Genomic DNA, 144,179 nt, shown 5'->3' on the forward strand with positions numbered 1-144,179 from the left:
TTCCTCCAACCTGCTTCAAAGGAGCTCCCAGTTTAGTGAGCAACCATTTATAATAATGTTAGCTTCGTTTATTGCACATTTGCTTCCTTCCAGATGCATTCTATCCATTGTTTTATTTAATCTTTACAACAATCTCGAGAGGAAGTCATTTGCCCACCCCATTTGACAGATAGAAAAGAAGCTTAGAACAGTTAATTAGTTCTCCAAAGGTCACACAGCTAGTAAATGATAGATTTGGGATTCAAACCCAGACCCATTTGGATCCAAAACCAATCTTTATTCCATAATAATATTCTGTTCCTAGAAAACAAAAGATAAGCTCCACATTGGAAGATATTTACCACTGCACTGAAGAGCGATTTCTACTCTTCTGAGGTTTCTCTGAAAATGCTTACATCTCATTTGATTATAATTCATAAAGGCTCACACTTAAAACTCATAAGGATATTTAAAGCACAAAGGCTATGATTTAGGTCAGTGATACTTCAAGCCTGATTCACAGACCAGTGCAAGCAGGTGATGTAAATATTATCAGTCTGTGATGAGCTAAATACAGAAATTGAAACTAAGCATTTAGGCATTTTTATAGCAATTTGACAGAGTAATTAAATAATATAATAATACACAATAACATATAATAATTATAATAAAAATAATAAACCACATGGCATTATATTGGGGGGATTTTTAAAATTTAATTTTTCTAGTAGTTCCTTTTTATTATATTTTACAAAAATATCAGTCCACATGAATTGGGCATTTAAAAAAACTAGTCCACAAATAGTTTGAGAAGCACTGCTTTAGGTCATTCTGAATATGTAAAATTTAAGTCGTGTTAGCTGGCTATCAATATGATTTTTCTGGAAACGCCACTAGGACACCCAGAAATAGATTTTTTCTCCTTCCTGCACCGATAGACTGCTAGCTGATTACTGGATCTGTTTCTGGGGGATATGGGAGCACTGGGCCACTCGAGGGAGCACGTCTGCTCCGAGCTTCTCTGGCTTGGTGCCTGGAACAAAGGGAGTTTCAGGAGGTGCTTGATGAATGTTAAATGGAACAATTAGTGACCAGTGACCCATGAGGTAAAGTCTCTCCTGAGTTTTAATTCATAGTGCTTGGTGAAAAAAGAATTAAGTGTGGATATATCAGTGAACCTTCCAGTAATTTTGATCACAGGACTTAGTGACAGATGTCGAAGATGCTTTTAAATGGTGCGATTTACAGACTCTGTTGATTGAGAGCGGTGCTCTTTACCCTACCTCGCTGGAGCATTTCAGTGAATAATACAAGGCTGTAAGATAAGCTCAGGGCTCTTCTGTGGGCAGAAGATAGACATATAATTTGGTACTTGGAAGAAACATCCTGGACAGTTTATGTACCCAGGAATCAGAATTGGCTTATTCATGACTTCCAAGGGAAGACATGCATTTAAGGAACTGGTTATTGCAACTGGTGATAAAATGCTGCTGGTGGCAGAAAATGTTATTTTATGAAAGCTTTTAAAAGATATCTTTCCCCACACCCTGAATGAAAATATATTTAAGATTTCAACTGCATGTGTCATTTCCTTATTTTCAGAGCTGTGTCCTGGCCATGAAAACATCTTCTGCTTATAGTGACACCTTAACTGAAGTTGATAGGGTTGGTCTTTTGCTGGTTGGTGGCAAGCATGAATCCTTCATGGAAAAATCTAAAGAATAGAGCTCTGTGGCTGTCTCTGCCCCCAGAGATCTGCTGTGAGAGCACAAGACTGCTCTTTTATCTGTGACTGCAGAAGCTAACAGGATGTCTGGGAGGCCAGGGGAAAACATGCTCTAGGGATCTCTCCTTTCAGAACCTAAAACAGGAGAAAGATTAATGGCTGGCAAAGTCACACTGCAGATTATAATTCTCTTCAGGCAGGTTATAAAGGTGCACCGACAAACTCCGTGAGGTGGGGGAGATGAGGGAAGGGGGAGGCTCACAGCTGTTTTCAAAGCCATTTATCAGGAAAGAAAGTATCTCTCAATAAAATGACACCATGTCTAAAAATTCTTGCCTGCCATCCCTATCTGTTATATGTTGGAGTGTGAATGAAATATGCCTTCATAGGGACTTCCCTGGTGGTCCAGTGGTTAAGACTCCGCACTACCAAAGCAGGGGGCCCAGGTTCGATCCCTGGTGAGGGAACTAGATCCCACATGCATGCCGCAACTAAGAGTTTGCATGCCACAGCAAAGGAGACTGCGAGCCGCAACTAAGGAGCCCGCCTGCCGCAACTAAGATGCAGCACAACCAAATAAATAAGTAAAATAAAAAAAGTCTTTAAAAAAATATATTCCTTCATAGTAATAAGAAAATAGAATTTAGGCACATGAAATACATAAATATTAGATACATATGTTTAATAAAACAAGCTGGCTTGTTCTAAACTCTGAAATGAATCAAGATTAAAATTTCATATATGTGGTTGCTCATCTATTTGATGAATTACACAGACTGGCAGCTTTATGAATACCGTAAGTGCCCCAGCTTTCTGATATAATATGGAATATTTATTTTGTAAGATAGAGAGCAGGATCTCAATATTATTCTAAAAACTATATATATTAGAGAGAAAGACAAAGATAGAGAGAGATGTTCCCCTGGAAGAGTTATTTATTATCAAAGATAAATTTGTTGGGTGTAATGGGATTCAGGACATGCTACTCCAAAATATGCCCCCTTGGCATATTGAATATCTTAAGCTGAAGGAATTGGAGAAAACAGCAGAAGCAGGAAGGTCACTCTGACCTTCCTGCCTTGTTTTTCTTCCCTGAAAGCAGGAGATAAAATCTCCCAGGTGAAAGGTACCCTCCCTGTATCAGGAGGAAGGAAGACTTTCTTATCGCTAGATCCTAGAATTTGGGGCCTAGAAATCTGTACGAAACAAACCTGGTTAAACTAATCCTTACTAGTTACCTCTTCACCATTTGCCACCCCAAGCCCAAATCCCTTTGCCTTGTCAATTCTTCATAAATTCATTGCTTCTTTGTCTAAAATGTATAAAAGCTTCCTGCTCTGGTCACTTCTTCAGGTCTTCACTCTCTTGTGAAGGCTCCCACATACATGTAAAAATTTAATAAAATTTGTACGCTTTTCACCTGTTAATCTGTCTTTGTCAGTTTAATTTCCAGGGTCATCCAGGGAACCTAAGAGAGTGAAGAAAAACTTTTTCCTCCCCTACAGGGGAGATATAACCTTTAGCAAGATAGGCTAAAATAAGTCAGTTCGACCATTACCTGAGATGTCAGGGTTAATTCACAAGCCATTTATAAACTTGAAGTTCCCATCCTATAGTTTAAGAAACAGATCAAGGCCCAGCTGCACTGAGTTTGAGTATGATCTTAACTAAACTGAGAGAAAATTGTTTTCTTCCCTTTTGTTACTGACCCTCCAGAGTCAGCCTCCAGGAACAGTCCTGCTACCCGGTGTCGTTCAGCTCAGAACAAGACCAAGTAGTACCAGAAGCAAAGGAAAGTTTTATTCTTTGATCAAAAAATGGAGAGATGCAAGCCCTAGTTCCAGAGCACACCCTCTCCTGGACAGGCCTTGGGTGGGGCTGGTTTTTGGGGATCTCACCTGTGGAGTAAGGGACAGGGCTCTTGTTGGTAGGAGCAGGTATGTTGCTTAGGGCTCCAGGTTGCACGCCAGGGGCAGCATCTCTGCACACCGCATGCTGTTGTCATGGTGAATTGAGGTGTCGGGTGCACCGCTTCTGCACACGGCCCACCAAGTCACGTGCCAGGTGCAGCGGTTCTGTGTTGAGAAGGCTGATTCCACGTGTTAGGTGCAAGGCCTCTGCATGTGCCCCCTGTAGGCAAGTGAAACTAGACTAAGCACAAAAGAAGAGGTTAGACCTTATCTTATAACCTAGATTCCATCTTATTCTCCACCCCAGTGGGCTTTGCCAGTGACACTTTCAGAAACGCTGTGAAGTAGACATTAATTTTATTTCTGGGGAAAATGACCAGAGTATTCATGGTGAATTAGTGCTTACTCAAAGTGGCAGAGTAGAATAGAAAATAGAGAAAAGAAAAAAAAAATTATGTTCATTATGGATTTAGATGCATGTCAGAACTTATTTTTGTGATCCTACTATAAAGTCTGTAGGCTATTGTCAATGAAAAATTAATCAGTCGATCTTAGAAAGAAATGGAAAAAAATTTTTTAGAAGTGCAAATTTTTCCAGTTTTATTGAGAAATAGTCGACTTCCATCACTGTATAAGTTCAAGGCATACAGCATGATGGTTTGATTTATATATACTGTGAAATGATTACCACAATAGTTTCAGCTGGCATATATCTTCTCATATAGATACAATAAAAAAAGAAGAGAATAAAGAAAAAAATTTTCTCCTTGTGATAAGAGCTCTTAGGATTTACTCTCTTTTATTTATTTTTATTGAAGTATAGTTGATTTACAATGTTGTGTTAGTTTCAGGTGTACAGCTAAGTGATCCATATATATATATATATATATATATGAATACATATATACTTTTTCAGATTCTTTCCCATATAGGTTATTACAAAATATTAAGTATACTTCCCTGTGTTTCGCAGTAGGTCTTTGTAGGTTGTCTATTTTATGTGCGATAGTGTATATATGTTACTCCCAAATTCCTAATTTATCCCTCCCCCCGACCTTTTCCCTTTGGTAACCCTAAGTTTGTTTTCTATGTCTGTGAGTCTGTTTCTGTTTTGAAAATAAGTTCATGAAATGGATTTTTTTTTTTTTTTTTTTTGCGGTACGCGGGCCTCTCACTGCTGTGGCCTCTCTCATTGCGGAGCACAGGCTCCGGACGCATAGGCTCAGCGGCCATGGCTTACGGGCCCAGCCGCCCCGCGGCATGTGGGATCTTCCCTGACCGGGGCACAAAGCCGTGTCCCCTGCATCGGCAGGCGGACTCTCAACCACTGCGCCACCAGGGAAGCCCGGAATATTTTATTTGAGCCAAATTGAGGACTATAACCCGGGAACAGTCTCTCAGACAGTTCTGAGAACATTTCCACCGGTTAGGGGCCAAGGCACAGTTATATAAGTTTTTGAGACAGAAGGCTGTACGTTAAATGATGTATTATTGACTGTTTACACAGTCTAGTGAGTAGTGGGTCATGGGTCATCATGGCCCCTTACAAGATCAAGAAGGAATGTTCTCTTTTAAGGAGTTGCCTTGTTGATGCTAGGAATATATTTCTCTTTATGGTGGAGCAAGCATTTTTGCTGATTGGAAGGTTGGTCAATACATAATGCAGATACACAATGTACAATAGTGGGAAAAGAGGTCAAAAGGAAGAGAACATTTTTTCATGTTTAAATTTTTCTTGTCTTGTCATAAAACATGAATTTTATTTCACAATAATAAATGTATAATATACTATATGTTATCCAATGTGAAGTAGTAAAAAGTAATTTTGGAATTTCATACTCAAGCTTTGCTTTTTCCAAAATAGCTTTTCCTACTTAAGGCTAACCACAAGAATCAGACATTTTTGGAGCCAAGGTATATCTACGTAATCAAGAACTTATGCAGATGTGCCTTGGCTCCAAAATATGAGAGCATACTTTTATTTTCTAATGTAGCCAAAACATTCAGATGTTTTTTAAATTGTGGAATAGATAGCAAATCACAGATTAGAATGAACACACCCAAACATTCTCCAGGCCAAAAAAAAAAGAAAAAAATCAATCGTACATTTAAAAACCTGTAAAATATTCAAAAGGAAGATCATAATTTTCTAAATTCAATTAAGTAGTAATAGAAAAGGTTGAAGTCTTCAGGAGTTTTGAGATAACTGATGACCAGGCAAAGCTTTCTTCTTCTGCTAGCCTCTAGGCATAGTCCATGCTAAGTAAGAAGCTTTTCTTTCAACCTGGTAATGGGAAACATCCATCACCTCTGTCTCTGAGTCCAGCCTTAAACCCTTCCTCAAGTGGAGAACATTATTAAACGTTTAAAGAAAACTGAAGTCACGGAATGACATTTCCCCCGCTTATGATAGCATAGATTAATCAATGAAGACAATTTGTACATTATCTTTGGAATGTGAATATAGAACAGTTTTAAATATTCCAAATCCTCAGAGCCTACTTAAAAACAGATACTGATAACACTTTCTCCAGGCTGTTTATAAATGACTTTATTTGCAGCAGTGGTCAATATGAAAGTTATTTCACGTGCCTATCACAGAGCATGTGCATGATAAATATTTGTTGTACAAATGAATGCTAAATAAAATAAAAGCAATCAGATCTACTGTGTCGCTTTGGCAGCATTAAAGGCAACATTTGACCAATCACAGAGTAATCTGTTCTTTTGTATTTGTAATTTACCTAATATATATAATCACGTATATGTAGTTTGTATTAAACTATCAATATTTATATTATTCATGCCCTTTAATACAAATTTAATATTTATACTTGTATATATTGATTTAATTTCAGAGTTTATTAAATGTCCTTAATGTATCTCGACAACATTGTGTACATTGTAGGGAATCAATTGTGCTCTTTGAATAAACATTCTGAGAGCTCAGGAGTAATTACAATCATCTCTTTATAGACCTAAAAACACAAAATGTCAAGCACTCTTATTTTATACATTGTAAAACGTCTGTATTGTTCCAGGTCTTTCTTCATTGTATCTCCTCTTTTCCATCTCTTTGCCCCTTAAAATTTTTCACATTTGTTTAACCTGAGCTACTACATTGGGCAAGGGAGGGCATACTGCTCCTTTTTGCTTATTACTGTGAAAATGTGCTTTTTTTCATAGAGAGGTCATGTGAGCCAGCTAATGCATTGGCATGTGAACTAGCTTTTACTGCCAAATGAGTCAGCTGAGATGGGAACATTAATTTATTTGAATGGGTACGAGTTGACAATGCCATAAAAAGATATTGGTACAGCTTAATGGAACAAACTGTCAAGAAAGTGTAGGTTGGGTATGGTGTAATTCGGCAAGCATCTGAATGTTTCCATGTTCACAAGTATCTGCCTTTCCTGATCTGAAATGTTGTCTCTTGTCTCTTGGATTCCTCCACTAAAATGGAAATACCTCTAGAGAAATGACACGTAAAATTATTATCAGGTGTTAATATTAGATTGAAATTGCTGATATTCAAACATTTTGACCTACACAAGTAGTAGTTTTATTTGATTCAACATCATACCTTCATAGGGATAGTTTATCAGATTGCCTTGTTATTTTGTTTTAATTAATTTATTTATTTTTGGCTGCAATGGGTCTTCGTTGCTGCACGCAGGCTTTCTCTAGTTGTGGTGAGTGGGGGCTACTCTTGGTTGTGGTGCACAGGCTTCTCATTTCGGTGGCTTCTCTTGTTGTGGAGCACAAGCTCTAGGTGCCTGGACTTCAGTAGCTGTGGCTCGCAGGCTCTAGAGTGCAGGCTCAGTAGTTGTGGTGCACGGGCTTAGTTGCTCCGTGGCATGTGGGGTCTTCCCGGACCAGGGCTCGAACCTGTGTCCCCTGCATTGGCAGGTGGATTCTTAACTACTGTGCCACCAGAGAAGTCCCCATCAAGCACTATTTTCTATGATTCTGTCATCTATAGAAAGTTGCACAGATGAGCAACAGTTGGAGAAGCCTTTGTAAAGAGTAAGCTCTCCCAGGCACGCATACCTATAGCAAGGACCAGAGAAGTGCCCCAGCGATACAACCATGGGGGAGCCAGTGACAGATTTGGAATAAAACCTGAAAGTCTTATCAATTTTTGATTCCCATTAATTAACAATCTTTGGAGGCACATGGGTAGTTGAGGACAGCATGGAAGCTAGTCTAGAAAGCTGAAGTTTTACATAGCAGTAGGTAGTCTTATTTTTTCTTTGCTTCAGTTCCATACAAATAAAATGGAGATAAAAACATTTGAGGCCACATGAGATAAGCTACACTGGGAATATACATATTTTACGTGTCCAGCACTCTACTTTTCTGGGAACTGGCGCTATTCCCCTCTATCTACGTGGTTTCTGCTGGAGCTGCCATGTTTATTCATTCCTTTATTCAACTACTATTTATTGAGTGCTATATCTGACACTATTCCAGGTCCTGGAGATATAGCAGCGACTAAAGCATACAAAAGTTCCTCACAGAGCTTACATTCTGATGGAGGAAATAAGACATTAAGCAAAATAAGTAAATATTTGGTATGTCACATGAAACACGCTATGGAGAAAAATCAAGCAGGAAAATAATCAAGGAAAGTGCTGTGGTTGAGGAATGAAATTAGTGAAGTGCTATGTTCATTAGGTGGCCAGGAGTGGCTTCATCCAGGATATTTTTGGAATTGGATCAAAACAGGATGGTCTAAACCAAGAATGTGGAGTAAGGAGTCAGTAGAAAAAAAGCCTGTTAGAAGCAAAAGAGAAGAATGAAAAAGACACAAGAGAGTAGCATGAAAGGAGAATGTGGGGAGAGAGGGAGAAAAAGAGAGAACTTCCCAGGTTCTGCATAATATTCCAGTACACTTCTGATAAACCCTTTTTAAAAAGAATCCTTCTGATAAATTCTAAGCTGATATGAATCAGTTTCGGTCACTCCCAACCAAAGAATCCTAACTCACACATATATTAAGATAACTTACAAATGCAAGGCTTGCCCAATGTGGGAGATGTTGGTTACCTCAGAAAATTAGAACTTGATGCTTCTGATGCCAATAATATAGGTTTGATAGCAGAGTTTAATTAATTTTGCTGTTCCCTAGCATCCAGGAAATAAAATGTACAAGAAATACTTATTTCTTTGTTTTCTATTAATCAGATGAGCTCTGATTCTGCAATGGGCTTGTGGAAAATTCAAATGAAAGCGTTATTTTTTCACCCCTAGTTATGCCCTCCCTCCACTCCCCCCATCGGAGTCACAGCAGAATTAGGGAAGCTTACTGATGTCTGGACAACTGGGAAAAGGCTCTCTAATTTCCAAGTCATCACTGTTCAAGCCTGCTTTAAACTCTCTCTGCCAAGAGGAGAGCACAGAAATCTTACCGAGGCTAATGGACGCTTTGCTCCCTAGGGTGTAGCCATCCCCTCTGAAGCCGAGCCACCTTCCTGGAGAAGGGAAAATCCTGAAGCAGGCTCAGGTATTCACTAATCATGGGACCTGTCAATCTTTTAGTTTCTCTCTCCTGATTCTCAAAACAATTCACTTCTCTTCTGGCCTCCAAGGCATCCTGTGCATAACGTTTTCAGTTAGCTTAGGTTTTTATAATAGACCACAAGAGTAAGTAAACTGCTTCTAGGAATTTCAGCTTTCCACCCTACAAAAACTCTCCCTCCCTTTCTCACTCCTCCACAGATGCTGGGTTTTTTGTTTTTTTTTTCTTTCTTTTTGTGGTATATTATACATCACATAAAATTTTAACCATTTTAAAGTGTACAGTTATGTTGCATTAAGTACATTTACGTTGTTGTGCACCCCATAGATTTCATAAGAGTCCGGTGATCTGACTGAGGCAGAGAAGGGTGGAAATATAGGAAGAAATAATTATTGTATTTAAAACGTTTTTTCGTTTTTCTTGAATGCATGGGGCAAGTTCAAATGGGATCCCATAATTGGTGATTGTGAGTAGCTAAGAGGCATCATTAGGATAATAGATATAAATGTGAAAAAGGATGATGAGGAGAAAGGGTGGCTGTAAGGAAATCTGTAGGAACAATAAAGACAAACTTTATCTGTCTCACAACACTTGTAATACCATTTAATATATCTGATGCAGAAGTAAGATGAAGAATTTTTCTCCACTTTGCCTTGTGCCAGGATCAGAACAGTGTTCCTGAATTTTGTTGGGGAGTGAATAACTTCCAGAGAGGTCTCAAATCTAAAGTAAAGTTTAATTTTATGAACTGCAATAATGCCTAAGCAATGTGTTACTAAAGGATGCAATCCACAGAAGACTTAGTATTAAATATCTTAGAATCCTTAAGAATTACATGTGAGTTGTGGGGTTTGGGGGGTGGAAAGGAGTGCATGAAGGGCATCAAAATAAGCCTACGTGATTTAGCACTGGCTTGACCTAGAGGTTTCTTTCAGGAATTTGAAGAACTCGTATCCATTTATCTGTTCCCAAATATTTAAGTGCCTGCTATGTGTGAGGCACTGGAATACAGCAGTGAACAAGGTAAACATGTTCTTTGCTCTGAGATTACATTCAGGTGTATTTTAATTCTGAACCATGAATCCAAGAGCACAATAAATTGAATAAAGCAGTGCACCACGGGAGCCGTGGTTCTTCACAAGCTGCAGCGGAAGTCAGCATCTTAAGTTTTCTATTCTTGGTTGTTGACTTCTGCTTAATTCTTGAAGGGGGCGGGGGGAGAGATGTGAAGAGATTTCTCGCCGAAAATATACACAGACTTGGTGTTTGGGTTCGGCAACCCCAAATTACACCTGCGGCACCGAACTAACCCCACCTAAGAAGCAGGCAGTATTATACGGGAAAAACTACTCCGTCAGAGCCCTCGTAAGACTCAGCGACTCTCGGCCAGCACGGGAAAGCCATGGACTACAATCCCCACAAGCCCTTGCGATCCCACCCCGCCCGGGCAGCTTCGAAGCAAGGGGAAAGACTGGGGGTTGTTGGGTGCACTCCTTTTTCGTCATTAGCGTGCGACTCCGCGAAACAAAACAGGTCTGGGCTGCAAAAGTATGGCAGCTGCTGAGGCGGCGGTGGTATCGTCGTCATCCTTGAAACCAGCTACAACCCCAGTCCCCGAAAGTGCAGGAATGGCTGCAGCCACGGCCGCCACATCCTCAGCGATGGCTGCAGCCGCGGCGGTTGCGGCCAGGACCGGATCCGAAGCCAGGGTCTCCAAGCCCGCGTTGGCTACTAAGCTGCTGTCCCTGAGCGGCGTGTTCGCCGTGCACAAGCCCAAAGGGCCCACTTCAGCCGAGCTGCTGAATCGGCTGAAGGAGAAGCTTTTGGCAGGTACTGCAGCCGGGTGGGGACCAGGCCGAGGCGAGGCGGTCGCCGTGAGAGCGGAAGCCGCACAGAGCACACTGGGCTTTTCGCGCTCTCGTGGCTCAAGAGATAAGAGGAAGGGAAAGGGAGAACGGCCACAGTGTAAGCTCTGGACAGAAATCTGGGGCATCTCCGGCTTGGACTTGTCCTCACGTGAACTCCTGTAGCCTAGTTGGCAGTTGTCGTTCTCAAGGGAAAAAAAACGAAAAGCAAAACCCACACATCCACATAATAAACCTCTGCTCTTGGGCCTGCAGACGAGTTTTCTACAGTCTGATCCCTCAGAAGCCTTTTGTTTGGCTCACGTAGATAAACTCTACCCAACGGAATCACTGGCTTTCTACACCCCAAAGTTGCATCCCTAAAAATATGATGGAAATGCGGATGTTACTTAGTTAACCAAGACTCAACACAGTGGTTTTCATAGAGTGGGCAAGAGTCCCTTGTACAAATGCAGATTCCTAATCCTTGCCCCCCTCAGAGACTGTGATTCTGAGGATATGGGGGTATTTTTAGGAAACTGCATTTTTAAACTGTTGCTCCGGGTGATTCTGGTGTAAGTAGTTAATGGACCACATTTTGACGAGCACTAAATATAACTTGGTCACTTCTAAGAACACTCTTTTTGTTTGTTTGTTTGTTTCCTCATATACACTGGGAGAATATTAGAAAAGCCTGAAGGATCTCTCAGTTCATCAGTCCAGTAGATCTTTTCAGACAATGGAATCAAGGAACCTTGGATTTTTTTGGATCTTGCAATAAGCCAGACCTGTGCTAACCTGTGGAGAGGTGAGGGTGAAAGACACTGTGTCTTGCTAAGCTCATAGCAGCAATTTCTGCAAACTTTGGTGATAAAACTATTTAACTGGGTTTTCAAGGCCCTCCAGAGTTTGGCCCTGGCTTATTTTTCCATGAAATCAGTACAGGAAATTTCTTCTTTGTTTAGTGTCCCCTGGCAAATGTTACCACCTCCCCCGCCCTTTTTACTGCAAAAGCAAATATTCTGGTAGGAATTTGTTAATTAAAACTGACACAATACAGATTCAAATGTTTATTGGCAAAGGTACATTCCTGAAGATGTTTAATACCTATGTTATATCTGCTTATTCTTTTGTTATACTTTCATTATACTTTGTTACCTGTAAGGATGGGTCATATACGGGATGCTGAAGGAAGGAATTACATCAAGGACAAGCTTTGTGGTGTCATCATGGAGTTGTTTCCTTCATAGAATTGCTTTCATTTGGCCTGATTTGTTAGCTAAGCTAAGGCTTTTTTGATCCTCAAGGTAATGATTATCATTCTTTCTTTCAGACAAGTTTGTGATAGGATTAAAGCCATATCCTGGCCTTCTGGTTAATCTGCCTATCAAGAACTGAAATTCCTCTTGAAACTTAGTTAAAATTGATTGTTTCAAGGCTATTGCTGGACCATCTTCTGGAAGCCACTCACTCAGAAGTAGACATTCTCATTACTCTCCATTTCTATATTGCTTGTGATTGGCCTATTCTATATTTATGTTAGCCAGACCAGGGCTTCCCAAATGCCATTCTAACTGGCTGGCAGAATTGTCTGGGAAGGTTCTCTTAAAGTTACAGATTCCAGGGCAAGACATTGTAATGCCAGCCAGCTTTGACAACCGCTGATTTAGGCCACAGTCAGTTGTCATGCTCTCTACTAACATTCCTTGCCTTTCCTTACATTGATTCATGTCGTACTAATATCTCTGCTCTTCCGTCTTTTTGAATCCTTCAAGGACTAAAACATATCAGAATTTTATAGCTAGAAAAGGTCTTAATAAATATTCATCCATGAATGGTACCAATGGGGTGAACCAAATTCCAATATAGTAGAGACGGTGTGTCTTCAGACTTGAAAGAAGTAAATTTGGACACAAAGGGAAGACAGTAAATTTTAGGGCCTCCACACTCCCAGGACCATCAAGTTAAAAATACAAAGAGTTCCCCAAAATATTTCTATGAATACAGGACGAGATCCATAATGGGTTGCAAGTGAAAGTGAAGGGTTTGAAGCCTAGGCCTCGCCTCACAGATTTATGTTAAAGCATATGGTCATGTCCTTCCAAGCAGGGTGATGTTGTAATCACAGAGTGACAATAGGACTGTGTTCCAGACTGAGTTCTGACTCAGTAAGATGGTAATTACAACCCAACTTATCCTTTGGGCCATTTAACCTGGCTTCTTCACAGTTACTCTGCCTTCCCTCCTTTCCTGTCTCTGTCCTCTCTTTTCATTTTCTTTTACTCTATTTTCCATCTTCTCTGTGTCAGTGGTAATAAGGAAGGTTTGATGGGTTTGGAGGGGTACAGATCAATAGAGCTCTTCCTGCTGTTCTCTCCTTTCTCATTTGAAGCCTAGTAGCCAATATTCTCTCATTATAATGTTATATGCCATGATGATGAGGATGATGATGATAACAGCATATTGTTATAGTGCTTTGAGTTTCCAAAGCACATTCAGATCGCATTATTTCATTTTATTTTTTTACAATAGGAATATGAGATAGGCCAGGTTGGCTTTTTTTTTTCTTTCTTTTTTAATATCTAAATGCTTTGGAGTATAAGTGGCAACTTAAACTGTTACCCTCTTCCCACATAACCTTTTGTTGAGATTAGCTTCTTTAAGGAATTGAGAGTTTTGATTAGGAGAGGAGGACAGACCTACAGATAGTTTGGGTACTTAGTGTTCTCAGAAGTAACCCTGTATGAGATGTACTCCCAACATTTAGGTAGCTGGAGAGACCAGCAAAGAGCACCAGGGAACAAAAGAGATTTTAGAAATGAAATTGAGGACTTTGAAAACTAGCTGCCTATGTAAAAACCAACTTCTTCTCATCATTCTCTGTCTCCCAGCCCACTGCTACCAGGAATTTACTAGATCTCTGTGGGTTCGTGTGGATATTGACCCACTTTAAAAAACAATTTTTTTTCCCTTGGAAAATGAATTCTAGTTTCTAGACAACTAATTTGGGCATACTATTTCTTTGTAATTTAGGGAGCGTCTGTACATTTTAAAGTCTGTTCTTTGTTAGTAATATCGTCCTAATCTTAACATGTTAAGTTTGTACAGTACTTTCTATTTGTCTTGAGTACTCCATCCACACTGCCTCATCCCGTATTTATGGAGATTCTGCTTCGTTTGTCTCAGTACTTACCTTTTTTTCATCCCAATTACTCTTACAGAAGCTGGAATGCCTTCTCCAGAATGGACCAAGAGGAAAAAGCAGACTTTGAAAATTGGGCATGGAGGGACTCTAGACAGTGCAGCCCGAGGAGTCCTGGGTAAGAGATACGAATGGAAGTTTGATGTAACTGCCACTTACATCAGAAAGAAATATTGATTAAGAACAGATAAAATTAACTAAGGCCATGCCATTTTCAGTCTACTTTGGAATATTTCAGATCTACTGGATTTATAGTGCCATCTTCTCAAGAAGCCCTTGTATCATTTGGCACAAGGTATCGAAGGCTGTTAGAAATAGCTACTTTTATGTCTGGATGGACTTTGAGAAAGGGTTTGTATCTGTGCAGAAAAGAGTTAACACAGCAGGCCTGAAATCACTGTCTTTAGAAAGGCCTGCTTGCATCTGGGGACTTGGATTTGGTTGTGTTCCCACCCTTCCCCATCCAATAAGGATGGGTTTACTGTGCCTTGACTGTTTGTGTGAACAGTGTGGTTTATGCTAAACGCCTGCTTTCTATCTTGGAATCTGGGATTTTGTCCCACCATGCAGGCAGAGGGTGTCTGGGTGACCATTCCTCTCATCCCCTCCAATAAAAACTTTGGGTGCTGAGTTTCTAATGGTCTCCCTTGAGCAGGAACATTGTACACATGTTATTCCTTGTTGGATTGTTGGAGGAAGGAATGTGCTCAAGTGTCCCCCCTTATAAGAGGGAGAGAGAATAAGGAACCTGAGCATGGATTTTCTCCAGTGTCTTTACCCTTAGGATACAGCTGTGTAACCTTAGGATGTCACGGTAGGTAAATCTTAGCCATGGATGAATCTTCCAGGGTGGGATAGTCTTGGGGACTCCTGACAAGGTATATGGCTCTTTGTTCTGCCTATATCGAATCTAACTCTGACATTAGCTCTCTTGAGAAGGCGAACCTTATAGTTCTTCAGAGGCAGTCACTCTGTCTTGGGGACATTAGTTGAATGTCTTATTGCATGTGGAGGAAAGTTGATAGAATTGATTGAGGGGAGAGGAGTGATTTATCCTTTTTTCTTCCATCCTTTTTTTTTTTTTTTGCATCTAGTAGAGGTTCTGAAGTCTTATCTTTATAGACTGCTAAAGTGTGTATCCACAGGACAGGGTATGTTCTTAGAAATTTTTTGTAACTGTATCCACAGTCACAGAAATACATATGTTGGGATTCTCCCTATCTCCCCCTTCCCCACATACTAGAGAAAAACTTTTATGGAACAATCCTTACCTTTTTACATGCCCTGGTGTTTTATATTTTATTGTATTCCATTTTTTTAGAATGTTGATCATAATCCAGTAAATTGATTTCATGCTGCCCTAATGGATTGTGACTCATGCTTTAAAAAATACTGTGCTACATGATCCAATCCATTTTATTAGAGCTAAAATTAGATACAAATAAAAACAAACCTGATCTAAGCTAGCCAAAGGAAATGAATGCTTACTTAGAAGAAAAGGATAAAATTGGTGAATAAAATTGTATTTTTCAAGAAAATTAGAAGCAGTTTATGATTTTGCATTTTCTGAAATTACAGATTTTATTTGATGCATGTTGACAAAAACATCTTTACCTGAGGTTAAAATAGAAAAAAAACACATGGAAATTCATTTTCCTGAATTAGAGAACTTGAATAGGCAAATTCTGTTACCTTAATTACTATTTCTTACCATAACTAATAATAATCATTATTGAGCACTTATTGTATGTGAGGTCAGTCCCATGGTTAGTGGCAAGGTCAGGAGCTGAACCTGGACCTGCTCAGTTTTAAAGTCTCTGTCCTAACCTGGGATGGCAAATACCTGGCACTCCTGCCTTTGTTCCCTGCTCTCCATGTCCGTAGCAGAAATTACCAATCAATCACAGCATTCTTTGCCATTGGTTCTAGAAGTGGCTTCAGGATTCTTATCAGTTCAACTCTTCTAGAGTTGAAGCCTATTTATTATTATAACCTTCTGTTTTCTAAGGCACAGCACCATAAATCCAAGAAGAAAGAGGATAAAATGTGCTGCTGTGATAGGCAGAATAATGGCCCCCCTGAAGATGTCCGTGTCCTAATCTCCAGAACCTATGAGTATGTTAGGTTATGTGACGAGGGGGCATTAAAGTTGCACGTGGAATTAATGTTGTTCATTAGTTGACTTTAAGAGATATCCTGAAATATCCTGGTGGATCCAGCGTAATCAGAAGGGTCTTTAAAAGTGGAAGAGGAGGCAGAAGAGTGTCAAAAAAGATGTGGCAATGGAAGCAGAGTTTGTAGTGATGAGATTGCTGGCCTTGATGAGGAAGGGGGCCATGAACCAAGGAAGATGAACAGCTTCTAGAAGCTGGAAAAGGCAAGAAAACTCCTCTAAGAAGGCTCCAGAGAAAGATTCTCCCCTAGGGCCTCCAGAAAAGAATGCAGTTGTGCTGACACCTTGATTTTTACCATAGTAAAACCCACCTCAGACTCCTGACCCCTAGAACTGTAGGATAATAAGTTTGTTTTGTTTTAAACCACTATGTTGATAATTTACTACAGCAGTAATAGGAAACTAATATACCCATCTATTATAAATTGCTTAAAATGGAAATTGAGTTTTTATACACCATTTTATTTGTTTTTTGTTTTTTTGTGGTACGCGGGCCTCTCACTGTTGTGGCCTCTCCCGTTGCGGAGCACAGGCTCCGGATGCGCAGGCTCAGCGGCCATGGCTCACGGGTCCAGCCGCTCCGCGGCATGTGGGATCTTCCTGGACTGGGGCACGAACCCATGTCCCCTGCATCGGCAGGCGGACTCTCAACCACTGCGCCACTAGGGAAGCCCTATACACCATTTTAGAAGTTATTTTTTAACTTTAGAGGTTAGAAAATTACAGTGAAAAAATTTAGAAAATACAAAGAAAGTTGAAAATAAAACTTATACATTTTCTACCTTCCAGCAATAATCACTGTTAACATTTTTGTTATATTTCTTCCTTTTTGTCCATGCAGAATTTTTAAGTTGAGCTGTTTTACTGTATGTATGTACATTGTATCCTTTTTTTACTTAACATCATAACATAGCATTTTTTTCATGTTAATTAAAAATATTTGTAAACATGATTTTTTCTTTTTTTAGACTTTATTGAGGAATAATTGACCAATATAATTGTGTATGTTTAAAGTGTTGAACTCATATCAAGTATCTTCTCCAACCACAATGGTATGAAACTAGAAATCAATTACAGGAGGAAAAAGATATTAAATAACACACTTCTGAATAATCAGTGGGTCAAGGAAGAAATCAAAAAGTATCTTGAGACAAATGAAATGCAAATACAACATATTAAAATTTATGGGATGCGGCAAAAGCAGTTCTAAGAGGGAAATAAACATTATTTTTAATGGCAATATCATGTGATGTCATATTGATTTAACCATTTCCTTACTTGAGGTCATTGGAGGTTATTACAGTTTTGTTAGTAGGACTGATTTTGTAAGGATCATCTTTATGAATAAAACTTCCTCTTTGTTTTGGATTATTAAGATAGATTCCTGGAAGTGGGAAGATACTGGTCTTTTCAAGTGATTGCAAGGGTCTTGGAGAGTTAGATAAATGGCAGTAGAAACTTCCAACTGCAAAATGCTTTGGAATTACATGTGTAATAGACTTGCCGGCCCTAAAGTGACTCTCATCATAAATAAGTTCAATGATTTGAGAATAGAGTATTAGGACATTTGTAGAGGTTTGGAGACAGTGGCTTTATTTTTTTATAGAGAAACATCTGAGCACAGAAAACTTGGGAGATAGAGTAGTAATTGTGAGACAGTACTTGGAAAATCCTGGTTTTCGTTCATTCTTCTAATTCTTCACACTTTTTCAAACTGTTGTGCTTATGCTTTTCCTCTCAGATAAACTGCTCATCTCTGTCTTCTTTAGTTGTAGAAATCCTACTAACCTTTCCTGATTTGGTTAAAATGCTGTCTCCTACATGTGAATCCTGCCCACTTGCTTTTTTATATTGCCAATGTAAAACTTCACTGTATTCTTTGTTTTTGTTAACTCACTGAGGGCTAAAACAAGGTCTTATTTATTTCTGTACCTATACAACAAAATTTTGAATGGTTGAATGGGAAAAAGCTGAATAAAAATTCTGTCCCATAAACTGTCCCTTGAATGAAAAGCTGCTGGTTGGCTAGGTCTCAACTCCAGTTAATTTTTCTATATACCACTTCTGTATTAGTCTTCGTAAACTTCTGCTTTCACTAATCACCTAACTTCAATGGACCTTGGTTTTCTTGGGTATAAAATGAGAGCGTTAAGCTGGGTAACTCTAAGATGCCTTGTTGTTTCATTCTGGATCACTGAACTAGCAGAGAAATAATCATCAGTCCAGCATTTACACCATGATAGAATCAAACACATCAGCCTGCTCTTAAGACGCCCTGCACTCTGGTTGAGAAACCCACTGTGCTCATCCTTGTATCTGAGAATTTGTCAGTTTGTTCCTTCTTTAGAACATGCTTCTCTCTTGTCTGCATCTTCATATCCTGTACATCCTTTAATCCCTAACTCACACTAAATGTTTGAATGAAGCATTCTCTGGCCTCTGTAGCCATTTAGAGTGCTCCCTCCTTTGACCTCCTACAGCAGTTATTCTCTCTGTGTTCATTTTGACACAATCATATACCGTTGTATTGTTATTTAGAGTTATTCACTCATTAATTCAGGCAACAGGTTTTTGAACACTTGCAGTTTCCCTTATCTGTATTGTATTTTCCCCATGAGATTATAAGCTCTTTCAAAGTCAGGAAATGTGCTGTTCCATTAAAAGTGTTCTTCTTGGCATTGAGTGCATGGTAGCTCCTTGCAAAATATTGATTGGGGATTCTTGAATGGAATAAAATTGAATTGAATCTTTTATTATTGTACAAAGTTTTTGCCTCAGCAGCAGCTGCTGTTATTTGAAGGGTGCTATGCTCAACAGAGGATCCTGAAGGCAGACAGTTTCTATGTTGGTCCTTGAACCAATATGCCTGTCAGAGAAGCTGAGAGGGGTGGGGGTTTGGGATGGACTTGATGAAGGAGTTGGGATGTGAGCTGTGTTGCAAAGGATGGACTTTGAATACTTTACTAAGAAGTTGGTACTGTAGGCATTGGGACCCTATTGAGGATTGTTTGGCGGCTTTGTGCAGTATAGGTTTTCAGAAATGGTATGAATTGGGAGCGGAAGGGATAAGATGTAGAATAGCTAGGTTTACAGTATATAGGCTGCTTTAGGCTGGCGGCAGTGGGAAGAATGCCTAGATGAGTAAGGTGGCAGGGAGGATGAGAGGAAGGGGGTCTGCTGTTAGTCTGGTTTGAACTTTAACTCCACCATTTACTAGTTGTGAGATGCTGGGCAAAGTTCTTAGTCTCTCTATGCCTCAGTTTCCTCACCTATCAAATAGGGATAATTGTATTATCTTTCAGGGTTGTTATAAGGATTAAATGAACTAATGAATGGAAAACATCTAGAGTAGAATTTGATTCATAGTAAACTCAGTGAATCTGCTATAAATATTCAAGATAATTCTTTTAGCTTGCCAATCGTTTCTCCTTGTTGCTTATAATTCTGAATTGTGATGGTTATATTGTGTTCTTTTACAAAATTGTATCCATTAATGAAAAATACTTCAATTCTTACAAAAATTTGCATGCTATTAGGTGAAGAAATGATTATGTCCTCTCATCCTCGGCTGGTGAAATGTGTTGTCATAAGGATAATGTTTGAAATTGAGGAGACGTGAGCGATTGTACTTTGTGTACGGCCTACACGAACATACACTCTCCAGGCTCTCATTTTACCCTGTATTCTTTTTTGTGTTGGGTTGATTTGCGTTTTTATTTTCTTGATTGTATGCTACTGGGCACTAATCATCTTTAAATGGTTCATTAGTTATGATGATGGCTTTTGCTTTGTCAAATATTTTATCATACCAAGATTAATTGTACCATGTATTTTCACTGCTGCCCATATAAAATTCCAGTGAGTCCTTTGAGGTTTTTCCAAAACTTTTTGTTATCTAATTGTCTGGATTGAGGTTTCTGGTATGTTTCACACTTCGGAAAAGGAAAAAAAGTCTCCCACCTGCACTTCAGAATTTCTTACTTGCAGGACAAGTTCAACCGATTGGAGTAATAGGAGCCCTCACATTATGCTAAATAAATGGTTTTCCAACTTTACATTACATATGCCAAGAAATTATGACCAATGTATGTCATAAAACATTTTTAAAACCTAGGTTTACAATAGAGTGTCATGATATTTGTTTCTTTGATTTGTAGTGGTTGGAATTGGAAGGGGAACAAAACTGTTGACCAGTATGTTGTCAGGGTCCAAGGTAAGAATACTGGAATGGTTCTGTTTTTCTTCAATGTTTTCTTAATGACCTATGTGTTGGATTTTATCAATTCAAAAATAAGCTGTATAAATTGCATGAATGTCAACACTGAGTATTAAACACAATGTCTATAATCATGATATCTGAGATTCAAAATATTGAGACTATAAATTAGTGATTTAAAAACAAATTTGACTCATAGAAGCAAAACTTTTGTGATGCCCATAATTTAAACATATATGTATTTAGGTTCTTTTGGGTTTTTTTGTTTTGTATAATCGTATTTCTTAAGTGAAAGGGAACTTACAGATCATAAATTCTACCAGAAGATTGTTTTTTTTTTTTTTGTGGTGCGCAGGCCTCTCACTGCCGTGGCCTCTCCCGTTGCGGAGCATAGGCTCTGGACGCCCAGGCTCAGCGGCCATGGCTCACGGGCCCAGCCACTCCGCGGCATGTGGGATCCTCCCGGACCGGGGCACGAACCCCTGTCCGCTGCATCGGCAGGCGGACTCTCAACCACTGTGCCACCAGGGAAGCCCGACCAGAAGATTTTTTTAAACCTTGGAATTTTTGTAGAAGCAATACCATTTTGTAAACCATGCAATTTCCAACAAAAGATATGCTTTTTTCAATGGTTATAAAATGTTTACTAAATAAAAGAATGGGCCCTCTTTAAGATGATGTTACATCATTCCTTGACTAAATCCGAAAGCATCTTTCGAGGTATTTGCTAGGAGAGGGAGGAGGGGTTAGGAAGAGGCAGGAGAGGCTCTAAACCTGTTGAGTGAGAACCCTCATCGAAATAGCAGGGGAGCCCTAAGACAAGTCTAGATGTCAGCGTTTGACCTCTCCAGGCCTCTCAGTTTTTCCTTAGGAAGAATGGTTTTGATTCTCTCAAGGGTCTCTTCTAGCATTAAAAGAGATAATAATATCTGTATTCTAATTAGCAACTAGGTGCTGGTTATGATAGTTGGGGCCAGGGGCCAGTGAAAATGCCTGTGGAAGGAAGATTAATATGCCACTAGTTAGGGAAGAATTTCAGCAATTTCCTGGACTAAACTTTTTATTTGTTTTAAAACCCTTGCTCCAAGCAGGATATAAATAGTTTGGATAAAGTGGTTTTGTCTAAATTGTTTCTTTAAAAAAAAAAAAAAGTGGTCAAAGACCATTTAAAAAACTTCCCATTTCATTGCAGACTGATTGATGACTTTTATAAAATACAGTTAAACTGTTACGGCAATGTCAAATTGCTAAAGAAGTTTCTAAGCACCTTCATTTTCTGAACTTATCTCATGGTGGATACCGGCCCTTGGGCCATACTCTGAGTGCCAGGGGTCTAAGTAAGCTTTTCTTAAAATAAAAAGCCCTGGAGAGCCTGTTGCCTTTGACATCCCATTTTAGTTATTAACTGGCATAAAAACCTGTGTCTTTCAGTTGGGAAGGATCTTAATACCTTAGATAAATGGAAAAATTTCCATGCAGCTTGCTCTGCAGTCTTCAAAATATTGGTGTTGAAAAATCACAGAGTATAGAAATTGTGTTAGAGTGGAGGAGTTTGACAGTTTTACAGTAAATTTGAACATGGTACTGACCATGGAGTTTAGAATCTGTTTCTGTTACAGGATTTGCCAGTTGCTTGATATATGTTTCTTAATTCTAAAATATAAACAGTGGTTACCTTGATACAGGATTATGGATGATTTTATTTTCTTTTTTCACATTATTTGGTGTTCTCCAAAATCTTTACAATGAAAACTCACTTTTATAATAATAGCAAAAAGATATATTTACATTAAGGGATGTGTTTGTTTTCTTTTTCCTCCCAAGATAAAATACGTGAAGTTCACTGGAATATTCATTATCCAGCCCTCCCCTCCAAAACCACAAGTACATGTAACACACTATATGTTGTTGAAAGGTTTTACATGTAAATTCCAGGCATATTTCCAGAAATATGATGACTGGAAATATAAATACATCATTGGCTCTGGCTTAAGTTTATTTATCACAAACCATTTTGGTATTCAGCTAGGAAAGCTGAATGTCATACAGTGAAATCACCGATCCTCAGATGACTGTAAAGTAAATAGAAGATCCCAGGTGCATCTTATTATAGAGACTTAGTTCTTGGGTGTTTCATGTTTCAAAAATAAGTGTTATTGGGCTTCCCTGGTGGCGCAGTGGTAGAGAGTTCGCCTGCTGATGCAGGGGACACGGGTTCGTGCCCCGCCCCGGGAAGATCCCACATGCCGTGGAGCGGCTGGGCCCGTGAGCCATGGCCGCTGAGCCTGCGCGTCCGGAGCCTGTGCTCCGCAACGGGAGAGGCCACAACAGTGAGAGGCCCGTGTACCGCAAAGTAAGTAAAAAATAAGCGTTATTATCTTGTTAGCTATTTGTGTTTCTTATACTTTTAATTTTAGATTATGTACTTGTTGAAAAATTAAATCTTTTAAATATTACCTTTAAGTATGTTGGACATTACACTTTTATCAAAAGTAGTTAAAAGCTGTTAATGAATTTTTTTTAAATTTATTTATTTTTGGCTGTGTTGGGTCTTCTTTGCTGCGCTTGGGCTTTCTCTCGTTGCGGCGAGCGGGCGCTGCTCTTCGTTCCAGTGTGCGGGCTTCTCACTGCGGTGGCTTCTCTTGTTGCGGAGCACGGGCTCTAGGTGCGCGGGCTTCAGTAGTTACAGCACATGGGCTCAGTAGTTGTGGCTTACGAACTCTAGAGTGCAGGCTCAGTAGTTTTGGCACACGGGCTGAGTTGCTCTGCATGTGGGATCTTCCTGGACCAGGGATCGAACCCGTGCCCCCTGCATTGGCTGGTGGATTCCCAACCACTGTGCCACTAGGGAAGCCCTGTTAATGAATTTTTAAAAATAGATTTTGTTTTTAGCACTGGCTGTAATCTTGGAGATCTTATGCAGTGACTTACAAAAATTTTTTGAGGAAGACCCATAATAAGAATTTCATTTTACACATGACTCTATATATCCATTCATGTATAAGAACCAAAAATTTTATCAAACAACTTTAACCCTATGTACAGTGTACTCTTGATATCTTTCTTTCATTTAAAAAATTGTCTGCAGCCTTCTAATGGGGCACAGACCTGCTGTTTGACCTCATATTTACTTTTTCCACTTTTACAGATGAATTTTTTTTTTTTTTTTTTGCGGTACGCGGGCCTCTCACTGTTGTGGCCTCTCCCGTTGCGGAGCACAGGCTCCGGACACGCAGGCTCAGCGGCCATGGCTCATGGGCCCAGCCGCTCTGCGGCATGTGGGATCTTCCCGGACCGGGGCACGAACCTGTGTCCGCTGCATCGGCAGGCGGACTCTCAACCACTGCGCCACCAGGGAAGCCCTACAGATGAATTTTTATTTGCATCACAGTGCTACTAGAAAAATTAGCCTTTTAGTATGTGTAGAGTGGGGTTACCTCAAGAGTAGAAATACTTAGTTCTAGGATGGCAGATACTCGCTCTTCATGTTATAGCCATATCGTAATACACCGTTGCCTCACCATCCAGTCCTAAGGAGAGACATTGTTGATTGAATGTGACCTAACACTCTTTTCTGCTGAACCAAGAAATATCCTTAGAATCCTATTCAATGTAATAAATACCAGTTCATACAACACTATCAATTAATGGGTGGAGTGCTGACCTTTACCTAAAATCTTTAGGCCATGAGATTAATTTGCCTTCATTTTGTGAAGACCACAGATTATTTAGACCACCCCACTCCTTTCATGCATTCCTTCCCAATCAGATTGGAGTAAGATTTAAGAAAAGAGCCCTTCCTTGTCTTCGTCATTAGCTTTCTCTTTTGTCATATGGTAAGCCTTGCTCTGCCAATGATCAACTTTCTCTTGAGTCATTTTTTTCTCACTGCATTCTCCTTTGGGATTATGAGTGTAGTGTGTGCATAAAGCATATAGGTTTTCTGTACAGTGCCTGTTAAACAAAAGTTGCTCAATAGATACTGTTATTACTATTCTCAAGTGTTTCACTATCCCCAAATCTCTCTCTCCTGAGTTTCAGGCCTCTTGGGTCCCTCTGGCTACATGTTCCATAGACATTAATTTTATTCAAGCAATTTCTGTTGGAAATCTTGAATACAGTTAATTTCATTGCTTTTATTTCTATCTGTGATTTTTGGTGGCCTAGGCAAAAATATGACATTCATTAGAAAGAGAAAGCATGCCAGTTTTTTAATGAAGAGACTTTACTCTGGGCATTATAGTCAGAAAGAAATTTCTTACAGTAAGGAATATTGAGTGACAGATAGTGGATCTCAAAATAGTTTACAACAGGTGAAGAAGTGGATCTGCATGAAATATAACTTTGGTAAAAGGATTCTAAGGGGGTTAGGCTAATACATCCCTTTGACCTAACTTGATCTAATTATGGAATATAGATTACCTAGAAGAAGGCAATAGATGCATAGTCCCTTTACTCTCTTCCCTAAATTATACTTTCTTTGAACCAGTCATTCAGCAGAATCTGGGTGGCAGATGTACTTTGAAGTAACAGACTTTGATGAGGTTTTGGAGTATTATCTTTATTAGCTTTCTATATTGCTGATTAAAAGTTGGTTACTTATATGTGCTTTTGAAACCAGTGAGCGATGGAAGGGTTGATGTTCTATTAGGAAATCATTGATGCCATATAAAGACTCTTAACTAGCATTTTTACAGGTATGTAAGGTATATATATATATATATATATATGCAGAGATAAACCATAATAGTACCTGTAGGCAAAGCCAACATTTCTTCAGAAAGCTGCTTTGTATCCCCCTCCAACCCTTGAACAAGTGTTATCATTGGGATATACAAACTTTTCCCCTGGGATATTTCAGAGGGCAGTAATTTCCCCCAGGTATACAGTAGCATTTTTAGGTTAACCAATGTCAATTCTGAAGTGTGACTTGAATAATGTTCCTCTGAAACTTAGCAACTCTCGGAGATTAGAGCATCTCTAATCTACTTTCTCCAGAGGTAGTCTAATTTGTACCTTTTCTTTACACTCTATTAATATTCATACATTTCATAAGTACTATATTGAAAATTTTGAAGGACTTACATTTATGAACTGTATAGAGCTATTGCTTTTTAATGAAGATATTCAAAACCACATGTTTTCGGTGTGGTAGTGTAATAAGCTTATCATTAATAAACATAATTCTGCAAAGTTACATATTCTTTTCAGTGGGAATTATATTCCTTGCATTTTTCTCACTACTTCATGTGAACCTCCAAATAGAATTTGAATTTGATCAAAAGAGAGGAATACAAAGAATATGTAGTATAAGTGTGGCCTGAGATGGGAAGCAGAACAATCCTCAGTTAACTCAGTGATCTACTTCTTCATTTGTGAAAAATGAGCAGTTCTGAGAAGTGACTTTTATCCTTTTAGAGAGCTTAAGAAGTAGCAATTTCTCTTTATTAAGAAACACATATGTACATTACTTACGCTATACTAGTTTTGCCTTATTTTCTACATATTTAGCTTTTGTTTAAATGCATAAACAAGTTACTAAGATTACTTTTGGTATTTCATGTAAGAAGTAATAAATTGATTAATTAAAAATTAATTTTACTTTTAAGTATGGTAAAATCATTGAATCTTGAGATGACTAGGTAGGGGATTATTGTACCATTCTCTCTACTCATAGGTGTATTTGAAAATTTTCCTTCAAAATCAAAACTGCCCAGTAGAAAACTGGTTTAAAAAATTTTTTTTTACAGTAACAGTATATTTATAAGCCATGATTATCAATAAAATCAGGCTTTTCCTTGTCATGTTGGCTGGTGTGGGAAGTTTGTGAATGTTCCTCAATCTGTACAATACTTCCCACATATCAGAAACTAACAAAGCGGGGCTTCCCTGGTGGCACAGTGGTTAAGAACCCGCCTGCCAACGCAGGAGACACGGGTTCGAGCCCTGGTCCGGGAAGATCCCACATGCCGCGGAGCAACTAAGCCTGTGCACCACAACTGCTGATCCTGCGCTCTAGAGCCCGCGAGCCACAACTACTGAGCCCGTGTGCCACAACTACTGAAGCCCGCCCGCCTAGAGCCCGTGCTCCCAACAAAAGAATCCACCACAATGAGAAGCCCACTCACTGCAACTAGAGAAAAAAGCACGTATGGAGACCCAATGCAGCCAAAAATAAATAAATAAATAAATTTATAAAAAAACTAACAAAGCAATTACAGTCTATTGATTTTTGCCTTTATTTTGTATCAGGTAGTATTAGTAAGGTTCTGTATAAACTTTAAGACATGCATAACAGTTCTTCTTTACCTTATGGCCTATTTCTCTCCCTTGTTTCTCTTCCTCTAGAGGTATATTGCCACTGGTGAACTGGGGAAAGCTACTGACACGCTAGATTCTACAGGGAAAGTAACAGAAGAAAAACCTTACGGTATGAAGTTCATCTTAGGTAGTCCTTGTTTTTAATATTTAGAGAAAGTTTCTCTGAATTCAAAATTTAAAATAAATCTCATATTCCCAGTGATTTTAATTGTCAGTACATTTCTTTGGGTTAAGAAGGTTGGAAAAACATATTTGCTCATTTGGTATGTCTGTTAATAAAGATTTATAATAATTACCTCTTTTCCTATAATCAGTTTTTCTTTAATGTGCAGAATTCTTCCAGATAACTCCCTTGCCAAAAACCATTTATAGCTGGGATTTAGGACATTCTTCCTAATGAATGTGAAACAAAGCAGAGAAACTCTCTTGCTAGATTTTACCTGCATCTTGCCATTGTTGTTGTTTTGTTTTTGTTTTTTATAATTATCTCTTAGCTGTTGAAATAAATGTACTAGGTTTAGTACTTTAAAATTGATCATATTTCTATGCTTTTGGAGTATGTAAAAAGATAAGACAAAAGGAAAGCTGTTTCTCTAGCAGTAAAGCAGAACTCATTGGGGCCCACCTTAATTTTTCTACCATTCCTTCTTGCACTACTTTAAGAAAGGATAGATAAATGGTTTCCTAGCAATTCTCATAGTGCTTATGCTATTTATAATGCAGCAGTTGTGGTTTTTGTACAGTCAGTTCACCCACATTATTGTGTCATCAATTGTGAATTATTTGTAAGCTTCCTGGGTTTCTTTTCTGCCTGGGCTTAATGTTATCTTTTTTTAATGTACCTATAGGCAGTCTAGCATCTGCTTCCCTATGTTTTTGTGTTGAGTGGTCTTAATATATATTACATATTACCCTAGTAGTGAGACCAACCTTCTTGTTCATAATAGCTTCACTTGTCCTGTTAACATTTATATGTGGCTTAGTATCTTGCATGATCAATCAAGCACCAAAATGAAAAGAAAAATCACTGATTTATTTCGAATCTTTTAAAAAATAGATGTTGAATTAGCCTTGAAATTATTATTATTATGGAATAATAGCAGATGCTCACTTAATGGAAACCCAACTGCAGTCTTCAGCCAGAATGCTTTTAAGATTCAGGCGGCCTAGGAGGATGTCAGCGATTTCCAGAGTATCCTACAGTATATGTCAGTACACATATAATTAGAAGAATGGTGAGGAAGTGAAATTGGTGAGACTTGGTTGGATGGGGTAATGACAGAGAGGAGGTTGTTAACCACGACCTAGGTTTCTGGGTTGTAAAACTGGTTACATGATGGTACAGTTCGTTGAGTAGGTGATATTAAAAGAGGACCAGGGTGATGAAACTACTTAAACATACTCTTCCTTCCTGCCCTTAAGCATTTTGGAATTCTTACAAACTCTACTTTGTATTGTATCATTTAAAACCTTATTTACTTACCTGAAAGAAAGCATATTAGTTTGTTAAAATTGTCTCATTATAATCTTGAAAAGCAACTTTCTTTAGGCCCTGAAAGGGAGAGCTCCCTATAGTTTATTGAATAGTATTTGTAGGCCCAGAAAATGAGAGCTCAGAGAATTTTGCTGATTGACATGATTTTTCTGTATGATTTCTGTAAATCAGTAAATGTTTGTCATATGTTTAAGCTGTACAGCAGGGTACCAGGGGGAAGATAAATATAAGACCTACCCTGTTTCCTTAAGGAACTTGTGTCATATAGAGAACTAGGACCTATGTTCTCAACCCTCTATGAACTAATACTAAGACCTATAACTTATATTTTCTAATGGCTTCTTTATTATCCTGAAATAAAAGTCAGATATTCTCCACTACTTACACGTTAAAAAAAAAACAATGTTAATACAGTAAGTGGACTATAAAGAAGAAATAAAGGTAATTTATAGTAAAATAGACATATCATTATGTAAATACACAGATATTACTACATGGAAAGTCTTCATGAAGTAGTCATATATATATTATATATAACAGATACTTATACATAAATCACTGTGAATGCCACAAGTCAAATGCGGACTGACAGGAATGTGGTATTGATGACTCAGTACTGGAAAGTTCAGTATACGTAAGACTGTACAAAAAATTCTGCGTTTAAATGGGAAATGGAGTTATGTTCTAGCCTAAGGTAATTATAAACAGACTTTCACCCACATGAACATCTGGCAGACCTCCAGAAGTCATGAAGGGCATAGGACAGTTCACTGTGCTGTACCACTGCACATTACAGGAAATCCAGCATCCCTGGTCCTTGCCTATTAAGTGCTGCTGATGTCGCCACCCTACCCAATCATTATAACAATCAAAAGTACGGTTCTTAATTAACCTGTTGAGAACTACTGACATCTGGTTAAAGTAAGGCAGTATGCAGTAAATGGCAAGTGAATGATCTTAGGTCATTTTATCCTATCTAGACAAATAATATTTTTAGCCATAGAAAATGAGTCTGTAGCTCAGTAGACGCAACGTTCAAACCATATTAATAGGGCCCTTTCTTTTATTCTCTATCCTGACACCTTCTGTTATTTCTAAACAGTGTTTTTCACCATTTATTAAAAATCAATCTTTGTGCTAATACCAAACTATCTTAATTGCTATAGTTTTAGAATGAGTCTTGTTATCTGAAAGAGCAAGTTTTCCTACCTTTTCTATTTATTTATTTATTTTTGGCTGGGTTGGGTCTTCGTTGCTGCGCGCAGGCTTCCTCTAGTTCGGTGAGCCGGGGCTACTCTTGTTGCGGTGCGCGGGCTCCTCATTGCAGTGGCTTCTCTTATTGTGGATCACAGGCTCTAGGTGCTTGGGCTTCAGTAGTTGTGGGACACGGGCTCAGTAGCTGTGGCTCACGGGCTCTAGAGCGCAGGCTCAATAGTTGTGGCGCATGGGCTTAGTTGCTCTGCAGCATGTGGTATCTTCCCTGTCCAGGGCTCGAACCCGTGTCCCCTGCATTGGCAGGTGGATTCTTAACCACTGCGCCCCAGGGAGGCCCTGCTACCTTACTTTTATAGATTTTCTTTTATAGGTTTTTTTATAGCTTTCTTATCAAAGTAAGGAAATTGTTTTCTATTCCTAATTTGCCATTTGTTTGTTTTTTTAATCATGAGCAGCCATTGAATTTTATCAAATTTTTTTTGTATCTGTTGATTTTCCTCCTTAGTCAAATATTAAACTAACTTTACATTTCCAGAATAATCCCAACCTGATCATAATATGCTATCCTTTACATAAATTGTTGGATTTAGTTTGCTAATATTTAGTTTAGAATTTTTGCATTTTTGTCTATGAGTGAGATTACCCTGTATTTTTCCTTTCTCTTAATGTCCTTGACTGGTTTTGATATCAAGGTTATACCAACCTCATAAAATGGGATGGGGAGTATTCTCTCTCTCTTTTTTTTATTCTCTGGAAGAATTTATGTGAGATTGGCATTATTTCTTTTTCTACTGTTTGGTAGAATTTACTGGTAGACATCTGATTCTGGAGTTTTCTTTATTAGGAAGCCTTTTAATCATGGTTTAGATTCCTTTACTAGCTATCAAACTTAATATTTTTTATTTCTTGTGTCATTCTAGATAATTTTTCCCCTAGGAATTTGTCCATTGCATCTCAAATTTCCAAGTTATTGGTATAAAGTTGTTCATTGTATTCCTTTAAGATTTTTCTTTTTATTTCTATTTATTTATTTATTTTTTATTGTTTTTCTTTTTATTTTGAAATAATATCAAACTTAGAGAAAAGTTGCAAAAATAAAGCCATATTTTTATAGATTTCAATGTACAGATCTTTCACTTCTTTTGTATATGAAATCTCTAAGTACTTCTTTTTTTAACACTATTATAAATTGGATTTTTAAAATATCAATTTCTGATAGTTCATTGCTAGATATACATAGATGGAGATGACTTTTGTGTATTAATCTTATGCCTTTCAGCCTTGCTAAACTCACTTATTAATTCTAGTCGCTTTTGTATAGATTCCTTGTTAGGATGGGTCTAAAGTAGACTTTTTTTTCAGGTCTGCATTAGCCCTACTCCAAAGGCATGGCTTTTCTTGGGTGTCTATCGAGTGCTGGGGTCTTCAGCAAAGTTTCTTCATTCTGAGGGGTTGGAATTTGGACATCTTCCAGCCTTGTAAGAGGTGTGGTAGTAGCTCTTTTTTTAACTTTGTTAAGACTCACTATATATATGCACAGCTTGGAATTTAGCCAGTTTCAAGTGGACCCCTATAGACATCACTTTCTCTGTGTAATGCTCTCAAATTCCAGCTGCTGCCGCTTCCCCAAATTCTGATCTTTGCTCAGAGCTTTGTTTGTTATTCCCCTCCCTGCAGTACAGTTCAGAAAGCACCCCCAAGCAAAAGCAAGTGACTGTGGGCCTTACCTTGTGTTTTTCCTCTTCTCTCAGGGATGATAGTCCTTGCTATGTGTTGTCTAATGTTTGAAAACAATTGTTTGCTGTATTTTTTCCAGTTTAACAGCTGCTTTTGGTGACAAGGCTTGTCCAGTAACCATTTAACTCTATCCTGGGTGAATTTTTTTTTTTAAGTCTTTATTGAATTTGTTTACAGTAACGCTTCTGTTGTTTATGTTCTGGTTTTTTGGTCATGAGGCATGTGGAATCTCAGTTCCCCGACCAGGGATCGAACCCACACCCCCTGCATTGGGAGGCAAAGTCTCAACCACTGGACTGCCAGGGGAGTCCCTGAATATCGTTTTTAAATCCATCATCCTGCTTTTAACTCCGTAGTTCAGTTAAGTACCAGCTTTCATGTTGGAAGTTCACTGGAAGAGCCAATAAATTTTAAGCAAATAATAACATGTAACATGGTCTTGTATATATTAATTTTATGGGAGTGACTTTTAAAAAAATTAATTTCAAATGAATACTATCACATTGATGATTTATTAATTTGCTAAACAAAGAATAATTACTCAAGTTCTATGGTACTTCTGTCGTACCTATCATCTTCTACCAAAGGTCCTTCTTTTGGCCAGTTATTGGATATACTTGCTTTAGAGATTTTATTCTTGATTTCTTTTTAAATCCTTTGGAGGTAGAGTCTTTATTCTTACAGGGACAATTATTATCATTTGGATCAGACTAGTATCATGTTTCAGATATAGCCAGCATGCTTCACTACATATTAAAAATACCTAAAATATTATATTTGCTTTTACTGTAAAATAACTTGCTGCACAGGCTTTCTGTCTGGTGATTTGAATATCAAATGAATGATTCCTTGGTGACTTTTAAATGCTCTTTTAACCTTGAGATTCTATTATTCATCAGCAAATTAAATTCAGCAAGAATGTCTTTAGTACCATCTTAATTGTGTGCATTATGTAAGAGGAAAAGCTATCTTTGCCTTTAAGGAGATAAGAATTCCATTGGTGAGGTAATACCTACATATATATAGTAGGTAACAGTTAAAAATTGTGAATGATTAATTTCAGAATGAACAGCAAAACCATAAATGCCTAGGATGCATGGCAGAAGTAGAATGAGAAAGAGTACATCTTGTCACCTTGTGGGAGGGAATATCAGTAAAAGAGAGCCACTGAAGCAGGACAAAGGAGCACACATTGGCAGGAATGTCAGTAAAGAGACCAATTTGGCGGAAGTAGAAAGCTGTTTGGTCTTATTTTTAAAATGTGTGGCAGACTAGATTGTGAACTATAGCAATTTTATCAACAGTGGCATCTCTTTCAGCAGTTGCCAGCATGGTGGTAATGTTGACTGTCCAGATTTGGAAGTTTTGCATAACTAAGGTGCCACCAGTAATTATGTTTTAATGTTTCAGTAGAGTAAAAAATTTTCATGGAAAAATCCATTCATATCATGAGATACATCTGTTTGAAAAGCAGTTTGAACAGAATAGGCTTTTCAGATCTGCCTTTTTGGAGCTAGGTGTTAGAGAAATTCTTTTGAGTTCCGTAGCTCTCCTCTGAGTCTAGTAGATTCTGGTCTTTTGTTCATGTTTAGCTTGTAAGGATCAAGGTCACACTGAAGTTAAGACTCTCTTGCTGCATTGATGTTGAAATCTGGACATGTTCCATGCTGTCTTTTAATTTTTATTCTGGTGTTCGAACAGTAATTCAAAGCACATTAGTTAGTTTTTGTTTAATATTGTTCAATTAAAATCAAATCCTTCGACATGTATACACCAGAATAAAAAAGTTTAAATAAATTTCCTACAAAGTGAAAAAGAAGACTGTAATTTCTTTCCATTGCTATAACCTAAACAAGTTATAGAATATTTCTGTAACTTAGTTTATTAGTGAATATGAAATACGGATAGTCATCTATCTATATGTGAAAATCCCAAATATTGAATTTCAGTGTGTTATAGTTTTCAGTTGTTAAAATTATAGAACAGTACTTTAATATTGCATCATTTTGTTTGAAAGAGTATCAGATACAAGCTGAAAAGCTTTATCTGACTAAGACAGATAAAATCTTTGCTATGTATATTCTCTTTTTGCACTGGCTTATTTTTGAGGCAAAAATCAGACTCCTGACTGCACTTCCAAGAGCAGTGAAGGAGACATAAATACAACTTTACTTAGGGACAAAGTTAATGTGAGTGTGGAAAATGTATACCATACCATACAACAGTTTTGAAATCTATCAGGTAAAATTTTAAATGTTGTTAGTACTTGATAATCTTCAATAATTTATTCAGTTATTTATAATATTTGATGCCTGGAAAACCTTAGAAATGAACTTTACAGGTATTTTTCTGATTTACAGGTATTTTTATACCTGTAAAAATACTTACAGGTATTTTTCTGATATTTTACTTACTTTCTGATCACTGCAGGACCATTCTGATAGCTTTATGCAACATTTTTCTTAGGTCTTCTGAAGGCCATAGTAAGTATGTAGTAAATGCATGTAAGATGATTGGATCATTTTTAATGGAGAAAAAAATGAAGCAAAGGAAATTAAATTTAGTCTTAATATTGGACGATATAAAACTTTCCCCCTTTTATCTCATTAGCATGTATTTTATCCATCTCAACAAGGTAGAATTTGACCTGCAAAACGTACATTGTAATAAATGCTTTGTTGGAAATTTTTTTTTAATTTTCAGAGTTGTCAGTGCTGTAAAAATAGCACGTGTACTTCTGTGGTTGTTTTAGTGTCACTTTTTTGGTTCATTTTTGGCAGATAAAATAACACAGGAAGATATTGAAGGCATTCTACAGAAATTTACTGGGAATATAATGCAAGTACCTCCTCTGTAAGTTCAATTAATGAATTTGAATAAATGTTTAATTTTATTTTCCAGTGGCTAACATCACTTTAATGAAAAAAGAAAAGAGGAGGGGCTTCCTTTTACTATATGGTGAGGCAGGTTTGATCAAGTAAGGTGAACCTGATTCAGACAGGATGCAGAGCTTCTGACACTCTCTAAGAGGTAGTGGGATGTAGTCTCCTCTGTCTCTGGATATTGCCACAGCCTGACATCTGTGCTCTTCCAGGATTTATTGGTTCTTCTGATTCCATCTGTAGACATCAGGGCAGTTCTGGAGAGTAGAGATGTCACTTTTCCCAGAATTGCTGTGAAGGGACCAGTCCAGTCTGGTACAGGCATCAGAGCTGTGATTCACAGTCCAGTTGGCACTTCCTGTCAGGTGTTGGGCCCATTCCTTTTGGACCCAGAATCTTATACTTCACAATTCTCGGCAATAAATGAAACAGATGAGAATTATAACTTATTAAAAGTATAATGATATTGATTTACCATTTCGCCATATTTTTGTGTATGTTACCATTTCAAGCAAATTGCTTCTTTTTTTTTTAATGGCTTATAGGATGTGTCAGGATATGTTACTAACAGTTCTTTTAGAATTTAGAATATATTTTGTGTTTTAAAAACATCTTAAGTTTTTTCAAGAACACTGAAATATCTATGGAGAAATGTTTCTTCATAATTTTGCCTCAAATGTGAAGACTTAAAAATTGTAGCAGGATCTGAATAAACATTATTTTGGATCATTATTGTTAAGATATAGTAAACATTTATAAGAATCGTTTTAGAATTTTCTTCTCTGTGACTGTTCCAAGGATTTTGTGGTCTAGTAAAATTTAATCACACAAAGATAAGATCTGTTATTTGTTTATTTGCTCTTTGGAAACATTTTGGTAACTTATATTTGAAAATGCATATTATTATAATGGAAATATATTGTTTCAAGGAAATATAGCTGAGATCATTGTGACTGGAGACCCTTAACCCAGAATGAGGACTAGTGAAGACATGAATAGACCATCTCCAGGAAGATGGTTAAAGAGAAATATTGACAACATTGCTCACTGAGTGCCAGAATGAGCTGTATTAGCCTCAAAGATATTTAGGAACTCTATATGTGACACCATTGTGAAGTAGATTAGAAGAAAAAATTAGTTCATTCTTAGAAGGATTTTCAGTTTAAAGAGCTGCTAATCATCCTTTCTTTCCATGCTGTAATCTGGAATTATTCTCTCTTTCTTTCTCAATCTCCCTCTATTCTTCCTCCCTCCTTCTCTTCCTGTCTCCCTCTTGTACCTTGCAAGCTATTCTGCATTAAAGAAAGATGGACAGAGACTTTCAACTTTGATGAAGAGAGGTGAAGTAGTAGAAGCAAAACCTGCCAGGCCAGTTACCGTGTACAGTCTTTCCCTTCAAAAATTCCAGCCACCATTTTTCACATTAGGTAAGATGGAGAAATTTGAGAACATTTGTATTTACATGTGCCTTTATTTTATATTTGGCTACTTTTGTGTAATGTTAATGGATCCCTAGGATATTGGAGATTTTTAAAAATTTGAGTTTAAAGAAGGTTAGAATTTGTTAATACCTTTTTGACAGCACAAATAATGAGAATACCTATAGCTATATGGAGGTTCAGAAATGTCCTAAATAGTGTGAGTTTTTCATATATTATATTATCTTACTATAAAGTTGGAAGTAACATACTTTGGATCTCTATGGGGAAGAATAGGTAAGGAGTACCTGTTTTCAAAATTTTGTATTTTATTATCTTATGGATACTTGTTCCCCATTTTGGCTAGTACCTGATAGTTTACACTCAGTTTTTTATTGACATTAATTTGTCCTTTTAAAATGATGCATTTTCAGTTTTTGGACAAGAAATTCTAAGAGTGGAGTGACACCCCCCCTTCTTTGTCACCAATAAATCACTGCTAAAGATCATGAAAATATAGGAGTAATGGGTAAGGCAGAAGTGTATTCCTAGACGTGTGGTAAATTTTAACTCAAGTTATCGATTTGAATTTATCTATAATCCATATTTGAAATAAATTTAAAACCGAAAAAGTTTTTTTCTATTGTTTGGAAATTTTATGATCTCCTAGCTAAAGCCCTGAACGTATAAGAGCTGTGGAGAATCAAAAGCTGTATTTCTTATTAATCCTCAGGCTCCCTGAAATGGACCCTGCTCCCAATTTCATGGTGCATACTGAATGGGATTCCTTGTAGACATAATTTCCCAAAACCTTTTTTCCTGAACTTCATTGCTTTTTTTCCCATTGACATTATTATTTAGTGTGTATTAAGTTCCTGTAGATTGTGGGTTTTGTACAATTTTCTTAAAAAGTCACTCCTTAAGTTTCCTGATTCTAAAATATTAGGCAAACAATGAAACAAACATACTAAAAAATGTTTCACTCCATTCCATGAAAATGCGGCCTCTGTGTTGGCACAATAGATATTATCTATGAAAGTAAAAAAAACCTCAAATTATTCCAGTTGCATTTGTTCACTGGAATTTGTAGTAGTCCAAATTTGACTCTTTTCACCAAAGTCAAATATAGTGCAAGGATGTAGAAATTCCCTCAAATAGCTTTATTTGTATGCTAAGCTAGAAACAGAAAGTAGTCCGTTTGTGTGAAAATACGGTTCTTTTCAGGATGTCTTCTGGATGAATAAAAATAATCCAGAGCCCTGCTCTTAACCAATAAACTTGTATTATACTGCGTTAAGAAGATGTTTAGTTATGCATTCAGTTCTGGTACATTGTGTAATTTTAAGTTATTTCATGATTTTTTCAGGAATATTTCCAAGAGAACATTTAAATATGCGGAGTTCTCCATGTAGTATATCACCCCAAACATAATTCCTGTCACTGAAAAGGGTTTTTTTGTTTGTTGTGTTTTTTTGAGTGTACAAATCTGAAAATATTTTAAAAATCTACAGCTCATGATAGCAAGGCTGAGATGTCTAACCATTTAAAGCCTATTAAATGAAAAAGATGTACAAATCTGAAAATAGTTTTTTAAATCTGCAGCTCATAATAGCAAAGCTGAGATTTCTAACTATTTAAAATCTATTAAATGAACAAGGCTGAAGTATTAAAGTGGTATGACTTGCCATGTGATTTAAAATGTGTTCAAGAGTTTCTGCTGTTTGCTTTCTCCACACTCTGACTTTGCAGTCTCACAAACACATATGCTACTGGATGAATAATTTATATTTTAGCGCATAAATGTTTTATCACTCGATTGTTTGCATAGTGCATTTTTACATTTGTTAGGGGCATCATTTCTATGTAAAGTGGATTTCATAGGCGGTTAGCAATTTACCATGTCACTGTTAACATTCCAGATGTTGAATGTGGAGGAGGTTTTTATATCAGAAGCTTGGTCAGTGACATTGGCAAAGGTAAGCATAAAGATGAATTTTGAATTATCATTTAGAGAATAATATTCCTTTTTGATGGGAGGAAGGAATTTTCCGTTTTCCATGTCTCTGAGTACTGGCCTTAGGAACTGGATTCTTGCTGCCCTTCCACCTTCGAAGCGTTATAGGTTTATGGAAGACAGTTATCAGCGTAAGCAGCTGCAGTGAAATGCTTGTAATGGGAGAGAGGAGAAAAAGAGGAATAGAAAATGAAGATGTGAATAATGAATCTCAGGACCAACATTTTTTTCAAGTATAAAATATTTTAACTCAAAGTAAGGATAAGAAGAAAAGATTAAGCCTTCTAAAAGTTATTTTTATCGCTACAAGTCAAATTTTTTTTGAAAACTGGAAGCCATAGTCTTAGAAACAGCCAGGAAGTTGCAGTTCTGGCCCTGCCATTTTCTGGCAGTCGTGACACTGGACAGGTCACATTACCTCATCCGCAAAGTGAGACGAATAGTAACCTCATGGGGTTGTTTCATGGGTTAAATAAGAAGAGTGTGCAACTTCCTTGTAGACTTTAAAGCAGTTTATTAGGTCAGTTATTAAATGTTATTTTGCTCCTTAATCATTTCTTAATCTCAAGGCTCTTGGCTATTATAATGGATAATTACAGTTTTACGTTTGAGGTGGTTTTGAGAGGTCTGAATCGAGTTCTGTCATTTGCAAAATTATAGCCGATGAAATACTGAATTACTGGATCATTTATGTTGCTTCAGTATTTGAATGAAATGCTGAATCATTTATCTTTTGTTTTCCTTTCACCTTTTGTTGCCATAGAACTGTCTTCCTGTGCCAATGTGCTAGAGCTGACCCGCACCAAACAGGGACCCTTTACACTGGAGGAGCACGCCCTTCCCGAAGACAAATGGACAATTGACGACATTGCACAGTCTCTTGAGCAGTGCTCATCCCTTCTCCCAGCAGAGACGGCACTTAAAAAATCAAAACCTGAGGAGTCTAATGAGCCAGTTTTGAGCTGTGAGTACATAACTCTAAATGAGATAAAGGGAGAAGATGATGTGATTAAGACATTTTAAGTTTGGCTTGGGGTTGTCTTCATTTCCTGGTTGACATTTGCATCCTGTGTGCAGAATGACAAGCTGTGTGTGTGCCAAGACAAACGATTCTTTTTTTTTTTTGCATGAGGAAAAATGTCCATCATTTATGGTTTCTACGGTGCACAATTTATCTGCTGTACATTATAAATAGCCCTGCAGTTGTTCAGTTCTTGCTGTACTATAGAATGTTCTTCTAGGATGTTATTATGTTGTTAGATTGGATTCAGGAAAATCAACTTTCTGATTTTGATCTCTCATCAAAGTCTTTTCCTGTGAAAAAGTTGACCACATTTTCTAATCAGAGGAAAAAAAAATATGAGCTAAATGTTTCTTTGGTGTGACAAAGTGAATGTATATTAGTTTCTTTGACTTTATTTTGGCTTCCTCGTGACTCTGGTTATTGAAATTCCTTAACTATGTTTGAAAAAGCCATTATTTAACTCATGTTTTGGAGAGTTTATGATTATTAAGAACATTTCTTTGATAAGGCTGCACTTATCTTGGTAATAGCTGTGTTTGTTTAGATCTTGGAAGCTAATAAACTTCTATCATAAATATTTGTAGAAGAACCAAATTATTGCTGCTACCACTAATGGAATGTAAATAGAAGACTAAATGTTTAATTAAATTCACCTCTACTCTCCCATTAGCACAGAACAGCTCCTATGGCTTATGTTTTGGCAGCTATGAGATAGTTTCCTGGTAATTTAATCAGTACAGTCGACCACCCTGTACCAGTTTACTAAATAACCTAATTAAAAAAAATTAAGCTAAAGAATGCCTTCAATGAAAAACTTCTTTTCTTTATTCTTTAGTACTTGTTCATACATCTTTATAGGGTATTAATTCCCATGATACTTTGCTTTCAATTTGCTCTTTCAAGTGATGTTTATAGATGCTGAGATTGCTGCCCTGCATTTCCAGTTAATCCCTTCTGCTCTAAATGTTTAAAAACAGTTATTCTCAAACGTTTTCATTCAGGTAGCCTACTGAAAGTTCCCTGTCCCTCTCTGCCATAGTTTTGAAAACAGTCACATTCTGAAATAGTAAATTTCATATGTAATGAGTACGTCATATTTTTGTTATAGGAAAGCAATATATAATGCAGCATCTGTAGAAATTTTCAAATCCCCCTGCGTTTATCCAAATAAATAGTTTCAAAAGGAAGACTTGTTAAATTTTTCATCATATAAGAGTTTTTACATTTTTATGGATTGTCTTTCTTTTAAAGGTGGTTGCTTTGCAACCTCTAACTTATAAATTTTAAATATGTAAACAAACGTGATCTTATTTGTGGTTAACCTAATATAAACTCAATATAAAAAGTTATATGCTTCAATAGAACACTTTCAGCGTATTGGCAACATTTTTCAAGTGGAAATGGAAATATTAAAACATTCTTACTATGACACAGAAAATTATAAGAAAGATTTAATTATCATAATGCCTTAAATAAAACACCAAACACACAAAGTTGTAAATTGAAGCTTTTACAGTTTTACATATTCATATCTAGTGTCCTGCAGTTTGTGTAACCAAAGGTGGCAGTGGCTGCCTCTTTCTGTTGGAGTGGTACAGGTTACAGTATGTCTTCATACACTGCCAGCTAAGGTCCAAATAGAGGAATATAAAACAACTAGGGCCTCTCTGCTCTATTTCTCAACTTAAAATTTAAAATGTATAATTTACTAATGGAGAAGAGTATAAATTTTTTGAAAAGACAAGTGACTTTTTAAAATGGTAACCAATCTTTTTCTTTTATCGAAAACATTGAAGAAAATGTTGCCAAATGGAAAAATTACCAAATCCTCACCATCCTGATACAGTGACTTCAGAACTTTAATTTCGTATTATTCTTTTTTTTTTTTGGTTCGTATTATTCTTTTCCCTTCTTTTGTTCACATAATTACAGTCTGAAGACACCTATACTTTTTATTGACTATTTTTTAAATTTCATATTCTTTTACTATTTGTATTTAGTTTTGATAATGATTATCTTAATCATATTACTTCAGTTTGTTTAAACCATTTCTCTATTGCTGAATACTTAGGTTATTTTCAATTTTATTAGGGTAAGTTCCTGGGAGTGGGATTATTAGATGGAATAATATGAACAATTTAATTTTCCTTAATGAGTTTGCCTTATTGCTTTCCCAAAGAGTTGTAACATTTTACAGTGTCATCATTTGAGTATGTCAGTTCACTAAAAGTCGACAGCTTTGGGTGGGGGATTTATATGTCGTTGCTCATTTAGTAACTTATACGGGTTCAGAGTTGCTCTGATTTGCCTTTGTGTGACTTTTTCACATACTTTGTTCACTTATGTAAATAAATGTCTTAATGGTTTCTTTATACATTTGTGTGAGTTATTTGTGCAGTAAATACTTGTAGAAGCATTTTCATGGCCTGTTCTTTCTTATTTTAGTTTCATTTTCCATTTTTACTAACCACATTTGCTAATATTAAGAATTCTTCCCCTTTTAGAGTCACCAGATTTATGAGTATGAATAGTTAATATTTATTGGAAACTAAAGATATTATTCTTAACTTTCATAAGCAGCTGTAACTGATCAAGATTCTCTAAAAAGTTTGACTCATCCATAAACAAATTAGTTTTCTTTTGAGTCTAGTATTTGAATACCAACTGCTTTGTTTTTTTCATTTTAATCAAAATATTAAAGAAATATCTGTGCCTTATATATTTCTAGGCCTAATTCTTTATGTAATAATAAAGTTGTTTTACTTGTAAGAAAACGTGTTAGAAATTTCTGGAAATGTTTCAACCTGGAACATACAAATGCCTTCATTTTGACACTTAGTTTTTTATATTTCTGGAAAATGTTGTCTTAAAAGTCATCAAAAGTGGTCATAGAATTATTTTATTTACAGTTTTAAGATCCATGAGCATTAAAATAATATAATTTTTTTCTTTGATAATTCAAAATTATAAAATTTGAATAAGGGTTAAACTCACATTTTCCTATACTGACTAGGTCTTTTCTTCTTAAATACTTGAATTAATACAAGCTACTGATCCATCATCAGAAATGATTCATTGTACTACATAAGAAAAGAATGCTTCAGTACGTTAAAAGGTCTTCGGTACATTTTATGCCTCTCTGATCAGTTAGAAATTTGTATCAGACTTACAATGAACATTTAGAGGTTTAATTAGTTCTATTTCAAAAGAAGAAAGTAATTTACCTCATATCATGATGTATATAATAGAAAAATTATAAATCAAAAAGCACTCTAAAATATTGAAACATTTAAATAGAGGAATATGATAAATATAAGCTTTATGGCTTGAAATGATTGTAATGGTCTTGTAATTAAATTGAAATAGAAGACTTGTCTTGAAACTGTTTCTTTAAGGTATGTGTGGGCAGCTGTAGCCTGGCCTAATCATTTATTAAATGTCACTTGTTAAACACTTATTACATGGCACTTGAATCAGTAGTGCCTTCATAGTTTCAACTTGAGTTAAAATTCTCTCTTTGAACAGGAATATTGCTGTTCATATTGCTGTTCATGTTCATCTTGCTGTGTTACATAATCATACCAGTAGGAAAGTTGAAGTCAGAAACTATATTTTGCTCCTCTTATTTGTAACTCTTACAATATAACATATTAAGATGATTTCCGTCTCCGCTGACAGTCAGTTTTTGGATCCAGGCAAATCACTTAATCTTTTTAGACCTCAGCTTTCTTATATTTAAAACAAAGGAGACAGACTAGTCTATCTCTAAGAACTTTTGCAGAACTAAAATAGGCTGGTGAGTGTAGGTGATTTGTATTTGTTCTGTTCAGAGCTTGTTCTTTTTAAGCCTGAATTTTCACGTTCATCAGTTTTGGAAAATTCTCATCCCTTATCTCTTTGAATATCACATCTTTTCCATCTAGTACTTCTGTTAGATTTATGTCTTCTCATTTTATTGTGTCTAATTACTCTTTCATATTTTCCAGTGCTTTATCTCAGTGCTTCTTCTTGGGGAATTTCCTTGAACCTTTTTCCCAGATATGAATTCATTCTTCTGCTATTTTAATTTACTGTTTATGCATGTATTTGTTTCAGCGATTACTGTGGTTTTTTTTGTTTTTTTTTTTTGCGGCACATGGGCCTCTCACTGTTGTGGCCTCTCCCGCGCAGAGCACAGGCTCCAGACACGCAGGCCCAGCGGCCATGGCTCACAGGCCCAGCCGCTCCGCGGCACGTGGGATCCTCCCGGACCGGGGCACGAACCCGCGTCCCCTGCATCGGCAGGCGGATTCCCAATCTGCGCCACCAGGGAAGCCCTACTGTGGTTTCTTAAAAGTTTATAGAACATCAACTTTTTTTTTTCAAAATCCTTCTTTTTGTGTGTGTTGTCTTTCATCAGGGCTTTAGTTTAAATATATATCGTATATATATATAAGTATCAGTAAAAGTTTTATATGTGTGTGTATATAATTTTTACTGATATTTAATATCTATACAGAAACTTGCACATATCATAAATGTATCATCTGAATTTTTACAAAGCAAACATGTGTAACCAACAACCAAATAAAAAAAAAAACAACAGATCATTACTAGTCCACTAGAGGCCCTCTAGAGGTTCCCCTCCAGTCACTAGCTCCCAGCCCCACCCCACTGCCAAGGGTAACCATATCTAACATTATAGATTGTTAATTTTGTCTGCTTTTGTGCTTTATATAAATAAAGCATACAGTATATACTCTTTCATGTTCGGCTTCTTTTGCTCAAAATTATGTTAGTGAGGTTCTTCCATGTTGTTGCACACGTTCATAGGCCATTCATTCTCATTATTGTTTAGTATTCCATTGTGTGAATATACCTATATTTGTCCAAAATTATGTTAGTGAGGTTCTTCCATGTTGTTGCACACGTTCATAGGTCATTCATTCTCATTATTGTTTAGTATTCCATTGTGTGAATATACCTACATTTGTCCATTTTACTGGAATGATGGGCACTTGATTAGCTTTTCAATTTTGAGTACTTTTAGCATTCTATTACATCTTACTCATTATTTCTCACTCTTGGCGTGTTAATGTTACCTCTTTAAAATTTTTTCTTACTGTTTTCTGTAGAATTTATGATACATGTCTTTAACTTATCACAGATTACCTTCAAATAATACTGTACCACCTCATGTATATTGTAGAAATCTTACAAGAGTATATTTCCATATCTTCTATTGTTTGTGCTGTTTTCATACTTTTTACTTTTACATATATTATAAACTCTATAATATATTGGTTTTTTTCTGTTGTTGATGATCTTTATTTTTACTTTATTGCTTTAGACCAGGGGTCAGCAAACATTTTCATTGTTTTGTGAAAGTAGCCCTTGACAAGACACATAAATGAGTGGATGTGGTTATGTTCCAATAAAACTGTATTTACCTTCATGTTGTAGCTTGCTGACCCCTGACTTTCTAAAACTTTTATATTTATGTACATTCTGCTGTTCTTCATTTTTTAATGTAGATGCAAATTTCTATCTGGTATCATACTCCTTTCTGAGTAATTTCCTTTAACATTTCTTATAACACAAGTCTGAGAGCAATGAATTTTCTCAGCTTTTGTTTGTCTGAAAAGTGTTTTTTTTTTACCTTTGTCTTTTGAAAGATATTTTTGCTGGATATATAAATCTGGATTGTTAACTTTTTTTTTTTTTCTTTCCATTCAGCACTTTAATGTTGTTAATTATCTTCTGGCTTGTTTAGTTTCTCTGGCTACCTTCAAGGTTTTATCTTTGGTTCAAGGTTTTTATCTGTAGTTTTTGGCTGTTTGACTCTGATGTGTCTAGGTGTGTTTTCCTTTGTATTTATCCTTGTGAGGGCTTCTCAATTTCTTGCATTTTCAGTTTATTTTCATCAATTTTGAAAAATTCTCAGCCGTTATCTTTTCAAATATTTATTCTACTCCTTGCTCTCGCTTTTCTCCTGAGACTCAAATTATTATGTTCAACCTTTCGATATTGGTGCATACCTCTTGGATGCTCTGCTCTTTTTTTAAAAACTTGTATTTCAGTTTGGACAATTTCTGTTGACCTGTCTTCAAGTTCACTGATTCTTTTCTCAGCCATATCTAGTGTGCTGATACACTTGCTAAAAAAATTCTTCATCTCTGATATCACGTTTTTTAATTCAGTGTTTTTTTCCGGTTTCCATCTCTCTACTGAAATTCCCTATTTCTTCATGCATGTTGTCTACCTTTTCCACTATATAGGTCCATTATATTACTCAAAGTTATTTTAAAGTCTTTAATATTTCTGACACCTGGGTCATGCCTATTTCTGTTGATTGCTTTGTTACATACAGTCTTTTTTATTACTTATGTGTATGTTTCATATTTCTTGATTGAATGCCAAATATTGTGTATAAATATACATTGAAATAAATAAATTCAGAGATGGGCACACATCTTCTGTCGGGCCATTAGTGTGGGGATTGGGGCAGTCTAGTCAGTAGTTGAAAAAGGTTTGGGTTTATTGTTGTTATATTTACTGTCAGTGTACCAGACTTCCAATCACTGTAGGAGCGGTCTGCTGCTACTTTGTGTTCAGTGGGAGTCTGGATTGTGGAAGGATTTTTCGCAGTGTTCCTCTCCATGCTCAGATTTCAGCAAGTCCATCATACCTATGGAATGGGAGGAATCTGACCCATGCTTTTTCACCTCTCCCGGTGGTAAACTGCTATTGCTTGTTACAATAGTGAGGTTCAAGGGAGTGTTTCCTCAGTTCTCTCACTCCAGCCTCAGTCTTAGGCCCTGTAGCCCTGGACTTCAGGGGTGGAGTCTCTGAGCAATTCTGCCCCTTCCCCAGTGGTAGCAGATCACTGCTTTGTATCAGTGCAGGATCCTGAGCTGAACTTACCTTCTCCCCTTCCTCCAGTAGTGGGCAGTTTTTTCTTCCACCCTTTCACCAGAGGCAGTGCATCTTTGCTTGGATCTCTCCTCTCCCCCAGCACTTATAGCTTTTGCTTCATATAAGAGAAAGGTTCATGTAGCAGGTGGGTTTCATGACTTGGTGCCACCCACAGGGTCTTTCTCAGGTCTCCTGTCCTGCCCCTCATCTTTCTTACAAGCAACTAGTGGAAACCCTTGGAAAAGAACTAGGAAGTGACTTCTTTTATGTGTGGGGCTCCCAAAGTTTCTAAACTGTCACTCTCGGCCTTTAAGAATTCATTTCAAATTTCAGCTGTTTTCGTCTCACCTGCTTTTATGATGACTGGCTCTTCCTTCTGTATTATGCCCAAAGTGAAACAGTTCGTTTCCCATCTCTCCTCTGAGGAGTGTGTCACCCGTTTGAACTCGTTTTCCCTCCCAACCGTAGCTCCCTGGTGGGCTCAAGAAGTTACGCAGTTTTTTCTTGCTGTTAGGGTGTGATTGACATTCTCTTAAAGCTTTTTATGTCTAAGTGAAAGAAGAACCTTCAAAATTGCTTACATGTAATTTCCCCAGGATTTATAGTCGTGAGGATTTTGAGGTTATTTTATCTTTTGTTTTTGCTAGAAATGAAACTCTCCATATCCAAAGAGCGATTAAGACAGATAAAGTTAATGACTTGCAACACCATTACATTGTAGTTAATTTTATATCCTCAGAAAATAATCTGTCAAGCCCTTGACAAATGGCAAAGCATTTAATAAGTTAGCATTCATCTCTTCAGGGTGCTTTGAAATTATTTGACTTTTAATTCTTCTATTATAGGTGAGAAAATTAGGACATAGAAAAATAACTTTTCCCAACTCCAGATTAAGGCATTAGTAAGGATAGGAGTTAGAGGCCAGATACCTTAAGTCATGACTATTCTTTTGGCTTGTAGAATTGACTATATTATCTAAAGGTGTTGAGTGGGTGATTTTATTCCATATTATTTAAATATGTCAATAGTCAAATATTCGCCAGTGCCTTTGCATGGGGAAACAATGTATGGCATACGAAAGAAGTCTTGAAGACGTGGTTGAGGCCTTTAAGAAGCTTTCACTTTACTTCAAATAGGAACTCAAGAAATGTACATATAAGAATGTAAGTAGCGCCATAAGACAATGCATAAGTATCAGTGAGTGATATTGCCAAAAAATGCTATTGATGTTTAATGGAGCAATAATTTCTGCAAACATTTGTTGAGCTCCTACTGAGAACAGAGGAAGGAGAACATGGATGTTCAGTACAGCTACATTGAGAAGGAAGACCTGATTTGAGCCTTGAACAATAGATACTATTCAAAGAAGAGAAAAGTCAAACAGAGGGGAGAATAGTTCCAGTGAAGATGGCAGTGTACAAGGCATATTCAGTCAGGAAAGAGGAGAATGGTCTGGGTGGAGAGGAGGATTTATGCTGATATGTGGTTGGAAAAGCAGATTGGCATTACATCGTTTGGAGCCTTGAAAGGCAGAATTGAGTAAAGCTTCAGAGGAGGGACTAGTTCATATGGAAGCTTTGTTTTAAGGAGGTTAATCTGGCAGTGGTGCATGGCAAGAACTAAAGAGGTGGGAACAGGAGGCAGAAAAGTCCAGCTGGAACTGAATCTAGTACAGTAATCCAGGACTGAGGTAATGAAAAAACTCTGAACTAGAGTATTCTCAGATAATAGATCTTTGAATGGACAGTTTAAAGGAAAATAGATGATATTCAGTGATTTATTAGATCATTGACAGCCAGGGAATTGGAGGAAAAATGATTAGCAATAGTCATCAAATAGTTTTTCTTAAAAGAAACAAATCTGAGTTTTTGCATAGGCGTAAGCATTTTCTTAGGCATCGGATAGTTGGTACAGCTGCCTATGATAACGATGACCACTTGCTTATTCTTTTTTAATAGCCACGTGTTCCGTGGCCAAACAGTGAGCCTCCTGGAAAGAACTACGCCTTTTCACTTCTCCTCTAAGCGTCTGGCTTATAGTAGGTTTGTTGAATTTAATCTGTAATTAGGGGTTCCTGATTATTATTTGAAATATTATATAAATCATGCCCGTGGTTGAAAGCATGGGCTCTGGAGTTGTTAGGTTTTCCAAGTTCTACTGCTTACTCAGCTATTAACCTTAAGAAAGTTAATTAACTTTCTTGAGCCCCAGTTTCCTCATTTGTAAATTGGGGATATTAATAGCGACTACTTCATGAAATTATGAAGTCTAAATTAGGACATTCAGGTAAAGTGGTTAGCATACTTCTTAGACCTCAGTAAATAGTAAACAGAAGCAAAGGCCATATACCTGGTTTACATTTAAGTGAAGGATAAATCTGAAATTCTCACGGCTTATGGATTCCAGGTATATATGTCTAAGAGGCTTTCTAAGATATTGCTTTGGTGGGAAGAACTGAGCTGAAATAAAGAATTTCCTGACAGCAAAGATTATTAAATGGTACAGTAGGCTATTGGTGCAAGTAGAAAAATCTTTAGAGAACGTAGATGTTCACCTTTTGTATATTTAGTGTACTAATGTAGATATATACACACACACATATAAACATACATGCCATTAAAGTTAGTGAACCTTTTTCATTTACATCCCCTCATTTGACCCTCCAACAATCCAGTGAAGTAGGAAGAATTAGTCTTTATCTGTTATTTAGGTGAAGGACTCGAAGTGGCTCTGAGTGCTAGGGGACTTGCAGGGTCACATCGCCAGAGTGGCAGAGCTGGGTGCCTGTACTCTTTTGATTCCCAAATGCTGTCATATTACATCTGGAGAAAAGTGATCTGAAGCACAGATATTTTGTGGGAAGAATGAAACACATGCTGTAATGCCAAAAAATAACTGGGAATAAAAGCAGATAACAAGACATTTGTTTCTGTTATAATGTGACAGAAAGCAAGGCTCTTGTTTGGGATTGAGCATTCAGAGGAGAAATGGGGAGCAGTTGAATTTGGGTGCGACTACCCTTGGAACACTGCATCTGGTTCTGGCCTCCTCATCGCTGGGCTTATGGAAACCAGCTGGACAAGGTTCAAAGCAAAGCACCAAAATGATTAGGAGCTGAGGGCACTGATGAGTAAGGGAAGATTAAAAGAATTAAATATGTATAGTTCAGTTAGGTACAGACTACGGAAAGAGAAGCTAACTATGTACAAATATCTGAAATGTGTAGACATTAAACAGGTAGATTAATTATTTAGCGTGATACATGGGGGGTGTAATATGCAGTAATAGGATGTAAATTTAAGCTGAACGTAAGGAGAAATTTCCTGATAATCTAGGAAAGCGCTCTGTGGCATAGTCTTTCCCTAGAGAAGCAATAGAGATTGCAAGCCTTCTGACTTCTAAAACTTTCCTGTGAGCTAGGTATTAGACGATGTTAGAGACTTATTATTAACATGGTCAGGTGTGATAGTGATACTGTGTTTATATAAGAAAATGTCATTTTTTAGTGTTACTCTGAAATCTAGAGGTAGAACAACATGATGTAAAAGATTTGCTTAAAAGTACTACTACACAAAAGAAAGGAGGGAGGAAGGGAGGGAAAGAAAGAAAGAAAAAAGGAAAGGCAAAGAAGGAAGAGAGGGAGGGAGAAAGAAAAAGGATGAAAGAAAGGGACAGATGAAGCAAGAGTGATAGAATGTTGATAATGTTGAATCTGAAGGGAGGACATATGTGAGTTCGTTTTACTCTTTTATGTCTATTTGAAAACTTTGATCATAAAAAATCTAAATTTTCCTGAACAAAGTTCAGTAGTGTCTTATTACTCGCTGACCTCCCTGAATAGAAAAGCCTAACGGCCCCACACACAGACTTCTGGTTGACCCGGGCCTCTGCTCACCGCCTTAATCTGAGAGATAGATGGGGCTGGGCTGAAGGACTCTTTCTAAAACTGTAGAGGGATATCCAAGGAAATTCTTAGAATTGTAGGCCTCTAGTGGTAGCTTCAGGAGGTTGAATTTCTAGTGAAAGAGCAGAGAGCAGGGTTGTTGAACCATTAACTGACCTCTCCTGCTCCCCTGTCCCTTGTTCATGGAAAGTACTGGCCATTGAGCAGAGAACCAGGTGCCTTCAGAATGGCCATATCCTATTCTCTTGAATGAAGAAACATTGCCCCCTTGTTTGTAGAGTTTGTGAAGCAAGAAGCGGGGTAACTCACGAAGTGAATGATTTCAAAACCCAGCAAACATCTGTGAAGCTGAAGCTTCTAAAAACTTACAAAACCATCGTCCCTCCTTTAGCCTCTCAGGGCAGATCTCACCTTACCTTGCAGGTGAATGTTTAGGGCAAGAGATTTAGGGAACATTTGAAATGTGTATCCCAACTTTGCTCTTTTGTTTGTTAGAGGAGTATAAATGTTTTATCTGAATTTCACTAATGGCAATCCAACATGAATACAGACCCAGCATTTGAGGACCTGTCATGTCTGAATTTCTCCAGAGTGCACCACTAGGCCAGCAAACGTGAGGCGGATTCCAGCTCAGTGTAAGAATGGATCCGGGAGCCACTGGAGCTGTCTGGAAATGTCGCAGAGGCTGAATGGTGGACAGGTTTGTCTGAGTCTCTCTCGTGTCCAGACGTCCTTCCTCCAGCTCCAACATCACTCGATTAGCTCAGGCCCTTATCATCTCTCACCTGGGCTATTGCAGTCACCGTATTTAGACTTCCTCACCGCTAGCCTCTTCCCTCTGCCATTATCCTCCACTTTGCCTCCAGCGTGGCTGTTCTGCAACACAGCTGATCGATCATGTCATGCCTCTGTTTAAACTCTTAGCACCTATACCTAGCGATTTTTCAAGACTCCAAGTGTATAGTAATGAAATCTTTCATCAGGGCTCAGTCAGAATCAATCCATCCTCATCTCAGTTGCCATGGTACCTCGTATACACGTTCATTACCATACTTAGCACCCCATTTTAATCATATCTTTACTTGATATGAGGACTGAGGGCTCTTTGAGGGCAATTACTATGTTTTCATCTAATTTCCCCAGTGCCTGGCGCATTCTAGGCACTCCGTGTCATCAGATAAGCCTTAGGAGCCAGAATATGCCAAGTATAGGAAGACAGTGGACACTCAACAATTTTAAGGGTGTGAATAAAGTATAAAATAAATATTTATTTTATAAATAAAATACATTTTATTTTTTATATTTTAAAATAAATATAAAGTATATTTTATTTTTATATTTAATAAAATAAATATTAAAAAATACATTTTTATAAATAAAAATGTCCTGAATAAAGGACATTCATTCAGCCCTTATTTATTGACCAGAGATCTAGCTGATCTCTCAATTAACCTTTAGCCTATCAGTGGTCCTTGAAGGCGGAAGCGTTTCCCCCCATTTCCGGTGTAGGTGGGACAGGAATATGAGTAATGCAGTGAATGATACAGTCTAGAAATATTTATTCCTCTACACTAAGCTGTCTTTCAACTTTCAGATTCTATGAAAGAAACAAGATGATATATAGCTTATTCTAATTTGTGGTAACATTGTTTATTTGTTTCCTTTTTTAAAATATTTATTTATTTTTGATGCGTCGGGTCTTTGTTGCTGCAGGCGGGCTTTCTCTAGTTGTGGCGAGCGGGGGCTACTCTTGGTTGCGGTCGGTGTGTGGGCTTCTCATTGCGGTGGCTTCTCTTGTGGCAGAGCACAGGCTCTAGGTGCACGGGCTTCAGTAGTTACAGCACATGGGCTCAGTAGTTGTGGCCCGCGGGCTCTAGAGTGCAGGTTCAGTAGTTGTGGCGCATGGGCTTAGTTGCTCCGTGGCATGTGGGATCTTCCCGGATCAAGGCTCGAACCTGTGTCCCCTGCACTGGCAGGCGGATTCTTAACCACTGCGCCACCAGCGAAGCTCCTATTTGTTTCCTTCTTAAGGAGGAGGTGGAATTGGATTGTTTGTTTGGTTTCTTCTTCAGTAAGAAGCATCTTAATATAACTAGTCTGGACATCTGTCCCATTTTCAAAAATTACAAGTTTCGATCATTGCTAAACTGTACAGATCCCAATCTGTCTGCTCTGCATATATTTGCATTTATAAAAGCAGAAGCAGCCTAAAAGTTTTTCTAATGCAATCCCCTAAATGCATGAAGTGTTAGATTGCTTTCCCCCATTGGTTCATGCATTGCTAAGGGCTTAAAAGGATCATTGATTTGAATTATTGAATGTGAACAGCAGGTTGAGTTTCTTTTTTTTTTTTTTATAAGGACCTTTGGGACATTGCCTTAGTTTTTTTGTTTTTAAGTTAAATCTCATTTTTCTCTGAAAATAAGAAGTTAAAGCTGTATTCACATAAGCTCCCAAAGTGCCAGATTTTCATTGTGTTTTTAAACCATATAGGAAATGTTTGATTCTGACGGAACATTGCTGCTGAAAACTGGGCTGAAATTTCTAGGCTGAAAATATAGTTATAACTACTGTTATTCAAGTGTTGTTTTATTTTTCTTTCTTTTTAAAAAATTTTATTTATTTATTTATTTATTTTTGGCTGCGTCGGGTCTCCATTGCTGCATGCGGGTTTTCTCTAGTTGCAGCGAGTGGGGGCTACTCTTCGTTGCTGTGGGCGGGCTTCTCATTGCGGTGCCTTCTCTTGTGGAGCACCAGCTCTAGGAGCGCGGACTTCAGTAGTTGTGGCTCGCGGGCTCTAGAGCGCAGGCTCAGTAGTTGTGGTGCACGGGCTTCATCGCTCCGCGGCATGTGGGATCTTGCCGGTGCAGGACTCAAACCCGAGTCCCCTACATTGGCAGGCGGGTTCTTAACCGCTGCGCCGTCAGGGAAGTCCTATTTTTCCTTTCCTGAAGTTGATGCAGAAGAAATAAAAGAGAGAGGGAGAGATCCTATCTATAATAAAAAGCCATCCTCGATTTTTGTTGTCTTGAAATTTAAGCTCGTTTTGACTTAAATTCAGTAAACACAGTTCTAGACTTTAAATGTTGAACATTTTTATTGTGTAATTTAAATTTTAGTTCCTATTGTTTTTTGATGGTTTACTCTTTCCCTGTGGAAAGGCAGTTGTGCCGTGTCAGCACAATTTGTGATGGTAACATCTGGGTGAATGGATTTATTTCAGTTTGTGTTCTGTTCAGAAAGCTTGCCAAAAATAGAGACTTGTTTGTGATGTCTAGTGTGGCTTCCTAAAACATAGCAAAGAGTCTTACTTAATTCATTTGTCAGGACACTACACAAATAAAAAAATGGAAGTCTCATTTACATAAGGCAGTCATGTGATATAAAAAGTTTAGGTAAGGGGATTGATAGGGTGACCATATAATTTAGTATCTCAACCCCGATGCTTGTGAGAGTGAAATGGGAGTCCTAAAATAATTGAGACATTATTGATCCACAGCAGGTCTAAACTGGGGTTATCCAGGACAACCAGATGCCATTGTCACCCTAACTACTTGCAACTACTATTTAAAGTCTCATTTACCATGGTATATAGCAAGTTCTTCTGGGAATTCTCGTACGTCATTGATGTAGCTGTGTCAAGGAGTGATGTGGTAGGCATTCTAATATATCAGGCAGTATAACACTTTCCTGGATTTCTAGTAGGTAAAAGGCGTGTTAGGGCAGAAGACAGAGCAACTGGGACTTGACAAAGGCTTGAACGCTGCCTAATGAAAAACCTGCTATAGCTAATGGTTAATTGTTATTGGCTAAACATCTTTCTTAGTAAATCAAATATATTTAGCACTTGTAGGAGGGCACAGAAATTGATAGCCTACAGGGGAAAGTTGTGATTTGGGTTGCCTGTGGCTTTGATTCCAGAATCAGAAATATTAGCCAAGGATGTCAGCAAATGAAATACGTTTTCTTTGTCACATGTCATGAGATGCAGCTACTGCCCTATTTTCACTTACAGTCTTCCTTCTGAATTAATATACCTTAAAAATAGCTGCGGATTCTCAAATCTGTAAGAATAGTATATGTTGCCTGCCACAATTTCTTTTCTCCTGAAGATCTCTTCAAGGTCTTTCAAGAATGCAGTTTAACTTAGCAAATATTAGGGGACCTACTCTGTGTGTTAGATGCCTCTGAGATACAAAGAGGAGGGTGAGTCTCTGCCCTCAAGGCATTTTCTATAATACAAGAAAATAAAGTGAATGCATAGCAATACAATACTACAGAGGCAGTTGCCATTAAAAAGATACATACGTTACAGCGGGGTGGTGGGTATAAGGATATTTATAGCACAAGTCTATAATTTTCTGCATGTTTGAAATATCACTTAAAAAATTTTTAAAGCTGTATATCGCTATATCTATATAGTACCAGGAGAATTCAGGGAACTGGGCAGTTACATCCGGTTATGAGGATCTGTGTTGGGTTTATCTACCCTTTTCTGCAACATTCCATTTCCTTTAATTGTCACTTAGCTTCCCTAAAAACTCTCTCATGAAAAGAGTCTTCTTTCTCCCACACCTATTCAGTGGTAGGCAGCACAACACACATTCTTTCGGGTGCCCAGAACATCCCCCATGGTTTGCCGCTAAGAGTCTTTGATGTGAGGTTCACTCTGTCTTTCTCTCTTAACCTTGCCCATCTCACATACACTGTGTGTTGGCACCTGCCCCCAAGACTGCCTCTCTCCTCACCCCATCCCTTGCCAAGGCAATCTGGTATATGCCCACTACTCACCTTCCCCAGAGCACAGCTCCAATCTAAGCCACACACAGCTCTTGACAGGACTCTGCAGTGGATTCCTTTGTCTCCCCGTACAGGTCTTGTTCTCTGAGCACCTGAAGGAGGTGAGACTGGGGGAGAAGCAGGTCTGGAAATCCGGAGGATGTTGAGAAGTGCCTGTGCTGGCTTGAGAAGTGTTATATTCAGGAGTTGCCGTTGGGTTGGTCTCAAAGGAGAGATGGAGGCTGAAGAGCTGAGATTCTTCAATGTGTGACGGATGTTCGTGGGCTAGGATCAGGTCATCCTTCTAGGGAGAGTGTAGATGGAGAAGCTGAATGACTTCTGAGTCCTTAGTCATCCCAAATCAGGCCGATGTGGTAGAAGGAAGCCTGGGGAGAATGAAGGGGGTACTGGTCAGTGCTAATGAGAGAACTGGTCAGGTCAGAGCCAGTGATCACCGAACCTGGAGAACTTGAGTTTGTTGGTCATCTTGAAAAGAGTAGGTTCAGAGACCATTTGAAATTATTTGTAATTGCATTATTCTGGGCCAAATGACCAGAAAAACAACCAATACTTACTGAGCAGTTACTGCATGCCCCGCTCTGTATTATTCCCACTGAGGTCTCCCAGCAGCCCTCTAAGATAAGTACCATATCCCCATCTTACAGATGACAACACTGAGGCACAGAGAAATTAAGTAGTTTGCCTAAGGTTACACCAGCTGATTAGTGCAGAGCGAAGATTTGAACCCAGGCACCGTGACCCCAGAGCCCATGCTCTTAATTACTAGGCTGATGCTCACAGAAGATTGTGTGGGGGCTAGGGGAGAAGGGGAGGAGAGGGGAGAGGCGGGGAGAGGCGGGGAGGGGAGGGAGCACCTCTGGACTAGAGAATTAGGAGTTGTTTACACAGAAGTAAAAATTAAAGCTGTAGTTGTGAATGAGATCAGTGAGGAGAGTGAAATTAAGTGTGTGGAAGAGAGAGACACCCAGTAATCACAGGGACAGTGAGCTGATCACTAGCTGAGGATTAGACCCTTGAAAATATCTACTGATAGACCCAGGTTTCTTAGACTCTGAAGAACTCACATCGCCTTTGATGAGCGCAAGAACTTCATATCCTCCTATAATGTTATTTATAATGCAAGTCACATTAAATGCTGTGAAGGAAATCAAAGCAATGGACAAAACGCCACTTTGTTTTTGAACTCAACCCTTACTCCCAGATTCTGATATGTGTCTATACGGGGGCTGACAACACACACACATACACACACACAGGAGCAGCCCTGGCTTGGCAGGTGGGAGGAGAAAGTTGAACAGGATGAGCCGTTTGAGAGAGGGTCAGTCAGAGGCCAAGAGAGGAGACCGGGACAGGGTTTCGTAGTGAAGCCCAGGGGATGAGACCTCTCATCTAAGAAGAGAATGGCAGCGCCGCTGGATGCGCAGGGCAGGGTTCCTTCGGGGGCTGCTGAGATCTGTTCACCTTGGTAATAACACTGGTGCATATGCAGTAGTGTAAGGAAATGGATATTGTGTTTACAAGCAGACAACGTGTGCGAAAACATATTTGCAGACCTATAATGGATAATAGAACAACAAGCTGAAACCCTCCAATCCATTTTCTTGCTTTCCTGAGAGAACTGATCATTAGAATTGCGGGTAACCTTGAGAAAGGAAGAAAAAAAGCTCCACTGGAGCTGGGCTCATTTTCAGCTGTCAGCGGAAAAATACAATCCCGTACCAGCCTCCAGCAAAGCTCTCAGTCTTGGCCAGCCAGTAGTTGTTTTCCAACTTCTCTCTGTTACCTTTAAAATCCAAACATTTTTCCATCCGTTCTTTTCTGCTGTGCCAGCACTGATCAAGCTAAGTGCGAGCATTTGCAACATCAAGATACCAAGATTACTCACTATGTCACTGGACATGCAGATGCGGACGGCCCACCTCCTGCAGCTGCTGGATCAGGCTGTGCTTTTTTTTTTTTTTTTTGGTAGAAGTTCTTTACATATTTGCATTGTTAACCCCTTGTCAAATATATGGTTTGCAATTATTTTCTCCCATTCCATAGGCTGTCTTTTCTTTTATTAAAAAAATTGTTTTATTGAATTAATTCAACATGTAACGTTGTGTAAGATTAAGGTATACAGTATGTTACTTTGATACATTTATGCATTGTAATATTGTAATATGTTTTAGCGATATTTATCACATTACATAATTATAGTACAATATTATTGTCTGTATTCATTATACTGTGCATTAGATCTCTATGGCTTATTTACTACTTGTTACACATTTGTACCCTTAAACACCATAAATCTTATCCACACCCCATCTCCCTGGTCACCAGCATTTTTACTCTCTACTTTTTACAGGTTGACTTTTTTAGATTCCATGTATAAGTGACATACAGTACTTGTCTTTGTCTGACTTATCTTGCTTAGCATAATATACTCAAAGTCCATCCATGTTGTCACAAATGGCAGGATATCCTCCCTTCTCATGACTAAATAATATTCTGTTATGTATATGTACCATGTGGTTGTTTTTCCATTCATCTGTTGATGGGCATTTGAGTTGTTTCCATGTTTTGGCTCATGTGAATGTGCACTCCCATATTTACTGAAGCATTATTCACAGGCTGTGCTTCTGAAGGGATATGGTAACAGCCACGTTCAGTCAATCTTGCCTTGAACTAATGGACGAAAAGAGGCAGCTGACCCTCCACTGTAAGGGATAGCAACACTCTAAGAAATCATTTTTTTTTCTGTGTCAGTTTCCTACCTTTCCCTCATTTCATAGATGAAATCACATGTGTAGAACCAACTTTGCAGTTTAGCTCTGAAGTCCAGAATGGCTACATGGGAGTGCCGTGCCTTTTCAGATACTTATTCCCTTATGTGTTAAATCACCCAGAAAGCTGGAGGAAGATGCTTTCCTGCTTGAGCAGGTGCAAGAAGGGTGCTCTCTGAAGGATATTCCGACATTTTACAGTTGAAAGGATGTGGAAGGTCTGGGAGTATTAATAATAACTATTACTTTTTATTTTTTTAAATAAATTTATTTATTTTTGGCTACATTGGGTCTTCGTTGCTGCGTGCGGGCTTTCTCTAACTGCAGCGAGCGAGGGCTACTCTTCATTTTGGTGAGCGGGCTTCTCATTGCGGTGGCTTCTCTAGTTGCGGAGCATGGGCTCTAGGCACGTGGGCTTCAGTAGTTGTGGCTCGCGGGCTTAGTTGCTCCGCGGCATGTGGGATCCTCCCGGACCAGGGCTTGAACCTGTGTCCCCTGCATTGGCAGGCGGATTCTTAACCACTGCGCCACCAGAGAAGCCCCTATCTTTTTATTTTTAACCTCAGAGGCAGGGAGTGGAGTCAGTTATACTGCTCAGTTCATGGCACACTTTTATTGCCATGCCTTACAATGCCTGCTCTTCTTTCATGTATTTATTCCCCATTCCTGTTCTCTCACTGACCACGCCCCCTTACCCCCATAGGTGATTTGCTCTAATGTGTTTACTGTGTATTTGTTTATTTGTGTGCATTCTTACAAATTGTGTACTATCAACCTACATAATGCTGCTTACTGTGTTACGTATCTTTCTCTTTCTTTTTTCACTCAACTAGGTTTTTAAGGTTCATCCTTGTTGCTATGTGCATATCAAGTCTATTGATTCTAAGTGCCGCAGAATATTCCACAATTCTTATCTCTTCATTGGGTGCTTAGTATATGCTAGGTTCTATATTAAAGTGCTTTAGATGCGTCATCTCACTTGATCTTACCGACAACCCAGGAGCAGGGTACTGTAATTTTGGCCGGATTCCCAAACCGAGTGAAACAAATCAGAATCATGATAGGGGATTCAACAGAGTGAAACCAGTGTGCCAGGAGCCAGGTACTATTTGCTCAGCATAACTCAGGGGCTGCTCTAGCAGCCCCTTCCTGCTTCATTTCTTCTCTTGGACTCTAAACACTGCTGATTTCAACTCATGAGTTCAGCAAATGATTCTTGGGAATCATCTAATACCCAAAGGCAAAGGAGCTGCAGTAAGCATTGGGATCCATGTAAATTCTCTCGAAAGAATAATTTTATAGAAGCTAAGGTGGCCTCAGTGCCCCTTGAACATAGTGTGCTCAGCCCAGACTCAAGCCTAGTGGTTCCAATAGGAAATTACAGAAATTTTGAGCTTCATAGCAGGATCTACATCTTCAGTGGCACAACCAGTTGGGTAAAGAGACAATTGCCTGTGATCTCAGTTGCCTCCTTTTCTCCGGTGGAATGGAGAGATGGTGGGATGTGTCACTTGAGTGTTGCCTAACAGTCTCATGCAAGAGGCTGGAAACTGTGACTGCAGATCATAAGTATGGAAAAATTAATAGACTCTTTATGCAGAATATGAACTCTTGTATGGATGTAGTTAAAGGGTTGTCCTTTATGTCTTGATTCCCACCTGAATCTGGTAGAATAACATATACCCCTTAAAAACTTTTTGTCAACAATTGCACTATATCCAGTGTAACTCCCAAATCAAACTCCACGAAAATGCTTCAAAACCCAGTATAGGGAGACTTTTAACCATGTGTGACAAAAGAGAGCTTACTTCAGTGTTGAAATTCTTCAGAGAAGTATTTAATTATGTTCTCTCAGATCTCGTATTTTGTTTCTCAAGCCTTCATTTCTATCTTATTCATTTTGGAAGTAATGCATTTAAGTAAAACTTTCAATGATCGAGTATCTTTGGAAAATTCTCTGGTTCCTTTCATATTTCTGTAAAAAATAATGCTGATATTACATTTCTTTCAAATTGTTTATTTCTCTAAGGATTTAAAGCATATGTCTAATTTGTATCGACTAGTTTTCACTTCTGGTCATCAAGCTTCTGTTCTCTTATTACCCTGTAAATCCAACTGGCTAATCTAATAAAGAGCTTCTAACAGATTCTTTTTTCCAGTATGTCTTATCTTTTGACTGAATGCCAGTAACAAACTTAACTGTTAGGATTCTTGGCAATATTTCCCAGAGCACACTGACTACTTCCCTCTTCTGAGAGTAATGCCAAAGTATGATGCAATAAGATAATGTGAACCCAGCATGGACATAGCAAAAATTGGAAGGAAAGGAACCTCTCTGGGCTTGAGCCATAGATGATAGGCTCACTGAATCTAGGCTCTGAAAGGTCCCCAGGTGAAACAGACATAGTCTGTGCCCATGAAGTACAGAGGAGGGATGGAAGAGTCATGCCTGATGAAGCTTGATACACACCAGGGAGGAACTCAGAGCTGCCCTGTGCAGCCCAGGGGTCAGGGAGGGCCTCCCATAGGGAGCAGCCTCGGAGCTGCCAGGTGATGGGGAAACTCTAGGTGAGCTCTTCTGACTTCCCAGAGCTGCTTTTTCACATCCACTCATTGGCATTGGAGTGTGACCACCTTCAGGGACCCACAAGTCTGCTGGGTCCTCTTCTTTGCAGAGTAGTAACACTAACATGGAACCAGGCCCTAGGAAAGGGCTGTCACCATATCCTACTCAGAAACTAGTTCACTGGAAGGACCTATGGGCCACTCACTTTCTGACTGCAGAAGCCCATGGACATTTCCATTGCTAGGTCTCCTTTTCTCCTTCTCTTCCTTAGAATCAGAATTTAGAGAACACAATGTGCCAGAAAGTCATCCCTTCCTTGCAGGGCAAGACCTAAGGGCCTTTCCCAGCAGGAATAAGAGTGGATGCAAGTTTCCTCTTCTTCCTGTGGTGGATAGGCTCTCTGACATCCCAGAAAATTTTAATTACTTGGGTTTTTTTTTTTGCCACACCCCAGGGCTTTCGGGACCTTAGTTCCCCGACCAGGGAGTGAACCTGGGCCGTGGCAGTGAAATCACCGTGTCCTAACCATTGGACTGCCAGGGAATTCCCAGCCTGGAAAAATTTGACACCAACCTGGCAGGCAGCCCAAAATGGTGGGGCGGGGTGGTGGTGGGATGAATTGGGAGATTGGGATTGACATGTATACACTAATATGTATAAAATGGATAATTAATAAGAACCTGCTGTATAAAAAATAAATAAAATTCAAAAATTGAAAAAAAATTTGGGTCTTTGTGTTGGGTCTTTGTTGCGGCGCGGGGCTTCTCATTGTGGTGGCTTCTCTTGCTGTGGAGCACAGGCTCTAGGTGCGCAGGCTTCAGTAGTTGTGGCGTATAGGCTCAGTAGTTGTGGCTTGCGGGCTTTGTTGCTTCGCAGCATGTGGCATCTTCCTGGGCCAGGGCTTGAACCCGTGTCCCCTGCATTGGCAGGCGGATTCTTAACCACTGCATCACCAGGGAAGTCCCTTCTTCCTTATTCTGAGCTCTATGCCTTCAGAGCCTATTCTGATTATCCTATGATGTCTGCCTCTCCCTCTTCTCTGTTAGAAATGGAAAGACATGGAAGCCACTTGCCTTTTACTGAATGAAGAATTAGTTAAAGAAATAAAAATTGATAGGAAAAATGAAAATATAAATTAGGCAGTATACTAACAGGAATGAGAAGATAGTTGACTCAATTAAAAACTGACAGGAAGGAAAAGAGAGAAGAGGGAAGAGAGGACCAAAATAATAACCTGAATGACCTATTTGTTAGAAAAATAACATCAGAGAAAGTAGATATTGTTTATACTCATGTATATTTCTATAGAGTAAAATTTATAGATATCATATCTGATCCTTTCTGAGTAAAGAGAGCTACAGGTAGAATTAAGAAGAGATTCAAAGAAATGTAAAACCCTAGCACATGCTATGTCTACCTGGAATGGTTACTCATCTGCTCTAAACTATGAAGTGTTTAAGACTCAGCTTTAATGTAATTAAGATACATAAACTGTATTCACATGTAAGTTTGTACACTATGTAAATTGTAAAATGTAAATTGGTACAGCCTCTATGGAAAACAGTAGGGGGGGGTTCCTCAAAAAATTAAAAATAGAAAAAAAAAATTAAAAATCGAACTGCCATATGATCCAGCAATCCCACTTTGGTGTGTATACCCAAAGGAAATTAAATCTCTATCTCAAAGAGATATCTGCACCCCCATGTTTACTGCAACATTATCTATAATATTCAAGCCATGGAAACAACCCAAGTGTCCATCGATGGGTGAATGGACAAAGAAGGTGTGGTATGTATACAATGAAGTATTATTCAGCCGTAAAAAGAAGAAAATCCTGCCTTTTGCAACAACATGGATGGACTCTGAGAACATTAGGCTAAGTGAAATAAGTCAGACAAAGACAAATACTGTATGACCTCACTTATATGTGGAACCTTAAAAAACCGAAATATACAAACAGAGAAAGGATTAGTGGTTGCCAGAAGCAGGTGTGAAAGGCAGAAGAGATGGGTGAAGGTAATCAAAAGGTACAAAATTGTAGTTAGAAGATAAGTTTTGGGGATGTGATATGCAGCATGGTGACTGTAGTTAACAATACTGTATATTTGAATGTCACTAAGTGAGTAAATCTTAAAAGTTCTCATCACAAGAAGAAACATTTGTAACTGTGTGAGGTGATGGGTGTTAACTTACTGTTGTAATTATCTTGCAAAATATACAAATATCGAATCATTATGTTGTACACCTTAAATGAATACAATGTTAAATGTCGATTATATCTCCATAAAACGGAAGAAAAGGAGACTATACAGAGAGAATGAAAGAACGAGGCAGGAGAACACTCAGGATTTCTTACTTCTCAGTCTCCAAAATCACAAGTGTCTCAGACAAAAGAGGAAAAAAGCAACTCTGTGAAAGAAAAGCTTGGTGCTGTAAGGTTTAAAATGTACTCCTGACCCAACTCCACCGTTGAAATCCTCCCCAGTGTTGCACAGCAAAGGATCCCAATCCTAGGAAGTGTTAAATTGAATTTCTGCAACATAAAATACAAAATATCAAAAAGTACTGTGAAGCAACAGTTACTAAATCTGAACTGGTGCAGGAATAAATCAACAGATCAATGAGGCAGATCAAGCAACAGATCAGTGAGGCAGAAATCAAGTCCAGGAATAGACTCAAATGCGTAAAGCAATTTAATATAAAATAAAGGTAACATGGTGAACCAGTGGAAGAAAATTGATCACGCAATAATTGATATTGAGGTAGTTGGCTTGTCACTGGGAGACAAGTAAGCTTATTCCCTACACTAAATGAATTGGAGATGGATAAAAGACATCTGTGGGTGCTAAATACATTGAAAATATAGTTTTTAGAATATCTGCTGGAACCAGCCATGCCACTGATCAAATAAAGATGCAGAACTGTAAAACAGACCCAGTTTATCAAAGCATTTTATTTAAAAAGTTTGTTTACTTTTTAAAAAATTTATTGAGGTATAGTCGATTTACAATATTACATAGGTTTCAGGTATACAACATAGTAATTCACAATTTTTAAAGCTTATACTCCATTTATAGTTATTATAAAATATTAGCTATATTTTCTGTGCTGTACAATATATCCTTGTAGCTTATTTATTTTATACATAGTAGATTGTATCTCTTAATCCCCTACCCCTATCTTGCCTTTCCTCCCTTCCCTCTCCCTAAAAAGCATTTTATTTTTAACATTCTGCACTGACTCGCTGAATGAGGATTAATATGGAAGTTGCCTTTTCAAATGATGAACTCAATCTTCCCATTCAATGTAGGAACCTCTAATATTTAAAAAATAACTGGATCAGTTTTTTTTAGGCCCGGTGAGAGCTAAACGTTATACCTGAAGGACCAGGAGATTGGTAGTTCTTTGCATAGAGGGTCAGAGTTAAAGTTGAGCTAATTCTGACATCTATTAACACGAAGCAAAATTAGTAGAGTATACCTGCTTGGACACTTTTATGGTTAAATTTGTTTATTGAACCAACAGATGCAGTTTATATTGGGAATTTTTAACATACCAACATGATCTTGGCTTAGCCTAGCAAAATAATATATTTTGTTTATGTTAACTATTTTCCTCAACAGGCTGATTTTAGCTGCTTGAAGAAAAGACATACACGCAAACACATACATTTAGAAATTATATCATATCAAAATTCAGTCCTAAATGTCAGGGCGCAGAACTACATCCTAACAACAGAGATGCATATAAAATTTGTATTTTTGTGTTTCAGAAATTACTCATAGGAATTTGATAATGATTTCGTGGATATGATACCAAAGGCACAGGCAACAGGAGAAATAAGAAGGCAAGTAGGACTTCATAAAATTTTTAAATTTTGTGCAACAATACACTTTCAACAGAATAAAAAGTCATCCCACAGAATGGGAAAGAATATTTGAAAATCATACACTTGATAGGGAACTAATATCCAGAATATATAAAGAACTCCTAAAACTCAACAACAACAAAAATAAATAACCCAATTCAAAAATGGGCAAAGGACTTGAATAGACATTTCTCCAAAGAAGACACACAAATGACCAATAAGTGCATGAAAAAGATGCGCAGCATCACTAATCATAAGGGAAATGCAAATCAGAACTACAATGGAATGCCATCTCATGCCCATTAGGATAGACACAATTAAAACAAAACAAAACAAGACAGAAAACAGCAAGTGTTGGCCAGGATATGGAGAAATTGCATCCCTTGTGCACTGCTGGATGGGAATGTAAAATGTAAAATGGTACAGCTGCTGTGGAAAAGTGTGGTGATTCCTCAGAAAATTGAAACTAGAGCTACTATATGATCCAGCAATGCCACATCTAGGTATATACTCAAAAGAATTGAAAACAGAGTCTTGAAGAGATATCTGTATACCCATGTTCATAACAGCATGATTCACAATCATAGCTAAAACGTGGAAGCAATCCAAGTGTCGACAGATGAATAGATAAGGAAAATGTGGTTATACGTACAAGGGAACATTTTTCAGGAAATAAAAAGTAAGGAAATTCTGATATATGCTACCACATGGATGAGCCTTGAGGACATTATGCTAAGTGAAATAAGCCAGTCACAAAATACAAGTACCATATGATTCCACTTACTTGAGGGACTTGGAGTAGTTGAAATCATAAGAGGCAGAAAGTGAATGGTGGTCACCCGGGGCTGCAGGGAGGGGAAAAGGGGAAATTATTGTTTAATGGGTACAGAGTTTCAGTTTTACAAGATGAAAAAAGTTCTGAAGATGGATGGTGGTAATGATTGCACAACATACGAATGTACTTAATACCATTGAACTGGACACTTAAAACCCATCAAGATAGTATATTTTATGTTATGTGTATTTTACAATTTTTAAAATTATTTTAAAAAATTTCTAGTAAGCAAAATATCAATAGTTCCACAATCAACCCTCAATTACCTGAGGGAAAATTAACGTGGTTAAAGACTCAAAATGGCATAATGAAATATACCCAAAAGGACGGAAAAAAGGAATGAAGAGTAATAAATGAGGACATTAGGGCACAGGCACCATGAGGGCTGGGAAATGAACTTGCTTTTGAATGAAAGCAAAAGGTAAGACTAACACGCAGAAGTACCACAAATTGATAGCTGAGCTCTTATGATGTAACTGTTCTAATCACTTGACATCCATTAACTCATTTCATCCACACAGCAGCCCTCTGAGGCAGACGTTATCATCCCCATTTTACAGATGAGGAACACACCCAAAGAGACTGAACAACTGGCCCAGGTTCATAGCTGACACGTGGTGGAGGTAGAATTTGAACCTGAAATTGACTCTGATCCATGTCTCAGTCGCTGCACGAAGTGAATATCAACGTTGGCAGAAGTGGGCCCCACATCTGCCTCTGTGTTTTCCAGTAGCCAAAACAGAAAGTGTGATCAGATCTCACTTTAATAAAAAAAAAAAAATCTCAAGGCAGAGAAATAGTGTCTTGATGAACACACCCTGCTGTGTGTGTTTGTGTATATACCAACCTCACTGATACTTTCCAGGTGGCCCACGCATTTATGCTCTAATGTTTTACAGAATAAAAATGGCCAGAGTTAAGGTGTGGTTTCTAGGCCCTGAGGTTCGGACTGAGCTTTTGTTTTTATTTTTCCTTGTAGACTTTATTTTTTAGAACAGCTTTGGGTTACAGAAAAATTGAGAAAACAGTACAGAGTTCCCGTATACCCCACACCCAGAGTCCATGATTATTAGCATTTTACGTTAGTATGGTACATTTGTTACGACTGATGAACCAATACTAATACATTATTATTAACTCAGGTCCATCCTTCATTCAGATTTCCTTACTTTTTACCTAATGTCCTTATTTTCTTCCAGGAATCCACGTGACGTTTGATTTCCATGGCCCCTTAGGCTCCTCTTGGCTAGGACTGAGTTTTCATCTGCCTTAGGCAGAAAATGAGGATGTTAGCTTCGTTCCTCTGAAGCATCACAGCTCCATATTTTCAAGCGCTGTACAAACAGCCTAATGTTATGATGGCTCATAACAGTGTTTCAAGGTGGTGAACATCTCTGTTTTCTGTGCCAACCGAAAAATCTGCTGCTTAGTCTCCTGCCAGATGACTGGGTATGCAAGAGCATTTTTCCAGGTAAAGTATCTTTCTTGGGATTTCTTAAAATGCAGGCTTATATGCAATAATTGTCCAATTACAAGACTTACGTTCACATTTCATCCATTCTATTTTCACTGACTGTATCTCCAACTCTGAAAAGTATGGTTTTAATCACTCAGAAAATTTAACATGACTGTAATTATATTTTCGCCATCAGCTTCCCCTCCATCAACTCTTTCCCTTTTGCCAATTTGCTTATAAACACACTCAGGATTCCCCAAGCTTTAAAAAGCAAAGAAAAAGTTTCTTAGTATCCAGTTACTGTCTGATTCCCTTGTTCCATTCATTGCTGGAATTCTTGAAAGTCTGGCCTGTATCATTATTTCTGTTTCGTTTCCATCTTTTAATTTCTTAATCCAGGATAGTCAGGCCTCCTTCACTGCTTGAAACTTCTCCCTGAGGGTGACTCATAAGCTCCAAATCTAGTCACCTTTTCTTGCTTCTCTTCCTTCTTATCCTCTTAGATCATCTGACTGTGTTGTTTATTTCCTCCTTTAGAGCGTCTCTCATTTGGTTTTCAGAACATGAAGTGATGAGGTTTTCTTTTCCCTTTCCAACCATGCCGTTATCTTTTCATCTTCCCTTCCCCTCTCATGTCCTCGATGTCATTGTTTCCCAGGATTGGCCTCACCTCTTTGTCTTCCCCAGGCCATCCTGTCCACACACGTGTTTATGACATTGTTGTATCTATGTCAATAACTCCCGTCTTTCTCTAAAGCCCCAGTTTCCCATTCACAAAAGTCCATAGACATTTCCAATTGAATATCTCTCTAATATATTTAACCTGCTGAATATCTAACAGATAGTCTTTCCCACCAAATCAGTTCTGCTTCAGCTTTTCCTGTTTCCTCTTGGTGATACCACACTTCTCCCAGGAGCCCAGACTTGAAACCTTGAATTTTTTCACAACTTCCCTCTTGTCTCCCATAATTAATCAGCAACTGCTATCAATTTTTCCTTGATAAAATCTTTCTATACTTCCTTTTCTGCTATTATAATTCATTCATTCATTCATGCAGCAAATATTTATTGAGTGCTTACTATACACCAAACATTTTTGTTTTGTTTTCCTGTCTCTACTTGGTCCCCTGCCAATCAATTCAAAAGTACTGCCAGGTGTATATTCAGAATATTCTATTCTGATTATGTCATCTCCATGCTTAGAAACATGCAACGGCTGCCCTTTGCCTACTGCAAAATACAGAAGCACTCTGCAGAGTCCTAAGGGTTCCGTGGAGCTCCTTAAAGGTACCAAAGTATGTGAGATTAATGGGAGGAAGCACTTCAGCTACAGCAGCTCTGTCTGCTCCCATTTAATAATTGTCTTTAAAAGCTAAAAAAATGTTTTCAACACTACTGTTTTAGCCTTAGCCTAATACTTAATGCCGTCTTCAATCAAACTCTAAATGACTTTCCAGACAGACAATCCACTTTTTAACCAAATGAGACTACTGGGTTGTCACCTATGGAAATCAAGTAATCCACCACCCCTTCAAGCCTTCGCTCCACCATCACCTTTTCCTGGAATGTCCTGTGCTCATCTAACCGTGTTGAATTCCATACCCTAACTTCTATTTTATTTTTTAAATTAATTAATTAATTTTTTGTGTGTGTGGTACGCGGGCCTCTCACTGTTGTGGCCTCTCCCGTTGCGGAGCACAGGCTCCGGATGCGCAGGCTCAGCGGCCATGGCTCACGGGCCCAGCCGCTCCGCGGCATGTGGGATCTTTCCGGACCGGGGCACGAACCCGTGTCCCCTGCATCAGCAGGCGGACTCTCTACCACTGCGCCACCAGGGAAGCCCCATACCCTAACTTTTAAATGCTAGCTCAAATATTCCAAGAAGAGTGTTCCTTTTTCTGAAAGTCTATGAACTTGGTTTCACAAATCTTTTTGGCACTTATTACAATACTTGATTTTGTTATTTGTAAGTTCATTCCTTATATGCCCTTAGATGACTTCAAAGCGTTTTAGGCTCCTTGAAGGCAAAAGTGATGTTCTAAATAACTTTCTGTCTTCCATAGTAGCTAACATAGTACCTCATCTGTCAAAAGCAAGGGATAGACATTTGTTGAATGAACAAATCTGTTTCCCTATGGTCTTGCCATGAAAGATCCTGTCAAAAAGAAAAAAAAAAAATTTGTGCAGTCAGTCTTTTGTGTGTATTCGTGTAAAGGAGAGCAAGAGAAAAGAAAATGAGGAACCATGAAAACGAGGGGCAAGTAAGAATAATATGTAGAAAAACCATATTTTCTTATTCAGGAGCACCCATGAAGGTAAATTGGGTAAGCAATAATCTTTCTTCACTTTGTATTTAGTTCACTTTTTTTTCACCTTAGTTTTGATGAATTCACATAGGAGACTTTAAATTATTAAAGTTTTCAGTATCCCTGGAGATAAGAAGGGCTGCTATGTTCATTAGATAGATAGGGAAGCTCAAATTATCAGTGACTTAAACAAGGACACATGGCATAGAAATGAAGCATAAACCTCCAGGTGCGGGTTATAGAATTTGGATTCCCAGCTTGTGACTCTTCACCTTTCGTCTCTCTCCCCAGAGTTCTGATCTTTTCTTGTGCATAGGAACATCATGTTTTTTCTCGCCATCCTTAGGATTACAACAGCCCCTTTAAAGCCTCCTTTATACATTCAATAACATCACCAGTCAGTGTTCTTTGAGACACTGACTGTATATCATTATGTACACACACGGTTCCCACTTTAACACAGAAAGTCCGCAGCGCTGTACTCTCAGCAGGTCCCACCAAGACCCTGCTGAAGCAGGTGGCATAAGTAGCTAAGCGCCGCCATGCTGACCTTGAGTACTCAGGGGATGCAAATGATGTCTTTCATCACTTTTTGCTGGCTTATTTATTTTGCCCATGGGGGAGTGGCTATTGCATCCATGTTATATCCATGTAATGTTGGACGGTGAGCATCACTTGGCTTTTTCCAAGCAGAACTTATAGCTGATGACAAGCTGTTGCTGAGAAAAAGAAAATTTTTCTGAATTCAGTTCTGCATGGAAACAGCTGACCAATTTTCATGGCTGCGATGTAGCTCTTTTGCTCTTGGTTGAGTTTGAGTAATAGCTTCACTTGTGTAGCAAAGAGATTTTATTTGAAGTCCATTCAGAGATTTGGTTCAACAAACTGGACTACAGGTTTCAGAAAATCTCTTTTGAACCTTCCAATAATAGACTTTTTCATCTATTATTCCTGGAACACTTTATCCTTCACAGCCAAGCACATGGATAGCTTTGTTGTTCACTGTGTTCTGTTTGCCGTTATGACCTACATTTTCAACTTGGGATAAAGAATAAAATTTCTTTTATTTTTCTGATTAATTACTTGAATTCCCACTTTCCTTCATCAGCAGGAAGCCCAATATCTTCTTGAAAATTTCCTTTTCTCAGTCCAGGAACTTACTTGGTCTGTAAGGGGTCAGTCTTCTTTCTTAATATGAGAGAAAAAAAGAACTATAGCTATTGTCATCTGCAAAGTATCACTTTGGAAGACTGGTCCTATGTAGATCTTTAGACCCTTGTCCACTTGGTAATGGTACACTGGCCAGGCCAGCTTCCTGTTCAGGCTGCAATCGTGTTCCATGTTTAACTTGTAAGTTACAGCAGGTACTGAGTAATCAACTATACACAGCTGGTAGAGCAGTAGAGACTACCAGCTGGTTGTTAGTCCTGGTAACAGTCCTTTTCAGTTCCTCTGCAGATGGTCAGCCCTTTTCCACCCAAGAACTCCCACCATGCTGAAGTGGCTGAATCTGGGGGCGCCTCCAGCCTGGACCACATGCTGTACTAGAACCAGCCTACCTCCAGAGCTGTGGAAGAGCTAGATCACCATTCTATTTTTTTTTTTTTTTTGCAGTACGCGGGCCTGTCACTGTTGCGGCCTCTCCCGTTGCGGAGCACAGGCTCCGGACGCGCAGGCTCAGCGGCCATGGCTCACGGGCCCAGCCGCTCCGCGGCACGTGGGATCCTCCCGGACCGGGTCACGAACCCACGTCCCCTGCATCGGCAGGTGGACTCCCAACCACTGCGCCACCAAGGAAGCCCCAGGATCACCATTCTTGACACCCTTTCTTCAAGGTATTTTATTTCGGGGATATTTTTACTTTTAACAGCCACAGGGATTATTTAGACTCTTGGGGCGCAGGAGTAGAGTGCCTTTACTTCCAGAATGCCCCCGTATTAGTGTCCTAGGGCTGCCATAACAAAGTACCACTAGGTGGCTTAAAACAACTGACATTTATTCTCTCACGGTTGTGGAGGCTAGAAGTCTAAAGTCAAGGTGTCGGCAGGGCCGTGCTCCCTCTGAGACACGTAGAGGAGGATCCTTCCTGGCGCCTGGCAGTTTGCTGGCAATCCTTGGAATTTCTTGGTGTTCTCCCCTCCTGTGTCTCTGTGTCTCTCCTAAACTTCTTATAAGAACAACAGTTATTTTGGATTAAGGGCCCCGCCTTACCCCCGTTTGACTTCATTTTAACTAATTCCATCTGCAATGACCCTATTTCCAAATAAGGTCACATTCTGAGGTACTGGAGTTAGGACTTCAGCATATCTTTTGGGGAGACACAATTCAACCCATAACAGCCCCTGTGCTATTTTGCAAATACATACACCTCCCCTTCCCAAAGTTCTTCACAGCTGAAAGCAACTCTTATACCAAGAAACAAAATACCATGTTATGTAAGCTTCACCTAGGATAACAGGTCCCTGCTTGCCTGCACTTTCATAAGCCTCAGAACCACCCAGGAAACTCAGTATTAAGACAAAGAAGATCCTCTCCAAGGAGACTTTCTGTTACTGCCTGTCCAGTGAATTTCTCTTGGGAGAAAAAAATCAAAGTAAATTTTACCCTGCTATGTATCATATTAGACTTGGTTGGTCAAAGAAATTAGCTACATGAATGCAAGGACTCCCATACCAAATGGAAGCTTTCCTCTGCTTTTCTGCCCCAATAGAATCTAGGGAAATTGTCAGAACTCTTGTTTTAATTAAGAAAATTAAGATTCAGAGAAGTGAAGTGGCTGTTCAGGTCACTCAAATGGTAAGTGACAGAACTGTGATTAAGAATCTTCACATCTTCATAGCTCTGAACACCAGAGCATGCTAAATTCCGTCCACCTTTTCCAAAACCAAGCTGAAGACCCTCAACTTTGAAGACAGTATTTTTTGCTTCCATTGATGGATCATTGATCTAGGAAAGTGAGGTTAGCATGAGATCATAAAAGGCTTGAATGAGAGCCAGAGGAGTTTAGATCTTATTTAGCAGGAAGTGAAGACTTTTTTAAAGAGAAGAATGACATGATTGGGATTGAAGTTTTGGAAGATTAATCTGTAGGGTATATTCAAGTATGATAGAGGGGAATCAAGGGGGCGCATTAGAAAACCAGTAAGAAAGTTCAGGGAAGAGTAAGTACACAATGAGATAAGGGCATTGGCAGAAGTCAAAGATTGTTCCAAGGTTTGAGCCTTTCGGAGACAGAGCTTCTTTAAAAATAGGGAACACAGGGCTTCCCTGGTGGCGTAGTGGTTGAGAGGCCGCCTGCCGATGCAGGGGACGCGGGTTCGTGCCCCGGTCTGGGAAGATCCCACGTGCCGTGGAGCGGCTGGGCCTGTGAGCCATGGCCGCTGAGCCTGCGCATCCGGAGCCTGTGCTCTGCGGTGGGAGAGGCCACAACAGTGACAGGCCCGCGTACTGCAAAAAAAAAAAAAAAAAAAAATAGGGAACACAAAAGTGGCTGACCTGGGAGGGAAGGTGAATTCAACACTGGGGATACAGGGCATGACGTCCTGATTATGTGCTTTAAAGAGATGTCCCACTGAAAGTATATGCCTTTTAAAATGAGGGGATGGAGATTCTAATTTTGGTCTTTCCTTAGTAGGCACATCCCACAGCCCATGTCCAAAGGCACATACACCCTTGTTGTTGTGCTGGGATCTCTTCACTCACTGAGTAGCAGTTCACCAACTATCATGTGCTATGCCCTGTTATAGGAGCTGGGGATATGAAAATGACTGATACCATTCTAGGTCTCAAAGTTGAATAGATGATCTCATGGCATAAGGGCTCTGCTAGAGATGAACAGTGGGAGCTACGGAGATGGATAGAAGGTGTGGGACAAGGGTGTCCATAGAGGCTTCCAGGGAGGTGACCCTGAGCCAGGTTGTAAAGGAGGACTCAGAGCTGTGTTGGAGGAGAAGGGAGTGAGGGTTTTCTACACTGAGATCATAGCCAGAGCAAAAGCAGAGACGGAGAGGGGACGGATACCTGGGAAACTGCAGGTGGGCCAGTGAGGGGATTGGGAGGGTACAAAGGCCAAGGTGAAGACTGGACCATAGTGAGAACAAAAATGGCTCCAGACCAAGTGAGGAAGTGGAAGACCAGGAAGGAAGAGAGGGGATCATCAAAAATAGAATTTCAGGGCTTCCCTGGTGGCGCAGCGGTTGAGAGTCTGCCTGCCGATGCAGGGGACACGGGTTCGTGCCCCAGTCCGGGAAGATCCCACATGCCGCGGAGCGGCTGAACCCGTGAGCCATGGCCGCTGGGCCTGCGCGTCCGGAGCCTGTGCTCCGCAATGGGAGAGGCCACAACAGTGAGAGGCCCGCGTACCACACAAAAATAAATAAATAAATAAATAATAGAATTTCAGTCTTAGAGAACATAAACATTTCATGCTTATAGGAACCATCAAAGGCCGTTCTCCTCCAGCCACCTCAATTTACAGTTAAACAAATAAAGCCCAGAAAGCTTAGATGGTTTGCTCAAGGTCACACAGATAAGCTAGGACTAAAGTTCCCAGATTAATGTCCGAGCTCCTGTCTCCCCAGTGAAGAAAACTAAGACTCAGAAAAAGAGAATGACTTGCTCCAGTCACCCAGTCCATTAGCAGCACTTTTGGGTTCTTAGCCCGGTGCTCTTTCCTCCACCCCACAGCTCAGTGCTATAGACTGAGTGCATCCCCCCCAGTAAACCTAATCCTCAGTGTGATGGCATTTGGAGGTTGGGCCTTTGGGAGATGATTAGGTCATGACGGCACAGCCGTCATGAATGGATCTGGGCCTTTGTAAGAGAGACCCCAGAGTGTTCCTTCACCCCTTCTGCCACATGAGGATTGTGAGGTCTTAGTCGTCTATGAACCAGGGAATGGGCTCTCATCAGACACCAAATCTGCAGGCACTTTGATCTTAGACTTCTGAGCTTCCAGAACTGTGAGAAATACATTTCTGTTGTTTATAAGCCTATGGTATCCTGTTATAGCAGCCCAAGCAGACTAACAAAATCACAGAGGTGAAGCAACTGTGAGAAATCACGAGAACAATGCCCCAGTCATGCCTGTGATGTGACTGAGAGGAGGCCAAGACAAAGGTGCTGAAAAATAAGAGTTTGACGAGCTGTGAGCACAGCGTGTGGGGAACACGGTTAGCAGGGATGTTGGAAAGTCTTCCAGAATAATAGCAGAGGAAAAGACCATGAGCCGTGTTCTAGAATCATCCAGGAAGCTGAGAAAGTGTTCCAGAGGTAGAAGAGAATGGAGAATGGGTGGAGTGTGCAAACAATGAGGGCTACCTAAGAGCAGCCATTATTGCAAAACAGAGGTGGGAGGACAGCCTGGAAGGGGTGGTGGGAAGCTAGGTCCCCTGAGGTCTCCTAAGGAGATACTGACAAAGTGGTCATAGAGAGGAGTTAGAAACATAGAGAAAATCTCAGGACATAGAGTATAAGATTAGAAGCTCTAACTAGGAGAGCACGAGGAAAGGTGCTGTTGAGCCCCAAAGGAAGGAGAATGTAGCTGGAGGGGGAGGGGAGAGAGGATTGAAGGTAGGATGGTACTTTTTTGAAAGCAGAGTTAGAAGAAGGCAGAATTCGAGGAGTCACTGGATGCCTGTGCTTATGATCAGTGTGACACCGTTTTATGTCAGTTATTAGCCAGTTACTGGGCTAAGTGCCTGAGATGCTTGTCTATTACCCCTTGCCAGATCCCTCTGAGGCAGGTGCAGTTATCCTCATTTTTCAGATGAGGAAATTGAGGCACAGAGAGGTTAAATAACTCACCCAATATTACAGAGCTCGTAAGGGATAAAGCCAGGATTTGAACTCTATTTGACTCCAGAGTCCAAGCTTGTGACTACTGTGCTTTACGTCCTCTACAAAAGGGGTCAGCACAAGGAGAACTGAGGTGATGGCAATGACCAGCCCTAAAATTATGATAGGGTGTTAAGTGTCTGTAAAACTTATTCCTTAGGACTTGAAAGGATAACATGGGTTTGCATCCCGTCTCTGCTATTAGTAGCTTAGTGACAGGATAAATTACTTAAACTAACCGAACTGACCTTAGCTTTCTATAGAGATGCTGTAATGAAAGTAATAATCAAGGTACCAGTTTTAGCAGAGCACCTGTAGTGCTTCTATTAAAATATAAATCACATCCTGTCATTGCTCTGCTCAAAACCATCCAGTAGCTTCTCAACTCAGAGTAAAAACTGGTCTTTACCATGGCCTGCAAGATCCTAGTCTATCTGGTCTTTGACCTCACCTGCTCTTTCTAGTTCCCTCCCTTACTTGTTCCAGTCACATTTGGGTCTCCTTTGTGTTCCTTGAAGACACCACGTGCTTTCTTTGCCTGGGATACTTCCCCTCAGATATCTTAGTTCATTCCCTAACTCCCAATTCATGGATCAAATGTCTCAGTGAAGTCTTCTCTCTCACCCCTAAGTGAAAATGTACTCTATTCCTTTCTCCACCACTCCAGTTATCTTTTGCCATGTAACAAGTCTCCCCCAAAATTTAGTAGGTTAAAATGTCAACACACATTTTATTCTCATGGTTTCTGAGGGTTAGGAATTCTGGAAGGGCTCAGCTGGGAGGTTCTGGTTTTTGGATCTCTTATATAGTTGTAGTCAAATGGTGGCTAGAACTGGAACAAAGCAGGGTTCAAGTAGCTGGGGCCATCTGCATATGTCTGTCTCTGTCTCTGTCTCTTCATACAGACTCAGGGTCCCTCCATTCAGTCTCTCCACTTAGGCTAGTTTGAACGACCTTGCAACATGGTGACCTCAGGGCAGTGAGCTGTTTATATGGGGGTGGAGGCTTTGTAGGTGAGCATTCCAGCAAGTAAGGTGGGAGCTACATTGTCTCATGATCTAGCCTGTAGCCTTGGAATTCACATGGCATCACTGCCACATATTCTATTGGTTGAAAAGGCACAAAACCCCATCCAGTTTCAAGGGGAGGAAACAAAGAACCCATCTCTTAATTGGAGAGGGGTCAAAGTCACATTGTAATTAGAGCCTGTAGGATGGGAGATATTGTTGACGGCCACCTGTGAACAATTCAACCAGCCACACCTCTTTTACTTTCTTTTTCTCACCTAACAGCTATTTAATTGACTTGTCTTCTTTGTTGCCTGTCTTCCTACACTAAAATGCCAGCCTGTTTTGTTCACAGCTCTAGCCCCAGAGCCAAGAACAGAGCCTGGCACACAGTACTCAATAAGTGCTTATCGAATGAATGAATTATGTCTACCAATCCTAACAGTAGGTGTCTAAATTAGATGTTAATGCAACCATTTTACAGATGAGGGAAATGAAGGTCAGGCAGGTTCAGTAACTTCTACAGGTTCACTCAGCTACAAAAGGGAAGAGCTGGCATTTAAATGATGTCTTGCTCTTTCAACTGTTCCAGGCTGCCCATCACATAATGGCATCTCTTTGGACTCCCCTCCACCCTCTACCCCCACCCCTGCAGGAGACACACGGCCACAGTCCACCACTGAAATTCAGTTTGTCCCCAGTTGGGTGCTCTCAAGCTGAGAGCAAAGCAATTGCACTTTAAATCCCCTTATAGCAGATATTTTGGAGCGTGTTCGGGGTAACCAGCACATTTTGCGTTCAACTCTTATGTCTGGTTTGCTGCAAAAAGGCAATTAAATGAAAGGTTAGGAGGCTTTTTAAATAGCCAACTCAAACTTTTGGCTTATTTTTTGCCTTGCTGTCTTTATAGGCATTTTACCAATATCTATCACTGTTTCCCTTAGGGAGCCCTCAGATCTGTGATATTTGAGATAATAAAGGCTCTCCATTGGCCCTTTAAAAGGTTTGTGGTAAAACTGCACCATTAACATTCACAGTTCCTCATTTATGAGGCCGAATTGCACTTATTTCCATATTCCTCACTGTTTCTCCAACAAGGATTTCACATAATAGTGTTTGAAGGCTAAAGACTTCAAAGCAAATTCTTTACCATCTTTGTCTTGAAAAATATTCAATATTTTTATAATTAAAGTTAAGTCTTCTTAGAGAAATGACAACTCAAATAATCTTAAATGTACCTCCAAGAAAAAAGCTGTCAAAATGACATTTAGCTGTACAGTCACATTCTCTAAGGCCTTTTCTTCTCCTCCTGATTTCCTGTAATCTTTGAAGGTTATGTCATGGCTGACTTCAGATCACTTTCTAAATTATTATGACCTCCTTTCAGTGTGAGTTCTGAGGGTGAGGAGTTCTATCTTCTCTTTGCTCCAGATTTTGTCTATTGCACTGTTTCCAGGCAGTTAAAACAAAAGCCAAAAACAAACAAAATCTTCCTCCGTCCCGATTTTCCCACTATCTAACCATCCTATTTCTCTTTTCCTTGGCACTAAAGGTTGTTAGCAAGTCTGTCTCCATTTTCTCATCTCCTAAATTATATGGCAAAGATTTGCCGATGACCTCCAATCTCATTGGCAAATGTAAAAGAATTTTTCAAGTTTTCTTTCTTTTTTTATTTTTTTAACATCTTTATTGAGTATAATTGCTTTACAATGGTGTGTTAGTTTCTGCTGTATAACAAAGTGAATCAGCTATATGCATATATATATATATATATATATATATATATATATCTCCCCATATCCCCTCCCTCTTGCGTCTCCCTCCTACCCTCCCTTTCCCAACCCTCTAGGTGGTCACAAAGCACCCAGCTGATCTCCCTGTGCTATGCGGCTGCTTCCCACTGGCTATCAGTTTTACTTTTGGTAGTGTATATATGTCCATGCCACTCTCTCACTTCATCCCAGCTTACCCTTCCCCCTTCCCATGTCCTCAAGTCCATTCTCTCCATCTGCATCTTTATTCCTATCCTGCCCCTAGGTTCTTCAGAACCTTTTTTTTTTTTTAGATTCCATATATATGTGTTAGTGTACAGTATTTGTTTTTCTCCTTCTGACTTACTTCACTCTGTATGACAGACTCTAGGTCCATCCACCTCACTACAAATAACTCAATTTCGTTTCTTTTCATGGCTGAGTAATATTCCATTGCATATATGCACCACACCTTCTTTATCCATTGTCTGTCGATGGACACTTAGGTTGTGTCCATGTCCTGGCTATTGCAAATAGAGCTGCCATGAACATTGTGGTACATGACTCTTTTTGAATTATGGTTTTCTCAGTGTATATGCCCAGTAGTGGATTGCTGGGTTGTATGGTACTTCTATTTTTTAAGGAACCTCCATACTGTTCTCCATAGTGGCTGTATCAATTTACATTCACCCCAACAGTGCAAGAAGGTTCCCTTTTCTCCACACCCTCTCCAGCATTTATCGTTTGTAGATTTTTTGATGATGGCCGTTCTGACTGGTGTGAGATGATACCTCATTGTAGTTTTGATTTGCATTTCTCTAACGATTAGTGATGTTGGGCATCCTTTCATGTGTTTGTTGGCAATCTGTATATCTTCTTTGGAGAAATGTCTGTTTAGGTCTTCTGCCCATTTTTGGATTGGGTTGTTTGTTTTTTTGATATTGAGCTGCATGTAAATTTTGGAGATTAATCCTTTGTCAGCTGCTTCGTTTGCAAATACTTTCTCCCATTCTGAGGGTTGTCTTTTCGTCTTGTTTATGGTTTCCTTTGCAAAAGCTTTGAAGTTTCATTAGGTCCCATTTGTTTATTTTTGTTTTTACTTCCATTTCTCTAGGAGGTAGGTCAAAAAGGATCTTGCTGTGATTTATGTCATAGAGTGTTCTGCCTATGTTTTCCTCTAAGAGTTTTATAGTGTCTGGCCTTACATTTAGGTCTTTAATCCATTTTGAGTTCAAGTTTTCTTTTTAATTGAGTGTCCCCTGTCTACATTTCCAGTTTTTACTTCATGCTTCTCACTTTGCACTCTCCTCAGTGCTTGAGCATCCCCTCATCTAGGATGTCTTCAGATCAGTTGCACAGTTAGTATCGTAGTGTGTGTATTCTTGTACACGGGCTTGCTAAGACATTGATGGAGAAGAGGAGGAAGCTGGAAGTAGGTCAAACCAAAGCTAGGGAAATTGACCCGTCTCCAGGTGGGGGACCTGGCAGCGTAACACTTGGTATTCAAAAGGGCTTGGAAAACTTGTGCTAGACCTGGACCAGTACTAGTTCTTAGGGTCCAATCCAGTCAGTGTTCAGTAGGGATTTCCAGGCAATACCTCTATTCATTCAATGAGAATTTGCCATGTGTCTATTCTGTATTAGGCATTGTGCTAGGCACAGGGGATGCTAGGGTAAGTAAACACAGTAACTGTCCCAAAGTTGCTAACAGGGGAAGTAAAGAGACAGAAAAGTGAGCAGGCAAGTACAAAAAAATATACAGAAAAATATATATGCCCATGGAGGTAAACATTATTAACTTTTTTTAATCAGATGCTCACTCGAGGGTTTGATATGGGACTTGTTGAGTATTTTATTGGAGAAGTATGATATTTATTGGTTTTCATAGTTAAACACACGAATAAATAAATTAAATGCATTGGTATTTTTATAAATAGCTGTTAAGAGCTACTAGAAACCTGGGAACTCAAAATCTTGCCACGCTACTTCCTCTAAGACCTTTTATTTTATTTTGCACATTTCTTTACCTATACAAACACCACTGTTGTCTTACTGCTTAGTCTTTTTAAACCTCACATCCTTCCATCATCTCTTAATTATTCATTCCCATCCATTAATTCTCCTGACCAGAATGAGACAAAAATGGTAGAATGTCTAATTAGGGAGAGTAGTTTTTTTTTTAATTTATTTAAATTAATTTATTTATTTTGGTTGTGCTGGGTCTTAGTTGCAGCATGCATGCGGGTTCTAGTTCCCTGACCAGGGATCGAACCCAAGCCCCCTGCGTTGGGAGTGTGGAGTCTTACCCACTGGACCACTAGGGAAGTCCCGACAGTAGATTTTTGATAGGCAGTATTCAGAAGTAGAAGGAAATAGTTAAGACAGATTTGATGAACAACAACAAAAAGCTAATAATTTTATAGTATAACAACTTCTAGCCATACGTTTAAAAACATTTTACGACATCAAGAGATGTGTCTGAAAAGGAAGAAACAAAAACTGTCATAAACAATTTAGAAAATAACGAGAACAGTGAAGTTTTAAACTTATGGGGTGTGGTCAAAGCTGTGCTTATTGTCAAATTCATAATCTTAAATGCTTTTATAATGTAAAGCATAGGTGTTAGGCTTAGTTAGACCTGGATGCAAATCCCAGTAATGTCACTTATTGGATGACCTCAAATGACTTTGCCTCTCTCAGCCTCTGTTTCTCCACATATAAGACAGAATAATAATGGCTTGCATTAAGGAATAAACTTATGAAGTGTCAAGAATAGTGTCTAATATGAAATAGGTACTTAACAAGTAGTAGCTGCTACTGAAGATTTATTTGCGTTATAGTTTTGTACTACAAATTATTAAATAAAAATTTAAGGGCTTCCCTGGTGGCACAGTGGTTGAGAGTCCGCCTGCCGATGCAGGGGACACGGGTTCGTGCCCCGGTCCGGGAAGATCCCACATGCCGCGGAGCGGCTGGGCCCGTGAGCCATGGCCGCTGAGCCTGCGCGTCTGGAGCCTGTGCTCCGCAACGGGAGAGGCCACAACAGTGAGAGGCCCGCATACCGCCAAAAAAAAAAAAATTTAAAAACTAAAACTCGTAAATATTCTTAATGATTCAAAAGCTCTGCTCCGATCTAAATGTGTTTTCATTTAAGAAATTCATCTTTGTTCATTTATTCTGACTTGATATGAGTGCTTCTGGCAGCTCTTAAGCTCTCACAGATTTTATATCATTGGTTATGTGATAAACACATTATTTAATAAAATAATATTCTTGCTTCCTTTTGGGGAATTTCCTCCATTGAAACAGTTTGGACACAGCAATATTAAGCGTCAAATCTGATTGGCAACAGTTTCAGATGTTTTCAAAGGATTTTTAATTTGAGCAGGGGTCCACTTGGGTTATTTAGATTCTGAGAACTGAAACTGCTTTGTTAGTTCTGTTTTTCTGGCTTCTGGGAGAGGAGGAGATATGAATTCAATTAGCACCTTGGTGTTTTCTTTATCCTTCATTTCAGTAGCAGAGATGCTTCACATGCACAGTGGTGTCAGGTTACATCAAAACAGGGGGGAACAGTTTCTTGGTTTTTAATTTTCTACCGAAAAGGAAAGGCACCCATTTTGTTCTGCTCTAATTAGTATGAGAGCTAGTGCATGACTTTTGAGAGCAGGCAGATGCTTTGAAGGCGGTGTGACACAGGTCTTCGTTAATCTCTGTGCAGGATTTTTGCTGCAAACTGTCGAGACTGGAGGTAACATATCAGGAAGACAAGCAATCACAGAGCCTTAACCAACCCAAGCCAAGATTTATAAAGAACAAGTCAAGAGGGTTAGAAAATAGAATTCTCATAACCTCCCACTTTCTTATACATCAGAAAGACAAAGTTGATTATTTTAATTGGAATTTAGAAATTAAAAAAAAAACTATTTTAAAGTCAGTAACAAGCTTAATTATAAAGACATTTACTGTGAAAGCGCTGGGATTAACTCTAGTTCACCAACCCCTCTTCTGGAGGAAGCCAGAAATGGAACCATGTCGAATGTTCACTCCACCATCAAATCTTTGCTTCTCTAATGAGGAAGCAGGCCCACAATGGTAAACTGTGGATTAAATGACTAATTAGTGCTCTGGTTCTTTTATTAAGCACTGAAATCTTGACTCAGTAATAAATTTGTCCAATGAAAGGAGTATCCCTAACATGCTGGTTCTAACTGGTGTTCTCCAAAGGGCCTGCACATCCTATACACACATCTGGAGGGGACTTCACTTCCACAGCTGAGAGAGCAAAGCCTAAAATGTTGTGAGTGACATTCTGAGGCTCCTGTCCTAGTAGCACTCATGTGCCTGAGCTTCAGCAAGGCCACCTGGGGTCTGTCTCGCTCAGATGTTGCATCCATCTAATTCACTGGGCACTTCATTCTAGTTACCTGAACACCTACTTTGTCTATAAGGCGCTATGGAGGTGCATGAAGGTTCATCCGAGATGAATGAAATTCTGATATTCCACCATATCCTGTAAACCAACACTTTGGGAAATTTTTTACATGTGCATAAGTTCCAGGGCTTCCTTTAGGCTAGAAGTCACAAACTCACACGCCTGCAGAGGCCTAGCTGACAACATAAGTGAATGATTTTGGCTGGATGTAAAACAATTATGGCCGAGTGGGTGGGAGCGAGGGCTGCTGCCAGCTGGAGAGCTCACACTTGTTTTAAAGGGGCAGCTGCTACTCATTTTCCAGCCAATTGTGTTCCCATGTAGAAATGCAGGCTGAGTATGGCCAGTACTGAAGCTTTCTCAGGAAAAGCCAGAAATCTCGATTTTTGTGTAAAATCTCTCAGATTTCCAAAAGGACTGTACAGGCCAAATGTACCCCGCTCAGTTTGCAGCCTCTCACTTAGCCACGTGCAGGACGGTCACAGAGAGCCGTGAGCAAAGCCCTTGTAATGGTTCTTTTTCCTTCCTCCTTCCTGCCTTCCTGTAGCCTTTCTTCTCCCTGCAGCCCCCTTGGGGCCCCAGGCCCAGGTGCAGTGAACATTCCAGAGAGGAACACTGGGTGTCAACTGCGGATGCGGTATAAACAACGTTGAGATCCATTACTCTTGTGGTAAGCACCGTGCTGTAGGTTTTTAATTTTATAAAGGGCAATATTGATGATTTGCTTCTTTCAGGGAAGAGCTCTATCAGTTTTGGTAAACACTTCGAGGCTGAGACGCCTTGAGAGAGTTGTGCAGGGATGCACGGTAACGAATCCCATTTTGATATGAGTGAAAAAAACATCAAATGTCACATGAAACTCACTGCCTGAAGGGTTACATTAGTATTAAAACTGAGTTTAAAAAATTCTAAAGGGACCGATGGGCCAGCCATTAAAAGACCTGCGTGTGACCTTTCTCCTCTCTCTCTCTCTCTCTCTCTCTCTCTCTCTCTAAGAGATAATGGGACTGTAAGAACAAATAAGTACATACAGACAGTTGTCTATTGTATTTAAAATACTGCCTATTATACAGGCATTAGGTGGTGATGGTTAAGAATCCACTGTGGGGAGCACATTAGGAGTCAGTGAGATATGGTAACAGGAGGAATGAAAGGAATCAGAGGAAGAGAACGGTCCAGATGCCCATAGAGACTAGAAAAGTAGAATCAGCAGAGCATCAAAGGGCATGGGATTGAAGGGTAGTGTTACATATATTATTGTGAGAGCTGACTTTGGGTACAAAATAGGAAGGTAAATGAAATCAATAGGGGATGATGGAGAATAGTTAGGTGTGAAGGGATTCTGGATAATAATGTAAACATACGTAAACGCACACAGCGTTATACTGGAAGATGGTTAGCACCTGGCTCTCCTGGGGTGGAGGGAAGTCCTAACTTGTAGCATTTGCTTATTTTTGCCATGTAAATATTCCCGCTATGACTGGTTTCAAGCTATCAACGTGAAGTTACTGAAAGCAGAGTTGGGAAGAGATGTGCACGACTGGTCCCCAGCCAAGGAGGAAAGTAAGGAATGTGAAATCAACAGGGTCAAAGGAAACTCGAGATCTTGAGGTGCCTCAGGTCTGAGGGGTGATAAGCCCCTAAAGAGCGGCTGTGCTGAGGGTGGCTGTAGGAGTGACTGCAGGGGTCATGAAGCTGAAGAGCTGGAAACAGAGGTTAGGAAGCACCCGAAATCTATGAGGGTGAGCATAGGTGGGGTGGAGGGTGGCATTTTTGATCCAGGTCCAGAAGCCACAGAAGGAAGTGTGACATTGTGCTCGAGGCCAGCAGACATTGGAGTCAGATCTCATGTGATGTTGTAGGCTGTCATTCATCACCCATTATTGAGCCTCTTCTATGGGCCTGACACCGTGTGGATTATAAAGATGCAGACGACAATAGCCCTGTCCATTTACTAGGGAAATGAGGCCAGTACACCGGTATTATGGAGTATCTTGAGACTGGTACAGATAAGGTATGCTATAGGTTAAAAGATGAGGCTCTTCATATTAATGATAGATGCTACTTATCAGAGCCTTTAGAATGTGCCTAGCATTGTGTTAAGTTTCCCTGCATTCCGTTTAACCTTTAGAACAACCCATTTCATAGATGAGGAAATTGAGTCCAAGGTCACACATTTTTGGCAAGTGGCAGAACCAAGCCTGGAACACAGGTCTTTCTAATGCCAAAAAGTCTGTCCCACAACCACTGAGCATACTGCCCTTCCCCACCCTTAAAGATAATACTCTGATGGAGAGGAAGGATGGTGTAATAGGAGATTTGGAGTTCCTTTTTAAAAAATTACTCAGCTTGCATATTCCTAAAGAGTCGATTCATGTTAAGAAATAATTTCCCTTGTGCTCGCATGTGACATGTATTTTTAGGATCTGCTGTGAGCAAGTGTATTTTTGTGTGATTGAGTGGGAGGGTGGGAAAAGTTTTGCAGAGTTGTTTAAGCCAGAATGCAGGGGGCACAGCAGAGACTGTAAAATCTCTACCACCTAAGGTCTCGGAAAAATCAAGGAGAGACGTGTTCTCAATTTATTATTCTATGTACATCCCCAGATGAATGACTAGCTAAAGGTATTGTTAAAGCGTTAAATGACCCACTTCCAGCAGTGAACAAAATCACTTACCATGCCAAGCCAACTGGCGTTTCTGAGATTATAAAACCACAAAGTGAGGAAAACATTAAAACTGCTAAATCAAAAATGATACACAGTAGTGGAGAAGGATAAAAATTGAGCTCCATTGTCTGCACAGACAGATGGCTGACCACTAGGTGGGCCTCGGTGTAACGTCCAGGGTAATTGGCTGCTGGGGTTTTTCTGGCGAGGGCGATTCAGACTTCAGCTTGGTGCACGGGTCCTGGCTCATTCTCTGCTACGTCTTGCTGCCTTCCTTCTCCCCACAACTAGATCTGATGGTTGATCCAAGCAGGCAATCGAAAACAGAAAGTGACCTTTACCTTAAAACGCTTTTCTGGAAAAAACGACATGAAAAGTAATGAAGGACCGGATTTCCTACCCGTCATTCTCTTCTGCATGTACAATTATCTGCAGATATAAAATTGCCTGCTTTGATAATTACACCCTCCAATTGAGGGGCAAGTGGCTAATTATGCCCACATGTGGCCGATTGCACTCTCCATTAGCCAATTATGGGCACTATTATTTGTGCACATAAATAATTGTACTCATGGAAAATAGCAGCCCTCCTTTCAAATCCTCCTGCTTGGAAAGGCTGATGGAGTAATCGTCACACTGAAAATGTACTTGGTGGGTAGTGAAAGAGTATCAGATCCCAGGAGGCGCCTAAGTGACCAGAGCGTGCAGATGTGCACTGAAACAAATGGCGTTAGGAGTCAAAGAGCCTGAAGGACCCCAGGACGGAACAGGGCCAGCCTGTGAGTCAGGAAACCTACTTCTGAGGTTAGCTGAGCTTCTCACATGTGGTGATCTTGGGCTAGTCATTAACCTTCCTTTAGTTCTTCTGATTCTGCACACACAGTGAAGATGATAATAAAGCCCAATTCCCAGCACTACTGTAGGACGGATCAGACAATCCAAAAGGATTTGCAATCTATTTTTGTGTAAATGTACTACATAAATATGGGGCATTCTCGTGTCAAATAAGCTCATTTCCAATTGCTACAGAAAGGTAAGGGTCCTCCATAGTAAAGCAGGGTCACTGGGTTGGAGAGGGTAAGGTTTGATAAGGACAGGAAATGTTCCCTGGGCACTGATATTTCTACTGATGAGGTAACAGAAAGTGATACGTGGTCATACTGAATTCATTCATTCATTTAACAGACACCTATAGAAGTCTTGCACTGTCCTGGGCATTTGAAAACATGATGTAAGCCTTGGTCCTGCCTTAGGCGGTCACTGGTATGTTAGCCTGTGTCAGCCTTTTAGTAAATGCTGCTCTGATTAGTAAATGAGGGGGACTTTCACCTCACATCTGGAAATCTGGCATGGATTTTCATGGTCTGATTAACGAGTAAACTCAATGCCAGTGAATCTTATTGGGTACGGTTACTTTTATTAAGCTAAGAACTGTGGTTTTAATGCCAATGCTAACAAGTAGTAGATGTCACAGTGTTACTGGAAGGGCGATACCTTCCAGGGCCCTAAAGTGGGCTCTTTTCTAACACTTGGAAATGAATTGTCTGAGGAGACACAGATACTGACAAAGGAAAAGACTTTATTATGAAGGGGCACCCGGGCGGAGAGCAGCAGGGTAAGGGAACCCAGGAGGACTGCTCTGCCACGTGGCTCACAGTCTAGGGTTTTATGGTAATGGGGTTAGTTTCTGGGTTGTCTCTGGACAATCATCTTGCTTGTGCCAATATCTGGTCCAAGTCAAGGCCCCTCCTGGCAGCACGCGAAGCTTTCAGCCAAGATGGATTCCAGTGTGAGGGTTTCTGGCAGGTTGGCAGGACATATTATGGGCTGGCATCTCTCCCCTCCTTTTGGCCGCTCTCGAATCCTCCCAGTTAGTTTTCTGTGGCAGCACTGTACTCCTCATCAGGACCTTCTGTTGTGAGACAACTCATGCAAGTGGCTATTATCGTGCCTGGCCAAGGCAAGGAGTTTTGGTCAATGGTTCCCTAACAATGGTGTCGGGGTCGGGGGGGACAGCCAAGAGGCAAGACTACAGCTTTGCCACTTGCCTGTGCCCCTGTCTCTCCTCTCACACACAGTGAAAGGAGGCATTCTACTTCATGGGGGTAAGGAAAGGGTTCATGGAAGCAGGAATGCTAAGCTAGCCTTGAAAGAAGAGGTGTTTGCTAAATGAATGGGACATGAAGGCTGTGGTCACATTATAGAAAGCCAAGGTATGAAATAGTCTCATCTAGGATTAAGAGTGTGGACTCTGAAACCAGACTGTGCCTGGATTTGAATCCTAGCTGTGTGATGTTGGGCAAGTTCCTTAACCTCTCTGTGCTTTTGTCCACTCTTCTATAAAATGGGCTTATAAAATACTTGTGTCATAAAGTTGTTATAAGGGTCGAATTAGTAAATATATAAATAGAAGTATTTAGAATGATGACTAGCGCAGAGTAAGCACTGATTGCCATTATTTTTATTACTTGACTGAAAATAGACCAAAAAGTCCATCCAGAAAACAATACCAGTGGTTCTCAAACTTTAGTAAATCTAACAGTCACATGGATAACACCTCAAATAAAGCAAATTCCTGGGTTCCATCCTGAGAGATTCTCATCCACTAGGTTGGACTAGAGCCCAGGAATCTTCACTCTAAACAAGCATCTCCCCACCCCCACCCCACGTGATTCTGAGCACTAGGCTTTGAGAAACAGAATTACATGGAAGCATCCCATTTCTTACCTGGCATATCTATAACAGGAGACAAGGAGGTTCTAAGGCCTTTTGTCAAAGGTCTTCTTCTGTAATTTCTGCTCTTTTAGTTGGGCCTCTTCTGTGACAGGCAGTGAGAATCTTGAGAAGTACTAGCAGTCTCCTCCTAGGCAGAGCTGTGTCTCACTGTCATGGTCAGATGTGGACTTGTGTTGGGCACACTTAGCAGTTTCCTTCTCCAACTCTTCTGTATTCTCAGGAGACGATTTTTTTTTTTAACACTAACATTTTTATTATGAGATGAATCCCATTTCACTAATTCTGAAAATAAGAAAAATTCTCAACACTGCGCTTAGAGGAACAAGTTACCAAAGCTGAAAGTTTTCAGCTCCAGGTGATTCACCGTAGTGGAGATGGAGGTGGACTGCAGTCACAGTGGAAAAATATTGGTCAGTTGTTGGATGCTCTGCATTTTCCAAAAAGAATTGGTTCTGCCTTTGTGCTTCAATGCTTAAGGTAAGTAGTTCACCAAAACGCTAGATTTCTAAGCCTAGCTTCCTTAAGTAGGAACACTCTAATAGTGGCAAAAATAAAAAGTGCACCTAGGTTAAAAAGGGACTCAGTGCATGACGGTTGTCACACACCTTTTCCCTTAGATGACGAGTGGATTGATGGCCTCATGTATTTCATAATATCTCCCAGGGTCCAAATGATGAAGCAATTGCTGAAAAGATACGGTGTGTACTTGACACCTTTGGAAGCATTTTGTTGGCATTAAAAGAAGCATTGATCAGTTATAATAAGAATTGTCATACTTACATACTATCAAAAAATGAAATTTGCTTTCCCCAGATCTACATCCTAAATTTTCATGAAGCCAAGTTCCCCTAAATACCCAGTAACACGAGAAAGTGTGCTATGCTTTGTAATGTATTCACACAGATCCCATAAGCGCTCAGGAATAACAGAGATAGTAAGGGTCATCTACTCCCCATCTAAGGGGTATCCCCTACATTAAATTCCTAAGAATGGCTTCTAGCCACTGCTGGTTTAGCAGCAGCCAGCTGGGGATGACCACGTCCTCAGTCTGATCCTAGTCAATTTCTATCCATGGTTTTCAAATGAGAACACTGGGGGCATAGTTATCTGAAAAGAGCTCCTCAGGCTGGAGTGGGGGATTGAACCTAATAAGATGATATGTGATATGGATAACTGTGAAACCAAACTCCAGACCCACAAAAGCTAGCATCATACTTTTGAGAACAGCAGAGTTGAGCTTTGGTTGATGGGAACTTTTCCTGCTAAAGCAGCCCACTCCATTTAGACAGCTAGAAGTGTTGGAAAGTTCTTCACAAAGCACTCACCTGGAAAGTTCTTCACAAGGCACTTATCTGGCATCCATTCCTTTTTTAAAATTTTGGCTGCGTCAGGTCTTCATTGCGGTGCGCGGGCTTTTCATTGCGGTGTTGTCTTGTTGTGGAGCATGGGCTCTAGGCGCGCGGCTTCAGTAGTTGTGGCTCGCGGGCTCTAGAACGCAGGCTCAGTAGTTGTGGCGCATGGGCTTAGTTGCTCCGCGGCATTTGGGATCTTCCCGGGCCAGGGCTCGAACCCGTGCCCCCTGCACTGGCAGGAGGATTCTTAACCACTGCGCCACCAGGGACGTCCTGTGGCATCCATTCTTGCCGTGGTCTGGAAGGCTTGCATGCCCTGCTCCTCTCCCTCTCCCTCCCAGTCTTAGTTTGTGTTACCTTCATGTCTTACCTCCCTCCCCCTGGTCACTGCGTGCCAGCCACACTGGGGCCTCTTCTCTGGTCCTTAACAGACCAAGCAGTTCCCTGCCTTCACTGCTGTCCCACCTCCTCCCAAAGCTGCCTTCCTCTCATCCTGCAGGACTCAGCTCAGATGTCTTCTCGCCCTGCCTCAAGTGACCCCCTTCCAGGCACTCTCCCTCTTTTTACCCTGTAAATCTCCTTCTAGCACCCACCATAACTTATATTTATTTTAACTTTTAAAGTATATTGCTTGGTTATTTGTTTACTGACTCTCTCTCCGTGTCTTCCTTATTCACCGTATGTCTTTGTTAAGCCAGTAATTTAAAGTCAGTTAATATTTATCTGACACGTTCCTGCAAATAATTGTATATAACTTTTGGTCCATCCTGAGTTGATACATTTATTTTAATTGTATTACGGTATGAAGAGAGCAAGAGTATTTGTTCACCTATTCTTACCTATTGATGCATCTAAATGATGCAAAGTACACATTTTGGGGGCCTGATATATGTGATGACCGGGCAGTCTGATATTCCGGAATATCCAACTCTGTGGCACACACTACATCCTAGGCGCGTCAGGCCATGGGTCCTGTTCAGACTGTGTGGTCTCGGAAGCTGTGCTCTGCAGGGGTGGCCGTGTGGATCGGGACTTGCCTGGTCACCTTTGCTGCCCATTGCGCAGTGGCCAGCTCAGTCCTGACTTGGTCAGTGGGCCGGAGCTGTCAGGAGACCAAGGGGTGCGTAGCTGTTTCTGTGAACTGCTTTCGCCAGGACTGCCAAGTAGCCATCAGACAGTGTTAGAGACTTTTGATTTAGGTTTGAACAGAGCAGTCCCCTGGGCCATTTACTGTGCTGCATCATCCTTTTTGGAAAATGCTCTTCAAGTAACTGCCCAGCAGACTGAGGAAATGAAATGCTCACAGAGGAGAAAAACACAGAAAGTCTAACTTCTCATGACACGGTATTTCAATGTGGAACTGCATTGTGAAAAGATGCTTACATTTTCTATATGCAGGGCAGGGAACGCACTTATCCCCTCCCTCCCCTCCCACCTGCCTGTCTCTGTCTCTCTATCACACACACCACTTATTCATTGCCAACAGTAATAGAGTTGCTTCTCTACCTCTTGGAAAGAAACCTCATTCGGATGAAAACTGTGCTGACTAACTTTGCTCTTAATCGAGGAAACAATGCTTTATGCCTTTATCTTTGCACAGCTAAAAGACCTGGTAGCAGGTCCTCTATATGATATAAAATAGAAGGATTGCTGCCAAGAGTTGGCAAAGCTGCAGTCTTCTCTCCCCTCACCCCACACTCATGGCTTCTGAAGTGGAGGGAATTTGGGTGAGGGTCACTCATGGGCAGGGCCACTTGAAGAGAAGATGGGTGATGAAATGTGTGTGTAGGTCGGGCTGGTGGTGCTGACCATGAAATAAAGGATCTACCCCTCTAGTAACTTTATCACTTTGGTAACTGCTGTGAAAGAACTTGGCAAAATTCACAAGGACCTATTGCAGCTATTAGAGGAAATTCTTAAGGCCGAGGTATTTATTTCTGCATAGACACACGGAACGTACCTTGTGTATTGGTCAGCATTCTTGCTCTGACAATGGTGAAGGGAAAGACTGAAGGACATGGCTATCCTCCCAGAATTATAATAGAAGGTTACATCTCCTGGGTGTTCATTGTGTGCCAACCGCTGTGCTAAGTGCTTTACTGTATAATCACATCTAGTCCTCACAGCTATCAGAAGGGAGTGGGCATGGAGCAAAAAGCAATCAGGAGGTTCTAGAATAGCTACCCTCTTCAGACCCCTACAAAAGTAGGAATATGTATTCTCTTCTCCAAACCCCACCTATTGCTTCTATCTCTGAGGTATTCATTGTAGAATGGAGACTTAGAAAGTAATCATGTATCAGGGTGCTAGTCAAGACAGTCAGTGATCAAATGATCAAACGTGGTGCTCATTGAAGGCTGGGCTAAAAGTTCCAGCTTCTCCGTTATCCCAGAGTGCAGATTGCCTGACTCAAGGAAAAGCCAGGTAAGTGGCTACTCTTCGTTATATAAATGTTGGATAAGCAGCCTTCAAGAAAAGTGTAAAGAGATCTTTGTACTCAAAAAGCTGCCTCACTCTTTGGGTGAAGTGTGGCCAGGTAACAGTCGTCCAGGTAAAGGGGGCCCACTACATCTGGTTCTGTGAAGTGGCAGACACTGACATGAGGTCCACACTTGGAGCCTATAAGCCCCTGACTCTGAATTGTAAGAGCTAATCACAAGCAGCTGTAACTTTCAGGATGAGTGCACACATTGCTGGCTAAGGTGAGCCCTGGCAGAGAGGGCTGTCCTGCAGAGAACCATTGCATTTGTGCTTTCGTCTAGGCTAGAAAGGGCATGATCAGACTAGTAAAAAGACTAGTAAAGGGACTGTGACATCTTATAGAAGTGGTGTCCCAAAGAACCTCCATTTTCTTTTGGTGTTGGAAGAAGACTGACCCATCTCTGCGCTCAGCAAATCCCAACAACGCTTGGGAGAAGGAAGCCTATGAGGAATATATTGCATTCTCTGGGATGTTGGTGGTGGGAGAGAATGGGTGCATGCTGCTTCAGGATGTCATTCAGGAACCCAGGCTGACAGCAAACCTGCCATTTTTGACATTTGATTTCAAGGTTACTCTGGTCATTGACGCCCCTACTGCAGCCCAGATGAAAGAGAAGATGGCTTGGAGGAGCAAATGTGGGAATTTCTATGGGCCAGACTTGAAATGCACATACACTGTTCTGATCATCCCTAGCTGGGAGGGAAGTTTGGAAATGTAGTCCACAGAAGACAGATTTTGTGGACAGCTAGTAGTTACTGCTACCTAAGATATGGGGATCTCAAGCAATTAATTAGAAAAATATAATGAAAAATGGTGATAGCTAACATTTATTCAAAACTTGCTATATACAGTTGACCCTTGAACAACATGGGTTTGAACGGCACAGGTCTACTTACAGGTGGATTTTTTTCAATAGCAAATACTACATTACTACACGATCCAAGGTTGGTTGAATCCAATGTGAATTCCGATGTGAATTGGGAATCATGGATGTGCAGGAAACGCGGATACAGAAGAACTGGACCAACGGACCATAAATTACGGGCAAATTTTTGACTATGAAGAGGGTCTGTGCCCCTAACCTTGACGTTGTTCAAGGATCATCTGTAATAGGCATGGATTAACTCATTTAATCCTTACACCAAACCTATAAAGTCAGTGCTGTCATGATCCCCATTTCATAGATGAGGAGACTGAAGTGGAGAGAGGTTAGGAGAGAAGAGGCCATATTTGTACTCTCAGTTTTTGAGCAGTTCCTACAATATCATCTGGAATCTGGGGTGAGAAATGCTCTAACAAGGTGTGAGCAAGAGGCTGAAGAGAACTAAGTTGGGCAGTTGGGGATGGATGGATGGATGGATGGATGGATGGATGGATGGATGGGTTGGGCTTAAAGTTTGATGGAGAAGCTGATGCTTGACTTCTGTGAGGCCTTGAAGAGTGAGAGGGACTTCACCACAGAAACTGGTGGGCAGGGGGGAGAGGGGGTGGAGGAGGCAAGGAGGCAGAGGAAACCATCCCACAACGGAGACACTGAAGATACTAGAGCATGTTCAGGGGGTTAAAGGATACTTTTTTTTTTTTTTTTTTGCGGTACGCGGGCCTCTTCCTGTTGTGGCCTCTCCCGTTGCGGAGCACAGGCTCCGGACGCGCAAGCTCAGCGGCCACGGCTCACGGGCCCAGCCGCTCCGCGGCATGTGGGATCTTCCAGGACCGGGGCACGAACCCACGTCCCCTGCATCGGCAGGCGGACTCTCAACCTCTGTGCCACCAGGGAAGCCCCAAGGATACTTTTTAAAGGTCAAATCATGACCTCATACAAATATAAAATGAACACATGCCAAAGATTTTATTTATTCATTTATTAATGAGGGAACCAGTAAGATGTTACAACCAGTTCAAAGGAGAATTCAAAGGACTATGCATATATAGGCAATGAGGAGTGCTGAAGTGAATTTGCAAATAGATGCACAGTAGGTTTATCCGTAGAGCGGTAACCAATTATTTTCTACCAGACATGACTCTGTTGCATTTCTACGGACAGGGATAGTTTGCATCGTTATCAATTTTCTACACCTGACAGAGCTGTAGAATAGCTTGAAACCGGTGAAAGGCTGAGATAACACACAAGGGTATGCTAGACAGGACACCCAGTATTTTTTCTCTCATTCCAAAGTCTTTCACAATTTTTCAGTTGTAGCAGTGATTTTGTGTGGCGGGAAGTAAGACTGGGAAAATAGGCCAAGTTTTAAGGAGAAAAAGCCACACAAAGATTTGTGGACACTATCCTACAGGTCCGTGAGTCTCAAATTATTAATATAGTGTATAAGAAACACCTGTTGAGCTTGTTATACATTCACATTCCCAGGCTCGACTCCCAAAGTGTCTGATACAGTAATTTTTAGATGAAATGCGCAAGTCTGCAATTGTATAAAAAGCAACCCAAACTGATGCTGATGCACTTTGAGAAACACTCAAAGTGTTAGAGAGACATTGAAGGCTTTTAAGCAGGGTGGAAACCAGAGGACATCCAGGTTGGAGCAGAGGAAACGATAAGATGTGGGAGAAGCTGGATGGTCTTAAAAGACTGGAAAGCAATAGCAACAACGGTTAACATTTGAGCACTTATGATGGGCCAGGGAATGAGCTAGGTGTTAGACCCGGTGGAAGCCTGAACTAGTTCAGTGTCAGTGGGGTGAAAGGAGAGGCTGAACTGAGAGAGATTGAATCCTGACAACTCAACCTCCTCCGAAATTCACACTCAGCGCTGTACCTATGGATGTGCTGCCAGGCTCTTTCTGGGCCTCCAGGGACTGGCCCAAGGTCCTAACAAATGGGGAGCCTTGCCAGCAGTGTAATGCCTGGGCTCTGGAACTCCCTGGATGTCGCTCATAAAAAGAATCCAAGTTCCTCAACTCATAAAGCCGCTCATCACTTGGAAGTGGTAAAGCACCCGCAATACAATGCACGTCGTTATTTTCAGTCATCCGTGAAGTGAGCATTCTGGGGAGATACAGTAAGTTGCTGCATCACCCTCAAGTAGGGAAAAATGAGGAATTCCTCACCAGGAATGAATTCCTCACCAGGAATACATAGTATTTTCAAAGGATGGCCAAGGGAAGAAGAGCGGAGGCTAGGCAAACACTTTAAATAGGTTTCCCCCAATCATATATTGCAACTGAAGATAATTAAATTATAATTTTAATTAAGCACTCATGGAGCCATTATTATTTGAGAATGAATTGCCTCCTAATTGTTCGTGTGCGAATCCGATACATTCGACTTAAGCTCTTTTAATAAAGCATAAGTTTTCAGAAGCTATACTAGGTTCTCCCAGGTCAGATTTGATAAGCCATAAAGAACAAATATCAACTCATATTTTTTTCCATGATAATGGGAAATAAAGAGAAATGGGTAATTCAGACCAGTGGTTTAACTTTAGCCAGTAGCTTGACTCTCCTCCTCTCCTGTCCTTCTTCCCTAAGCCATTACCAAGTAACCATGCTGGCTGGCTTGAGTCTCACCTTTGTGTTCACAGTCTCCCGACCCTCCTGTGCAGAGGCTTGTTGTCTGTTAAAGAATGGTTATGTGAGTGGGCTCTCCTGAGTTAGGATTTCCAAGGTCTGGGTTCTGATTCGCCCTTTACTGCTAAGTCTGTGAATGACCTTCAGCAAGACATCTGAGGTGTGTGCAGAACTGCAGGCTTGTCATCTCTAAGATGGCATTGAAAATTCTCTACCTATCTTGAGCCCACACTGAGAAAAAGATTACATGACTGTATGTAGTTATCGCAGAGCCTCATGGAAAGATGTCTTATAAATATTGTAATTAATGTTATCCTTAAGTGTTGCTTCAATGCAGATCTTCCAAGTATAAATATCAGCTGAGTAAGAAGTCAGTTTTCCCTGAAGCAAAAATGAAATTTGAAAATGCAAATTTGGGGAGCTGATTTTGCCTTATATGATTACAAGTGTTCTGCAACACATACGTAATTTTTTTCTACATGGACTATTTCTTTAACATCTTTATTGGAGTATAATTGCTTTACAATGTTGTGTTAGTTTCTGCTGTATAACAAAGTGAATCGGCTATATGTATACATATATCCCCCTATCCCCTCCCTCTTGCATCTCCCTCCCACCCTCCCGATCTCACCCCTCTAGGTGGTCACAAAGCACCGAGCTGATCTCCCTGTGCTATGCGGCTGCTTCCCACTAGCCATCTATTTTACATTTGGTAGTGTATATATGTCCATGCCTCTCTCTCACTTCGTCCCAGCTTACCCTTCCTCCTCCCCGTGTCCTCAAGTCCATTCTCTATGTCTGTGTCTTTATTCCTGTCCTGCCCCTTGGTTCATCAGAACCATTTTTTTTTTTTTTTTTTAGATTCCGTATATATGTGTTAGCATACGGTATTTGTTTTTCTCTTTGTGACTTACTTCACTCTGTATGACAGACTCTAGGTCCATCCACTTCACTACAAATAACTCAATTTCATTTCTTTTTATGGCTGAGTAATATTCCATTGTATATATGTACCACACCTTCTTTATCCATTCATGTGTCAATGGACATTTAGGTTGCTTCCATGTCCTGGCTATTGTAAATAGTGCTACAATAAACATTGTGGTACATGTCTCTTTTTGAATTATGGTTTTCTCAGGGTATATGGCCAGTAGTGGGATTTCTGGGTCATATGGTAGTTCTATTTTTAGTTTTCTGAGGAGCCTCCATACTGTTCTCCATAGTGGCTGTATCAACTTACATTCCCACCAACAGTGCAAGGGGGTTCCCTTTTCTCCACACCCTCTCCAGCATTTATTGTTTATAGATTTTTTGATGATGGCCATGCCGACTGGTATGAAGTGATACCTCATTGTGGTTTTGACTTGCATTTCTCTAATAATTAGTGATGTTGAGCATCCTTTCATGTGTTTGTTGGCAATCTGTATTCTACATGGACTATTGACAACAAAATTTGACTTAAAATGTTTTATTTCCAGGAATGTTCAGAACCTTAATAATAAACCCCAATGAGAGGTTTTTAAAATGTTTTTATCTAATGGTTTTCATGACAATTAAATTTTCTATATAATATCAGTTCATACAAATGCTCAGAACTACCACATGTTTGATTGATTAAATATATGTCTATATTAATGAGAACATTAATTTGTTATATGTAATAAATATTTACAAATATATACACAATATCACCTTTTGTCTGGTCAGTTTAGAGGTCAGAATAAACTATTGCAATATACAGTGGACGTTATTGCAGTGGACAGAGTACAGAACTAGAAGTCAGGACACCTGGGTCCCCAGGAATTAATAGGCTGCATGGTACACTTAGGGCTATTCAAAGAGTGGTGCTCAGACAAGCATCAGAGTCTCCCCAGGGAGCTTGTTAGAAATACAAATTCTTGGGTCTGACCCTAAACCCAGTGAATCAGAATCTCTAGGTGTGAGCCCTGAAATCTGTATTTTCGCAGGCTCTCCTGTGCTTCTGAGGAGCATTAGAGTTTAAGAAGCACTGTGTAGTTGATCCTGACTTAGACACACCAGGGACATGATCTTGAAAAAGTTACATAATCACACTGAGTTCAGTTTCCTCGTATTTAAAATAGGCCCAAGTATATTTATTTCATAGGATTGTTTTGAGGGTTAGCCAAGATGTTAATGTTTAGTCTACGGTTGACATTCAATAAATGGTAGTTTCCTTGTTTCTCTGCTCTGCCGTATCCTAGCTGGTTAACTGTGAGCAAGTAATTTAGCTGTTCTCAGTTTAGTTTCTTCATCTGTAAGTGAGGGAAATAGCTGTTACTCTCCATGCATGAAATGGTTATAAAAATCAGTTGAAATTATATGCATGACAGATCTTTGTACACTATAAAAAGAAGGGATTAATGAGACCAGGTTGATGATTTTTAAGCTCAAGTGGGTAGTAAGATTGACCCTGTTCTATGTCCACATAGAAACTCTAAAAAATATGCACATTTGAAACAGAGGGGCCATCTGGGGAAGGGGATCTGCTCACCCAAACTAGTCCATAAAAGTTAGTCCTCCAGTGGTGTGCCGGAGCCAGCTTGTAGCAGCTCACGAGAGCCAATTGTTAAATTTTCAGGAATTTTGTAAACTGGCTGTTAAAAACAGTTACTATTTTAAATTAACATAGGAATAAACTTATTATACTATTAAATAAAACAAATTAAAACCAAGGCAATAGTTACTCCATATTCTTCCCTTCATAATTATTTTCCTATCTATGCCTCAAGATTATTTATATTTATTGTATACATATGGTGACAATACTTTATAATGAGGTGCTCTCTCCCTAACTCCACATAAACTGCCATTGGGCTAGTAGCTTGACATTGACCCTGGTGGAAATGTGAATATTTGCACCATGGAGACTGGTGCTTTTTTTTTTTCTTTTTTTCTTCTGGAGTGCTGTCTGTTAAAATTTGCCAACACACCGTTAGCGATTAACTTGTAATGGAATACAAAGGATTTTCCCTATTACAAGTATACATATATTAATAAAAATTTACCCCAATTTAGGAAAATGAAGTTCTAACCCTGACTCCAGGTCAGTAGTCACCTTTTCAGTCATTTCCAAGAAGGGTCCACCCATTACGATTGTTACCCCTGGTGATGGAGGTAGAAACACAGGAGTGGAATCTGCTTTACGTGAAATCTCAGTGTACACAAGCTGAAGTGCATAGGTTTTGCTATCATCTCTAAGAATAAAAAGAATAAACTTGTGAGTAGAGACTGGCATTTTATCAGAGGGAGAGTCATTCTAGCTCAGTGGTTGTTAACTAGGGGTGAATTTGTCTCCAGGAAACAGTTGGCAATGTTTGGAGACATTTTTGGTTGTCACTGGGGGTTGCTACTGGCATCTGGTGGGTAGACACCAGGGATGCTGTTAAACATCCTACATGCACAGGACAGTCTCACACAACAAACAATTATCCAGCCCAAAATGTCAATAGTTCCTAAGTTAGGAAACCCTATTCTAGCTTCCTTTTCCCTTTTATTACATTCTAGTCAATTGTTTCAGCATTAGGATCCATCCAACAATCTCTCGCCCCAGCAGTTTCTGAAGAATTTTTGAAGGTTTGAATTATTTTAATATCACAAGAAAAGAATAAATTCACATGAAAGGATGGGTCATTTTGCTTAATGATGTTTTTGCCTTTCACATAGCAGGAGCTCGATAAGTATTTTTTTTAATTAAATGGATGAATAAATTAAAACATTACTTTTATATGTATTTTAATAAATAACAGGAAGATGACTTCTTATATGTTTAACTTGTTCTTGTATTTGTCTTGAGTGGATCGTTCAACGTAGGCTACGTGCATTTCACTTTGAATGGATCCAATAATAATGCTCTTTAAAAAAGAAAGCCAAGTGGCTATTATTTGCAGAGAGTGTGGTGCTAATAAAAGCCAGCCGTGAATCCAACTCCCCAGATCTATTTAAAGAATTCAAAGAATGTCAGAAAAGCATGTGGCTTCAAGGTTAATTTGTAAGATTTACAGAAACTGGAAAAATCACTATGACTAAAAAGGAAGTATGATCTCTCTGCATGCCTTTAAATTAGAATGACAGCCAAAACCAGTTAATTATAAAAACAGCTAATTTAAAAGGTTTTTGTATTTGCCTCCTGCCCTACCTAGCATTTAATCAATAAGCCTTAAAGAGAAATAATGAAGAAAGGGAAGCTCTGGACCAAATTTGCTTTATTGTGTACACTCAAAACATTGAGTTTTCCATCTGCAAATTGGGTGCTTCCGTAGTTTAATAGTCACAAAGAAACGGGAATAGAGGCAGAGGTATAACTGCAAACTGGATTTAGTTATAGAGAATTACAACAGTCATGAGTGATTAGGGGGACTAGAAAAAGAAGTTAAAAGAAGCACTAGATAAAGGATCTCGTCATTGTCATAACATAAAATCATGGACCCTTAAAAAACAACTGATACGATTAGACATTTTAACAACCCAATTTCTTTAGTTTTCAGCTGGGAAAATGGATGGCCAGAGAGGCTAAATAAGTGGTCTAAGGACACAAAGCACAGATCACCCTACAATGCAAACCCCTTAACATAAACATGCAAGGCCTTTGATCTTCCCAGTCAGAATCAGCTCATACTTGACAGGGTCTCATTTCTGCCTCGGTTGAGCACAGTTGCCAGTCTGAGTAGTTTTGGAGTTGTTTAAATATCTGTCCCCTCTACGATACCATACTCTTCTCATTCATTTTCAGTTTCCAATGCTTTGGCCACAATAAATATCGGTTAAACCAAACTGAGTTGAGCCCAGGTTTCTTGATCATAGATCATAGTCTGGTGCACTGGGAACTAGGATCACATGTGATTTGTCCTTAAGCTTTTTTTCTTTTTGCTTTTTTTTGCTCATATACTTTTTCCATGTATAGATGTTCTACAATTGTTATTAAAATCTGATACAATGCTACATTTATTTATTTATTTATTTTTTAATTTTTGTTTTTGCGGTACGCGGGCCTCTCACTGTTGTGGCCTCTCCCGTTGCGGAGCACAGGCTCCGGACGCGCAGGCTCAGCGGCCGTGGCTCACGGGCCCAGCCACTCCGCGGCATGTGCGATCTTCCCAGACCGAGGCACGAACCCGTGTCCCCTGCATCGGCAGGCGGACTCTCAACCACTGTGCCACCAGGGAAGCCCTACAATGCTACATTTAAACTCCCGTGGTTAGATTCCTTAAATGTATCATAGTGATCTCTATACATCAAGTTGTTTTAAATTTTAAAATGTAGCTGGGTGAGGCTTGGGGATGTGTAAGATACCAAAATATATTTTTGTTAATTTTTATTTTAATTTTAGATAACTTTTGGTCTTATTATAAAAATAATTCCTGTTCATTGTGGAAACCTTAAAAATAGTAGATAAATAAAGGAATAAAATAAACATTACCCATAATTGTACCATACATTCTGATTTTTTTTTAAGCCCTAAGTAAATGTTAGGAATACAGTGTAGCATTGAAGGTTGAAGTTTGGAGAAGCATATTTGACTTAAGAAATTATCTAGGCTAGGCATTTTCTTGCTGGGGTTATTTTGCAGATGACGTAACTGAGAGGGTAAGTGACTTGCCAACCTCATACAGCTAGTAAGGGACAGGGGAGAATACTGGAACACAGATTTCTAGTCTCCAAGAAATAGTCAAGAGTGAAATGCTAAAAAGCTAACAATATCCCTCTGGATGGACATTTATTCTGTTAACTACAATAAGCCACATGGTAAGTCCTAAGGGGCATTTTATTCTTCTAATATGTCTCTACTGTATGTAGAATCTGATAATACCACTATTAGAATTCACCTCTTTAAGAATAAAAGGAACCGAGGAACTAAAAAGAGGGTTGGAATAATCCGTTAATTATATCCGTTAAGCTTCAGTTACAGCTAATAAGGAATATCACGTGACCACAGTGTGTGTACTTGTTCTGAACAATAAAGAACAGGAGGAAAGATAAGAGGACCAAAGTGTCCTTCAGCACTATATAGGTAGTGGTGATGAAAGTCATTAAAGAAAAATTGATTGAGGTATTTTTAGTAAACTAAAGAATTCACTGCTTACCCATCAGGAAGTGTATTGTTAATATAGCCTGTTCAGCCTACTGGAAGAAAATGTTTCTTTATGCTTCTCTCTTTAGCCTAATTCTTATCCTGTCACTTTTCAGAAGAAAAAAAAAAAAAAAGATTGAAAACCATGGCCCTGTTTTGTTTGCTTCAAAAGAAACAGTCTGTTGCATTGTGCTTGGAACAGTTTACTCTTGGCCTTGATGTAAGTGAGAGAGGAAGACCATGTAATTGACTAGGCTGTCTCTGGGGAGACAGCAAATATAGTGTTAAGAATATGAACAGGCATGAAAACAATGGCTGTTTGATAAAAGTAAATAATTTCTGCAGCTAACATGCTCTCGACATATTTTCTTTGATCCTGGACTTGCTTACTAGGACAATAGCAGAAGCAGACGTAGCTTGTAGGCATCGCCTTTCTGATATATTGCTTTTGCATGATTGAATCTATAATCACTCACATTTATATTACCTTTGGGTTACACGGAGGATCTGTAACTTTTAGAAAAATCTGGAGCATCCAATCCCTGACATACATCTGTAGCCTCTGAAGTCTTAGGACTGAACTAGAACATTCTTGTGAACATCAATATCAGATATCAAAATGGAAGTTTTGTCTAAGACTGACCACAATAAAAATACCAGATTCCAAAATGAACGCCAGATCACCATACAGGATTTTTTTTTTTTAAGTGTGTTGGGGGTGGGGAGAGATGGCAGAAAATCAGTTTTACAGCTCCTAAGTATTTCACCCTTGATAAGAGGATGCAAGGGTGGAAGTTGGAAATCAGGAAGTGAACATTTTTGGAGAGAAGTGTTGGTTTGCTGTGAATGAGTCCCACCCCCTCTCCCCTCATGGAACTAGGATAGAGGAGGCTGGTCCTTCCCTTCCAGCCCGGTTGGACAGGGCCCTCGACAGGGCCTCTTCAAGAACCTACTCTGGGGAAACTGTGGCTTAGGGAACAAAGTGCTCTGGTTTCTGACTCTCAGCAAAAGCCGGGGAGACCGATTTGCCAGTTGCTTTGATGGTAGAGTCAAGATCGCCCCCACTGGGGGGCGTCTGAAATGTTGCCTTGGGTCTTGTCCAAGAGATGCCCCTGGAGGAACAAGCACACAGCAGCAGAGAAAAGCTTGAGGTACCTTCAGTGTTGAAGGAAGAGTAAGCCCCCAATGAGGACCTGAATTCATTCACCCTGTGGAGAGAGTGACATGGGAAAGACCCCTGGTAATGGGGAGTGGGTATACCTCTGACAATTACAACCCCTCAACACACACACACACACACACACACACACACACACACACACACACACACAGAGCCAGTCAACCAGTCAGCTGTAAACTCAGGCCAAGCCTTGAAAAACTTAGATACTAAATCACCACCAGGATACCTGACAAGTAAGAACTTTGCTGTTCCCTTATCTCTTTCTCCTTTGTTTTCTCTAATTGGTAGGGTTAGCAAGAAGGGGAGAGGAGGAGGAGAAACTCTGGGTGGGAAAAAAAGACCAGAAGCTTTCCTCCTTCTTCAACTGCAGGATTCTCCCTTGCCACAGGTTTGGGCTGGGGGAGGGAAAGAAATGTTACTTTTAAACTGAAAAACTTAATGTTATCATTTAATTTAAAAGCATTTTATAGCTTGACTATGGTGGGATTGGATATTTTAATTATTAAACCAAGACCATGTTTTGAAGCTTGTAGTGATAAAAGAGCATCCAGAAAAGTCGGGGTCCTGACTGAGTGTTCATGAAGGGGCAGGGGAAGAATGAGGTCCTAGAGAAGATAAAAAGGGCAGTGAGAGCCTCTGAAACTCCATGAATGTAATGGTTACACATGCAGACTTGTGAACCATAGAAATAAACATTTTCTATCTTTCCTATTCCTTTTTAGGGAAGAAAGCTCAACTAGCATAAACGTCCAATTCAAAACCCAACAGGTATATTTGCATATTTAAGTCTAAGACATACCATGTAAGCACTGAATTATGACATTCATTATTTCAAATGACAAGCTGTGGGGGTGGGTTCCCTTCTAATTTAACAAATTAATTTTCCTTGGAAACTTTAGTTTGGATTTTAAGGTTTTAAGCTTTCATCATGAAAAGAAGACAGCACTGAAGATTAAAGTGTGTGATTCTTCTCAAGATGTTCTCAACCCGGCACTGCAGAAATACAAAGGATCATGAGAGATTACTACAAGCAACTCTATGCCAATAAAACGGACAACCTGGAAGAAATGGACAATTCTTAGAAATGCACAACCTTCCAAGACTGAACCAGGAAGAAATAGAAAATATGAACAGACCAATCATAAGCACTGAAATTGAAACTGTGATTAAACATCTTCCAACAAACAAAAGCCCAGGACCAGATGGCTTCACAGGCGAATTCTATCAAACATTTAGAGAAGAGCTAACACCTGTCCTTCTCAAACTCTTCCAAAATATAGCAGAAGGAGGAACACTCCCAAACTCATTCTATGAGGCTACCATCGCCCTGATACCAAAACCAGACAAAGATGTCACAAAGAAAGAAAACTACAGACCAATATCACTGATGAACATAGATGCAAAAATACTCAACAAAATACTAGCAAACAGAATCCAACAGCACATTAAAAGGATCATACACCATGATCAAGTGGGGTTTATCCCAGGAATGCAAGATCTCTTCAATATACGCAAATCAATCAACGTGATATACCATATTAACAAATTGAAGGAGAAAAACCATATGATCATCTCAATAGATGCAGAGAAAGTTTTCAACAAAACACCCATTTATGATAAAAACCCTCCAGAAAGTGGGCATAGAGGGAACTTTCCTCAACATAATAAAGGCCATATATGACAAACCCACAGCCAACATCATTCTCAATGGTGAAAAACTGAAACCATTTCCTCTAAGATCAGGAACAAGACAAGGTTGTCCACTCGCACCACTATTATTCAACATAGTTTTGGAAGTTTTAGCCACAGCAATCAGAGAAGAAAAAGAAATAAAAGGAATCCAAATCGGAAAAGAAGAAGTAAAGCTGTCACTGTTTCCAGCTGACATGATACTATACGTAGAGAATCCCCAAGATGCTACAAGAAAACTGCTAGAGCTAATCAGTGAATTTGGTAAAGTAGCAGGATACAAAATTAATGCACAGAAATCTCTTGCATTCCTATACACTAATGATGAAAAATCTGAAAGTGAAATTTAGAAAACACTCCCATTTACCACTGCAACAAAAAGAATAAAATATCTAGGAATAAACCTACCTAAGGAGACAAAAGACCTGTATGCAAAAAATTATAAGACACTGATGATAGAAATTAAAGATGATACAAATAGATAGAGAGGTATACCATGTTCTTGGATTGGAAGAATCAACATTGTGAAAATGACTCTACTACCCAAAGCAATCTACAGATTCAATGCAATCCCTATCAAACTACCACTGGCATTTTTCACAGAACTAGAACAAAAAATTTCACAATTTGTATGGAAACACAGAAGACCCTGAATAGCCAAAGCAATCTTGAGGAAGAAAAACGGAGCTGGAGGAATCAGGCTCCCTGACTTCAGACTATACTACAAAGCTACAGTAATCAAGACAATATGGTACTGGCACAAAAACAGAATGATAGATCAATGGAACAGGATAGAAAGCCCAGAGATAAACCCACACACATATGGTCACCTTACCTTTGATAAAGGAGGCAAGAATATACAGTGGAGAAAAGACAGCCTCTTCAGTAAGTGGTGCTGGGAAGACTGGACAGCTACATGTAAAAGAATGAAATTACAACACTCCCTAACACCATATACAAAAATAAACTCAAAATGGATTAAAGACTAAATGTAAGGCCAGACACTACTCTTAGAGGAAAACATAGGCAGAACACTCTGTGACATAAATCACAGCAAGATCTTTTTTGACCCACCTCCTAGAGAAATGGAAATAAAAACAAAAATAAACAAATGGGACCTAATGAAACTTCAAAGCTTTTGCACAGCAAAGGAAACCATAAACAAGATGAAAATGCAACCCTCAGAATGAGAGAAAATATTTGCAAATGAAGCAACTGACAAAGGATTAATCTCCAAAATTTACAAGCAGCTCATGCAGCTCAATATCAAAAAGAAAAACAACCCAATCCAAAAATGGGCAGAAGACCAAAATAGACATTTCTCCAAAGAAGATATACAGATTGCCAACAAACACATGAAAGAATGCTCAACCTCATTAATCATTAGAGAAATGCAAATCAAAACTACAATGAGATATCATCTCACACCGGTCAGAATGGCCATCATCAAAAAATCTACAAACAATAAATGCTGGAGAGGGTGTGGAGAAAAGAGAACACTCTTGCACTGCTGGTGGGAATGTAAATTGATACAGCCACTAGGGAGAACAGTGTGGAGGGTCCTTAAAAAACTACAAATAGAACTACCATATGACCCAGAAATCCCACTACTGGCCATATACCCTGAGAAAACCATAATTCAAAAATAGTCATGTACCAAAATGTTCATTGCAGCTCTATTTACAATAGCCAGGACATGGAAGCAACCTAAGTGTCCATCAACAGATGAATGGATAAAGAAGGTGTGGTACATATATACAATGGAATATTACTCAGCCATAAAAAGAAACTAAATTGAGTTATTTGTAGTGAGGTGGGTGGACCTAGAGTCTGTCATACAGAGTGAAGTAAGTCAGAAAGAGAAAGACAAATACCGTATGCTAACACACATATATGGAATCTAAGAAAAAAAAAAAAGGTCATGAAGAAACTAGGGGTAAGACAGGAATAAAGACACAGACCTACTAGAGAATGGACTTGAGGATATGGGGAAGGGTAAGAGTAAGCTGTGACAAAGTGAGAGAGTGTCATGGACATATATACACTACCAAACATAAAATAGATAGCTGGTGGGAAGCAGCTGCATGGCACAGGGATATCAGCTCGGTGCTTTGTGACCACCTAGAGGGGTGGGAAAGGGAGCGTGGGACGGAGGGAGATGCAAGAGGGAAGAGATATGGGAACATATGTATATGTATAACTGATTCACTTTGTTATACAGCAGAAACTAACACACCATTGTAAAGCAATTATACTCCAATAAAGATGTTAAAAAAAAAAAGAAAAATCAAACCTGAAAAAAAAAAAAGATATTCTCAAACCCTGCAAAGGATTCTGTGCATATTCGAGCTTCTTTCCTCTCTCTCATCACCTGTGTTTCTCGATATTCTCTTTATATTCTGTAGGATTTTTTCAAAAGAAAAAAATCTTCTGTGGTTGAAGGACATGTCAAAGAATAGAGGATACAGTTCTTTTTTTTCTATAAATTTATTTTATTTATTTATTTTTGGTTGCGTTGGGTCTTTGTTGCTGCATGCGGGCTTTCTCTAGTTGTCGGGAGCAAGGGCTACTCTTTGTTGTGGTGCACGGGCTTCTCATTGCGGTGGCGTCTCTTGTTGCGGAGCATGGGCTGTAGGTGCACAGGCTTCAGTAGTTATGGCATGCAGGCTCGGTAGTTGTGGCTTGGTGGCTCTAGAGGGCAGGCTCAGTAGTTGCGGCACACAGGCTTAGTTGCTCCACATCATGTGGGATCTTCGCGGACCAGGGCTCGAACCAGTGTGCACTGCATTGGCAGGCGGATTCTTAATCATTGTACCATCAGTGAAGTCCTGAGGATACAGTTCTAGATCAAAAGAAGTTTCATGGTATGACTTTAGAAGCTCATTTGACTTATGGCCCATCTTTCCTCATGGAATCATTAAATAGCTCTGTACAATAAGGCTGGCACTCTTTCTGTAAAATACAGGTATTTTTCCTCCTGTTCTAAAACAATGTGTATTTCAAAGTGTGCATATCAGCAGTTAGAAAGCCATATATATATACATATACATATATAAAACTTATTTTTCAATGTACTGAAAAACCTGTCCCTAATCATGAATATATTTTTCTTCACCGATTGTTTTTTTCCTTTCCAGAAACTCATTTTTTACTTTGTTTTGCAAAAAGGCCCTTCTCTTTGGGAAAGGTAATTTGTTATTCACAGTTTCCTTGTCCTCATATTATTAAGGGAAAAATTATAGATATTTTAAAGAAAGCTCTAGGCAATGTTTTCATTCCTGAATCTTTGGGGAGTTATAAAAACAAACAGGTGACTGAATCTACAAGAGAAACAATCGTGAAGTCATTACATTTAAGCATAAGCAAAATTTCCTCTTGGATCATTAAGTTATAGAAGAATAGAAAGATTGCATTTTGAGATTCAGATAAAGCTATGTAACGTCAGTCAAACAAGTAAAGTTTTACATTTCAGGGGTATTAGCAGCAGTTGAGTTTAATAGACTTCTGACATTCTAAATTTAAAGCTTCCTTTACTGTGCTAATAGATGTCTGCCCTTAAGAAGACAATAAATAGAAGAATAAACAAGTTAAAACTATAATGTGTCTTTTTTTCATTCTCTTTATTTACATAAAAATTTTAAAACATCACAAAAAGTTTGAAAGAAGGAGGGAGCAAAAGATAGCCCACTTTCTCTCTCCCCAACTATCTCCTTCAAAGCTATGCCTTTTCCTCAGGCCACAGCCCCTACTTAGGGTGCAGCCCATGTCCCACAAGACGGATGTCTGGGCAACTCAGTCCTGATCAGGCCAAAGCCACTGACCCTCCCATTTCCTCTCCTCCAACACGTTCTCAACAGTTGACTTTTGGCTTGTTTTCAGTTCAAGTCCTAGGACCTGGCTTGTTGATGGTTAATGCTCCTCCGTCCCTCTGGTTGGTCTAGCCCTCTGCCTCTACCCTCTTCTGGTAAGTAGGGACCACTCCTTCAGAACCAATGCTAAGCCCTAGACCTCCCTCTGGCTTTAGTCCATGAGGCAGGCATCCCTTTTGGGTGGGCCTAAGTCAGACAGAAACACACCCATTCACAAGGATCTTTAGTGAATTTCCTTCTAGTCTTTTTCCAGTATCTTCTTCCTTCATAGTTACAATAGTACACCCACACACATATCTGAATATCCTGTCTTTTTCTTTAAAGTTACATTATAAACATTTAATATCATCTATATAATGTCATTTTTAAGGTAAGAAATTACTCTCCAAATGATACATAATAATTTATTGGGTCATTCTGCCACAGTAGTGAACATCTGTTGTTCTTTCTTCTCAGCATCTCTCTTTTCTTTTGGGAAATGCCTCTCCCCCTTTGCATGTGATCTGAATAAGATTGTTGATCACAATGTTTTCAACTCCTCATTTTGCCTATAATCCTCTTAAGAGGATTATAGCAATTTACATTTTATAAGCAGGTAAGCAGATGACGCAAGCCAGGCCAGGCCAGTTAGATATGATCTGCAGATAGTCTTGAGTAAGGCATTACCCCACTCAAAGTTTGGTTAGTGAGCAGCAGGTGACTGAAGTTGGGTCATTCTAACAGCAGTATCCCTAAGAAATACTGTCCATCATACTGAGATTCCTGGAGTTACCCTGGTTCCCATCCTTCCTGATGCCATTGATTTGAGGAACTACCTGAACTTTCCAGTATATTTTTTTGCTGAAGATTGTTAGAGTTGTGTTCTGTTCTGTGCAACCAAACTTGTTGCTAGGCATCTTTAGTTATTTTTACTATTTTGAATACTTCTGTGATCAACATCTTTGTGTGTATGCTCATATGTATGTATAATGGCTTTTTATACATTTTAAATAATTTCCCAGAGGTGGAATTACTCAGTCAAAAGATATGAATATTTTTCTGATTCTTAATATAAATTACTCAAAGGTTTCTTAAGAGGATTATAACAATTTACATTTTATAATATATGTTACAGAAAGTACTATCAAAAAATATTACAAAAATTTTCTTCTCTGTTCAGAGGACCTTATAATAGATACTATGTTGAAAGTACTTGATGTAGGAACATAGAGTGCTTTCAGTTTAACTTTTAAACCATTTAATTGGGTTGTTTATGAGATATTACACCGTTTTGGCCAAACAGGCATTTATAGGTTGATCTATACCAAACGTAGGATAATAAACAGATTGCTTGTTCAGCAAACTTAAATCTGTAATAAAAAACTGACACTTACTGAATATTTGATGTACACTTTGCAAATGGCTTTGCATCATTCCATGAACTTCTCAAAATGACCCTGCTATTATCCCTAACTTATAGGTAAGGAAAGGAAGACTTAGAGAACTTGATTAACTTTCCCACAGCTTGTACTGGGGCCAGAACCCAAATCCATGTGGCTTTTAACCCTACTATAAAACTGCATCTCAACCATCTCTTCCTATAGAACCTGGGGTCAGAAAGCCAGTTTGGACTCCTGACTCCACCACATAGTAATTGGATAGCCTTGGGGAATTCACTCCACTTCTTTGAATCTTAGTTTTCTAATCTATAAAACTAAAACAATAATACCTACTCCACCTACCTCATAGGACTTTGTGAAACACATAGAGATAATGTGGGAAAGTGCTCTACAAATGTAAAGTATTAGCATGATTACTTAGAGTAGTGAACACCATGGAGAAATATCTCTGACCTCTGTGAGAGGTCATAAAGAATACTGGGGCCTTGGGATACCCACTCCTCTTTTTCTGCCTTGAGTTTTGAAGCAGTTGAGATACATACACAAGTCCGATAGATGAGAATGAGCTATCAACTGGACTGGGGTGGGGTTTCAGTGTGTGGCCACGACGGGCTTCCTAATACATCATGACTGAATAAGGAGACAGATTACTGACCTGCCACTGGCAGGTCTGGACACTTTGTGTCTCTCCCACAGGGCAACCCCTTACTGCACGGCAATGGAGGAGAAAATTGGCCGAGGACAGCCTACTCCAAAAAGCAGAGCATGAATGGCACTGAGCCACAGCTGGTCAGGTCCTCCTTCCCGAGTAAACAATCACATCATTCATTCTGGACAAAGCCAGTGAGGTGGTGCAGAGACAGAGAGAGCAAGAATTCCTCCCAAGTTTTACCCACCTGGGAATCTTTATGGGGATGTGGAAATATGAGGTTTGGGAGAAGACAGTTTCCCTCTGAACAGTGAAGAATCACCATCCTTATTAGTAACAGGAAAACGAGGATCAGAGGATGTCTTTCCTCAACTCTTTCTGCCTCCCATGTGGCTGAGCTGAAGGGAGACATCTGTGGCTGCTGCATATGATTTTGTCAACTTTGTAATTCCACACCCACTCCTTAACTCCCCACCATGTGGCCTTCAAATTGTTCGTTTAAAAAATGAAATGTGTTTCCTCTCCTATGAAATACAGACCATTGTCAGAATGCTTGCATTGTTCGCTCTCTGATGTAACCCTTTCACAGCGTTTGGGCTGCTTTCTTTCTCTGTGGGGTCCCCTTCAGGTCCAAGTGTGCGCCAGCCGCATCTGGGCAGCAGAAGCCCCGTGGAAGGACACTGGGAGACAAGAGCTGATGGGAATTTTGTGATTAGCTGTCATGGTTGCCTGGTCCTGTCAATAGTACTCAGTAAAGCCACAAGGCCAAGTGTTCCCTTCTGCATACTAATTGCTGGATCAGATTTCTCAGTGCAGAAGCACTTCCCATGCAGTCAGTTTTAGAATATTAGTCTTGGTTCTTAAGTGGTTAAAATCCCTAGCTGGTCTTTAATCTGGGTGTGGAGAATTCTTACTTATGGCTGAGATTCTCCTAAGATATTTTTGCCCTTAGTATACACAGATCTGTCCCCAGTTTCTTAGCTCCCTGAATCAGTTATATCTGATCAACTGTCTCTTTCCAGTCTCCAAGAGTGTTAAGTGCGTATTCTACCAGGTTTAGCGGACAGGAGAGCTTCTAAATGTCTTTCTCTTTGCTCCCTTTTCTTTCTTACTGCCTCTCTGCCAGTCAGTCCCTTCTCTCCAACTACACCATCATGATGACCACTAAGGAGGTCTTCTAGGGCCACCCTAGTTCCTGTCCATCCAGAAGTCTGTTGTTCAACCTTTTTGCTGGTTCTATGAGCTGCCCCTTCACTATATTCCTATTTTGGCCTAAGTTAGCCAGAGTCTCCTTGCAACCGAACACCAGTTTGCAGCGAGCTATGTCACTGCTGAACTGATGCAGCTTTTCTTGTCAAATCTCTGTTTGTGTATGTTTGTGTGCATGTCTTTTCTCCTCAGATAGAATGGGGTCTTCTCAAGGGTGCTGGACCACGTTCCATCCATCTGTAGATGTCATACAGCACCTGGCAGTGCCTCTCACAAAGGAAGTATACAACAGACATTTATTGATTGATTGTTCCACTTTCTCTTTTATCTTCAGCAACTCCCCACTCATATCAAACATCTCCGCGGAGTACCGGAGAAAGCACTTAGCTTTACCTGCAGCTATGGTTCCATCCCCTCAGCAGCTAAATGGTAACCAAGGAAGGCAAATATAATCCTGCCCTGGCATCAGGCCCTCGGTCTTCTGAGGCCCCATGGCAAATAGCAGAGTTTGTGGGATCTTTTTTTTTTTTTTTTGCAGTACGCGGGCCTCTCACTGTTGTGGCCTCTCCCGTTGCGGAGCACAGGCTCCAGATGCACAGGCTCAGCGGCCATGGCTCACGGGCCTAGCCGCTCCGCAGCATGTGGGATCTTCCCGGACTGGGGCACGAACCCGTGTCCCCTGCGTCGGCAGGCGGACTCTCAACCACTGCGCCACCAGGGAAGCCTGTGGGATCTATTTTTGATCATCTCCTCTTCTGCTCATCCTGTGGACTCACTCTGGACTCTCTGTGGGGATTAAGTCCCTAGAGTAAAGGGGCCAGATATAGAGAAAATCATTATTTTATTTTATCCTAACAGTATAAATACTGAGTTGTCTGGTGTGTGTTTATGACAAGCCCATCTTTCTTTGTATGAGAGAAACAGAAAAAGTGAAAACTAGACTGTCATGGATTATTCAGAACTCTTTGATTGCATGTGACATATACTCAGTTCAAATCAACCTGAGTCAAAAAGGAAAATATGTCGGTTCATATAACCTTGTCACAGAGAGGTCAGAGTGGATAAGGCCTCAGGGACAAGGGAATGGGATACTAGGATTAATCCAGGGTGGGTTGCCCACCTGCCCCAGAGGTGGAAGTGGTGAGAGTGGAGTCCGATTAGAGGAGGGGGTGTATGGTAGGGTGGTGGTAAGCACACAAGGACAAGGGCCTCCAAACCATTTAAAAAAATGGTTTCTTTTGATGTCTTCTTAAATTTTGCAAATACTTCCAACAAAGTAGCACGCAGGGAAAAGAACGCAAGGGCTTTACTGGCCTGTGCTGTGCTTGTGTCATGAGCCTGGTGCCGGCCTTGAACAGCTCATCCACTGCCTTGCCTGAGGCTGTAGGTTCCCTGTAAAAAGCTTCTACAAAGTTGCTCTCGAGCTGGGCTCCTCATACGGTTCTGTCCCTTCCCTGTTGATTCACACTGGTGAGTTCCCTCATTTCCTGACCCCTGGGACTGATGACTTGTTTGCATGAACTGCCCAACTTTGCTTTTGTTTTCATCCTGGAGGACAAAGTCTTCAGATTACCCTAAACCAAATAAACTATAGCCACTGGGCTACAGTCTCCCCCTGCTCCAACTGGGCCATGCTCCCAGTACCCGTCACCCTAGCTTAGGTCAAGCATTCCTGATTAGTGAAAAACCTAGTTCACAGTAGACATTCCAGAATCTGATTGTTTTTGTTTTTTTTTTTTTTGATTGTTTTTGACATGCTGTGAAAGTTATCCACACTTTGGAACTAAAGCATTACCCCACTAAAAGCAACATCAACCAGGCTGCCCCTGAACTGTAGTGAGGGCTAAATGTGGAATGTTCTAGAGAGCAGTATTTTGGGCACTTAGCATATTCTCCAAAAGGTGTGCTTAGGGCACAGCACTGAAATTAACACCACTTAAGTCTGTCATATTCATGGAGTTGTTCTCATGCAATGCAGCTTCAGAAGTGGAGCCAACCTCTTTTGTGTGGCCAGCCTGCCTTCCTTCAGAAGTCAGCTGTGTTTTCTGCTGACTCTCCATGGAAAGGCAGTGCCTGAATCCTCAAAATCATCACCTGGAGTAGTAAGTACTCCTGACAGTACCAGAAAGCATCCACTGCGGGAGCTCCAAAGCCTGTGATAGATTATGGGAGTGAAATGAGAAAGCTGAGCTCTTCAGATAAACCTTGCTTTTTACAGGCCCCCTCATTTTATTGCATAATTATTCTGAATCCACTGATAATTTGTACAATTTTCCTGTAAGTCATTCATACATAAATCTCTCTCATGCGATGCTTGGCTTTGCTAATACATATGTATTAATGAGAGCTACTTCTTAAGTGTAAATGTTTTACATGTGTTATGGCTCTTGGCTTACATACAAAGGATATTGAGTACTAGGATACCAAGATCTTTTCTCTACATATGTAAAGAATTCATTGGATTGCTGAGGTAGACTGATTTGTCCATTTCTCTGCTCACTTGTAACAAAGGCATCATTAGCTCAGGAACAAAAAAGGAAAATCCATGCAATTAAAAGAACAGACTGACTTTGCCTGATGTAAAAATAAGACAAAAGAAACCGCATGAAAGACAGTATTTTTTAAATGAGATCATTGAGAATCTAATAAAATATTTTTTTCTTTATGATGAGAACTATCTTGAATCAAGTGGTAAGTGATAACCTCTCTGGCCTTTTGTATCTACCTAGAATGGTGGCTTTGCCATAAAATCTCACCTGGCATGAATACTGAGATAAGTGCCCTGGCTTGCTTTTAAAAGCGCTCTGGATTATATTTTAGTCTTTCAGTGAACGAAAGAGAATAAACAAATCTCTCTGTGAGAACACCTCTCCCATCCTTGGGGAAGTCATTCTGCCAGAGTTCTATCTAGTAGTTACTTTTTCTAATTCATTAAATGTTGTCCCAGGCCCTGACACTGCTAATTTTTCTCTCATTTGTGATCAATTTAAACACAGGGACTTAAGTGTTCAACTTATTTTTTTCTTTTCATTATATGAGTTTCAGGTGTACAGCCTTATATTTCAATATTTGTAAACAAAAGTTCAACTTGCCTTCCAGGATATACTCAGCCTTACTGCAAAGATCTAGGGAAGAAACTTAGATTTCTGCAGAAGCTCTATCATCCTATCCATTACTCAAACCCATTTACTTGTTTATTCTGTCCACAAGTTCTGGAAGACAGACAAGAAGAAAATGTCCCTATCCTGCTCCATTTTCTGTACTGGAAAAAGCATTTGTGGCAAAGCTGACCTTACAAAAGTGCATTAATGCTGGATGACATGGAGGACCTTCTATAGGTCCTTTCTTTAAAAAAAAAAAAACACACATGCACACACAATATTGCTGCAAAACAATGGTGATGACAGTTTACATACTGAACCAGCTGTTTCCTAAGAATGTTTTATCCAATATCCTCCATAGACAGTGAATGCAAAGGACTTAGGTTGGAAAAGTACATTAGCTTTTGATTAAAGATTGGGTGAGGGCCAGTTAAATTTTAAAATCTGAATGAACTTGCTGACTCAGGCTCCTTAGCAGCGTAATGGACAGAGAGTCCTCAAAGCTTTCACTAAAAAGGTTTCTGGTAACTGATGTCTAGAGAAATGAGTTGAAATATAATTCACTGAGCTACTCAGCTTTCATCTGAAACAGAATATGTAATCTCAAAGAAGTCAACTGGTCTCTTGAAATTTTTAGGTGAAATTAAATTTAAAGAAGCTAGAGCTTAAGTATTTTGAAGAAAGGAAACCTCCAGTAGCTTTGTGATTATATCATTTTATCCTTTGGAATCCTGTATTTAATTCTGTTTATTGCATTTTAAGTGCAGCTAGAGTCACCGATCTGTTGATAACAAAGTCTGGAATCATTTGTGGGAGGTTCTCAGGATGTATCAAAGACTGATTTAATTTGAATTTTGTTTTTAATTTTGGGTTCTCTCTCAACTCCGCCTTCTCTCTTTTGTCTCTTTAACCTCAGCAGTAGAAACAAACTGTGCCTTTGCAGAAATCTCCCCAGGAGCTTGGCTACAAAAAAGGCCACTGAAACTACCCTGAACTTGGAGGTGGTTTCATAAATCAGGACAATAATTCTCACCCCTTAGGCTACAGCCCGAGATCTGTCAGCTCTCCTTTGCAATGATCCTAGAGGTGAAGGGGTTCTCGCTTCCGTTTCTTACAAAGGAATATAAGTGTTATTAATAGTCTTCTTTCCCAGTCCTGTGATATCTTGCTAAATTTATGGGAACACAGCAGCACTTCGGGAAGGTGCAGCAACGATGGCTACTTTAGAAAATGGGGGAGTTCTTTGCAGTCAACTCTGAGTTGAGGGCTCCTTGTATAACTTGTCTTCCCAATTAGGTTGTGAACTCCTTAAGAGAGCAGCTATATCCTTTACTCCTCCCGGATCTTCTCAGCCACTCCCATGCCACAGGATTTCAACAATCTGTTACCAAGCCATCTTAATCCTTTTTCTGAAGTGTGTCTTAGCTTCCTTTTATTTAGAATGTCTGCCAGTTTCCAAAGACCACTGTCTTCTCTTGAAATCAGACTTACCAGCCATATTTGTACTATATGACTCTTTCAGAGGCAGTAGCTGATTGGAAAAGTGATGGACAATTGCCACAAACTGAACCAATCAAATTCTCTCTCTCTCTCTTGGATTTTGAATTGAGATTCAGAAACAGCCATTTAGTCTCTACATGTGGGTAGAACTGAAATATATGAACTCAGAGATGGAGGGATGCAATATTCTAAGAAGTGGAGAGAGAGGCAGAGGAAGCCAGCCTGCATAGAGAGAATGAAGTGGCAAAGAGAAACAGACATGAATTCAAAGAAGCCTGATACCTTTCTGGTTACACGCTAGCCACTTCAGAGGCCCAGATGCATTCCTGTCTGGGAGCATTATGGTGCACTTGCATAAATCTATAATACATCCTTTCCCATCCCCTTTGCATGTTAAAGTTTTTTTGCTCTTGAAATCAAGAGTTCTAAATGATATAAAAATGTCTGTTATACAGAAAGTAGAATGGCGGTTACTAGAGGCTGTGGGGAGGGGAAAATGGGGAGTTGGTGGATATAGTTTCTGTTCTGCAAGATGAAAAAGTTCTGGAGATGGGTTGCACAACAATGGGAATATACTTAAGACTACTGAACTGTATGCTTAAAAATGATTAGGAAGGTAAATTTATATTATGTGTATTTTTTTCACAATTTTTTTTTTTTTTTTTTTTTTGTGGTACACAGGCCTCTCACTGTTGTGGCCTCTCCCGTTGCGGAGCACAGGCTCTGGACGCGCAGGCTCAGCGGCCATGGCTCGCGGGCCCAGCCGCTCTGCGGCATGTGGGATCTTCCCGGGCCGGGGCACGAACCCGTGTCCCCTGCATCGGCAGGCGGACTCTCAACCACTGCGCCACCAGGGAAGCCCTTTTTCACAATTTTTAAAAAAACAGTTTTAAAATATATGTTATAGTCAGCTTCCTTTTCCTCCTCACTGCCACAGTTCTATTCAGGTTCCACTGCCCCAGGTATGGACAATGATAGCTACCAGTTTAGTCTCCCTTACCCCACCCCCTTGAAGCTGATCCCCAGCAATCTACCCTGCTTGCATGGAACAATTCATATTCCTAAGCCTGCACTCAAATTGTGCCTTTCTCCAATATACATTCATGGCTACCCATTGAATTCAGGATCAAGTTTCACTCCCCAGCCTGGTACACAGGACCTATGGGACCTTTCCAACCTTCTGATCTACTCATCCCCAATAGGAAGCAAACGCTAGTCAGGTTGTTCTACCTCATCCCCAGAATAGTACTTACTCAAGCCATTTCTCCACCTTGGATACCTTCCTTCTGCTGACCACATCTTATCCTCTTTCAAAGCCCAGTTCCAGGCCCACCTCTTCCATGAAACATTTTCTGATCTATTTCCTCAAGGACATGTATTATTAGAATCACACTTCTTAGCACTTAAATACACACAGTTTCCTATGCCTCTATCCTGTTCCTTTGTTTGTCTGCAAATTGTTTGATGATAGGGACTGAGCCTTAAATTGTTTGATTTTTTCCTAAATTATCTACCAGGATACCGTTCCCTTGGTAGGCTCTTAATAATACTTGTTGAATGAAATCAGAAACAACGAAGGGCTGCTTTACCAGCTTGCCTCTTCAGGACAAACACTTGTAGAGAAGTAGCAGAAAAATTTATTGAATACTAAGTATTTTCCAGATACCACTCCAAGTGTCGTACATGGATTGTATATCTCATTTAATCATTCCAACAACCCTATCCAATAGACATGATTATTATCCTTCTTTTACAAATGAAGAAATGCAGGCACATACAGTTAAATAACTTGCCCAAGATCATATCAGTAGGAGGCAGAGTAATGATTCTGAGCTAAATCTATTTGGCTCTTAAACCTAATGTTCTTTATACTCTATCACCACACACTTCATACTCTGTTGTTATTGCTAGCTTTCTTGCCTGGTTTTCCTGTGAATTATAACTTCCGCAGAGGCAGGAATCTTGTCTTAGTATGTGGTAGAGGCTCACTAAAAATCTATTAAAGAAAGGAAAGATAAAGAAACTAGGGGAGAAGAAACTTTCGGGTAGAGCTTGTCCTGTTCCTAAACTTGGCAAGATTCAATCTTGCAGGGGGCTTGGCTAGAAAACTTCAGCTCATCTTTCTGAACCACATTCCCAAAGTTCATTGATCCCTTTCCTCTGGGGAGTTATTCAATCATGTGTTCACTGTGTGGGTGATAGTTGATAATAAATATTCTCTTGCCCTGGTCTCTTTGGCCAGGGTTCCTTGGCTTCCAGCCTGCGCCCTGCCTGCTTTAAACAGACAGTACATGGCCTTCCTTTCTGCTGACAAATGCAGAACTTTGGCCTCTCTTAGCCATCAAGTCTCCAAATCAAAAGAAAAAGATGGGGTTGCCTGCCCAGCCCTGCCCCTGTACCCCTGACCAGTTATCCATGGAAGCTGTAGAATATGGGTGCTGACATAGGTTTAAAGATGGGTAGGCAGATAACCCTAGCTACAGTCCCTGAAATTACACTGCTGGGGATTATTCCTTTGGGTTAAGAGGCTCCTCTCTCTCCCCTGCCACCCCCTCATATCTCCTAAGAGAGATAATATTAGGGTTGTTGTAAGTATTAAATGAGTTAATACATATATGTGCTTCGCACAGTACCTGCCACTCAATAGATAGTAGCTATGGTTGTTGTTGCAGTTATTATTATCATTAGCAACAGTAGTATTAAGATGCGCCATAACCTGGGGAAAGTAGCACATTAAGCCGGGATTAGTCATGAGCTGCCTCAAGAGGATTAGTTTACTAGCCTTTTCATGCTGTGTCCCGAAAGGATGGTTCGTCAAGATGAGAAACAGGTAGAGATGACTTACTGCAGCTTTGGAGTCTGGAAATGAGGAACGCTGTGTATCTAGGTGCAGTGTGAGGAGACAGGAGAGACCTGGGCAGGACACAGCAGTGTCTAGTGAGAACCCTTTGGTTCCAAGTGACAGCTAATTCAGACTAGTTTAAGCCGTAGAGAACTTCTCAGAAGAGTAACCGCAGAGACCAGGAAGCAGGTGCCTCCTCTCACTCCCAGTTCTCTTGAATTCTGCAAGGCTTTACTCTCTCTTTCTGCAAACAGACTTTTATCCATGATGGTGATGACAACCAACAATATATCCTTCCAGCTTTGTGACCAAAAATGCAAGACTTTTTTCCTTCCGGCTTCAAATTTTGAAAAGAACCCTCAGGGAAGAATATTTATTGACTCGGCCTGGTATACGTGTCCAATTCCCCTTTGAGTCGGGGAATTCAACCAGCATTGGTAGTTCCACCAGACTCACAAGAACAGAGCAAAGTAGGAACTAGTCAAACAGAAAACAACAGATCTCCACGGAGTTTATAGTACTTGGTTCTAGGAAAGCAGATATCCAGAGCGGAGGTGGCCTAAACATTTTCTTTGAGGCAGATGAAAATCCACATTCTTCCAGCTAAAATGTTTCCATTCTCTGTGAGGAGTTTCCATGGAGAGGCTTCCTTCATGGGAGAGTAGGAAGAAGACAACTCATGCTGTTTCTTTTTTTTGTTTTTTTCATGCTGTTTCTTATTGGGGCACATCCTACTTCTAGGTTAGTCCTGTCCTTCCCACAGCTCGCATGTCATTCCTCACTCTTGTGACTTCTGGGTTTTCTCTTTTCTTTGCATACTGCTCATATTCCCTTCCCTAAAAGTGACTCTCTTAAGAGGGAGATCAGTCAAGTGGGCTGGTTTGAGTACGTGTTGATTTAACTCATAATCATATACCTGGAAAAGAAAATGTCAGACACACTTTAATAGCTCAGTATATAAAACATGGAGTACAAAGCAAACTGTAGACTTTCTCATTGCCAACAGACACATGAAACAGGCAAGGAAAGAACATAGTGAGGAACGGTATTTAACAGCAATTGTAGCAATGTCCAATTTTGTCTGGGAAGACCATGGCAGTGGGGGATAGAAGGGAATGACATACAGCCTTTAGAACAGTGTTTATAGGTTTAGAGCCAAGGTTAAATAATGAGAGAAAAACAAATGAAGTACAATTTCATCGGCTATCTGATTGGGCCCAACATGAGCTGTGTCTCCAATGGTGCTGTTAATTTGGAGATGTTGGACATTGTCCTTTCCTATTTGGCAAGGGCCTGACTGAGATGGAGAGAAACCATCACATTTGTACAGTTTACAAAGCACTTTCCTAAAGAATACGCTAGTTTAATCTTCCCAACTAGTTTGAGGGACAGTAATGTTATTCCCATTTCACAGAGGGGGAAACTTGGACTAGAGCCCTTGGCTGGTGAGTTTGGAAAGCTGAGCACCAGTGATTCTTAATTTTAGTGCACAGAAGCACCTACAAAGCTTCTAAAATGGATGTTCCCGTTCTTGACTTCCAGAGTGTCTGATTGAGTGTCTGTTTGGGAAGGGCCAAGGACACTCAATTTTTATCATGTACCCTAGGTGATTTGAAAGCTTGTGGTCCACTGGATATACTTGTGAGACTTTGCCCTAGACACTAACTCAGGTGACTGTATGAGAAACTGAAGCACACAAATTATGTGACCAAGTTTTTTTTTTTTTGCGGTATGCGGGCCTCTCACTGTTGTGGCCTCTCCCGTTGCGGAGCACAGGCTCCGGACACGCAGGCTCAGCGGCCATGGCTCATGGGCCCAGCCGCTCTGCGGCATGTGGGATCCTCCCGGACCGGGGCACGAACCCGTGTCCCCGCATCGGCAGGCGGACTCTCAACCACTGCGCCACCAGGGAAGCCCCACCCCCCACCCTTTTTAAAAAAAAAATGTATTTTATTTATTTATTTTTGGCTGCATTGGGTCGTCGTTGCTGTGCGCGGGCTTTCTCTAGTTGCGGTGAGTGGGGGCTACTCTTGGTTGCGATGCGTGCGCGTCTCATTGCGGTGGCTTCTCTCGTTGCAGAGCACGGGCTCTAGGTGCATGCGCTTCAGTAGTTGTAGTGCATGGGCTCAGTAGTTGTGGCTCGTGGGCTCTAGAGCACAGGCTCAGTAGTTTGGCACGCAAGCTTAGTTGCTCCGTGGTATGTGGGATCTTCCCGGACCAGGGCTGGAACCCTTGTCCCCTGCATGGGCAGGTGGATTCTTAACCACTGCACCACCAGAGAAGCCCTGTGACCAAGTTTTTTAACCTTTCTGAACCTTAGTTTCTTCAACTGAAAAATGGTTAATGATAATAAAAATAGCTAGGCATGATGCTGAGTGACTTACACATGTCACTTCAATTAATCCTTTCTATAGACCTAGGAAGTTGGTGCTATTGTTGTCCCCATGTTATAGGACTTAAACCCAGGTCATTTGTACTCACTTCTTTGCAGAATTGCCAGGAAAATTAGAAGTAATACATAGGGAGTATCTAGCACATATTCCTGACAAATGAATGGCAGCAACTGTTATAACTAACTACTAAGGCTGACCATTCTGACAATGCAGCTACTGCTGAGATGCAAAAGTTGAACCAGGTAATCTCTAAGGTCCCTTCCAGCCCTACAATGCTGTGATTTCAGCATATCAAGTAGTTTCTGTTTAGAGGGGTTTCTAGAAAGAATGTGGCAGCAACTTAGCTCAACTCTGTGTGTGACCCAGTTCTTCTTTAAACAGAAATTATGTATTTTTTAAGAGTGAGCCTATAGACAGAGACTAGACAGATACAGAGAAAAATGAGAAGAACTACTGTGCTTTGATAGTATGGTATGGATGGTGCTTCTTATTTGAACAGTTTCTTTTTACATATGTTCATCTGGTTTCTAGAACAAATAAAAATTTGGCAGAAGAGCAGAATATCCAATTTGTCTTGTGCTGCCTACTTACAGTATATTTCTTAAATGTATTTTTTATTACAATCAGCAACTGAAAATCCTCTATAAAAAAGAAAACAGTAAAAGAAAGGTATCAGAGCTAAAAGACTTCAGAGCTGAAGGACCTAAACCTAATTTATATGCTCATTAGCCTTGGCTCATCTCAAAATATTGGAAGTAAACTATGATTCAATCTGTATCCCTTGCACAGTGTCATGTCATTTAAATAGAAAGTTCTCAGAACAATCTGTACTATCATTGTAACACTTCACTCAGTTCTTGGGCATTAAATTTAATTTCCTGTTCCTGCCCCATATCATTAAACAATGTTTTAAACTTCATTGCAAAGTCAACTATTGAGGCCTAATGCTGTACTTTTTACATCAGACGTGAAACATAAACATTTACAGTTCTGAACCTGAGGTTTCCTTTTGTTTAGAGTAGACGGCCGGGGAACAAGAGTGGAGGTGGGAAGACAAGTTAGGAGCTATTACCACAATCTAGGTGAGAGATGATGGTGGTTTAGGCTTGGATGAGAGCGGTAGAGGAGGTAGGAGTTGGATGATGGGCATGTCTAGCTGATTCACTCTTATACACTTTATGTCTAGGCATAGTACTTGGCACATAGTAGGGACACAGTAAATATTTGTTGAGTGAATGAATAAATGAGAGATGAATATGTGTAAAGGTAACTTCCCTAAAGCTCTGTTTCCTCACCCCTAAAATGGAGGTTGGGGGAAGGAGATAGTAATAGTAACTACCTTTGAGGGTTATTGTGGGGATTAAGTGAGATAATTCCCTTATCACATGACTGAAACATAAGAATGCTAAGATGTCTTTATGAAACACATCAATATAAAACATTTGGGGAAGTGTTTACCTTTGGAGAAATGGAGGAGGGCAGACTTTCACTCTTGACTTTATATTCTAAAAATAAAGGAAAGAAAAAGGTATTGGAATTATGAGTCACTTTTTAACATCCTTTTTGTGCTTTGCGCTACTTTTTGAAATTTTCCTATAATGAATATGTGGAGTGAAGACAGAAATGAAAGGATAGGATCACTCAGAATTTCAGATTTTTAAAACTTCAGAAATGTAAGACTTTTTTCTGCTTCTTCCACGTGGCCCATTTCTCTGACTCTTTGAATGTGGATATTAATGCTTATCATCCTCTCCTCCTGCCTCTCTTTTTAGTTAAGAGTAAAGTGAGCTGTTGAAGCTATTACAAAATAAGAACAATAACCTAGTTCATCCTTCAAGGTTTGGAGTCTCTCATTCCTTCAAAAGAACAAGCACATCTATTTAGTGGTTAAGAGTCCCTTGAGCTGAAACCATTCATCATGGTAACTATACTCCATCTGTCTGAAATTTCACTTATCACTAAAGAAATGAGGCTCCTTGTTGGAATTTACAAATTGAACATCCAAAGAAGGGTTCTGGTGCTCTTTAAATGGGGGCGCCAAAAGGTAACCGTAAGACGCTTGGTTGGAACCAGAGGAAAAGGCAGAGGTCACCAGGAGACTTGGTTGTCAAGCCTAATCTTAGGGCCACATCAAGAACTAATTATGCTAGAATGAGCCCTGAGATGCAGGCACATCAGCATGGCTCTTCCTCCGCAAAAAGAGAGGTCCTCCCGGCAATTTCACTTACTCTCCTGGACTTCAGTGCTTTGTTTCTATCTGCCTTTCTGGTGCTAGTGTGCTTGTTCCTAAGGTTTTCCCCCGGCTCACGTCCAGCTGTCCTTGCTAAGATCCAGCTGTCAGTGGTTCTCAACTCTGACTGTGCATTAGCAAACTCCTGGGGAAATTTTTTTAAAAACTGGGTGTCTGGGCCCTACCCAAGACCTTTTAATTTAGAATCTCCTCCTGTGGATCCTGGGCATTGCTTCCCCTCCCTCCCTCCCCCACCTGCCGCTACTTTCTAGGTGATTCTAATGTTCAGCCAGCGTTGAGAACCACACTGATAATAAAGCTCAAGGGGTGGCCCTTCCCAGGGAGAGTTCGCTTTTCTTGGAGATTTGGAAGACCAGAGAACTGTTAACACCCAGGGGAATATAAAAATAATATTAACAATAACAGTAATAATAGTAATACTGTTACTAATATGAATCACTGATATTCATTGACATTACAATGTGTTAGCCAATTTAATTTTCAACGACTCTATGAGATAGTTACTATTATTATTAATACACTCATTTTACAGGTGAGGAATCCAAAGCACCAAAAAGTTAAATAACTTGCCAAGCAAGTGAGCGCTCAAGCTGGGATCCAAACCCAGTCTAGCATCAGTGCCCATCCTTCACTACTGAGATCACAGAGCGTGGTGATCATACTGCAGACACACTGCTGGCATTTTATCTCCTCCTTGTTAGGCCGATCCATTCACACTCCAGTGGGCTACACTTTAAAAGCAGAATTGGCTAATATATATGCAACTTCTCTGATATAATTTGATCTAACCAAGAGACTCCATCCCCTGTTTTTAAAGCAATGTAAATTATTAACCAGCATTCTGAGATTCTTTTTGGAGTCTAATTCATGAAATAAATTCATGGCATAAGTTAGCATCATGCGTTTTCTATAAATTGCTCATCAATCAGTATGTAATATAAGATAAAGCAGTAAGCATTTTCCTCCAAAGAATGGTCTTTCTGTTTGTGACAAATTATTCTTGGCAATGTAATTAGCCGGTTGGGTTATTGAAACAGATGGGGAATGTTTCTTCCAAAATTTTAGAACTGAAATGATTCTTATTCTGTCTTGTGATAAATGTCAATTTAAATAGTCTTCCCTTCATAGGAAAAATTAAGAAAAAAATAATTTAAGAAAGTATCAACTCTGATTGCCAGGGGAAATTTGTTTCTGCAGTAAAACAAGCAAAACAAATCAAATGTAGTCTGAAGTCAAGTTTACATCTGGAGATTTTTATAAAATTTATCGGAACAGTTCTGGTTACCTTTATTTCTATTTATTTATTTATGTTTGGTTACCTTTATTTTTTAGCAAAACAAAAGATTCTTATTCTTGGTTGAATTTGATCTAACATGTTACTTTTAGACAAGTCCTGACACAGCTCCTACCATGGCTGGAAAATATTCTCTGTGTTGACAAAGAAACAAAGATCTTAGATGCTGAAGCCAAAGTGGACCATCAATCAGCTGGGCACTCTTAAACATTCTTTCTAAATTATGTCTAATGCCCTTCACCACGGGTTTGATCAACAAGCAAAGAGCTGACAGCAAATAGCAAACTTAAAGACTATCTGGTAAGTACACTGTGTTTATTAATGCTCTTTAAATACATGATCTTTATTTGCATTTAAAGAATGCTACTTATTCTGGGAATTTTTGTCAAAAATATTATTAACTATGGCATCAGATGATAGAAATCTAAATAGAATTTATTTAAAAGAACCTGGAATGACTGAATTCTCATCCATGCAAAATTCTAAGTTTAAATGATTGAAATGTTCTTTCTAACTGCAAGATAACTGTTGGTTATGTAGGAGTTTACATGCTAAATTTTTATTTTTTAAAAATTAATGAATATGAGTTAAAATCCATATTTCACAAGTAAATCACTTTTTTCTTTTTTTAGAGAAAAGGCACGTAACCATCCCCATCCAGCCCCCTAAGTCTAAGATTAATATATTGACATTTTGGCCAACATTGAAAACATTCACATTTTTTTCATAAAGAAGAAAAATTTTTCTTCATTATTCCTTTTTTCTTTAAATTTATTTTATTGAAGGATAGTTGATTTAAATGTCATGTTAATTTCTACTGTACAGCAAAGTGATTCAGTTATACATACATATACATTTTTTTTCATATTCTTTTCCATTATGGTTTATCACAGGATACTGAATATAGTTCCCTGTGCTATACAGTAGGACCTTGTTGTTTATCTATTCTACATATGCCAGTTTGCATCTGCTAATCCCAAACTCCTAATCCATCCTTTCCCAACGCCCCCCCCACCCTTGGCAACCACAAGACTGTTCTCTATGTGAGTCTGTTTCTGTTTCATAGATAAGTTCATTTGTGTCATATTTTAGATTCCACACATGAGTGCTATCAGTGACATTTGTCTTTCTCTTTTTGACTTACTTCTCTTAGTAGGTAATCCCTAGGTCTATCAAGTAGGATAATCTCTAGGTCTATCAATGTTGCTGCAAATGGCGTAATTTCATTCTTTTTATGGCTGAGTAGTGTTCCATTGTATATATATACCACATCTTCTTCTAAATGCTCTTCTGTCGATGAACATTTAGGCTCTTTCTATGTCTTGGCTATTGTTAATAGTGCTGCAATGAACATTGGGGTGCATGTATCTTTTTGAATTATCATTTTCCCCAGACATAAGCCCAGGAGTGGGATTGCCCAATCATATCTTCATTATTTCTTTGTGTGTGTGTTGCTTTTTTTTTTTAAGTTTTTTTTTCTTTTACAAATTTATTTATTTTTGGCTGAGTTGGGTCTTTGCTGCTGCACGTGGGCTTTCTCTAGTTGCGGCGAGTCGGGGCTACTCTTCATTGCGGTGTGCGGGCTTCTCATTGCACTGGCTTCTCTTGTTGTGGAGCACGGGCTCTAGGTGTGCAGGCTTCAGTAGTTGTGGCTTGCGGGCTCTAGAGCGCAGGCTCAGTAGTTGTGGTGCACGGGCTCAGTTGCTCCACAGCGTGTGGGATCTTCGCGGACCAGGCTCAAACCCGTGTCCCCTGCATTGGCAGGCAGATTCTTAACCACTGCATCACCAGGGAAGCCCCTTCATTATTTCTTATTCTCGGCATATAGCAGATTTTTATTTGTCTTTTAAAACAGGAAAAAATAGACAAACACAGTCTTAAATTATTATTATTTATTATTATTGTCATCAATAGTAAAGATGAGAGTAGGAGCACTTTGGAGGACTAAAACCTGTCATCGTGAAGAGTTAGAGTTAGTACACAGCGGCACAGATGGAGGGAGCATTCAGAAAACTGCCTGGGATAGACATTTAAATCTAGGCTCAAGAGCAAACAGGTCAATTTTCTTTGACAGAAACATCTTTGCCACAGATCCTAGGTAGTTACATTGGTGGAACATTCCCAAGATGTTGGAATTTGTGGGATTTCAGGTTGAGAGGTAGGTAGGGTCTCAGCAAGCTCAGCTATACATGACCTTGGCACTGAATGTGAAATACAAATGTTCTGTGAGCCAACTGGACATTGCAGTTATCCTATCTATCAGGTGACCACAACTTAGGATGAGCTGGTTTAGTCTGGTTAGGTCTTATCTCAGCAGGACAAGATAGGTGGCACTTAAGCCCACCTAAATGCCAGAACCCAAAGATCACTGCTGGGACACTGCTTTCTAGATTAACGTATGTAACCTTCCTAGGATGAGGATGAAGCTGCTCCACCACTTTCTGTCTAGCATCCGGGGGCGGGGCTGAGTCCATGGCAGGGAAATTCAGGCCTAGGAGATGGATGGAGTCATGGGGGCTACGTAAATGATGAGTATATTCCATGAATGAAGGGTCATTGGAGTGGCTCCACGTACAGGACATGTTTATAAATCATATTAAACTGTTTTGCTTTCTGGTAGCCCATTGAGGATGAAAACATAGACTCAGTGACTTTACAGAACGATAGAAAATTGAACCAGGTCTGAAAATGGCCCAGATAGCTCTGCACCAGTGCTGGGCACCATGGTGAGGACTCGATGTATTCTGCTCGCACAGAATTAAGACAGTTCAGTGTTTGGTGAGACAACCTTAGAAGGTGGCAAGATACCTGTCCTGGGAGTTGCAGCCTGGAAGTGGCCAGCAGGGGCAGCGGGGGCCAGCCCTCCCTCTGCTCCCCGCCAGTGCTCACACCATCATGGCCCTTGATGGGAGACTTTTCCTAAAAGAGTGCCTCAGAGCCTTCCTTACACCCTCGTCCCTGATTCTTGCACCTCTTTTTCTAGATTTTGCCACATTGGTATGTATCAGTAACGAGAAGTACTTATCAGACAAGCTGGCTGACCTGTATCTATTCACCTCCCTATTTTTCCTATAATTTTTTCACTTGTGCCCATCACTCCACTCCTTCCCTCTTGTCTCTGGTGTCTTACCCTGGAGGCAAATTGGAAATGGGGCTGCTCTAAGAATGAAGGACTAAAGGAATAGTAAGTCTTCCATTTACTAACAAGCTTTCCCTTTTACTTCTAGGTCAGTGTCTATGTAATAGGAATTATTGGAACGTTAAAGGAAAAGAATGAATACATATTAAGTTCCTACTGATAGATAGGGGTTAATACTAGTTTGATGACATTATGGCCTGGGATCCAGGAATGCTAAAATCCTACCTTAACCTACAGCCACCCCTCTGCCTTGAAGTTCCTGAGGTGCGATAGATATATGTACGCGGACTAACGGACAGTAGAAGATCAAAGCGCCACTTTGTTATTATCGGGGTTTGTGCCCCACATATCAGTGCAGAACTTGCTGGTAAAATGGACTGGATTACAGGGCTTAGAGACAAGATCTAAGGGGGTGGCATGAGAGGTAGAGAAGGAAACCTCTCTTTCCTTCTAAGCCCAAATTTAAATATTACAGCCACTCCACTGAGATAAAAAACGAGAGAATCCAAGCACACTTGGTCAGAGAGGAGAGGGAGATGATGACTTCTTCTTGTGGGGAGGAACGAGGCCATCTTCCTGTTGCTCTAGCTACCTGATCACATGAAGCAGGAAAAAATAAAACAAAACAAAAAACTGCCACATCCACATATGCAGTTTTTTTATACACACAGTGATCCTGAACACTAGTATAAATAATCCATCAGTGTCCTGGAATCTGACCAATCAGATTACAATTCCTGATTTTTTAAAAGGGAGTCGGGAAGTGTGTCGAATCCCCAGGAGTCTACACTTACTGTGTTCATATTCTACACGTAGTATTTTCTATAATCTTTGGACCACTTCTCCATTTATTTTCACTCTTGGGTGATCTCATTCAGTGTCATCTTTTAAAAAACTTTAAATGTAAATACTATACTATATACTATGCTGTATATGTATTTAATAATGGATATATACTATATCGCTATACTTATAGTTCTCAAATGTATATCTTCATTCCTGATCATTCTCCTAAATTCCAACCTCTAGTATCCAGCTGCCTGTTCAATAATCTTCACTTGGATATCTAATAGGCATCTCAAACTTGTCATGTCCAGAAGTGAAGTTCTAATCTTTCCTCCCAAACCTGCCTTTCCCACAGTTTTCCTCATCTCAGTAAATGGAAATTCCATCCTTCCAGGGTTGCTCAGAAACCTTGGGGTTACTCTTGACTCCTCTCTTTCTCGAGCCCGGCATTCCATCCTTTAGCATACTGTGAAGCCTCTAACTTCAAAACATATTCAGGGCTTCCCTGGTGGCGCAGTGGTTGAGAGTCCGCCTGCCGATGCAGGGGACACGGGTTCGTGCCCCGGTCCGGGAAGATCCCACATGCCGCGGAGCGGCTGGGCCCGTGAGCCATGGCTGCTGAGCCTGCGCGTCCAGAGCCTGTGCTCCGCAACGGGAGAGGCCACAACAGTGAGAGGCCTGCATACCGCAAAAAAACAAAAACAAAAAAAAATACATCCAGAATTTGGCCACTTTTCTCCACCTCTGCTGTCACTATTTTGGCCCGTTATCTCTTACCTGGATTACTGTAATAGTCTCCTTAATTTACCTCCCTTCTTCCATCCTTGTGCCCCTACAGTATAATCTTAATGAAGTGGGTTGAATGGCTGCCTAAAAAACTTTAAAATCCTAAACCAGGTCATGTTACAGGTTTATTAAAAACCTCCCAGTGGCTTCTCATGAAAGTCAAAGTCCCTACATTTGGTCTGTAAGACCCTATGTCATCTGCCCACACCCTCCACCCTTCTGATCTCATCTCCTGCTGTGCAGTCTCTCAGTTCACTCTGCTCCAGGGACTCTGGCCTTCTCCTCAAACATGCCACACACAGTCCTGCCTCAGAGTGTTGTCATTTGCTGTATTTTCATCTGGGACCCTCTTCTTCTAACTGTCACCCCTGCTCAAATGTCACTTTATCGGGGGGCGCTTCCCTGACGACTCTATTTAAAATCACGATTCTCTCCTGCTCCTGCCCTCTCCGTTGCCCTTTCCTGACTTCTTTTTCTTGTTAGCACTCTGTTTATCTTACTTGTTTGTTATCTTCTCCCATTAGAGCAGGGAAGTAAGAGTGGAGAAAATTGAAGTTCAGATTCATTAACTTGGTCCGTTTATGTACCTAGGGGAACACAGGTCTTCTAATCCCCAATCTTTCCCAATACACCATGCTATCAGCTATAAGGATTCGTGCTGTTGTTGAGCAAAACATACTCCATGAGGTTTAAATGCTAATATATGTAGTAAATCTACAAAACATACCAGCAAAGAGTACATTTCTAGGAAAGAGTGTATTTTCAGCTTCCCAGGGCTCACTTTTCTCCTTTTATTGAGTTATAACATACATACAGTTTAGTGCTCAAATATTAAATATATATAGCTCAATGAATTTGTACATTTCTATGCTTCTGTGTAACCCCCACTCAGACCAAGTTATAGAATATTTCCAGCACTTGGTAATCCCCCCCGAGGTTACAATGATTTTGATGTCTGTATATACACGCATCAGTTTTGCCCATTCTTTAACTTTATTTAAAAGGAATAATACCTTATGTAGTTGGCTGCACCTGGCTTCTTTTGCTCAATATCGTATCTGTGAGAGTCAGCCATGGTGTTTCATATATCTGTAGTTCATTTTTTTCTTTGCTTTATAATGTTCCATGACATGAGTATATCAAGATTAATAAATGTATGTGTGTGTATATGTATGTACGCACGTAAGTAGGTAGGTATTTAAACTACTGTTGTATCACCTTACACTCTAATCAGCAATGTATGAAATTCTGGTTGCTCCACATCCTTGGAAATGTTTGATGTCATTGGTCTTTTTAATTTTAACTATTTTGATCATTGTGTTGTGGTATCTTATTGTGGTTTTAATTTGCATTTCCCTGATCACTATTGATGTTAGACATTTTTTCATATATTTATTGGCCATTTGGATATTCTCATTTATGAACTATCTATTCAAGTTTTTGCCCACTTTTTAATTGGATTGTTTATGTTTCCAATGCTCACTTCTAAGTTTAATATATTTATTAATAATCTGGAGGAGAGAATAAATTAAAGTATAGTTACAGAGTCATTCACTTATTCACTTAGTTTTACAGCTATTAATCAAGTACCAACTATTTTCCAGCACTGGAACAAGGCAGTCTCTTCCTCCGGTAGGCTCACTGTCTATAAAGGAGACTATATAACATGAAATGATGTAGATGTTATCGTAGAGGTATGTAGAAGACATCATGGGAGTTCAGAGTGGGAGCACAAGGCAAGGACAGGTGACATAAACTGGGAAAAGTGCTTGTAATGGAAGGTGACTTGAGCTAAAATTTGGATTGGAGTGATACTCATAGTTAGGCTCTTGGGATTTCTAGGATAAGAAACTCACTCAAGCCAGCTCAAGTAATGGAGTTATTGGATAAATATGTATACAAGGCAGAATCTCATGAAAATCCATGAATGGGAGCCATGGAAATGGGAACTCAGTGGCCATTTTGAATCCAAGGCAGCTCTAGAATTCTCAGTAGCAGGAATTCTTGGCTCATCACTCTACTGCTTAGCTAGCAATACGATTCAACAACTCTCCATGTGTCTGATTCTTTGTCTAATTACTAATAGAGAAACATCTCCTTATCGTCTACTTTATCATTTCTCTATGTCAGAGTTGCTACTTATCTATAATTTCTCCTTTCTCATAATTTCTACCTTCTCATATCTTGAGTTACACCCTTTTTGCCCCTCCTCTACCCAATGGTCTCTCTGCCTTTTTCTGCACAAATTTTCAACCTGAGTTGCTGCTCTCAATTACTTAATTCTTTCTATATTTCCTAATTCAAATTCTCAAATGTGAGAATTTGATTGATCCAGTTCATTTCTGTTTGATTAGTGCTTTTGTATCAGGTTACCTTGTAAAACTGCTGGTGAGCCTAAAGATTGGCTGCCCCCAGGTTGGTGCATGCATCTGTGCTAATTATCAGTATTTAAGGAGAGCAGAATCATGTGTACAAAACATGGCTGCCTAAGTAGGCTTTATCAGTGGAGGATATGGGAAGGACAGTTTTCCTCAAAAGAAGTTGAGGGCTTATCTCTAATCATAATTATCTAGTGCAGATGGGAAAGGAATAGTGGATTACTCAAAACCCACAATCATGGAAACCTAGAAGTACCTAGATGTTTTACTTAACTAAGTAAATGATCACACCAAAGATGGAAATTAACTTGAGATTCTTTGATTCTAATACATCTCAGAAAGGAATAATTTAAATAATATCCTTATGGGTATTGAATTTGTTCTAACCCTGTTGGAAAAGCATGCAGACATCATCAAGAATAGTTCAAAGAATACATTTTAAAGAGTAGTGGTAAGGACTTCCCTGGTGGTGCAGTGGTTAAGAATCTGCCTACCAATGCAGGGGACACGGGTTCGAGCCCTGGTCTGAGTAAATCCTACGTGCTGGGGAGCAACTAAGCCCATACGGCACAACTACTGAGTCTGCGCTCCGGAGCCCGCGAGCCACACCTACTGAGCCTGCGTGCTGCAACTACTGAAGCCCGGGTGCCTAGAGCCCGTGCTCCACAACAAGAGAAGCCACCACAATGAGAAGCACGCACACCACTACGAAGAGTAGCCCCCGCTAGAAAGCCTGTGCGCAGCAACGAAGACTCAATGCCAAAAAAAAAAAAAAAAAGAGTAGTGGTAGTCAGATAAGTAATAAGAAGCTATTCTAGTTAAAAAGGGTTATAGGAAATATTGTACGAAATTTATGTTCATTTTACAAAATGCACATCCTAATTTTGAATGGTCTGTTTCAGTTTCTCTTCTTTATCTCAAAAATGACTGAGATAGATAAGAAATAAATTAGACAAGGTCAGCTAAAATAATTACAGCACATATAGCAAGACAGAACCCGGAGATGAATGGCTAGGACTTTTTAGTTACAGGAAATATGGTAGAAATCTGATAAGAGCTATAAAATGATAAATGTTAAAGAGAAGGATAATTGAACACTTTTATTTATATTTTCTAATAATTAAGAACTAAAAGGACACTTGATAAAATGAAAAAGCAGAAAAATTTTAAGCTAATAAAAGAGTCTATTTTTAATTTAACAATTAACTTTAAGAATTAAATCATGGGATAATTGCTGCAGGTAGTTTGGGATGATTTAGAAAGATCAAGCATTCATGTGAATGAGGATAGTGTTTGCAGCCACAATGTTAGTGTTAATGTTAGAATAAAAATCATGAGTACTAGCAAGTCCTGAGGCTTTAGGGCATATACACTGATCATAAGCCAGAGGAAATATTCCACCTGATGTAATATTGTCCACCCACTGGGACTGTCGGGCATCTACAAGCCTTCTGAGCATGTGCTGGGGTGCTGGCACTGGCTTTTTCAGTGGTTTCCCTTGAGTTATTGCACAGTATTGCTGCTTTGCTGTTTATTCCTACATATTTTTGGTGTCTGGCTAGCTCAGAATGCCCATATTTTTTTCTTATTAATGAGGTTGATTTTTTTCTTATTTTGAGTGATCATTTCCAGTTTCATCCTTTCCAGTCTTTATCTAATAAGTATTTCGTTTTGACTAGTCTGCATGTTTAAAAGAAGATCAGTTGGGCCAAGAATCTGTCGGCAATGATGTTATTATTTATGCAGAGGAGACTTGGGGTAATCTTAGAGATTGACATTTCCTTAAGCATCCTCCTAGCTGTTAAAAATAGTCAGGATTTTTGCTGATGATTCCTACCAGAATCGAGCTTGCGGAGGGTGTTTCCAAGTAAATGCCTAACCTCTTATTCTGATTCTTTCTTTAAACTCATTCATTGTGTAGTCAGAGATGCCAAAATCCTACTGCTAGTCCAATCTCCACCTAAAGTAGGTAGCTATTCACCATGAGGTACATGTCAAATTTTTCACCAGGTGCCACTGTCTAAAATCCCACCATTACTATTTAATTCTTTTGTGTCTGTTCTCTTGTTGGACTTCTTTAATTATTATTATTATTATTTTATTATTATTGGCTCCGCCACACAGCTTGTGAGATCTTAGTTCCCCGACCAGGGATCGAACTCGTGCCCCCTGCAATGGAAGTGTGGAGCCCTAACCACTGGACCACCAGCGAATTCCCTGGACTTCTTTTAAAACATAGAAACATTCCTTCCATTGACACCATATTATACTAAATCACTGAAGGGTGTTACTGGCATCTCAGATTCATTTACTTTCGAACAGGCCAGGTAGTAGTCAAAGAATGTTCACATTACATACGTGTGTGCTGTGTGTTCTGGGTAGCGGGGAGGGGTAGATGGGGAGGTGATACATCTTTATACTTTTCTTATATTCCTTATGAAAACTATTCTCAGGAATAGGTACAAAGTCATTCATACTCACATGTTATTGACTGTTACAAACTAAGCACATTAGCCCTTCGAAGGCGTTTGCAATAGAGCAAGTGCCCCAAAAACCTTAAGCTAAAAGATAAAAGCATTGAACTTGAGTTCCAAGTTTTAGCTATAGTGTGGGGATAGTGTGTTTTGTTCTCTGGGCCTTTCCAGTGGTCACTGCAGTCACCCACACGTGTGGCTCCTTATCTCACCTCGGCATAAGGCAATGCGCTGGGCTGCTGCAACGGGGGATCAAGATGCTGAGGAATTACTGACCTTGCTTCATGGCTCTTTAGTGTCACATGGCCCCAGTGGGTCCCAGTGCAGTGTTCTCCCAGAAAGAATAAAAGGAGGCACAAAAAGGGCTTCACAGTTTTTCAAAAACTTTGACATTTTATCTCATTTGTAATTTTGATTCTCCCTATAACATTAAGGGAGGGCTAATATTTTTTGCTGTTTTACAAATGCAAGAACTGAGAGCGAGTGAGGCACATACTGTTTGGTTGTAGAGTTTGGGTCTAGTGGCTCTTTGTCTAGTCCTCTTGGCACTATCTTGTGCTACCTCCATAAACTAAAGGACTGTGTCCAGTGATGAAGAGCATGGCCATAAAGCATGTTAGAAAATGTCTGTTACCAAGTGGTTTAGATAATTTAATAAATACAACTCTTGCACATGCTTCCTAGTTGTGGATATAACATTTTCTCTGTTTACTGTAGAAGCAATTATCTTAGAAAAATATACATCCTCTTCATGTGCAGAAAGACTTTCCGACTACATTCTAATTTAAAAATAGAAAACTTGGGGTTTTTGCTTAAAATCAGCAATGTTCATGTTGACCTTTTTTAAATTTAATTTTAAATTTCACATCAGCTTTGCAGAGGAATACGGGTGAGGGACTTACAATAAGAAGAATCATAAGGCTGGTTTTAATTTACTTGTGTACATTTTCAAAATTACTGTGCCTGGAGTCGTCCAAGACTGATGTTTTTAATAAGTAGAATGTCGTGTTATCAGGATTTGTGGGGCCTGGCTATCATTTGTCAGATATTTTTCTTTTTTTATATGTGTGCTGTTTTGTGGTTCTTCTCTGTGTCTGAGCTCTGTTCAAGGAAACCTTGCTGCACCCTGATGGCTTAGTCTCTTCTGATCAGAGAGTCCATAATTCTCTTTCATGTTCTTTTCCACTAAACATAAACATATTTTCCTAGGTCAGGACCCCAAGCAGCTTTCTAAAAGCCAGTATGTTATTGTTCATATGAATTGTTTATTTCGCTTGGGAGTTTTTGTTTTTTAAGTACTTCCTGTTTTTCTTACTGTGACTCACTTTTTCTTAAAACAGAGGGAACATGAAGCAAACCTCAACTCAACTGAGGTTTATAGAAATTCTACCTATTTTATCTACATATGGGCAGTGTCTTAAGAGTGTGTAGCAGTTATTGGGTTTTCTCACAACTAAAGCAGTTCTTTCTGTTGCTCAAAATTACAAGTACCTTTGTGTTCAATGACACTATTTTTTCAGTGTATGACCTTTCTTAAAGTTGGTTTATTTGGAAGTAAGGTGATACAGCATAATGCAGTGATAACTAATGAGTCATCTGGAGAAATTAGAATTATCTATCGGGGAAAAATGATGACTTCTGGAAACAAAAGAGTACAATATTTTCTTTTTTGTTACCTGATTCAAATTGAAATTTTGTACATTTCTATTGATAGAACTGAATTTTTTTTAAAAAAGGGTTTTGTTCTCCTTTTGCAAGAAGGAAGGTACTAGCAAATGACATCCTGGGGATGGAATAGAGAAAAGGTCCTTGACATTTTTATCTCCCCCATGCCTAATTCCTTTCAGCACTGTCCCAACAGGGAGAAGATAGGGAGGCCTATTAGTTGTCTTGGAATACTTTGGAGATTTCTAAATTTAGTCACCCTATCTTGACATTTTTTGTCAGTCACTGGGCCATGCCCTTTCCTCCTTTGTTTCCTTCTCTGTTTCTCCTTCTCCCATTCAGTAAGTCAAATTCTTTTTTATTTTTTTAATACATTTATTATTTTTTTTATTTTTGGCTGCGTTGGGTCTTCGTTGCTGTGCGTGGGCTTTCTCTACTTGTGGCGAGCGGGGCTACTCTTCGTTGTGGTGTGCAGGCTTCTCATTGTGGTGCCTTCTCTTGTTGCAGAGCATGGGCTCTAGGCGCTTGGGCTTCAGTAGTTGCGGCACGTAGGCTAAGTAGCTGTGGCTCATGGACTTAGTTGCTCTGTGTCATTTCCCCAACCAGGGATCGAACCAGTGTCCCCTGCATTGGCAGGCAGATTCTTAACCACTGCACCACCAAGCAAGTCCCCATTAAGTCAAATTCTTATACCTTCATTTTCAAGAGAAATTTTGTTGCTTACTTGGCTTATTCTATTTGTCTTTTTTTTTTTTTTAAAGTATGTCTATTTCCTCTCTGCCTTTTCTCTCCATACTTAGGCAGGAACTTTAGTTAGCCAGTTAATTGATATTAATTGATAATCTGTATGTTGCAGACTCTGAGCTGGGCTTTCAATGTCTGCCTTTAGCTCTGCTGGCAACTTTTCACTCTGTTCCAAGTGTTTGATACAGGGTTCAATCTTTGACGGTCTGTCCTTTGGTTTAGTTTTGCCTCTGCTGTCGCTAACTTATTATGGATGTTGGGCAAGTCACTTAACTTTATTGAGCCTTGGAAGGCCTTTCTGGAGCTAGGTATGGATGACCAACCTGAAAATTTCTCCTATTAGCCTGAATTGTTAAGGTATAGGATAAAGAAAACTGGACCGCATTTCAGGAGAACTAGGGTTTCAGACTTAGCTCTGCCACTGTGTGAGTTTGCATAAAACTTCACTTTTCTGGGCCCCAGCATCTCATCTGCAAAATGAAGATCTTGGACTAGATTCATCTTTAAAATAACACAGTTTTCTTACAGCTCTGTCTCATTCTTTGTGTTTTTGTATTGCCCAAATCTCTTTCAATAATCCTTTCCATCACATGGGATTAGGACTAATTCTGTTCCTAAGAGTAATTTTTGAACATTAAATGTCAGTATTATTAATATATCTTAATATATTATAATACAAAATATAGTATATACTATATTAATATACAGTATTAATTTGTATAGTACTTTACCATTTAGTAGGCTCTTTCATATACTATTCTGTTTGGTCCCTCATCTCAGCTCTGAAATGGGCATTGACAGGTAGTTTGATTATACCCATCTTATAGGTGAGAAAACTGAATCACAGAAGTTAATGGATCATGAAAGGGTAACCAATATACAGGTGGAAGAATTAGAAATCAAACTCAAGTGTCTATGAGTCTTAGGCTCCATGCCATCTTTTTTATTTTCTTAGGGGCGCATATTTTTGTTTATTTATTTATTATTTCTGTATATTTTAGAAGTAATTTTTAATTTTTTTTTTTTTTTTTTTTTGTGGTACGCGGGCCTCTCACTGCTGTGGCCTCTCCCGTTGCGGAGCACAGGCTCCGGACGCGCAGGCTCAGCGGCCATGGCTCACGGGCCCAGCCGCCCCGCGGCATGTGGGATCTTCCCGGACCGGGGCACGAACCCGTGTCCCCTACATCGGCAGGCGGACTCCCAACCACTGTGCCACCAGGGAAGCCCTAATTTTTAATCAAAGAGTACTGAAAGCTTTATAATAAAATGCTGCATCTCCTTCTCCTCTTCCCTATCCCCTAAGGGAAAGCAGCTTTCAACTTTTCTTCAGTGTAGTATACTTATACTGCTATTTCTGGATTTATCAGTTTTGGACTTGCAATTACTTCTTATTAAGGAATTAAGATTTAGCACTATCCTTCTTTATCCCCTCCCATCTTTTTAATAGAGACATTTTATATATTTTTGGTTAAATAAATAGTGAGCATTTATTACGACTATGTAATTATCGTTTCCTGCTGAACAGTCTTGTATAGGTTTCCTTCCTTTCTTTCTCTTCCTCCCTCCCTTCCTTCCTTTCTTCTAGGCAACAATCACTTCATTTTGTTCATTTACTTAGGTCTCTGTGGGCTTATTCCGTTTTCTACCCAAATACCTTCCCTTCCCTCCCTCCCTCCCTCCCTCCCTCCCTCCCTTCCTTCCTTCCTTCCTTCCTTCCTTCCTTTCTTCTAGCCAACAATCACTTCATTTTGTTCATTTACTCAGGTCTCTGTGGGCTTATTCTGTTTTCTACCCAAATACTCCAAGATCTGTCACATATTGTTAATATTTTCCCCAAAAGCTCCAACAGTTTCAAGCACTCATATGCATTACTTTCCTAGATACCTCCCTCCCCAGCCTCTGTTTCCAGGTTGGACTGGCTGCTGGGGCACAGCTGTCCATCATTCTAGGATATCCCTTCACAGTTCTCTTATGTTCAGCCTCTTGTCCCTTTGTTTCATTCTCCAGGAGTTTCCTAAAGAAGGGTCCCTTAGGAGACAAAATTTATGAAGGTTTGTGTGTCTGAAAATGTCTTTATCCTCATACTTGAGGATACCATTGCATTTGCCTGTCTCCTTCTTCCCTCTCCTCCTGCCCCCCAATATGTGAGTCTTGTTAAACTCAGTGTTTTAGGCATCTGGAGGCTCAGTCTAGTTCTGGGAAATATTCTTATGTTGAATAAATTAATCTAGACAATTTTTTTCTGCTCCTACATAGGAGTTGTGCATTAATGTACTATCACATTAATAAATGTACTCATATGATAAATAATTTATAATCATACATAATCTTAACAAAGCTTCTAATTTTCTTAGTTTTTCCCTTCTCTATAAGTGGAGACACCTTCTTTTTCTTGTATTCTAATTTCTAGATGATTTCCTACACTTCACCTTCCAAACTTTCTATTGCATTTTAATTTTGGCTGTCCTATTTTTTATTTTTCTGTTTCCTGAGTGTCCTTTTATATTTTTAAAGAGTATCCAGTACTTGTTTCATGGTTGCAAAACCTTCCCTTATTACTTTGACTATGTTTTCTCTAATTTCCTTTTCTCTGTTTTGGTTTCTGTATTTTATGTCTAATGAACTTTTGCTGTCTATATTTAAGAGGGAGTCATGAAAAACATTATTGAGTGGGGCTTATTGACTAGAGGCTTCATTGTAGGGTGATCCATTTGGCTTCAGTCGTTGTAGGTTTGCCATTTGGTTGGGAGACCCTGAATGACAGTATCTTTTCTCTTGGACTATTCAATTTTTGCAGATAGGTATCAGGTTTCTGCCTGGGGTTATTCAGTTGGCTATAGTGTTCTGGGAACAGGTAGGCAAAGGAGGCAGCAAAATGATACCATTCAATATATAGATTTTCACTTAATCTCTCCATTTTCAGCTGTGTACCTCACTCCCTCCTTCTATAATCCCTGGTGCCCCAAGTCTAGAAACTCTCTGATTCAATTTCTCAAGAGATTTAACCTCCTGTCAGAGTTGGGTCTGGGTTAGTTTTAGCTGCTTAGGGTGAGGAAGGGTACTGTGGGTCCTTATATTGCCCTCATCCATTCCCCCCAGTTTTCATCCTAAAGCCCCATTTTTACCTTCCATGGTAACTCTTGCTTCTGAATCCTGAGGCTTTCCTGGGCTCTTCAGGAGAAACAGGCTTGTTCCTTATTATAATTCATCTTTGCAGGCATGTACCAGTTCTCCATTCACTTTCCTCCTTCCAATGAATCGACTCTTCCAAATACATTGATATCGTTCAGCTACTAGTTGGTTATGTTCTCATTTTCTTTGTCATTGTGAGTCTATACCTTTAAAAATTAAAAAACATTTTCTGCCATGTTGGTAGAGTTCAGAGCAGAGGTAAATACACATACTTAGTCCACTATGCTTAATAGGAAGTCCTAGCCCATAATTTTATTGAATTAAGTTTCACAAAAGACAAATTTTTGCAATTGACTGCTGCAATCAACTTTTTTTGGTAGCAAGTCTGAATATTTAGGATAAAAAGTTTAGTTTTTAAATTTTATTTTCCAGTTAAAAAAAAATGTATTAGCCAGCATAGTAAATTTAGAATCTTTGGATTTATTCCCTTGGATTTACTTATGACAATATGTTTGAAATGTGTTAAGTTGAAAAATTGGCAGGATCAGACTGTACGTGTGTATTTGCAAGTGTGACAGCAAGAGAAACTGATAGAATAAAAGAATGAATCCAAGTGAAAGCAGAGTGTTAGATTTTGGTGGTACGGGGAGGGGGGTTCAGGTCAAAGTCATATCAACATTTTCAATATGATCAATAATGTTTTAATGAGTACCTAAAGGTGATTTTTTTTTTTTTTTTTTTTTTTTACTGTCTAATCTCACAGACCATTAATGCTCTATCAGTATCTTAAAAATACTGCCCCAATTGCACTAAGGGTCCCTTTGAATGAATGCATTTCTGGCTCTTGGGGCCAGGCTATCTACAGCTCTCATTACCTTAGCTGCTTTCAGAAGCCTCCTACGAGGCAAATGATGAATAAAAACCAGAGTAGAGATCATTCTTCAGTCAAGCAACTGAGAAGGGGCTCCTTTGGTTCATTAGCCCAAATAGGATCTTTTACTTCGTGAATGGCAATCAACAGAGCAGTGGATCTATCATTTTTCTAGTTCTTAAAAAAAAAAAAAAAAAAAATTTCATTTCCTTCAATTTGGCAACGTGAAGTCTTAGATTTTTGCCTTTTATAGTACCATTGTTAGATGGTATGAATGGAAATGAAACACACTCACCCAAATATCTCAAGGTCCTGATATAAGGCTAATTGTTGAGAAAATATACTTATCTTTCCCCTTGGAGCTATTTTAATAGATAATTCCAATCCTAACAGTTTCATCCTACTTCAGTAAAACTGACTTTTCCCCTACTACCTCTTTGGAGTAAATTTTCACCTTTCTGCTGGATTTATGACTGCTATTACCAATACTATGAATTATTGTAGTGTCGTGTAGCACAGCTAGGATGCTGACTCTCCTTCTTTGGAAAAAAGATAACATCATGTTGGAGTTTTACAATTTCTTGATCAAAGAAAATACTGAAACATCAGTCAAGAGTCTGGGCAAGCTTTATCACTATTTTGTGCAACCATTGTAAGTCATTTAAGTTTTCTGGGTCTACATTTGTAAAATATGTGCCACTCAGCTGTACAAGGAACTCCCAATCTAGTAAGCCTAATAAAAGATAAGCTTATCCAGGGGTAGAAATCATGTTTTATTCATCTTTGTTTTCTCCTGCTTAAATTCATAATAGTTACTCAGTAAATGCTGACTGAAAAACAGGATATAGGGCAAGTGCAAATCCTGTGAGATCCTTATGAGAATAATTTTATATAAATTTAATATATTCAGCTTGATTCTAAAGGCAACGTTGAGAGGAGGGCTGTGGGGCTGCATGTTCTTCAGTGTAACCTAAAGTACTGAGCTGATTATAGTGGTTAGAAGATTAAAAGATATATATTTTTAATGGGCAAACGCTTTGCTTAAATATAGCCTACCTTCAGTAATGTGGCTGAGCAGTGATCTCTCTTGTTAAAGTGGCTCCTGTGTATCGAGTTACCTTCACACTCAGTGATGGTTTTAAGAGTTTGGCCACCTTCCACATGTCTGAAAGCAACTCTACATTAGATGTGAGAAAGATGTGGCTGACTTTAAACTTTGGTTGGCGTGAGAAGAATGGAGAAGGCAACAGGGCTTGTTCATGCATGGTTAATACTAGAAAGAGTTCCGGATTTTAGTCATGGAAATTAAAAGGTGTGATCCAGAACAATTTCCTCCTTTTAATTATCGTTCCAAAATGTTCTCCTCTCCTTCTCCCCCATCCCAAGCAGTCTCTAAGGGGCATACTGATATCGAAAAGATGTGAAAAGAAGGAGCTGTCCTTTTTAGGTTTGAGACTGACATTTCTGGTACTGATATTTTGGGGGAATTGTGATTTGTTTGTTCCATAAATGAAAATCATGATTTTCCTTTTTCTTTTTTACTTCCGAAGGAGCCACGTCTTTCTGGACCTTTTTTTCCTCCTTAAGTCATCGCCGAGGTGTTTGCAAACCAAGCCAACACTTAAATTTTTTTCCCCAAACTAGAACAAAGCCAACAGAAACCGCCTAGTAAGTAGTGGAAAAAGCACAGACTTGTGTTTAACGCTCGGTTCATTGCTTTCTTCTAACCTGTCTGACAAATCTTTCAACCTTTTTGAGTCTTTCTGTCTTCATCTGCAAAATGGGGTTAATGGAGGATTTCATCTGCAAAGTGGGGATCACAGATTAAAAGAGATGACATGGGTACATTATGCCCCAAATATACATGAATTGAATCTTAATAATAATATTATGACTGTGTGGTTACAACAAAAACTTTTTCTCCTTTTGCTGTCAGAAATGCTTTTGGTAGATTTCAAATTCTTTTTCATACTGCCTGCTCTTCTTTGGTGGGGATCCAAAAATATTGCTGTGACTCGAGTGTACGAGGCTGCAATTTGTGTTCGGCTTCCTTTCTCAAGGGTTCAAACAGCCTGTTTAGTGAAGGCACAAAAGTACAAAGCAAAAATTTCAGCATATGCCATCAAATCTTGGAAAGTCATCTAAAGGAGGAAAGCTTGCTACCGAGGAAGGAAAAACGGCTCTTTTCTGGGCATCATTTCTGCTCTTCTGAAAAAAGCCCCGATGTTGCAGTATTTTTCAAGGCAGAATATTGTCCCAGATGGAGGAGGAAACACTGACAAGCAGAAAAGGAGATACCTGGGGTTCCGAGGCAGCGTCGGAGAGGGGCGGCGCGCCCGGGGCTCAGAACCTCGCAGCTCTTTGTTGGGGGCGGGGAGTCACTGTTTCCGCGCAAGAAATGGCTCCCCCTGGGAGCGGCCCCTCTGCGGAACCGGCTCCGCGACCCCCGCAGGCCCTAGCCCCCGCCCCTCTCCGTTCTTGCGGACCCCACAAAGTGGTCGGAGTGCGGTGCCTTTAAGACTTTTGCCTGCTGCACATGCTCAGCTCTTTGTGTGTTGTTGGAGTTTTTCTCTTTTCAGAAAAAAAGAAATAGGCTGGAGGATGGGACGGAGGAAGCGGGGAGCGCTGGGGGAAAAGTGCTGCACTTTTGCAGCTGTAGACAGCGGACGGGAAGGGCTTATTTTCTGCTGAAGCTGCGAAGCCGGTCCCGATCTGATCTTTCGTCTGGGGGGGCTCAGGAGGCGCGCGGTGCGAGCGGGGCCGACTTCCCAGGCACGCCGAGGGGAAGGGTACGGCGGGCCCGCGCGCCACACCTGGCGGGCCGCTCTCCCCTCAGCCGGCGGGCCGGGTTGTGCGGACGCGCGGAGGAGTCCCTGGTCCCGGTAGGGGCGGGGCGAGACCACGCGCAGGGCCTGTGTGGGGAGGAGCGGAGACACGCGCGAGTGGGGGAGGCGGCGCAGCACCCCGCGGGCTCTAAAGGCAGCACCGGCATCTGGCTAACGTTACCGGAGAGAAAATGGCTTCTGGGGGGCCGCCGGCGGCCGGCCGGGGCGGGCGAGGCTGAACCCCGCTTCCCTAGTCCCCCCTCCCGCGTTGGGCGCGCCCACCTCGGGGCTCCCGTGGCCCCCGCCCTCCCGGGCGCGTCGGGCTGGGAGCTGAAGAGGTTGGCGCGAGCCGTGGGCGAGGCGGGGCTGCGCGCTGGGTCCCCCTCCCCCTCCCGCAGGTCCCCTCCGGAGCGCCCCGCGCAGCCTGCATCTCCTGCTCCCCGCCTCCGGCCCGGCCCGGGGCGCCGTGGCGGTGGGCTCGGCCTGCCGCGGACAAGGTCAGGAGACGGAGAGGCGATGCCCGAGTGCGACTGGAGGGAGCCGAGCGGAGGCGACAGCGTCTGGGATCTGTCCCTCCTGACCAGGGAGCGGGACTGGAGCAGGCGCCGGTGAGGAGGAGAAGCGGCGGCGGCAGCGGCGCGGTGTTCTCCTCTCCGGCTAGATTTCCCCTCTGAAGCATCCCTGTAGGCGCCCGAGAGCGCATCCCGGCCGGGCAGGGGCGCTGGGAAAGATGGAACCGGGGGGCCGGGCCCGCACTGGTCCCCCGCAGCCGGCGGCCCCGGGGCCGTGGAAAGCTCGGCCGGCGGGCGGCGGTGGCGGCGGCGCCTCCTTCTGGCTGCTGGACGGGAACAGCTGGCTGCTGTGCTATGGCTTCCTCTACCTGGCGCTCTACGCGCAGGTGTCCCAGTCCAAGCTCTGCGAGAGGACCGGCTCCTGCTTCTCGGGCCGCTGTGTCAACTCCACCTGCCTCTGCGACCCGGGCTGGGTGGGGGACCAGTGCCAGCACTGCCAGGGCAGGTTCAAGTAAGTGCCTTCGCCGGACCCCGAACCTCAGCCCTGCCCCGCATCCGTCGCGGCCTCCCCCCTTCTCTCGGCCCCGGGTCCCCCGACTGGGAGCGACCCGCAGCGCTGCGGGAGCGGGGCCCGCGCTGTCCCCCTCCAGCCCTCGCGCCTCGGGGACTTCGGGCCCTGCGTCTCGCACCGACCGCCGTGGATGCGAAGCCTTTCCCGATGGTCCACCTGTCCGCAGCGACTCTGGTCCCCTGATCGTCAAAATTTTCACATTCAGTTACGGTGCCAAACACCATTTTGTTAGGACACTATTTTTTAATCAAAAATTATGCACGTAACTCGTGAAATACTTGCGCATTGTGAAGCATTCAAACAATACGGAAGTTTAAAGGTTAAAAGTTCTGGTCTACCAGTACCTCCCTTTTCCCCATCCTACTCCCCTCTCTAGAGGTAAGCACTGCTAACATGTTAGTGTATTTAGTAATAGTGATCATAAGTAGAGTTTATGATGGCCTTACTATGTGCCAAACACTGTTCTGAGCCCATTACGTGGGTTATCTCGTTTGTTTCTCACACCAACTCTGAGTTACTAGAATTACTATACCGGTTTTACAGAGGGAAATCGAGGCAATCCAAATCAGCCAGTCTAACTCTAGAACATTTACTTTAAGCCAATATACTATGTTGAATTTGCGAGGACAGTCTTGAATTGAGAAATACAAGAGTGACTTTGGGTTAGATAAGAGGATGAAATACCTGGACTTTTTAATGTGGTGGAGATAAAAGATTTTTCTAACTGGTTCTTTGACTATCAGCTGTTGTGTGGGAGCAGCACTTTCGTTTTTTTGAAGCTCAAGGCCCTAAGCAGCTTGCTTTACAACAGTAAAGATACTTTCCTCCATTGGTTGATGTTTGTTGCGTTGCTGTCTGATATGAAAAGAAATGGGTGAATGTGGGGGGAGCAGCAGATAAGATAGTTGAGGCCAATAGGGTGTCCATCTGACAACTTGCACATAACAGTCACTAAGTACCTCAACTTCTTGGTTTTCTAGGTACTTCACA

At 40.0% G+C, this 144,179-nt stretch overlaps 2 protein-coding genes across 6 annotated transcripts in view; both read left to right on the forward strand.

Moving 5' to 3' along the window:
* Positions 1 to 10,662: 10,662 nt before the first annotated feature.
* Positions 10,663 to 63,457, forward strand: TRUB1 (TruB pseudouridine synthase family member 1). 4 transcript variants are annotated; one of them, XM_027112687.1, is made up of 9 exons: positions 10,663 to 10,966; positions 14,202 to 14,300; positions 20,513 to 20,568; positions 26,920 to 27,001; positions 34,120 to 34,192; positions 35,509 to 35,648; positions 37,559 to 37,615; positions 38,417 to 38,617; positions 63,382 to 63,457. In XM_027112687.1, coding segments are annotated over exons 1-9 (990 nt in total). In that variant the 5' UTR covers positions 10,663 to 10,686; the 3' UTR covers positions 63,384 to 63,457. The 4 variants fall into 4 exon arrangements, with proteins under 4 accessions (XP_026968488.1, XP_026968486.1, XP_026968487.1 ...); XM_027112685.1 differs by lacking the exon at positions 63,382 to 63,457 and adding an exon at positions 60,064 to 60,267; XM_027112686.1 differs by lacking the exon at positions 63,382 to 63,457 and adding an exon at positions 54,350 to 55,071.
* A 79,009-nt stretch (positions 63,458 to 142,466) lies between these two features.
* Positions 142,467 to 144,179, forward strand: part of ATRNL1 (attractin like 1) — a 678,243-nt gene continuing 676,530 nt past the window's right edge. Inside the window, exon 1 of one of the 2 annotated variants that reach the window (XM_027112688.1) lies at positions 142,467 to 143,129. In XM_027112688.1, the coding sequence (XP_026968489.1) occupies positions 142,837 to 143,129 (293 nt within the window). In that variant the 5' untranslated portion in view covers positions 142,467 to 142,836. The remainder of the gene's footprint in view (positions 143,130 to 144,179) is intronic. The other variant, XM_027112689.1, reaches the window with a different exon arrangement.

This window comes from Aethalodelphis obliquidens, unplaced genomic scaffold (assembly GCF_003676395.1).
Source record: "Aethalodelphis obliquidens isolate GAN/ISIS:26980383/991018 unplaced genomic scaffold, ASM367639v1 scaffold11, whole genome shotgun sequence".
Lineage (NCBI taxonomy): Eukaryota > Metazoa > Chordata > Mammalia > Artiodactyla > Delphinidae > Aethalodelphis > Aethalodelphis obliquidens.

Excerpts from the sequence above, each read along its gene's own strand:
- TRUB1 (XM_027112684.1), top strand. The coding sequence starts at position 10,687 with ATGGCAGCTGCTGAGGCGGCGGTGGTATCGTCGTCATCCTTGAAACCA. Across the intron at positions 20,569-26,919 it reads GTATGTTGTCAGGGTCCAAG|AGGTATATTGCCACTGGTGA; the intron begins GTAAGAATACTG and ends CTCTTCCTCTAG. Across the intron at positions 34,193-35,508 it reads ATAATGCAAGTACCTCCTCT|CTATTCTGCATTAAAGAAAG; the intron begins GTAAGTTCAATT and ends GTACCTTGCAAG.